Below are 144,179 nucleotides of genomic sequence, written 5' to 3'. Positions count from 1 at the left end.
CGGTGCGGGAGACCACCGAGGTGGGCACAACCCACCTGGGCGCGCCTGGGCCCCCAGACGTGCCCTGGTGGGTTGTGCTCCCCTCAGAGCTCCCCTCAGGTACTTTCTTGGCCCAACAGGTCTCTTCTGGTCCAGAAAAAATCCACAAAAAGTTTCGTTGCGTTTGGACTCCGTTTGGTATTGATTTCCTGCGATGTAAAAAACAAGCAAAAACAGCAACTGGCACTGGGCACTATGTCAATAGGTTAGTCCCAAAAAATGATATAAAATTGCTATAAAATGATTATAAAACATCCAAGAATGGTAATATAACAGCATGTAACAATAAAAAATTATAGATACGTTGGAGACGTATCAGCATCCCCAAGCTTAGTTCCTGCTCGTCCTCGAGTAGGTAAATGATTTTGGAATGCTGCCTAACATGTTTATCACATATTCTTTTCTTTATAGCATGGACATTTGGACTTTTATATGGTTCAAAGAAATAGTCTAGTTTTGACATGAGGACTTTAATACTCAAGCATATCAACAAGCAACCATGTCTTTCAAAATATCAACACTAAAGCAAGTTATCCCTATCCGATTATGCTCAATCATTGATCCATTCATGAAACACACTCGCATATTATCTACACCTAATGCTCAAGTACGATCATAGTGCACCTTAGTTGGTGCTTTATATGAGAAGATGGAGAATCAAGTAAAACTAAAGTAAATAGGAAGGCCCTTCGCGGAGGGAAGTAGGGATTTGTAGAGGTGCCAGAGCTCAAAGCGAAAAAGATAGAGATAAAACATTTTGGGTGGCATGCTTTTCCTGTCAATGAAAATGATCGAGTAGTTCCCAATACTTTCCATGCTAGATATATCTTAGGCGGTTTCCAAACATAAAATAAAGTTTATTCCTTTTTCCACCATACTTTCACATTCCACGGCTAACCGAATCCACGGGTGCCGTCCATACCAACACTTTCCAAGGAATTTATTATTTGACAACATAAAGTAAATTCAATTTTCATTTCGGGATTAGGCATCCCTAATACCTTTGCCGTACTCTCGTGCAATGACAAGTGAATAAACACTCATCTTGAAAATAACACATCTAGCATGGAAATATATCAGCCACCCCTACCATTTCGTGAGCGGTGCGAGCACACAAAAGAGAAATTTATTTTGAAAATTAGAGATGTCACATACAAATTTGCATAGAACGGCAAAAGAATACCGCATATAGGTAGGTATAGTGGACTCATGTGGCGAAAACTGGTTTAAAGGATTTTGGATGCACAAGTAGTGATCATACTTAGTGCAAATGAAGGCTAGCAAAAGATTGGGAAGCGTCCAACCAATAAACGAAAAATCTCATAAGCGAGCATTAAGCATAACTAACACCGAATTATGCACCACAAGTAGGACATAATTTCATTGCATAACTATTGACTTTCGTGCTTGCATAGGGAATCACAAACCTTAACACCAATATTCTTACTAAAGCATAATTACTCATCAACATGACTCGCATATCACTATCATCATATCCCAAAACTATTACAAAGAATCAAGTTTACTTTGTCCAATGATCTTCATGAAAGTTTTTATTATATCCTTCTTGGCTATCTATCACTTTGGGACTAATTTCATATATTGCAATTGCTTCTAACAAGCTCAAACAAATTTAAGTGAAGAACATGAGCATAAGTATTTCTTCGAAATTTTCAACTCTCAAAATAATCTAAGTGAAGCATGTGAGAATTTCTTCAAAATTTATGAAAGCACACCATGCTCAAAAAGATATAAGTGAAGCACTAGAGCAAACAACACACTACACCAAAAAGATATAAGTGAAGATCAAGTGAGTAGTTAAGTAAATAGGTAGCTATGTTAGGACTCTCTCTTATTTAAAAACTTCCATATCTAAGCATTTTATTAAAACAACAAGCAAAACAAAATAAAATGTCATTCCAAGAATAGCACACATCATGTGACGAAGCAAAAATTTAGGCTCAACCGATACTAACCGATAATTGTTGATGAAGAAAGGTGGGATGCCTACCGGGGCATCCCCAAGCTTAGATGCTTGAGACTTCTTGAAATATTATGTTGGGATGCCTTGGGCCTCCCCAAGCTTGAGCCTTTGTGTCTCCTTAATTCCTTTTATATCACGGTTTCCCTAAATCTTAAAAACTTCATCCACACAAAACTCAACAAGAACTCGTGAGATTAGTTAGTATAAATCAATGCAAAACCTTACCATTATCTACTGTAGCAAATCACTAAAATTATTATTTAACATTGCATACTAAATGCCTCTGCATATTTAATAGTCATATCCTCAAATAGAATCGTCAAACAAGCAAACATATGCAAACAATGCAAACATAACAACAATCTGTCTAAACAGAACAGTCTGTAAAGGATGCAATAGGATCCTTACTTATTTAACTTCAAAAATTATGAAAATTTAGCACATTGTAGAAAATTTATCAGATCTTATTGTGCAGAAAGTTTAAACATTTTATCACATTCTGACTTTTCTAGGGAATTTTTTCAAAAGCAAAAAGCTTTTTGTTTTGAAACAGCCACATGTAGACTTGCAAAATAAGCATGGCAAAGGCTACACTTGACATTTTCATTGAAATAAAAGATGCAAAACATTATTATAAATAATAGCAAGAAAATCCTAACACAATAAAATGACGCTCCAAGCAAAACTCATAGGACGAATGAAAATATAGCCTCAAGTAAGGTTACCGATATTGCTGGAGACGAAAGAGGGGATGCCTTCCGGGCATCCCCAAGCTTAGTTGCTTGGACCTTCCTTGAATATTACCTTGGAGTGCCTTGGGCATTCCCAAGGTTAGGGTCTTGTCACTCCTTATTCTCTCATATCGACATCTCACCCAAAACTTGAAAACTTCAATCACACAAAACTTAACGGAACTTTGTGAGATAGGTTAGTATGATGAAGAGCAAACCATTCCACTTTTGGTACTGCCAAAGACAAGATTCATAATTGTTCTCACACAATTCCTACTGTAGCATATCATTTCCACAATTTATATGGAGCAATATAAGCCATAGAAACTAGAAAACAAGTAAACTATGCATTGTAAACAGAATCTGTCAAAAACAGAACAGTCTGTAGTAATCTGTACTCTAACCATACTTCTGATACTCCAAAAATTATGAACAAATTATGACCACGTGAGAAATTTGTATATTAATCTTCTGCAAAAAGAATAAACTCAAAATCACTCTTCTGTTAAAATTGAGAATTCTTTTCGTGAGTGTAGAAGTTTCAGTTTTTCAGCAAGATCAAATCAACTATCACCCAACATGATCCCAAAGGCTTTACTTGGCACTTTATTGAAACAAAAGCAATAAAACATGATCAATACAGTAGCATAATCATGTGAACACACAAAAACAGTAGGTAAAAGTGTTGGGTTGTCTCCCAGCAAGCTATTTTCTTTAATGCCTTTTAACTAGGCATGATGAGTTCAATGATGCTCGCATAAAAGATAAGAATTGAGACACAAAGAGAGCATCACGAAGCATATGACTAGCACATTTAAGTCTAACCCACTTCCTATGCATAGGGATTTTGTGAGCAAACAATTTATGGGAGCAAGAATCAACTAGCATAGGAAGGCAAAACAAGCACAACTACCATACTTCTACTACTCCAAACATTCTGAAAAATTAGGACAACGTAGAAAATGTGTATATCAATCTTGTGTAAAAAATTCAGAATTTTTCGACGCCCCAGTGAATTTTAACAATTCTGTGACTGGGCACAAATTTTTCTGTTTTCTCACAGAATCAAGTCAACTATCATCCACACTATCCCAAAGGCTTTACTTGGCACTTTATTGAAACAAAAGGTGTAACACATGATTACTACAGTAGATTACTAATGCGAACACGTAAAAAGAGTAGGTAAAAGTGTTGGGTTGTCTCCCAACGAGCGCTTTTCTTTAATGCCTTTTAGCTAGGCATGATGATTTCAATGATGCTCGCATAAAATATAAGAATTGAAACATAACAAGAGCATCATGAAACACATGGCAAGCACATTTAAACCTAACCCACTTCCTATGCGTAGGGATTTTGTGAGAAAATAATTTATGGGAGTAAGAATTAACTAGCATAGGAAGGGAAAACAAGCATGACTTCAAAACTTTCAACACATAAAGACGAAACTTGGTATTATTGAGATATGTAAAAGCATATGTTCCTCTCTCATAGTAATTTTTAGTAGCATCATGAATGAATTCAACAATATAACTATCACATAAAGCATTCTTTTCATCATCCACAATCATAGAAATTTTATTAGTCTCCACATAATCAAATGTATTCTCATGCATAGTAGTGGGAACAAACTCGACAAAATAACTATCATGGGATTGAAAGTAAAAATCATGATGACAAGTTTCATGGTTATCATTATTCTTTATAGCATACATGTCATCACCACAATCATCATAGATAGCAAGTTTGTTATCATAGTCAATTGAAGCCTCATCCAAAATGGTGGATTCATCACTAAATAAAGTCTTGACCTCTCCAAATCCACTTTCATCATTATAATCATCATAAATAAGAGGCATGCAATCATTATAACAAATTTGCACATCAAATCTTTGGGGACTAAACATATCATCTTCATCAAATATAGCATCCCCAAGCTTATGGCTTTGCACATCGTTAGCATCATGGATATTCAAATAATTCATACTAATAACATTGTAATCATGCTCATCATTCAAATATTTATTGTCAAACATTTTATAGAATTCTTCTTCTATAAATTGAGCACAATTTTCCTTTCCATCATTTTCACGAAAGACATTATAAAGATGAATAATATGATGCAACCTCAATTCCATTTTTTTGTAGTTTTGTTTTACAAACCAAACTAGTGATAAAACAAGAAACTAAAAGATTCAATTGCAAGATCTAAATATATACCTTCAAGCACTCACCTCCCCGGCAACGGCGCCAGAAAAGAGCTTGATGTCTACTACGCAACTTTATTCTTCTAGACACGTGTTGGGCCTCCAAGCGCACAGTTTTGTAGGACACTAGCAATTTTCCCTCAAGTGGATGACCTAAGGTTTATCAATCCGTGGGAGGCGTAGGATGAAGATAGTCTCTCTCAAACAACCCTGCAACCAAATAACAAAGAGTCTTTTGTGTCCCCAACACACCAAATACAATGTTAATCTGTATAGGTGCACTAGTTCGGCGAAGAGATGGTAATAGAAGTGTAGTAATGGCAGAACTTTTAGAGGGGAGAGAGCTACTTTTGCTGCTTGGCGGTCTAACTTTGTACATGATCTTTCACTCCTAACTCATAGGCTCAAGGATGATACCAGCATAAAGCTTAAAGCTTGGATAAATGCTTTAGTCTAATTAGTCCAGGTAGGTAGTTCTAGTCTTGTACCTTAGCTTTGTAGGCTAATTTCTTAGCTCATGTATATACTCCTACTATTCTTTTTTGTACAGTTGTTCGATTTCAATAAAGGGCTATGGGGCTTTGCCTCACAGCAAATATTCAAAAAAATAAAATAAAAGTGTAGTAATGATAGTAGATATTGATTTTTGTAATAGGAACAATAAAACACAGCAAGGTAGCAATTGATAAAATGGAGCACAAACGGTATTGCAATGCTTGAAAATGAGGCCTAGGGTCCATACTTTCGCTAGTGCAATCTCTCAACAATGCTAATATAATTGGATCATATAACCATCCCTCAACATGCGACGAAGAATCACTCCGAAGTTCCTATCTAGCGGAGAACATTAGAAGAAATTATTTGTAACTATTTGTAGCGACCAGGCCTCAAACAGTCTAGTCTCCATGCATCAGTGTCATCCCTGGATCGGTAATGCTGACACGCACAGTACTTTGAAGGATTTATAATAGAGTAGCAATCACACACTTATTACATCGAATAGTTCAAGAGAACTCAATACAAATAAATCTGGCTTAAGGCCATCTAAAAACGATCACAACGGAAGGCTTGGAAGATAAAGTGAGTCTATCAACTCCAACGGCATCACTGAGTATAAGACCACGACCTAAGGCTCCTTACTCGTCGTCTAAAAAGTCTGCAACATGATACGTTGCAGCCCGAAAACGGGTCAGCACATGGAATATGCTGGCAATGTAACACATAGAGAGTAATGAACATAATAATGCTATCACTACATGCATATTTGGCTGGTGGAAAGCTCTATGGTTACAGTTTTGCGAAAAGCCAATTTTTCCCTACCACAAAGGAATAAATTTTATTTAACTATCATGGTGGTTGTTAAACATTGAGAAGGTACCTCCAACTCAATCCCAATTAAGAACGTGATTAACCCAATCATATTAAATTAAGTAACATGATGATGAGATTCACATGATAATCCAAGAACTAGATACTCAAGACGTCCATAACCGGGGACACGGCTAACCATGATTAGTTTGTACACTCTGCAGAGGTTTGTGCACTTTTCCCCACAAGACTCGATCGCCTCCGCTTGATTTCTCGCACTACATGGTGTTTGAGAAACGGATGACCGAGATACAATCTTTCAGAAACAATACTCTTTACTTCGGGTGGACAGTTACACCTACTTTCCCCTACATCTGCTAGCCCACCTCTTCAAGAGATCATGTAACCTACTCAACTACGCTAGAGCCCATAATAGCTTGTGGCTGCACACAAAAGTTTCTAGCATGAATAATCTCATGATCCCTTTGAGCCTGGGTGGCGGTCCATAGGATGATCACACGGGTACTCCGGGATATCCAAAAATACAGGCAACACTGGGTTCTCCAGGTGCCTCAATCCACCCAGATGTAAATTAAAGTAGCCACCTTAAGTTGATCCATTAATTAACAATCTCACATCTGTCATGAAAATAGACTCAAACCCAATCCACGTCTACGAGCATAGCATAGCAATATAAGCAAACGTAGAAGTAACTCCCAAAGGTTTGATAGTAAACAGGGCAATAGGTACTACCTCATCTACTTCCCAAAACCCACATATTAATCAGATCCTAATCATGCAATAGTTTCAGGATTGATCTAATGCAATAAAACTGGTTGGTAAAGAGGTATGATCAAAGTGTTACTTGCCTTGCTGATGATCCGTGAAACCTAAAGACTCGTAGTAGCACGCTTCGCACTCCGGGTACTCTATCGCAAACAAACAATACATACATAAGCAATGAAGCAAGGGTGCACGAATAAAACTCAAAATAAGAGATCTAACCGGAAAGTTCAACTTAAGAACTCCTGTTTGCAAAAAGAATCAAATCGAACGAAGCAACGAAACTCAAACGGCAAAAGAAACAAGCTTCCTTTACTAATCTGGAGCTAACTCAAATTTTACAGTAGCAAAAACTTGTTTGAGTTGGTTAAACAGAAAGAGGGTTTCGAGATGAAACTCTAGGCGCTTGAATCGCCTGATTCCGATAAACGAGCGAAAAGTTAAACTGAAACGAAAATCGGATCAGAAATCACGATCGAAAATAATCGCGGAAATCCGAGAAAAGAAAAACTGACGAACAGGCTAACGAACGAACGTTCGCTGTCTGTGGTTAAACGACTAAAACCGTTTGTTAAAACGATCGTACAGACGAACATCCGCAAAATAAATAAACCAAAAAAATATATAAACCGAACCGATCTAAACAAAACCGAAACTAGGGTTTACGAAATAAAACTGATCGGTTTTAAAAAAACCGGCGGCTACCTCTAACTCCGGCGAACGGCTCCGGCGGCGGTGGTTGGCGGCGACGGGCGGCGGGGCGGCGCGGGTGGCGGCGCGGGCAGCGGGGCGGCGCGGGCGGCGGGTCGGGCGGCGGCGACGCGGGTCCCGAGGCGGTGGCGGATTGGCTAGGGTTTCGGGTGGGCTGGCGGCGCTGGGGCTCGGGGTCTCGGGCTTTTAAAGGCCGGCCCGAAGAGTTTCGCTCGGGTACGGCCCGGAGTCGGTTGACTTTTTTTTAAATAATTCGGACGTGCAGAAAAAGTAAGAAAAGAAATACTAAACAGACTCCAAAAATCCCGAAATAAATTTTCCCCGTCCTCTAAAAATAAGCCAGACAAGATGAACATTTATTTGGGCCTAAAATGCAATTTTGAAAACGCGTATTTTTCCTAATTCAAATAAAATCAAACAAAATCCAAATAAAATCAAATATTTGTTTTTTTAATATTTTTCCTCCAATATTTCATTATTTGTGGAGAAGTCATATTATCTCCTCTCATATATTTTGATCTGAAATATTTTCGGAGAGAAAAATAATTAAAACAAATGATCCCATTTTCAAAATTTGAGAAAACCCAAACATGAAAATAATGAAATCCCCACTCTCTCCGTGGGTCCTTGAGTTGCGTAGAATTTCTAGGATCGCAAAACAAAATGCAATAAAATATGATATGCAAGAATGATCTATGTATAACATTCCAAATTGAAAATTTGGGATGTTACAAACCTACCCCCCTTAAGATGAATCTCGCCCTCGAGATTCAGGTTGGCTAGAAAATAGGTGAGAGTGGTCCTTCCGTAGATCTTCCTCTCGCTCCCAGGTGGCTTCCTCCTCGGTATGGTGACTCCACTGGACTTTGCAAAACTTGATAACCTTGCTGCGGGTGACTCGGCTGGCATATTCGAGAATCTTGACTGGTTTCTCCTCATAGGTCAAATCACTATCCAGCTGAATCGCTTCCAGTGGCACTGTATCTCTCAGTGGTATCTCAGCCATCTCTGCGTGGCACTTCTTCAGCTGAGAAACATGGAACACATCGTGAACTCCCGACAATCCTCCAGGCAATTCCAACTTGTAACCAACTTCACTGATACGCTCCAAAACTTTGTATGGTCCTACAAAACGTGGCGCTAACTTTCCCTTAACTCCAAAGCGCTTCACTCCTCGAAGTGGTGATACTCAAAGATAAACTCTGTCTCCGACTTCGTAAACTGTCTCCTTGTGTTTAGAATCCGCATAACTCTTCTGCCTGGACTGGGCTACCTTGAGCCTATCGCGAATCAACTTCACTTTCTGTTCAGACTCTTTAATCAAATCTGGTCCAAACAACTGGCGGTCTCCAACTTCGTCCCACAACAACGGTGTCCTGCACCTCCTTCCGTACAGAGCTTCGAAAGGGGCCATCTTCAAACTGGATTGATAATTGTTGTTATAAGAGAACTCTGCATATGGCAAATTGTCATCCCAACTAGATCCATAATCTAGCGCACAAGCTCTCAGCATGTCCTCCAAAATCCGATTGACTCTCTCGGTCTGTCCGTCTGTCTGTGGATGGAAGGTTGTACTGAACTCTAGCCTGGTACCCAAAGTCTCGTGCAACTGATTCCAAAACATTGAAGTAAACTGGGTTCCTCTATCTGATACAATGGTCCTCGGAACTCCATGCAGACATACGATCATGGTCATGTATATCTTTGCCAACTTAGCACTTGTATAAGTGGTCTTTACTGGGATGAAATGAGCTACCTTCGTCAAACGATCGACTACAACCCATATCGAGTCATAGCCTGAACGAGTCCTGGGCAATCCTGTGATAAAATGCATGCCTAGCTTATCCCACTTCCATTCAGGTATCGGCAATGGTTGTAACAATCCTGCTGGCTTCTGATGCTCTGCCTTTACTCTCTGACATACATCACAAACTGCTACATACTCCGCAATATCCTTCTTCATTCCGGTCCACCAGAAACTGTCCTTTAAATCCAGGTACATCTTGGTATTTCCTGGGTGAATCGAATATGGTGAATCATGGGCCTCTTGCAAGATCAACTTCCTGATCTCCGGATCATTGGGCACATAAACGCGGTCCTCAAACCATAAGGTATCGTGCTCATCCTCACGAAATCCCTTGGCTTTTCCTTTACTCATCCTTTCCTTTATCTCAGCAATTTCCTTGTCTGTCTTCTGGGCTTCTCTGATCTTATCCATCAAAGTAGACTGAATCTGCAATGCTGCTACATAGCCTCTCGGAACTATTTCCAAATATAGTTCACGAAGATCCTCTGCTAACTCCTTGGGTAACTCTCCGGTCATGAGTGTGTTGACATGGCTCTTGCGGCTCAACGCATCGGCTACTACGTTAGCCTTCCCCGGGTGATAATCCAATCTCATATCATAATCCTTAATGAGCTCCAACCATCTCCTTTGCCTGAGATTCAACTCCTTCTGCGTGAAAATGTACTTCAAACTCTTTTGATCCATGTACACCTCACAATGGTTTCCGATGAGAAAATGTCTCCACGTCTTCAACACATGCACTACGGCTGCTAACTCCAAATCATGTGTAGCATAATTCAACTCATGGGGTTTAAGTTGTCGTGAGGCATATGAAACAACTCTTCCCTCCTGCATTAGCATTGCTCCAAGTCCTCGACGAGAAGCGTCACAATATACTTCATAATCCTTGCGTTGATCTGGCAAAATCAACACTGGCGCTGTAACCAAACGTTTCTTCAACTCCTGGAAACTAGCCTCTCATTCCTCAGTCCATTTGAATTTGGTGTCCTTCTTCAACAACTCCGTCATAGGCTTTGCAGTCTTCGAGAAATTCTCGATGAATCTCCGGTAATATCCTGCGAGTCCCAGAAAACTCCGGATTTGTCCAACTGTCGTGGGTGACTCCCAATTTGTCACAGTGTTAACCTTGGTGGGATCTACTGCTATTCCTTCTCCGGATATAACATGTCCAAGGAATGCAACTTCCTTTGACCAAAACTCGCACTTGCTGAACTTGGCATATAACTGATGTTCTTTGAGCTTTCCAAGTACCAAACGCAAATGCTCCTTATGCTCTTCTTCATTCTTCGAATAGACCAGAATATCATCAATGAACACTACGACGAACTTATCCAAAAACTCCATAAACACTTTGTTCATCATGTTCATGAAATAGGCGGGTGCGTTAGTCAGGCCAAATGACATAACGGTGTACTCATATAGCCCATACCTTGTGGTAAAAGCTGTCTTGGGTATATCCTGCTCTCGAATCTTCAACTGGTGGTATCCTGATCGCAAATCAATCTTGGAAAATACTTTAGCTCCTTGTAGTCGGTCAAACAGATCATTGATCATCGGCAGTGGGTACTTGTTCTTGATTGTTACTTCATTCAATTCACGATAATCAACAACCATCCTCAACGATCCATCTTTCTTCTCCACTAGAAGTACTGGTGATCCCCAAGGTGACGAACTTGGGCGAATATATCCTTTATCTAGTAACTCCTTAATCTGCTTCTTAATTTCTTCCAAATCCTTAGTGGGCATCCTGTACGGTCTCTTAGATATTGGCCCAGTGCCTGGCAAAAGCTCAATAAAAAACTCAATGTCTCTGTCTGGTGGCATGCCTGGCAACTCCTCTGGAAATACGTCAGGGAAATCCTTCACCACTGGTACTTCCTCCTGTACAACTCCTGATAAGGAATTTACTTGAGTCCTCTTCGGCACATGCCGGGAGACATACTTAATCCTTCTTCCTTCTGGGATAGTAAGCAAAATCGTCTTACTGGCGCAATCGATGTTTCCTCCATACATCGATAGCCAATCCATTCCCAAAATCACATCCAAACCTTGCGACTCCAAAACTATTAGGTCTGAGGGGAAAACATGCCTACCTATGGGCAATGGCATCTGAAAACATCCTTGGCTTGCCATATACTCTGCTCCTGGCGAGGTTACTAACATAGGTGTTCTGAGAACTTTAGTGGGCAACTTAAACTTATCCACAAATCCCCTTGATATGTATGAATGCGATGCACCAGTATCAAAAAGAACGATTGCAGTAAATGACTTAACCAAAAACCTACCTATTACTGCATCAGGCTGTGCTTCGACCTCCTCCTCATTAACGTGGTTCACCTGTCCCCTGTTGAAAGGGTTCGGCTTCTTCCCCGAGCTTCCATTGCCATTTCCATTCTTAGCTTCCAGACATTCAGTTGCATAATGTCCAGTCTTCTGGCACTTGAAACAAGTAACATGGCTTAGATCCCTCTTGGCTGGGGTTGATGGGTTGGTACGGTTCTGTCCATTGCTTCCTCCATTTCCATTGCCATTCTTGGGGTCACTATGATTGTGCGAGCTCCCTCCATTGTGATTGTGACCTCCATGGTTATGCTGAAGGTGTCCTCCCGAGTTCGGGGTAAAACGAGGCTTCTGGTGAGCTCCTGTACTGTACTTTCCTTGTCCATACTTCCTCTTACGGCTCTCAATCTGCTGCTGCTTCCCTTCAATCATGAGAGCTCTATCTACCAACTCCTGGTAGTTGTTAAAAGTTGCCCCCATCAACTGCATGCTCAGCTCATCATTCAGTCCTTCCAGAAACTTCTCCTGCTTAGCTGCATCCGTAGCAACGTCATCTGGGGCATAACGTGCTAACTTACTAAAATCCTCCACGTACTGGCCAACGGTACGTCCTCCTTGGCGTAAGTTGCGAAACTCATGCTTCTTCATGGCCATAGCTCCGGCTGAAATATGGCAGTACGGAAAGCTTGCTGAAACTGGTCCCATGTGACAGTGTCAATGGGGTGAGTGGCTGTGTAATTCTCCCACCATGATGCTGCGGGTCCATCGAGCTGATGTGCGGCAAAACGCACTCTCTCCGCATCTGTGCATCCTGCAGTGGTCAGCTCCCTTCCACCCTTGCGGAGCCAATCATCTGCCACAATCGGCTCGGTGCTACTGGGGAACACCGGCGGATTCAGCCTAAGAAAACGGGCTAAGTGATCAACAGGTGGTGGTGGTGGTGGGTTGTTGTTGTTGTTGTTGCCTTGGTTCTGAACTAGCACTTGCATCAGGGCATTCTGCTGCTAAATCAACTGAGTGATCTCCGGTGGGAAAACAAATCCGGTGTCGCGTCTCGGAGGCATCTGATGGTTTAGAAAAGATGAGAAAATAGGATAGAATGAGGTCTAAAGGGAAAACACTACCCATATGCACATGAGACAAACACTACCATATCACTTCAATCAATTCAAACAAGGCATACAACCGATCTAACTATCGTTACAAAGTGCTTGAACTATACTATATTCATGGTGGAATACTACTACTAATTTGGTGGTCTACTAGAAAAATTGCTCAGTCGAAGACTCCATGATATCTGCTCCGGCTTCATCCTCCCAATCATCATCACTGGGGTCCGAGTCAGTGTTGTCGGTGATGATGTAGTTCTCCGGGCAAGTAGAATCGTCATCTCCTCCTGGTGCGGGGTCTCCCATGAAAACTCCTAGCTTCTGTGTCAGGTCGCCGTTCTTCTCCACTAGTGCGACGATTTCCTCCATATAATCCTCGCGTGTAGCCTTGAGTTCTTCCTCTAGTTCCATGATCCTAGTCTTTGCCTTCTTCAGTTCTATCATGTCTGCGCACATCTGGTTCTCCTGGTGACGAATGTGCTGGTTTAACTCCTGAATGAAAGCTGCAATAGATCTATCCTTCCTGGTGCTGATCATCTCCCATTGCTCGTCTCGGCGCCCACAAATCTGATAGATAGTATCCTTGAGATCATTGTGGTACACTTCTCCAATGCGTCCCATGGTGATGTGGGCTGCCATGCTCTTTCCTAGACTCCAGGTTGGTGCATCAAAGGAAAACTCTATGGGCTCAGTGACTGGCGTGAACGTCCTTCCTGGAACTTGAACTTGAATCATCCAGCGCTCCTCTTCTGGTAGTGTGGCGTTGTAGGTTCCGGTGAAGCTTGGTATTCCGATGTTCAGATACTTAGTAACTTCCTTCAAGTGTCGTCCAAAAGGTGTATCCTCATCTGGTTGCGCGAACTTGTTCCTTGCATCCGCCATCTTAAAAGAGTGGAAGAAAGGAGAGGAGTCAGAAATGAGAAGAGAGTAGTGATCTAGGGCTTTAGCTTAGTGGTCGTGTCCTACAGTCAGCGTGTGCTCTGATACCATCTTTGTAGCGACCAGACCTCAAACAGTCTAGTCTCCGTGCATCAGTGTCATCCCTGGATCGGTAATGCTGGCATGCACAGTACTTTGAAGGATTTATAACAGAGTAGCAATCACACACTTATTACATCGAATAGTTCAAGAGAACTCAATACAAATAAATATGGCTTAAGGCCATCTAAAAACGATAACAGCGGAAGGCTTGGAAGATAAAGTGAGTCCATCAACTCCAACGACATCACTGAGTATAAGACCACGACCTAAGGCTCCTTACTCGTCGTCTGAAAAGTCTGCAACATGATATGTTGCAGCCCGAAAACGGGTCAGCACATGGAATATGCTGGCAATGTAACACATAGAGAGTAATGAACAGAATAATGCTATCACTACATGCATATTTGGCAGGTGGAAAGCTCTATGGTTACAGTTTTGCGAAAAGCCAATTTTTCCCTACCACAAAGGAATAAATTTTATTTAACTATCATGGTGGTTGTTAAACATTGAGAAGGTACCTCCAACTCAATCCCAATTAAGAACATGATTAACCCAATCATATTAAATTAAGTAACATGATGATGAGATTCACATGATAATCCAAGAACTAGATACTCAAGACGTCCATAACCGGGGACACGGCTAACCATGATTAGTTTGTACACTCTGCAGAGGTTTGTGCACTTTTCCCCACAAGACTCGATCGCCTCCGATTGATTTCTCGCACTACATGGTGTTTAAGAAACGGATGACCGAGACACAGTCTTTCAGAAACAATACTCTTTACTCCGGTGGACAGTTACACCTACTTTCCCCTACATCTGCTAGCCCACCTCTTCAAGAGATCATGTAACCTATGTGGCTGCACACGAAAGTTTCTAGCATGAATAATCTCATGATCCCTTTGAGCCTGGGTGGCGGTCCATAGGATGATCACACGGGTACTCCGGGATATCCAAAAATACAGGCAACACTGGGTTCTCCAGGTGCCTCAATCCACCCAGATGTAAATTAAAGTAGCCACCTTAAGTTGATCCATTAATTAATAATCTCACATCAGTCATGAAAATAGACTCAAACCCAATCCATGTCTACGAGCATAGCATAGCAATATAAGCAAACGTAGAAGTAACTCCCAAAGGTTTGATAGTAAACAGGGCAATAGGTACTACCTCATCTACTTCCCAAAACCCACATATTAATCAGATCCTAATCATGCAATAGTTGTACGATTGATCTAATGCAATAAAACTGGGTGGTGAAGAGGTATGATCAAACTGTTACTTGCCTTGCTGATGATCCGTGAAACCTAGAGACTCGTAGTAGCACGCTTCGCACTCCGGGTACTCTATCGCAAATAAACAATACATACATAAGCAATGAAGCAAGGGTGCATGAATAAAACTCAAAATAAGAGATCTAACCGGAAAGTTCAACTTAAGAACTCCGGTTTGCAAAAAGAATCAAATCGAACGAAGCAACGAAACTCAAACGGCAAAAGAAACAAGCTTCGTTTACTAATCTGGACCTAAGTCAAATTTTACAGTAGCAAAAACTTGTTTGAGTTGGTTAAACAGAAAGAGGGTTTCGAGATGAAACTCTAGGCGCTTGAATCGCCTGATTCCGATAAACGAGCGAAAAGTTAAACTGAAACGAAAATCAGATCAGAAATCGCGATCGAAAATAATCGCGGAAATCCGAGAAAAAGAAAAACTGACGAACAGGCTAACGAACGAACGTTCGCTGTCTGCGGTTAAACAACGAAAACCGTTCGTTAAAATGAACGTACGGACGAACGTCCGCAAAATAAATAAACCAAAAAAACCGAACCGATCTAAACAAAACCGAAACTAGGGTTTACGAAATAAAACCAATCGGTTTTATAAAAAAAACCGGCGGCTACCTCTAACTCCGGCGAATGGCTCCGGCGGCGGGGCGGCGCGAGTGGCGGGGCGGTGCGGGTGGCGGCGCGGGCGGCGGGTCGGGCGGCGGCGGCGCTGGCGGCGGCGCGGGTCCCGAGGCGGCGGCGGATCGACTAGGGTTTCGGGTGGGCTGGCGGCGCTGGGGCTCGGGGTCTCGGGCTTTTAAAGGCTAGCCCGAAGAGTCCCGCTCGGGTACGGCCCGGAGTCGGTTGACTTTTTTTAAAATAATTCGGACGTGCAAAAAAAGTAAGAAAAGAAATACTAAACAGACTCCAAAAATCCCGAAATAATTTTTTCCCGTCCTTTAAAAATAAGCCGGACAAGATGAACATTTATTTGGGCCTAAAAGGCAATTTTGAAAAACGCGTATTTTTCCTAATTCAAATAAAATCAAATAAAATCCAAATAAAATCCAAATAAAATCAAATATTTATTTTTTTAATATTTTTCCTCCAATATTTCATTATTTGTGGAGAAGTCATATTATCTCCTCTCTTATATTTTGATATGAAATATTTTCGGAGAGAAAAATAATTAAAACAAATGATCCCATTTTCAAAATTTGAGAAAACCCAAATATGAAAATAATGAAATCCCCAACTCTCTCCGTGGGTCCTTGAGTTGCGTAGAATTTCTAGGATCGCAAAACAAAATGCAATAAAATATGATATGTAAGAATGATCTATGTATAACATTCCAAATTGAATATTTGGGATGTTACACTATTCTTTCCGATCGATCTATCCAAGAGTCCGTACTGAAATAACACCAAGTTATTCTTTCCGATTGATCTATCAAGAGTTCCTACTAAAATAACACTAAGTTATTCTTTCCGATTGATCTATCAAGAGTTCATACTAAAATAATACCAAAGCAAATTTAGATTCATAATACTCAATCCAACACAAAGAACCTCAAAGAGTGCCCCAAGATTTCTACGGGAGAAACAAAAGACGAGAACGTGCATCAACCCCTACGCATAGATCACCCTAATGTCAACTTGGGAATCCGTGAGTTGAGTGCCAAAACACATATCAAGTGAATCAATATGACACCCCATTGTCACCACGGGTATTCATAGCAAGACATACATCAAGTGCTCTCAAATCCATAAAAGTATTCAATCAGATAAAATGAAATCTCAAAGGGGAAACTCAATTCACAACAAGATAGAGAGGGGAAACACCATATGATCCAGCTATATTAACAAACCCCGCGATACATCAAGATCGTGCCATCTCAAGAACACGAGAGAGAGATATTAAACACATAGCTACTAGTACAAACCCTCAGCCCCGAGGGTGGACTACTCCCTGCTCATCATGGTGGCCGCCGGGATGATGACGATGGCCACTGGTGATGATTTCCCCCTTCGGCAGGGTGCCGGAACGGGGTCAAGATTGGTTTCTCGTGGCTACACGGGCTTTCGGCGACGGAACTTCTGATCTAGGGTTACCCCGAGGGTTTTTGGAATATTTGGGAACTTATAGGGCGAAGAGGCGGTGCGGGAGGCCACCGAGGTGGCACAACCCACCTGGGCGCGCCTGGGGGGCCAGGCGTGCCCTGGTGGGTTGTGCCCCCCTCAGGGCACCCCCCAGGTGCTTCTCTGGCCCATCTAGCGTCTTCTGGTCCAAAAAACATCCACAAAAAGTTTCACCGCATTTGGACTCCGTTTGATATTGATTTTGTGTGATGTAAAAAACAAGTAGAAAACAGCAACTGGCACTTGGCACTATATCAATAGTTTAGTCCCAAAAAATGATATAAAATGATTGTAAAACATCCAAGAATGATAATATAACAGCATGGAACAATAAAAAATTATAGATACGTTGGAGACGTATCAGAGTCCAACCTCTTTGGCAATGTATGCATCTGTTGTGGATGTAGAATAGAACCAACGGCGCCACCCGATCAATAAGGGGGGTGTCAAGGACCAAGCGGCCTTCAGCGCTGCCCTGGCCGGTATATAAAAGGGGGAGCCGACGGATTTCGCCAAGCAGAAGTTTATAGACGGCTTCTCTTACTACAGACCCACCAAAGTTGTAAGCCTCTCTAAACCTCCTCGTCCATCCGAGCAGTATATTTTATACTTTTAAGCAGTTGTTCAACATTTCTGAACAGAGGTGGAAACGTTGGGTCGAGACACTACGCTGCCCAGTGCCTGAGCCAGGGGTATATCTTCAAAACAACGACCCCTGCTTCCACGAAGATCAAGAATTATCCACCTTATATGGGGATGGGATTTTTTTATCAAGAGAGCCTTGATGGCTCAAAAGTAGCTATCACCCTGACCTATGGGATCCGGCCATCCTCATCAGTAAAGTCTCCTCCGGCCTCTACTCCAAAGAGAACTTCCACCCATGAGGCCCTGATCACCCTGACTCCTCTTCCTAAGGGCCGATGCTGGGAGCGCCCGCGCGCTGCTCTAACCCCTAAAGGCCCCCCAACAGCCGCACAGGGTGTCCCTCTGCAGACAGCCACCTGATGTCTACTACGCAGCTTTATTCTTGTAGACACGTGTTGGGCCTCCAAGCGCAGAGTTTTGTGGGACAGTAGCAATTTTCCCTCAAGTGCATGATCTAAGGCGTATCAATCCGTGAGAGGTGTAGGATGAAGGTGCTCTCTCTCAAACGATCCTGCCACCAAATACAAGAAATCACTTGTGTCCCCAACACACCAACTACAATGGCAAATTGTATAGGTGCACTAGTTCAGCAAAGAGATGGTGATAAAAGTGTAATATTGATGGTAGAAATATATTTTTATAATTTGAATAAATAAAACAGCAAGGTAGCAAATAGTAAATGGGCACAAAAACGGTATTGCAATGCTTGAAAATGAGGCCTAGGGTTCGTACTTTCACTAGTGCAACCTCTCAACAATGCTAATATAATTGGATCATATAACCACCCCTCAAAGTGCGATGAAGAATCACTCCAAAGTTCCTATCTAGCGGAGAACATAAGAATAAATTGTTTGTAGTGTACGAAACCACCTCAAAGCTATTCTTTCCGTTTGATCTATTCAAGAGTTCGTACTAAAATAATACAAAACTATTCTTTCCATTCGATCTATCCTAGAGTTTGTACTAAAATAACACCAAAGCAAATTCATATTCATAATACTCAATCCAACACAAAGAACTTCAAAGAGTGCCCCAAGATTTCTACCGGAGAAACAAAGACAAGAACGTGCATCAACCCCTATGCATAGATTACCCCAATGTCACCTCAGGGATCCGCGAGTTGAGTGCCAAAACATATATCAAGTGAATCAATACGATACCCCATTGTCACCACGAGTATTCAATTGCAAGACATATATCAAGTGTTCTCAAATCCATAAAAGTATTCAATCCGATAACAACAAAATCTCAAAGGGAAAAACTCAATTCATCACAACAAGATAGAGAGGGGAAAACACCATATGATCCGACTATATTAACAAAGCCTGCGATACATCAAGATTGTGACATCTCAAGAACACGAGAGAGAGAGAGAGATATTAAACACATAGCTACTGGTACAAACCCTCACCCCTAGGGTGGACTACTCCCTCCTCGTCGTGGTGGCCGCCGGGATGATGAAGATGGCCACCGGAGATGATTCCCCCCCTCCGGCAGAGTGCCAGAAAGGGTCTAGATTGGTTTTCGGTGGCTACAGAGCCTTGCAGCGGCGAAACTTCTGATCTAGGTTAACCCCGAGGGTTTTCGTAATATTTGTGAATTTATAGGGTAAAGAGGGGGTACGGGAGGCCACCGAGGTGGGCACAACCCACGCCTGGGCACCCAGGCGCGCCTTGGTGGGTTGTGCCCCCTCGGGGCACCCCCAGGTGCTTCTCTGACCCATCCTGGGTGTTCTGGTCCATAAAAAATCTCCAAAAAGTTTCGCGGTGTTTTGACTCCGTTTGATATTGATTTCTTGCGATGTAAAAAACAAGCAAAAAACAGGAACTGGCACTGGGTCAATAGGTTAGTCCCAAAAAATGATATAAAGTTGCTATAAAATGATTGTAAAACATCCAAGAATGATAATATATTGGCATGAATACTTCATAAATTATAGATGCGTTGGAGACGTATCAGCATCCCCAAGCTTAATTCCTACTCGTCCTCGAGTAGGTAAATGATAAATGAAATAATTTATGAAGTGTGGATGCTAGCAAAGTGCATAAGTTTGATCAATTTAATTTCAATCACTTTTCCTAGCATCATAACAACAGTTATTTCTTATAAAACTTCTCATGTTAAAGTAGCAACCCATTCACATGTTAAGGTTAAAACAATGAATTCTCTTGAAACTCAACAACCTATGTTCTTAGTCACCAAGCAATTGCAATTCAACTTATTCAACGGAGTTTAAGTAAGAGCTCCACATACTCAACCATCTTATAGTCTTCTATGATTGCTAACACTTACCGCATACACATGAGCAAAACGTTTCAACTGGACACATAGAAATATAGGGGCTTATAATTTCGCCTCCCAACGTATTCACCTATCAAGGGTGATGCCAACAATAATACTCATGCTACCCATATCCAACTGGATATTGTTGGGAATCGTAGCATAATTTTAAAATTTTCCTACGCTCACCAAGATGCATCTATGGAGTCTACTAGCAACGAGGGGAAAGGAGTGCATCTACATACCCTTGTAGATCGCGAGCGGAAGCGTTCCAATGAACGTGGATGACGGAGTCGTACTCGCCGTGATCCAAATCACCGATGACCGAGTGCCGAACGGACGGCACCTCCGCGTTTAACACACGTACGGTGCAGCGACGTCTCCTCCTTCTTGATCCAGCAAGGGGAAAGGAGAGGTTGATGGAGATCCAGCAGCACGACGGCGTGGTGGTGGATGTAGCGGGTCTCCGGCAGGGCTTCGCCGAGCTTCTGCGAGAGAGAGAGAGGTGTTGCAGGGGAGGAGGGAGGCGCCCAAGGCTATGTGTTGCTGCCCTCCCTCCCCCTTTATATAGGCCCCCTGGGGGGGCGCCGGCCCTAGAGATGAGATCTCATGGGGGGGCGGCGGCCAAAGGGGGGGAAGGGGTTGCCTTGCCCCCCAAGGCAAGGGGGAAGTCCCCCCTCCCTAGGGTTCCCAACCCTAGGCGCATGGGGGGAGGCCCATGGGGGGAGCCCAGACCACTAGGGGCTGGTTCCCTTCCACTTTCAGCCCATGGGGCCCTCCGGGATAGGTGGCCCCACCCGGTGGACCCCCGGGACCCTTCCGGTGGTCCCGGTACAATACCGGTAACCCCCGAAACTTTCCCGGTGGCCGAAACTGGACTTCCTATATATAATTCTTCACCTCCGGACCATTCCGGAACCTCTCGTGACGTCCGGGATCTCATCCGGGACTCCGAACAACTTTCGGGTTTCCGCATACATATATCTCTACAACCCTAGCGTCACCGAACCTTAAGTGTGTAGACCCTACGGGTTCGGGAGACATGCAGACATGACCGAGACGCCTCTCCGGTCAATAACCAACAGCGGGATCTGGATACCCATGTTGGCTCCCACATGTTCCACGATGATCTCATCGGATGAACCACGGTGTCGAGGATTCAATCAATCCCGTATACAATTCCCTTTGTCAATCGGTATGTTACTTGCCCGAGATTCGATCATCGGTATCCCAATACCTTGTTCAATCTCGTTACCGGCGAGTCTCTTTACTCGTAACACAATGCATGATCCCGTGACTAACGCCTTAGTCACATTGAGCTCATTATGATGATGCATTACCGAGTGGGCCCAGAGATACCTCTCCGTCACACGGAGTGACAAATCCCAGTCTCGATCCGTGCCAACCCAACAGACACTTTCGGAGATACCCGTAGTGCACCTTTATAGTCACCCAGTTACGTTGTGACGTTTGGCACACCCAAAGCACTCCTACGGTATCCGGGAGTTGCATGATCTCATGGTCTAAGGAAAAGATACTTGACATTGGAAAAGCTCTAGCAAACGAAACTACACGATCTTTTATGCTATGCTTAGGATTGGGTCTTGTCCATCACATCATTCTCCTAATGATGTGATCCCGTTATCAATGACATCCAATGTCCATAGTCAGGAAACCATGACTATCTGTTGATCAACGAGCTAGTCAACTAGAGGCTTACTAGGGACACGTTGTGGTCTATGCATTCACACATGTATTACGATTTCCGGACAATACAATTATAGCATGAATAATAGACGATTATCATGAACAAACAAATATAATAATAACCATTTATTATTGCCTCTAGGGCATATTTCCAACAGTCTCCCAGTTGCACTAGAGTCAATAATCTAGTTACATTGTGATGAATCGAACACCCATTGCGTCCTGGTGTTGATCATGTTTTGCCCTAGGGAGAGGTTTAGTCAACAGATCTGCTACATTCAGGTCTGTATGTACTTTACAAATATCTATGTCTCCATTTTGAACACTTTCACGAATGGAGTTGAAGCAACGCTTGATATGCCTGGTCTTCCTGTGAAACCTGGGCTCCTTCGCAAGGGCAATGGCTCCAGTGTTGTCACAGAAGAGAGTCATCGGGCCCAACACATTGGGAATCACCCCTAGGTCGGTAATGAACTCCTTCATCCAGACTGCTTCCTGTGCTGCCTCCGAGGCTGCCATGTACTCCGCTTCACATGTAGATCCCGCCACAACGCTTTGCTTGCAACTGCACCAGCTTACTGCTCCTCCATTCAAAATATACACGTATCCGGTTTGTGACTTCGAGTCATCCAGATCTGTGTCGAAGCTAGCGTCGACATAACCCTTTACGACGAGCTCTTCGTCACCTCCATAAACGAGAAACATATCCTTAGTCCTTTTCAGGTACTTCAGGATATTCTTGACCGCTGTCCAGTGTTCCATGCCGGGATTACTTTGGTATCTTCCTACCAAACTTACGGCAAGGTTTACATCAGGTCTGGTACACAGCATGTCATACATAATAGACCCTATGGCCGAGGCATAGGGGACGACACTCATCTTTTCTATATCTTCTGCCGTGGTCGGGCATTGAGCCGTGCTCAATTGCACACCTTGCAATACAGGCAAGAACCCCTTCTTGGACTGATCCATACTGAACTTCTTCAATATCTTGTCAAGGTATGTACTCTGTGAAAGACCAATGAGGCGTCTTGATCTATCTCTATAGATCTTGATGCCTAATATATAAGCAGCTTCTCCAAGGTCCTTCATTGAAAAACACTTATTCAAATAGGCCTTTATACTTTCCAAGAATTCTATATCATTTCCCATCAATAGTATGTCATCCACATATAATATGAGAAATGCTACAGAGCTCCCACTCACTTTCTTGTAAACACAGGCTTCTCCATAAGTCTGTGTAAACCCAAACGCTTTGATCATCTCATCAAAGCGAATGTTCCAACTCCGAGATGCTTGCACCAGCCCATAGATTGAGCGCTGGAGCTTGCATACTTTGTTAGCATTCTTAGGATCGACAAAACCTTCCGGCTGCATCATATACAACTCTTCCTTAAGGAAGCCATTAAGGAATGCCGTTTTGACGTCCATCTGCCATTAAGGAAGCCATTAAGATGCTTGAGACTTCTTGAAATATTATTTTGGGGTGCCTTGGGAATCCCCAATCTTGAGATTTTGTGTCTCCTTAATTCCTTTTATATCATAGTTTCCCTAAATCTCAAAAGCTTCATCCACACAAAACTCAACAAGAACTCGTGAGATAAGTTAGTATAAACCAATGCAAAAACCTTATCATTCTCTACTATAGCAAATCACTAAAATTATTATTCAACATTGCATACTAAATGCCTCTGCATATTTAATACTCCTATCCTCAAATAGAATCATTAAACAAGCAAACATATGCAAACATAACCGTAATCTGCCAAACCAGTATAGTCTGTAAAGAATGCAAGAGTATCAATACTTATTCAACTCCAAAAGTTATGAAAATTGGCCACACTATAGAAAATTTATTAGAGCTCATTTTGCAAAAAGATTCAACATTTTATCACATTCTGACTTTTCTAGGGAATTTTTGCAACAGCCATAAACTTTCTGTTTTCAAACAGCAACATTATACTTGCAAAATAAGCATGGCAAAGGCTATCATTGCCAATTTTATTGAGATAAAAGATGAAACACATTATTTTAAATAACAGCAAGAAAATCCGAAAAAATAAGTTGACGCTCCAAGCAAAACACATATCATGTGACGAATGAAAACATAGCTCCAAGTGAGGTTACCGATAGTGTTGGAGACGAAAGAGGGGAAGCCTTCCGTGGCATCCCCAAGCTTAGTTGCTTGGATCTTCCTTGAATATTTCCTTGGGGGTGCCTTGGTCATCCCCAAGCTTAGGTTCTTGTCACTCCTTATTCTCCTCATATCAATATCTCACCCAAAACTTGAAAACTTCAATCACACAAAACTTAACGGAACTTTGTGAGATAGGTTAGTATGATAAAGAGCAAACCATTCCACTTTTGGTACTGCCAAAGACAAGATTCATAATTGTTATCACACAATGCCTACTGTAGCATATCATTTCCACAATTTATATGGAGCAATATAAGCCATAGAAACTAGAAAACAAGTAAACTATGCATTGAAAACAGAATCTGTCAAAAGCAGAACAGTCTGTAGTAATCTGTACTCTAACCATACTTCTGATACTCCAAAAATTATGAATAAATTATGACCACGTGAGAAATTTGTATATTAATCTTCTGCAAAAATAATAAACTCAAAAGCACTCTTCTGTTAAAATTGAGAATTCTTTTCGTGAGTGCAGAAGTTTCTGTTTTTCAGCAAGATCAAACCAACTATCACCCAACATGATCCCAAAGGCTTTACTTGGCACTTTATTGAAACAAAAGCAATAAAACGTGTTGGGCCTCCAAGTGCAGAGTTTTGTAGGACAGTAGCAATTTTCAATCAAGTGGATGACCTAAGGTTTATCAATCCGTGAGAGGTGTAGGATGAAGATGGTCTCTCTCAAACGTCCCTGCAACCAAATACAAGAAATATCTTGTGTCCCCAACACACACAATACAATGGAAATTATATAGGTGCACTAGTTCGGCAAAGATATGGTGATAAAAGTGTAATATTGATGGTAGAAATATATTTTTATAATCTGAATAAATAAAATAGCAAGGTAGCAAATAGTAAACGAGCACAAAAACGGTATTGCAATGCTTGAAAATGAGGCCTAGGGTCCGTACTTTCACTAGTGCAACCTCTCAACAATGCTAAAATAGTTGGATCATATAACCACCCCTCAAAGTGCGATGAAGAATCACTCCAAAGTTCTTATCTAGCGGAGAACATAAGAATAAATTGTTTGTAGGGTACGAAACCACCTCAAAGCTATTCTTTCCGTTCGATCTATTCAAGAGTTTGTACTAAAATAACACAAAGCTATTCTTTCCTTTCGATCTATCCTAGAGTTCGCACTAAAATAACACCAAAGCAAATTCATATTCATAATACTCAATCCAACACAAAGAACTTCAAAGAGTGCCCCAAGATTTCTACCGGAGAAACAAAGACAAGAACGTGCATCAACCCCTGTGCATAGATTACCCCAATGTCACCTCGGGAATCCGCGAGTTGAGTGCCAAAACATATATCAAGTGAATGAATACGATACCCCATTGTCACCACGAGTATTCAATTGCAAGACATATAACAAGTGTTCAAAAATCCATAAAAGTATTCAATCCCATAACAACGAAATCTCAAAGGGAAAAACTCAATTCATCACAACAAGATAGAGAGGGGAAAACACCATATGAGCCGACTATATTAACAAATCCCGCGATACATCAAGATCGTGACATCTGAAGAACATGAGAGAGAGAGAGGGATTAAACACATAGCTATTGGTACAAACCCTCAGCCCCGAGCGTGGACTACTCCCTCCTCATTGTGGTGGCCGCCGGGATGATGAAGATGGCTACCGGAGATGATTCCCCCCCTCCGGCAGAGTGCCGGAAAGGGTCTAGATTGGTTTTCGGTGGCTACGGAGCTTTGCGGCGGTGGAACTTCTGATCTAGGTTAACCCCGAGGGGGTTTTCAGAATATTTGTGAATTTATAGGGTAAAGAGGGGGTGCGGGAGGCCACCGAGGTGGGCACAACCCACCTGGGCGCGCCTGGGCCCCCAGGTGCGCCCTGGTGGGTTGTGCCCCCCTCGGGCACCCCCCAGGTGCTTCTCTGGCCCATCCTGGGTGTTCTGGTCCATAAAAAATCTCCAAAAAGTTTCGCGGTGTTTGGACTCCATTTGATATTGATTTCATGCAATGTAAAAAACAAGCAAAAACAGCAACTCGCACTTGGCACTAGGTCAATAGGTTAGTCCCAAAAAATGATATAAAGTTGCTATAAAATGATTGGAAAACATCCAAGAATGATAATATATTTGCATGAATACTTCATAAATTATAGATACGTTGGAGACGTATCACCACCACGGAGGTGGAGCACGATGCCCCTCCCCCGGACAGGTGACCTTATACACAGTGATCTTTTGAAGATTACCTCGGCATTGAGTGCTTAACTATCTGATCTTCCGTGCAGGTAGCCTACTCATGCATCATCAACCGAGGAGGCAAATGCCATGGGAACCTCGGCCCCAAAGACCAGTGCCAGGCCAATACCCGCTTCAGGGAACGTTCCCGATGTACCTTAATCGGAGACTTCGGGGACCTGTTCGGCCACCACCTCAGAGGTCAAAAGCGGTATGAACCATCGGCGGAGAAGGGCTTCTTTAAGGAACCCCGCCTTCTCCAGCTAAGAGTTCAACGCACTCAGTTTGGTGGATGCCTATCTTGGTGTGACCCGTTCCGTCTTTGAGAAGGCGGTGGATGTTTTGTCCAAGGATTGCACGTAAGATGCCTCCAAGCTCAATAGCCTTAGTCATCCTTTCGTACCAGTTGATACCAGACCCTCTGGATGTCCGTACTCCCGTTCGAGCTTTATTAATACTTGGTTACATCTGACGACTCTCAAGGATAGACTGAGCTGCCGCATATGGTAGTAGCACCTAAGGCACTTGTCGGATGACACGTTCGATGAGTGGATTCAGAGTGACTGAAAAGTCTTTTAAATGAGCACGAATCCTAGTAGCCCCAAGCCTTGATTTGGACACGGGTGGCCATATTAAGGGTTGATTTGATGGAAACATGCTTTTAATTTGTAGACCTCTCGGAGAAAAATGGAAGTCTCTCCGAGGTACTGATCCAGACCAAGACGAAGCTTGATGTCGCGTAGTCTGAGGTGGAGTACATTAAAAAATTCACTAGAGAAGCTCATAGTACTTGCATCCAATTTATAGTTTTTTGTTTATAAAGAACGTGAGGGCTCTATTAATGGGGCTTTTATTCATAGCAGTGGAAGCCATTGATCAAATGGAGAAGAACCTGAAGTAGGCCCGAGAGGAACTCCTATATGTCGAGTCACAATGATTGGCCGGGCACCATTTGTTGACCCGAATTAGAGAGGACACTAATGTGCTCAAGGCAAAAAATGATCCGCAAGCGCAGAAGATTGAGAGGCTAAAGGCTCAACTGGATACTGCTGACGCAAAGAACCATAAAATGAGCAAGGTTGTGTCCGGTAAGTGCACCTATCCCTTTAAATGGCTCTTGACACATGATATGTTACCAATGGGAGCTAACCCTTGGAGCGCATAGTTTTGTTGACAGGTCAGCCACAAGAAACCAGTGATCCTTTGTCTGAAGACGCCCTGTTGGAGCTGACCGAGGTATACGAGAGGTCTTGGAAATCTATGAAGATCGTTTTTAAATCTCTATGGCCTGATGAAGAGAATGTGCCCGAAGGCATGTTCGAGCTCGCCGAGCACCTCAAGGTGGATCGACACCGAATACAGGCTTGGAATATATTGACCTATCGGGAGGGAGCACGAGAGGCGTGGCAATGGTTAAGACCCGCTTCACCGGCATAGAGACGGGACACCTTGCCGAAGTAGGACCTGTAGGGGCTGGCGGGAAGGAGGTGCCGACTTGCCTGGTGTATGAAAATGTGATGCCTGTCGCTCGTCTTTCTCAGTGGGACTGGGCCCTTAATTCTTTAATATACGGTCTTGATAAGGTGTAACGAATAACGTATAATGACTCTATGTATCAAAGTACTTTACATCATTTTGTGCCAATCTATGCACTTAGACTTTTTAACCGGACATCGGCTTCCACCTCCTTGTCTAGTTGCCAAGGAGTGTCTCCTACTCCTAGTGTGAATGCCCAGGCTAGATACTTCAGAAGACAAGGCAATCCGGCCATGTGGTGCGAAAAATAAAAGTGAGGCAGAGAGTTGTGTTATGTTACTATTTAACGTAAGAAACATCTTCCAAGAAAAATAGTTCTTCCAACAGTTCCTCTTATCCCGGTGTCATGTTGACCATGCGTGTCAGAGGACATGTGATCTCGGTGGCGAAGCCCATGGCCATGGTTTAAAAGAACCCTACTATGTTTCACTTCCATCGTTGCCGACCGATTATGTTCGTTAAGAATGCTAGCTTTCGGCTTTACCCGTCTGAGGTACTAGCCCGAATGACTCGAAAGTAACAATCATAGCGGTGCTCCCTTTGCCCCTTAGCCGAAGAGTCGGGAACATAAGGGGCAAGCACAGTGTCGGTGGGAACGACACCTATGGGATCACTGGAATCCCTTCTATGGTCGGCGGGCGCGGGGTTGTGAGAAGAGCAGGTCCAGGAGCCAGCACAAGGATCGTTTACCCAGGTTCAGGCTGCGTGGATGCGTAAAACCCTAGTCCTGCTTTGGTGGATGTATTGAGTGTTCTTGAGCTTTTGAACTAGCTACGGTGGCTGTGTAGTTCCAAAGAGCCGAATCCCTCTCCAGTATGCCTTGGGCCTCCTTTTATAGTCGAAAAAGGGGTTGCCACAGTGGCACACAGGAGGTGGAAAGGCGTACAGTTCGCGAGCTTATCGCTCGACATTACGGGACAAAGCGCATTAAATGCGCTACTTAGGTGTCCATTAGCTTTATCGGGGACGGAAACGAGGCCCGTCCCGTCCGTCGCCGCTCCGTCTCGCTTCAACACATGCCTAGGCCAGCGATGCGTGCGGTGCCATGTAGGCAGGCAGGCTGCTGAGGTGGCGCGGTGGCAGGGTCTTCATGAAGATCTGCATGCCACCACGCAAGTGCTTGCTGAGCTGGTTTGGAAGCCGCGTGTTGCCACGCAGGTGCCTGCCCAACTGGTTGGGCTGGCAGCTGCATGCGAATGGCGGCGGAGTCTTGGCTGGTGCGGGCCCAGCAGTGGCCCTGCTGGCGCCCATGGCAAGGGCCTTGCCGGGGGCCTGGCAAGGGCCTTGCCGAGGGCCTGGCAAGGGTCTTGCCGTGGCTTCGCAGTCGTCCCCGGCAAGGCGCTTGCCGGGGGTTTTGCGGATCTCCTCGGCTAGGATCCCGCCAAGGGTCGCCGTCTTCTGGTCCTCATCTGATCTTGTGTGTTTATGATCTTGACAAAGATCTGCATGCCACCATGGAGGTGCCTCCCGAGCCTTCGTTCCAAAGTAGTTGTTGACGGTGTTAGGAACCCTTGGGCTCAAGGGTGGCTTGCTCTGCTGGTGTTGGGCAAGTTGCCCCGGCAAGGCCCTTGCCAGGGCTGCGGAGGCTGCCTCGGCAAGAACCTTGCCGAGGGAGTCCACCTCGCCTCCTTGCCCTCTTGTGTTCCTAGTCTTGGCGTTGCCTTGGCCGTCTTGTGCTTTGGCTTCTTCCCAGTTTCCCACCTCTGCCCTGCTTAGCGTGGCCGTGGGCACGGCTCTGACTGTCCGTGTACAAGTAAAGGGGTATAAAGGAGTGCCCCTACTTTAGTACACCGACCGGAGCCCCCGGGCCTGGGCCACACATAGGCGCGACACGTTGTTGGGCCAGGCCCAGAACGGTGCGTGGGCAGTCGGGGCGGGATTTTACTGCAGTAATTTTTCGCCCGCTGCGCTTCCCCATGACCTGTGCGCGATGTGGACGGTCGTGCGTGACGTGGGGGTCATGCGTGGGGCGGTTCCCGCACGCATGCGTCATGTCGCAGTTAATGGGAAAAGAGGCGGCCCGCGCCTTCCCCGTAAAAAGGAATAACCGCGGGCGCGCTGCTCATTTACCCTTCGTGCCTTCCCCAATCTCGGAATCGCCGTCCCCTTCTCCTTCCTTCGCAAGCCTTCGCCTTCACTCATTGCCGCCACATCTCCGCCGTCTTCTGTCCCTTGCTCTCTGCAGCCGCCATGGCACCCAAGACCAGCAGAGGCAAGGGAGTGGCCAAGGACGCCGGGACGAGTGAGCCGCCGAAGAGCGAGTTGGCGGCGCAGCGGACGCAGCTCGCCATTTCCCCTCGACGGTCGACGTGTTCGAGCTTCGGGACTGCTTCAAGCCCCGATGGGGATGCAAGACGGGGGGGGGGGGGGGGGGGAGACGACGGGGCATCCAGCCACGCGTGTTATCCCTGCCAATTGCGCCGAGGCCGCCCCGAATCCGTACCCGTTCTTCGTAGATTACTTTTCTTGCGGCCTTTGCCCCCTTTCTCCGATTTCTTCAACGATATCATGCACACATTTGGCTTCCACCTTTTGGATTTTACTCCAAACGCTGTGGCGTGCATGGCTCTGTTCGCCCACCTCTGTGAGGACGTCGCCGGAGTTCTTCCCAACACGGCGCTCTTCCACCATTATTTTTACCCCCGCATCCAGAAGGGAGGCGCCATTTCTGGCTGCATCACCTGGATCCCAAGGTCCAAAGGGACGTACCCGGAGGGTGCCCAGAAGGAGAGGTGGGAAGAATGGCGGGGCCGGTGGTGCTGGATTGAGGAGGACGATCCACATGAGTTTTGCCGGGTCCGCCAGGCGCCGGCGGTCCGCAGGAACGACTGGGGCGACGTCGACGCCCAAGACGACAAGCTCGAGATCACCACCTCCAGGATCCACCGCCTCACCGTTGCCGGGCTTACCCTGGAGATGATTGGGGCGGATTTCCTCCGTCACCGAATCGCTCCTCTGCACAACAAGGGGAGGCCGGCCTGGCTTTTCCAGAACGCAGCTGACATCATGAGGCTTCACCCCGGCCTCAATCACAACTTCACGGTGATGGGGCACGCTCACTTCTGCCAGCGGATCTTTCAGCTTGACGTGAACCATGAAGGCTGGGCCGAGAGGTCCGGCAAGGCTGCGAAGGCCGGCAAGGTCGTCAAGGGGCCCTTGTTTGGCTTGCCGGTGGGGGTGATCCCGCTGAGCAACAACTCGCGCCAGACCAACATCATCGCCATGATGCCGGACTGCAACGCTCACGGTCCCATCCAAAATTGGGCCCCGCCGCTGGAGGAGCAGGTGCAGGAGTTCTTTGATGGCCTGGCGGAGGTGTACGTCCGCAACGAGCCGCTGCTCATTCAGGACACCACCCAGGCTGAGTTGGATTACATCGCCGCCAGGGCGGCGGAGGCGGAGCTCGTCGGGTAGGCCGGCAGCACCGGCGGCGTGGAGGACGAGGTCGCGGCAGCCGTGGAGGAGAAAGAGCTCGCCCAGTGGGCGGAGTTTGCTGGGGAGGCCAGCAGCGCCGGCGCCAGGGCCCCTCTTGTCGAAGATGTGGTCGACAAGTCGTCATCGGAGGAGGCCGAGGCTGTCGACCCTCCGGCCACGGGGAGAGGGCGAGTCCTGCGGTGGGCCACCTATAGCGAGCCAGTTCGGCCCGACAGGGTCGTGTTGCCCCGGCAAGCTCAGGAGGCGTCCGCGCGCCAAATGAGGGCCGCGGCTGTGAAGAAATCGGCAAAGGCCGCGGTGGCGAAGGAGAAAGCATCTGCCTCCTCCTCATCCAAGCGCATCCAGACTCCGCCCTCCTCCCCTCCTCTGGCAGACGTAGACGCGGAGGTCACCTTTGACTTCGGGTCCCTCAGCCCAAGGAGGAAGAGGAAAGCAGCAGAGGAGGAGGTGGAGAACGAGTAAGTATCTTGTCCCTTTCTGTCATCTCCGTCTCTCGGATCGTGCCACTTATCTTGATTCGTCTTCATCTTTGCAGGGATGCGGAGACACTGGCCCAAAGGGTGAAGAGGGCCAGGGCTTCGGCGAGCATACAGCCCCCGGCAGGGATTTCCGGTACTCCGCTGGTGGTGTTGAGAAGCCCGGATAGCATCTCCCGGCACAGCCCCCAGCGTAAGTTCACCACTCACCCCTCATCGACGTGTGTCGGGGGCACGATCTCTTGGTGCTAACCTTGCTGTGGTTGCAGGAGGAGGATAGCAGCAGGAGGAGCCATAGAGGGCTACCTCCAACACACCACCCCCATCAACCACGCCGCCCCGAGGGGCGTCCCTAGCAAGGGCGCTAAGCACCGAGCCCATGCACACGGAGGAGGAGGAGGAGGAGAACCCCGGTGCTGGTGGCTTCGCCTCGGCGCCAAATGTTGGCGGGGAGGGGACCTCTGCCTCCCAGCCCAGCATGGGTAAGTCACTCGTCTTCCGTCCCTGTCTTTTCTTTTTTTTTGTTCTTGGCTTCGCCTTATCCCCTTTTCGGTATCGAGGCCCTTCTTTGGTGGACCCGGAGGACATAGACACCGTCATTGATGACGTTACCAAGGACGCCGCGATGGAGGCCGACAATATCGCCGCCAAGGAGGCCGCCAGGGGCACTGCCGAAGACGCCACCAAGGGGCCTGCCAGGGAGCCCGGCGAGGCTACTGCCGAGGAGGCCGGCAAGGGGCCCGCCGGGGAGGCCGGCAAGGCTGCTGCCGAGGAGGAGGTGGTTGACGACCAGCCTTCCTCCTCCGCTGCCTCTGGCTCCGGCAAGTACCTGAGGGTGAGCGACGACCTTTTCGTCCACCTTCCAGGAGCGTCGAGCTCCAGGGCGCCCGTCGAGGGAGAGGTGTTCGACGAGGAGGTGCTTGCCGCCGCCGGGCTCGAGGTTGTTGACGAGCCGAGCACTGGCGGCGACGGTTCTTAGGAGGAGCGGCTTCTCCAGGCCATGGGCGCCAATTTTCGGAAGCTCCAGGCGCTCCACCGCGGCCCGTCTGGACAAGGCCAAGTCCAGGATGGCAATGGTGGACAAGGTGGAGGTGGACCTCAAGGTGCGCGTCGCCGCGACGCAGACTTGGTTCCGCCAGGCTTGCGAGGAGCTGAAGGTCGCCCAGGGTGAGCTGGCCATGCGTGACGTGGAGCTCACCATGAAGCGGGCCGACATCGAGAAGGCCCAGGAGACAGCGGAGAGCTTGGCCACCGCAGCCGAGGCCACTCGGGCCCAGCACCAGGCCACGCTGAACTCCCAGGAGGAGGACCTTGCCACGCGTGAGGAGAAGCTTGCCGCAATGCTCCGCGGCAAGGATGAAGAGGTGGAAAAGCTCGTCGTGCAGCGGACCCGGGAGCTGGGGCAGAGGCACAAAGAGGTGCTTGATGCCCAGGATCTGGTTCATGCCTGCAGGGTGAAGGAGCTGGAGGTGGAGCGGGACGAGCTGAAGGACCAGGCCCTGAAGCTGTCCAAGGAGAAGGACACGCTCAACGGTGCCCTGACAGAGGCGCAGGGCGCGGCCGTCAGCAGGGCCGGGGAGCTCTCTGAGGCCAACAACTCCATTAAAGACCTCAAGCTGAAGCTGGAGGGTCTCGAGGGGATGTTGTCGGAGAGCAAGGCCCGGGAGGAGACCCTGACCAAAGATCTGGAGAACGAGAAGTAGCTGCGGAAGGACGAGACCGCCAACCACAAAGACTTTGTGGAGGGTGAGAATCGCTGGATCGGCCGCCTTGAAGACGTCACTGGCAGGATCACCATGCAGCTGGCCACCATGGGGATGCCAACTATGAGGTACGCTCCTGATCGCAGCACGACTCCCAACGCCAGGCTGACCCTGTTCTTTGAGGGTGTTCTTGGAGCCCTGGAGCATTTCCGCTCTACCAGGGCAACTTTCCTGGCCAATGAGGTCCGGAGGCTTTGCCGGGGTGCCATGACCAAGGTTCTCACCAAGGTGGCATACTGGAATCCCAACCTCGACTTCGATGCTGCGCTGGAGAGCTTGCTGGAGGGTGTGGACCTCGCGGCGCTCAGGGAGCGGATCGAGCCCATCATCAGCGGCATCGAAAAAATCCAGAGGGTAGAGGGCCAACGCCGGGACTAGGAACCCCGCTTCTTATCCTCGCTGCAGGTTCATGGCCAAGACAATTTCTATCTTTAGTTAGAACCGCAGCAATAACTGATGTAATATAACTCTGCAGTACTTCTGAATCATCGCATGTTATTTTCCTGTTCAATCTCTCTCTCTGTATGTCCACCCTACGTTAATCGGGTAGGCTTGCCGGCGCGTAACCCAGGGCGCGGTGCCTCGAGGACGGATCCTTGATAGTGTCGGGTGGTAGGTGCGACATATGCCAACGGGTGGCTTATCATGGTGGGTGCCAGTAAGACGTCGCCGGTGCCTGGAAAAGGGATGAGGCGAAGACATGCACGCCGGCGAATCTTACCCAGGTTCGGGGCTCTCCGTGGAGATAACACCCCTAGTCCTGCTCTACGGGATCTCCGCATGATCACTAGATCAGAAAGAGTAGCTACAAACGCTCCTAGAGCTGTTGGGTTCAAGGGAGAAGAAGAGCAAGGCTAGCTCTCACTTCCCTCTCTATATGGTGTGTGTGTAACTCTAAGAAGCCAACCCTTTGCATGGGTGCCCCGGGGGGTTTATATAGGCCTACCCCCCGGGGGTACAATTGTAATCCGGCTGGGCGCGCGTCCTAGTCGTCAGTGTCTGCGCTCGCCGGCTTCTCCGCCGGCCGTTGGGGCCCGCCGACTGGTCGGTCCCGCCGGCTGCCGGCCTCTTGGTCGACAGGCCGGCCCCACTACCTAGGGTCTTGTCGGCGGCTGCTTACTGTAGCCTCGTCCCTGATGACGAGGGCTTCGTCGAGGTAAGCGTGGCTACAGTGTGCCGCCTCGAGGGCTCTCACTGTAGCCTTACCTCGTCTTGTCTCCTTAATGTGGCACATGCTTCGAGGGAGGGGGTAGCCGGCTTCTGGGGGCCGGCTACGCCCTTGGCCGACTGGGGGAGGCCGGGCCGCCTTCGCGCCTCTCTCTGGCTAAAGGGGCCCGCCGCCCGTGGGCCGTACTGGCGTTGGTCGTGGATGACGTTGAGGCCAGCATGGCTACAGTGCCGAGCCGGACGGGGGATGGCTGACCCGTACGGCGTCCTGTGGCCATGCCTGCCTCGGGCTTCGGGGGTAGTGGGCCGCACTGTGGCCACACCCCGTCTTGTTACCGTTATGTGGGTGTAGCTTTGGTGGGTGCGGTCTTCGCCGGCTTTGTGGAGTCGGCGCGCTTCATGGCTGGCTCTTGGGAGTCGGTCCTCTTGGCGCCGGCTTCCTGGAGTCGGCCATCTCGCAGCCATCTTGGGGGAGGTTACCGGGGCCGGGTCGCCTTTGGAGAGCCGGCCCCTGCGGTAGTTGGCTAGGGGAAGTCGGCCCAATGCTTCGAACGCTTGAAGGCTCAATCGGCCTAATAATTTTTGAAGAACCAGGGGTAGTCGGTTAGGCTACCCGTGGCCATTTACTCCGACAGTAGTCCCCGAAGCTGATTGGGCTTCGAGGTTGGGTGGGAGTCGACAAGCTTGATCAGCTTCCTATCTTGACGAGCCGGCAGCTAGGAGCTGACTTTGGTTGGGGGCGTCGTCTCGGCGAAAATTTCTTGGGAGTCGGAGGGCGGGAGCGGGCCAGCGCGCGCACCGGGTCGCGGGCCGGCCAGTTGTCGGCTGCGAACCACGTGGCAAAAAAGCCTGCCAGCCCACGCGCGCGACGGGACGTCGCCACAGGTCGGGGGCCCGCCACGCCCACGCCCGGGCCCAGGCGTGGATTCTCTTCGGCCCGAAGCCACCCGCACGTCTCCCTGCGGCGGTTTCGGCATGCTTTTAGGGCGTAATAATCGCGAGGCGTGGGGGGAGTGGGTGCAGTTAATCCCACGTCTCACCCCACGCCCTGCCTCCCCGGCTTCACCTTGCGAAGCTATAAGTAGGGGGAGGGGGAGAGCGGCAGGCTCTCGCACGCTCCTCCTCTTTCCACCATCTTCTTCGTCCTGCCCTTTCTTGCAACAGCGCCTCGCCGCCGCGCAGTTCCACCACTCGCTCCTCCGCCGCCGCGCTCGTTCTCGCCAGCCCCACGCCACGATGCAGTACGGCGGGGATTGGGATGGCTCCAACGTCCACGAGGATCACGTCGAGTTCCTCCGCAAGACGCGGCAGCTGCCCGGCGCGGACAAGGTGGAGGTCCGTCTCGCGCCGGCGAAGGAGATTACGCCGGAGCCGCAGGAAGGCGAGCGGATAGTCTTCCGCTCGCACTTCTTGCGCGGCATCGGCCTGCCCGTGAGCGCCTTCTTCCGCTCTTGGCTCGAGTTCTACCAACTCCAGCCGCACCACCTCCCCCCGAACACGGTGGTGCTGCTGTCCGCCTTCGTCACCTTGTGCGAAGGCTACCTCGGCGTCCTCCCGACCCTCGAGCTCTGGGGGGAGTTCTTCCAGTCCAAGCTGGGCACATGCATGCAAGGCATGCCGCCTCAGAGTGGCGCCTTCATCGCGATGCGGAGGGTGGCTGCCGACAACCCCTTCCCCGTCATCACGCTGGTCCAGTCGGTGAAGCTATGGCAAAAGTCATACTTCTATGTGAGGAACGTCGCCCCACAGGGCGACTACGTCAATCTGTCGGCTTACGTAGCCGGCCCACCGGCGGGCAGGCGGCCCCAGTGGTCCTACCGGGCCGTGACACTGACGACGGCTGGAACCGCAGCCGTCGCCCGAGTGCGAGCGATGATCCAGTCGGAGGGCTTGTCGGGGCCCGACCTGCTGGCCGCCTTCGTCACGCGCCGGGTACTCCCGCTCCAGAGCCGCCCTCATCTGATCTGTCAGATGAGCGGCCAGCTCGATCTGAGCCGGATGTGTACCAAAGACATGCCGCACGACGAGGTGGCCTATATGGTGAACTACCTTGCGAACTGCAAACTCTCCGCAGAGTGGCAGTTCGGCAAGGAGCCATATTGCCGAGCCAATCCGCCGCCCACGGTATGTTCTCCTTGTCTCTTCTTCTTCTCTCAGTTTTGTCGCCGAGTTCCTTTTGGCCGACTCTGACTAGTCGGCTTGCCTCGACAGAGCCCTCTTCTTCGTCCTGCAGGCGGGTCGGACGCGGAGCACCGATTCGTCCCCAACCGGACAGAGCACGATCTGGAGGACCCCGACTTGGGGGCGGCTGCTATGGACGACAACACCGAGGCGGGTGGTGGCCAAGCCGTGTCACGACCAGTTTTTCAATAAAATATTTATTGAGAGACCAATCCCTTTTACGGACCAGCGAGGAAGAATTCCTTCTCACTGGTAGACAATATCTTGGTCACAGAAGAAAAATACCAGGAGTTCTAAATATAATACAAGGTTGAGCAGAGACTGCCCAACAATTTATGACATGCACGCCGCTAAAACAAGACGGCGGATAGGGTGGCAAACTACTAACTTACGATAATAACGGTGGTGGAAAATATCACCGCGAAGCGAGTGATATGATTCCAGAAGACTACAGCTCTTCGAGCGTCGGAGTGAGGCTCGAGGAGACTTATTGCGGGTGGCGGAAGCGTATACAATACAAGTGACCAATGTCCGGGATCGCGCAGGACTGACTGGGACTCCTCTAGGCATCGGACGCGCTATCAAACTCTTCATCCAAGAGATCGCCTTCCTCAACATCTGGCCAAATCAACAAGCCAGGTGAGTACTATGAAAGTACTCGCAAGACAGTTCGGACACAAGATATAACAAATGTAAACATGAAGCATATGAACAAGTTAACCGGTGCGATTAGACATAGCGGTAATAAATACTGGGTGCCAAGCGAGGGTCTGAATGACGCCTCGAGCGGAAACTGCAGAATAGTAATACTGGTGCCAAACGAGTGTCTGAAAGACTCCTCGAGCGGAAAATGCGGAATATTAATGCGGGTGCCAAACGAGTGTCTGAAAGACTCCTCGAGCGGAAAATGCGGAATATTAATACGGGTGCCAAACGAGTGTCTGAAAGACTCCTCGAGCGGAAAATGCGGAATAATAATGCCACAGTCGGGCGTCGGGGCGACACCACATAAAGGGCTTATAACAGAAAATAATAGACAGTGCATGCCGCAGTCGGACGTCTGAGCGACATCACATAAAGGGCTTATATTTAAAGTGAAAAACGAGTACACGCCACAGTCGGACGTCTGCGCGACGTCTCATAAAGGGCTTATATCACAACTCATTAATACAATAGTTCGGGAACATAAATTATCACAAGCATGAGGCAAATATAAAGTTAGTCCATCCACAGGAATAACAATAAATCTGAATTTACCACTTGAGCTTGTTCACCGCGGACAAGTTTTTCACACAGATAGATATGGATATAATACTTACACTGCTTGATCATGGATACGATGATTTGGAAAGAATTGACTCTGCAGAGTTTGTACTTAACCACAGCCAACGGATTTCAGTAGTCACGGGGACTAGTTCCGTCTACGGTGTTTTGGAAGAAACACGTCTAACCAGTACACACCCAATTCAACCATCCGAAGCCAGGGATCACCCTCGGCAACATTCAAGAAAAACCTTGAGACGGGGAGGCTACAACCTCGCGTAGCATGGGATTAAATTTTTATACACGCGCTTTAAGGGGGTGCCCCCCCTCTCGGTCCCAACCGGAAACACCCATGCCCCCTGACCGGATGACTGGCTTTAATCCTGGGCCAAGGTACCATCATCCCGGCCTCTCTGTTTGGTGTGTACACGGAAAGAGGTTACCAACTTACTAAACCGCATCCTGGCAATGAGACATGTGGTAGCACGGAAAGGGGAAAGAACGGTAACGCGGCTCCAACCACGTTAACGTCGGAGAAAGTCGGATGACGCAAGGCTGGCATGCTACAACAGTACCACCTTGCTGCCCTTCATGTCACCACATGATTAGGCCATCTCTCATCAGAGATCATCGCAACTTTGGAACATGCGGGAAAAATGATAACGTGGCTCCAACCACGTCAACGTCAAAGAAAGTCGGATGACGCAAGGCTGGCATGCTACAATAGTACCACCTTGCTGCCCTTCATGTCACCACATGATTAGGCCATCTCTCATCAGAGATTATCGCAACTTTGGAACAACCGGGTCGTTGCCTTACAAGCAACGAGGTATTTACCGACACTCATTTGCCACGCACAAACTCTCACGTGAACATGTAAAACACCTATCATATCAAATGTTCAAAACATGCTTGCCTAGTTCGGAGAAGTCGGAGTCTAGCTCGGCGAAGTTCGTGGCTCCGTCACCTCTCCCGGAACCTACGGCAATCACGAAACGGGTACTAACGTGAAAACCAACACATGGACAGAAACTTTTCCAAATATTTTTCAAATAAATCCCATAAAAAACTAGACAAAATTTGAAGATTGTCAGAAAAAGAATCACTCAAAAATACCTTTTTATTAAAAAGTTATAAAGGTTTCTGTCCAGGGACTTATCTGTAATGAAACAGAAAAGTTCCAGGGTTTTAACTGAGAAAACAGAAAACGCTTCGGTTGGGAATGCGCAAGCGCAAAGGAGAAAACGTATTCTGCCCGAAGGCGCCAACAGAAAACGGTTCGCGAATAAAAGAACAGAGGCTGACACGCGGGGTCCACATGTCAGGTTTGAAAAGCTCGCCGGCGCCCGAAGACTGCGGTGGGCGCCGGGGCGAACCACGGCGAGTTAGGAGGAACGGAGGGTACCAAGAGCTTCAGCGTCCTCTTCAGCGTCGGTGGGTGGTGGACTCGTCCAACGGGGAGCACCACGTCGACGGCGACAGTTTCTCCGGCGGACGGCGGCTCGGGTGAGGATGGGGAACTCCGGTGGAGGGCTGCAAGCTTCAAATTGAAGTGCGGGTCAGAAAGGGGGATGCATGGTGAAGCTACTGGCAAGAGAATGGAGGCGGAGGAGCACACACGGGGGCGAATCGGGCTGGATCCCGTGGCGGGTCGCGGCGGCCGGAGTCGAGGAAGGAGACCTCCTCGGGGCTCTTCCAGTGGCTAGGCGTGCTCTAGGGGGAGTGCAGGGCTGGTGGGTGCTCGGGTTGAAGCTCGGGGCCTCTATTTATAGGCAGATCGACGGGGTGGCCGTGAACGGAGAATCTTCGGCGAGCGATTACGGTGGAGCAGTGGATTGGCAGGGGGTTTGAGCGGCCGGGCAGCATCAGTGGAGGTTACTGGATTCGTTTTGCAGCTAAACGGGGTCGGTCTTGGCGTAATGGCGTCGGTCCACGGTGAGGTGACCGCACGGGCTCAACGACGGCATAGAGCGTGCTCCGCGCCCTGCGGTTCACGACGAGAGCAGCAGCGCGTTCGGGGGAGTGGAAGGCCACGCGGCGAGCTCCGGTGGTTTGGGCGGCGCTGGGTGGCGTCGTCGGCGCCGTGTCTCCCGCTGGCGTCCGCAAATCCGCCGCCGGCGTCGGTCACGGGGCGGCGCACCTTCTGCTGCTCGTCGCCGACGCCCGCAAGGCGCCAGGCGTTCGTGCGGTGCAGGAACAAGGGGGCGGGGACGAGGAGCAAGGCGACGCGGTGGCACTGGCGAGATCGACGTCCTCCTCTGAAGAAAACGACAGCAGCCACTGACTGAATCTCTGAACTTTCTGAACTTTGAGAAAGACAGTGCACTGCAGGTGTTCGACAGGAGGTTTTGGCTATGAGATAAATTTTTCTGGAGCTGTAACTTGGTGAGATGACCACTCAATGCACCCAGAGGCTGCCTGATTTTACTTGGAATTTTTGGAGAAGGTTTGGAATGAATTTCACCAAATTTGACAAATCTGGTCCAAACTTGCAGCAAGTGTAGTTTGAAAATTTTGAACTGAAGACCAGTGGATCTTCATGGTTCTAGGTTGAGGGTACAAAGGACCAGGGAGGAGAGTTGGTTTGGGGGCAAAAATAAAAACAGAAAATGGAGTTCCTTTGTAAATCTCCAAGTGGTAGAATAGAAGACAGAAATTTGTTTGAATATAATTTGAATGGAAATAATCACATGGGGAGGTTCAACTTGCTGGATTTGATGCAAATCATGATCCAGAGGTGAGGGAGTGGTTAGGAGAGAGGATTTGCACTAATGCCATGGCAAGAAGGAATTGTTGAAAGTGGCAAAGGATTTTCCAAAAGCCATAGTGCAAATTCAAAAAGGTTTTCAAAAGTTATTTTCCCCAAAAGAAAAACATTTTGTCTTGAGTCCAAATGAAAGGCAAGAACTTCCAAGACCAAAGGTAGATCTTGGGTGAATCCAAATAAAACTTTTGCCATAAGGAAAAATATTTGAGAGTGAGAGTTCTCTTAAAGGAAATTTTTTAAATCACTCCCCTCAAGTCAAATAGAAATCTTTTGAAAAATCCAAATAAAAACTTGGGTGTCACAAGCCGGCGGCGAAGCAGGCGGCTCCGGGCTTGGAGTCAGCTTCGACGACTGGCCAGACGACGACGAGGCTGAAGTCGTCCCACGCTGTCAGCCGGCGTCTGGGCACGGCGCGGGTTCCTCTGCTGCGCCGCCTGCTCGGGGCGGCGGGCAAAAGCGTCGTGCCACGCAGGGTTTGTTCGGCAGTCGGCCGAAGAAGCCCCGTGGCGGGGCAACAGCGACTAGGCAGGCGGAGGCGGCCGCGAAGGCGGCCCGCTTCCGCAAGGCGGTGAAGCAACCGTAGACGGTGTCGGCGTAAGTACATACTCCTTCGTGTACTCTTTTTTCTTTTCTCTGGTAACTCCTGAATCCTTGTCTTTTTCTCCGAATAACCAGAGCTCCATTATTGCTCGAGCGGGCTGCTGCCGCCTCCGTTGTTGGGTCGCCGGGAGGATCTGGGAGCACCACTCGCCGCGTGGACCCCCGTGCCGATCTTCTGGCGGCGACGGAGCGGAACGCGCGGGAGGAGCGGGAGGCGCGGGAGGCGGAGGCGTTGAAGGCGGCTGCCGCCAAGGCGGCGCAGGAGGAGGAGGCGGCGAAGGCGCGTGCTGACGCTGCAGCCAAGGCCCAAGCAGAGGCTGCAGCTGCGGAGATGGCGGAGGGGGCCTTGTTGGTCACCCCACTACGCGTCGCGGTGCCTGGGGCCCCGGAGCCCCCGCCAGAAGAAGCCGGCGGTGACCAGCCGGGGCTGGAGAGGGATGACGACATCGTCATCCTGGAGAGGGCGGCGGTACCGACCCCGCCGACTGGGGCGGCTCAAGGCGGCCGTCTTGATCTGCCGCCTGCGCAGTCGGCGGGGGGCGAGCCGGCCGCGAGGACTGAGCTGGCGGTCCGGATGCCGCCGAGCCGGCGCGCGGGGAAGGCTGCGTCAGAGCCACAGAAAGTTGGGTCGGAGCCGCAGCCGGCCGCGGGCTCTAGCTCGTCGGCCAAGGATGTGGAGGTGGCCAGCGTCACCTCGGGGTGGACGCCGGGCGGAGGGACGGCCGTGATGAACGTGGCCGCGCAGGACGTCCGGACCCGGCTCCAGGCCCAGGCTACGGCGCTGAGGCGATATACCGATGAATTCCTTGCAACGCGGGCGGCCATCCGGGTTAGTCTTCTTATCTTGCTTCTTCTTGATCTTGGTTTCTTCCATGGGGGCGCGTCAGCGCACCCACTGGGTGTAGTCCCCGAGTTCCGAGTCGGCTGCTGAGCAGGCGGCTTGGAACTTCTTAGTGGATTTGGCTTTGCTATTTTTGTTCTTACTTCGATCTTCTGCCTGTCTTGCAGGACTACCACAATCTTCGCGCGGCTGCCTTCAACTCCCAGGCTCGGGAGCTGACCTAGAAGACCGCCGACCTAACTGAGAGCCGGGGTAAGTGCTTTGTTCTTTATCTCACGTGGGGGCGCGTCAGCGCACCCACTGGGTGTAGTCCCCGAGATTCAGGCCGACTGCTGAGCAGTCGGATCGGATCTTCCTTGACAACTTCCTCTTATTGTTTCTTCTTTTTCTGCCATCCCTGCAGCGGCCAACGCCAGTCTGAGGGCACAGCTGGGAGGGTCTCAGACTGCCCTTCGTGCCAAGGAGGCCGAGTTTGCCGCCTTGGTGCAGGAACGTGACTGCCTGGCCAAGAGGTGGGCCGACCAGGAGGAGGGCCACAAGGCGGCTCTGAAGGCGGTGCAGGACCGTGAAGCCGCCCTCCAGGCCGAGTACGAGACAGAAGCGGCTGGCTGGGCTGAAGCAAAGCAGACTCTGATCAATGGCTATGGCCAGATCGAAGATCTGGTTGACGGTAAGCCGCCTACTTCTTCGTCCTTTCTTGCCGTCTGCCGCTTTTTGGCTCGTTTTCTGACTTGGTGTTTTCTCTTCTTTCTCTTTCTTTCTTGCGCAGAGTACTTGCCTGGCTACTCTACCACCGCCAACCAGATCATCGAGGCCCGCCGCGAGGCACGGAGGCAGGCTGGCACTGAGATTGCGCCAAACGCTGGTCGGTCGCTGGAGGAGCAGCTCTTGGCGATCCAGGCCCGCCTCCAGCCGGCTCACCGACTGCTCCGTCGGCTTCAACGTGCCGGGGTGCAGGTGTTGGCCGCCCTCTGGCCCGCCGAAGTGGTTCCCCGCACCCCTAGTCGGACTGCCGACTGGCTGGAGGTGGCGGTCGGTCGCTTCGAAGCCTGGAAGGCCTCGGCGGCTCGGTCCGGCGCCAAGCGGGCGCTGGAGTTCGTTAAGGCCTGGTACCCCAGCCTGAGTCTGGACCAGCTGGCTACCTGGCGGCAGCAGGCCGACACGGAGCTGGAGTCGGCGCGGCCGGCTATCATCCGGCGGGCTTCGGCGATCGCCGACTACACCGACACCAGCGCCTTCGCCCCTGAGGTAGATGACAACGGTGTTGCCCAGCCGGAGGAATGGTTCAGGCTGAACCCGGCAGACGGCGAAGACTCGGCGGAGGAGATCGACTCCAGCGATGAGGGCGAGGAGGAGGAGGAGGGTGAAGACGCCAGGCCGGATGGTGGAGCGGCCGACCAGCCTCAGCCTGACCGCGCCTCCAGCACTACGTCACGCGCGGGCGCGTCGCCTGCCACCGGTGGTGACCAGGCCGAGACCCGCCAGCCGGCCACTCCTTCAGCCGGCGACGCCGTCTCCACCGACCAACCCGGCTCCCGCACCGCGCCTTTAGTCTAGTCTGCTATCTTTTGTTTTCCTGTCTTGTCACTTTTGGAACAATATTCTGTTAAGTTTACACAATTCCACCCACTGGGGGTGTATTCGAACTATGTCAATTGCCGGCCTGTTGGGGGCTTTATATGTATATATGACTATGCATGCGTTTGGCTTTTCCTCGTTCTTTTCTTTTCATCCTTCTGCTGTTTCCTTTGCCGCCCTCCCTTGGTTGCCGCCTCCCCAGTCAGACAGTTGCTCTGCAATCTGTGGCTGGAGAAGTGCTTGGCCAATTGGGAGGGCAAGTACTCTAGCTTTGTTGGATTATAGCGAAGTGTTTGGGAAGCCGGCCAGCCGGCTGTTCTGACAGCCGGCAAGCGCGGTTGGAGGCCGTCTTTTTGCTATATAAGTTCGTTAGTCCTTAGCCGTTTTTCGTGTGGGCATCCTTTCTGCCTTGGCTCTTGCTAGTCGGACAGTCGGTTCTTCGGGCTGCGACTTTCAACAAGAGAGGACTCGGGAGCCGGCACACTACTTGTCTGACTTCAGGTAGAACTTTTAATGTAGCTCAAGGCGGCCAGTCCCCGGGCCGACTAGTCGAACCCGGTGCCAGACAAGAAATCAAATGTAATAATACATTCATGGATATGACACTCGTCACTCATAGATAAATAAAGGCAGTCCCCGAGTGCTCCTTGGGGAGCCTGTTCTTTCATACTTAATACAAAAGGGTAGCATGATACATACTGCTTTCAACTGTAAAATCTTCTCAGGAGGTTCGCGTTCCATGGTCGCTCCGACTCCTTGCCGGAGTCATCCCTCTTGCGTGCTCTTGGTTTTTGCGCGTCGATCAAGTAGTAGGAGTCGTTGCCTAGTGCCTTGCTGATGACGAAGGGGCCTTCCCAAGGGGCCGAGAGCTTGTGCTGGCCGGCTGTTCGCTGGATCAGCCGAAGCACAAGGTCGCCCTCTTGGAAGGATCTTGGCTTGACCTTGCGGTTGTGGTAGCGGCGCAACCCTTGCTGGTAGATGGCGGACCGGCTGAGTGCTAACAGCCATCCTTCTTCTAGTAGGTCGACGCCGTCTTCTCTTGCTTCCTTGGCCTCCGCCTCCGTGTACATAGTGACCCGAGGCGAGTCGAACTCGATGTCGGTTGGGATGACAGCCTCGGCACCATATACAAGGAAGAATGGAGTGAAGCCGGTTGACTTGTTGGGGGTAGTGCGCAGACTCCAGAGGACAGCCGGCAGCTCATCGAGCCAGCAGCCGACCGATCGCTCCAGTGGTACAACCAGTCGGGGCTTGATGCCGGAGAGGATGAGTCCATTTGCTCGCTCGACCTGGCCGTTTGACTGCGGGTGGGCAACGGACGCTAAGTCCAGTCGGATACCCTGCGTCGCGCAGAAACGTGCCAGTGCTCCTTTGGCAAAGTTCGTGTCGTTGTCGGTGATGATGCTGTGCGGCACGCCGTACCGAGTAGTGATGTCAGTGATGAATGTCACGGCAGTTGGCCCGTTCAGCTTCTTGATCGGCTTCGCTTCGATCCACTTGGTGAACTTGTCCACGGCGACAAGCAGATGTGTCAAGCCGCCGCGGGCTGTCTTGAAAGGGCCCACCGTATCCAGTCCCTAGACGGCAAAGGGCCAGGTGAGGGGAATGGTCTTGAGTGCAGAAGCCGGCAGGTGTTGCTTGGAACTGAAAACTTGGCATCCTCTGCAGCTCTTGACTATCTCTTTGGCGTCTTCCAAAGCAGTCGGCCAAAAGAAGCCGTGGCGGAAAGCTTTGGCCACAAGTGATCTTGAGGCTGCGTGGTGGCCGCATTCGCCTTGATGGATATCCTTGAGGATTGCCACTCCTTTTTCTGGCTCGACACAGCGCTGGAAGACTCCAGTGACGCTGCGCTTAACAAGCTCTCTGTTGATTATTGCATATGCTCTGGCTCGTCGTTGCACTAGTCTTGCTGAGATCTCATCAGCCGGCATCTCTCTGCTAACTAGGAACTTGAGGATGGGCTGGGCCCATGATGGAGCTGTGACTTCTTCTTCTGTTAGGACGGCCACCATGACTCGGGTGGGTGGGTCGGGTGGCGTGGAATCGGAGTCGGCCACCGCTTCTTGTGTTGCTGCAGTCCCCGGGCCGACTGCTGCAGTCCTCGGGCCGGGTTCTGAAGTCCCCGGGCCGGGTGCGACTACGGCAGTCGGCGGGCCAGTTGTCAAAGTCCCCGTGCCGCCTGCGGGGTTCCTCTAGATGGATCCGGCTGCATCTGGCACATGCGGTACGAAGATAGAGTCCGACTCTGGAGACGGCTTGATGGACGGCTTGAGGAGGCGCTGGAGGGAGACGCCGGTCGGTATGGCCTGTCGGGTGGAGCCGATCCGTGCTAGGGCATCTGCTTGGTCGTTGTCGGCCCTTGGCACGTGAAGGAACTTGCACCCTTCGAAGTACCCACTGATCTGCTGGACGAGGAATCGATAGCTCGCCATGTTCGCGTCCTTGGCGTCCCAGTCGCCAGACGACTGCTGGACCACCAAGTCTGAGTCGCCATAACACAGGATCCGGCGTATGCCGAGTTCTTTGGCTAGCCGGAGCCCATGTATGAGCGCCTCGTACTCGGCCACGTTGTTGGAGGCGGCGAAGTGGATCTGCAGCGTGTATCTGAGTTTGTCGCCTTTGGGAGAGGTGAGGACGATGCCGGCTCCCAAGCCGGTGCGCATCTTGGACCCATCGAAGTGCATCCGCCAATGGGTAGAGTCGGGAGCCGGCGGTAGGTACTGGGTCTCGGCCCAGTCGACGAGGAAGTCGGCCAATGCTTGGGACTTGATGGCGGTGCGGGGTTGGTAGAAGATCGTGTACGGTGTCAATGCAATAGCCCATTTAGCCACCCGGCCGGATGCATCCGGTTGCCTATGATCTCGGCGAGCGGGGCGGTGCACACGACCGTGATGGGATGCTCTTGGAAGTAGGGCTTCAGCTTCTTGGCGGCGAAGTACACCCCATAGCACATCTTCTGGTAGTGCGGGTAGTTTTGCTTTGAGCTGGATAGTACTTCGCTTAGGTAATACACCGGCCTTCGAACTAGCTGGGCTCGGCCTTCTTCCGGGCGCTGGACCACGACAACTGTACTGACCACTCGGCTAGTCGCGGCAATGTAGAGGAGCATGGGCTCCTTCTCAGTCGGCGCTGCCAAGACAGGTGGGGTGGTCAGCATCTTCTTCAGCTCATGGAATGCTTGGTCGGCTTGGTCATTCCGCTCGAAGTGAGTGGACTTCTTCATGAGTCGGTACAGGGGGAGAGCCTTCTCTCCTAGTCGGCCGATAAAGCGATTTAGGGAGGCCAGGCACCCGGTGAACTTCTGCACATCTCGCAATTTGGTGGGAATCTCCATCCTCTCGATGGCCTTAATCTTCATAGGATTGCACTCGATGCCGCGTTCGGAGACCAGAAAGCCTAATAGCTGGCCGGCTGGCACTCCGAACACGCATTTCTCAGGGTTGAGCTTGATTTGGAATCGGCGCAAGTTGGCGAATGTTTCTTTGAGGTCTTCCAGTAGGGTGCCGCGCTTCTCTGTCTTCACCACAATGTCGTCTACGTTGACGTGGGCATTTTCGGCCGAGTTGCTTGAGGAGGCATTTCTGCATGCAACGCTGAAAAGTGGCACCGGCATTCCTTAAGCCGAATGTCATAGTCAGGTAACAGAAAGCTCCGAATGGTGTGATGAAGGCAGTCTTCAGGCGGTCTGCTGGGTCCAACTTGATTTGATGGTACCCTGAGTAGGCATCCAAAAAACTCAACAGCTCGCATCCGGCTGTGGAGTCTATCACTTGGTCAATCCGTGGCAACGCAAACGGATCCTTGGGGCAGGCCTTGTTCAGGCTGGTGTAGTCTATACACATACGCCACTTGTTATTCTTTTTCAAAACCAAGACTGGGTTGGCCAGCCACTCTGGAAAAAACACTACCATAATAAAGCCGGCGGCAAGGAGCCGGGCTATCTCTTCTCCTACGATTCTTTGCTTCTCTTCTGACAGTCGGCGGAGGGGCTGCTTGACCGGCTTCGCGTCGGCTTGGACGTGCAATTTGTGCTCGGCGAAATCGTTCGGGACGCCTGGCATGTCCTTTGGGGACCATGCGAAGACATCTCGATTCTCACGGAGGAAGTCGACGAGCTCGCCTTCCTATTTACTGTCCAGGTTTGTCCCAATGACAGCAAACCTTTCCGGGTTCTCCGGGTCCAGGGGTATCTTCTTCGTCTCTTTGGCCGGCTGGAAGGAGCCTTGTGCATCACAATCTTTGGGGTTGGGGGACAGGGCCGGCTGCTTGTCGGCCATGGCCACAACCCACTCCAGCATCTTCTTCTCTTCTGCTACTACGAGGGACTCGGCCAGCCGGCTACTGGCCATGGCGCACTCGATGGACTTCCTGTAGTCGCCGGCTACGGTGATGATCCCCTTCGAGCTCGGCATCTTCATCTTCAGGTAGGCGTAGTGGGGCACAGCCATGAACTTGGCCAGAGCAGGTCGGCCAAGCAAAGCATGATAGGGGCTCTCCAGATCCACTACTTCAAACCAGATCGCTTCTCGGCGAAAATGATCTTTGTCTCCGAAGAGAACATCCATCTTAATCTTGCCGATTGGGGAGCAAGACAAGCCGGGGACGATACCATGGAACACGGTTCGGCTTGGCATAAGCTGCTTCGCCTTGATGTTCAGCTTCTCCATGGTATCGCGGTACAGTATATTGATACTGCTTCCGCCATCTATCAGGACACGGGAGAATCGGGCGGCTCGCCTCTCCGTCGCGAGGGTGACATCCAAGACTAGTGCATAGGAGCCAGGGGATGGCATCACCTCTGGGTGGTCAGCCTGGCTCCAGTTGATTGGCTTCTCTGACCAGTGCATGAACTCGGTGGCGCTTGAGGCGACTGCGTTGACCTCTTGATGCTGACGGCGCCGACTGCGCTTGTCTTCGGCTTGGCTGGTGAAGACGACGTAGGCGGCGTGCTCTTCAGGGAACTAATCTAGAATGGCTCCGACTGTCGGCCGAGCCGCCGGCTGCTGAGGGGCTGGAGGCGGCGGGCCGGGAGGCAGAGGCGGCACCAGCCCTTCGCCCTTGGAGATTCGCGTGAGCCAGTGGCATTTTCGGGTCGTGTGGTTGGACGGCTTTGCGCCACTGTGGAACTTGCAGGGGGCGTCGAGAGTTTGCTCGTAAGAGAAAGCCGGCTGCCAAGCCGGCCTGCCACCCTTCTTCTTGGGAGCGGGCCGCTCTTCGGGCTGCTCATCTTCAACTGTGGCCACCTGCCGACTGGTGGAAGTCGGCATGGGGGCCTTGCGCTTGTGATCATTCTGGTAGGGGCGCCGATTGGAGTCGCCAGCCGGCGTCTTTGGAGCCGGAGCGAGCACCTTCCCAGAGGCATCCACTCGGAGCTCGGTCTTCACCGAGGAGTCGGCCGTGGCGTACTTGTCTGCGATGATCAGCAGTTCGTTGAGGGTAGCCGGCTCGTCGCAGAGGAGTCGGTGCTTCAGGAGGGTGCCCTCTCGGCACCCGGCGGTGAAGTACTCGATGACCTGAACCTCGTGCACCCCCTCGCAGGAGTTGCGGAGCTCGGCCCACCGCGTGAGGTAGTCGCGGGTCGACTCGTTGGGCCCTTGGACGCATAGGGAGAGCTGGCGAGGCTTGGGAGGCCGCTTGTACGTGCTGGTGAAGTTGCGGACGAAGACTTCCGTGAAGTCCAGCCAGTTGTTGATGCTGTAGGGCTTGAGGCTGTTGAGCCAGGTGCGCGCCGTGCCTTGCAGCATGAGGGGGACGTACTTCACGGCTACGCGTCGGTTGCCGTTGGCTATGCTGACAGCAGTGGAGTAGTCGATGAGCCAATCTTCCGGCTTCACAGAGCCGTTGTACTTGGGCGTGTCTCTGGGGAGCGAGAACCCTTTGGGGAAGGGCTCGTCGCGGATGCGGGGGCCAAAGCATGGCGAGCCGACATCGTCTTCTTCTTCTAGCGCCAGGGATGGAGCAAGGCGGTCGATCCGGTGGCGGGCGTCGTTCTCGCCGATTCCTTCTCGGCGGCCTAGTCGGTCACCAAGAGTCGGGTGCGTGACGGGCGGCGGGGTGAGACGTCTCTTCCTTCGAGGCGGGGGAGGAGGCGGATTTCCTTGGCGCTCCACCGCTCGAGGGCGGCCTTCCGCGTCGCGCTCGATGGTGATACGAGTCTGGCCGCGGCTGGCAGCTGGCTCCTTGTCTTTCCTCTGGCAGGCGCCGCTCGCAGTCGGCGAGCGGGACGTCGCGGCGTGCTCTCGGCGCGGGGGATGACTATCAGCGCGGGCGTCGGCTTCATGCCGTTCTGCGGCCGCGTCGATCAGTTGCTGGATCCGCCTTCTCATGTAGGGGAGCTCGTCGGCTCCCAGCCCATTTAGCTCCTCAGCGGCCGCCTGGGCGGCTCGCAGATTCTCGAGCGGGGTGGCGTAGACGGGGCGATCTGCCCCCAGCATGCTGGCGATAGCCGCGCCGCGCTTCTGGACGAAGCCGGCTCGGCTTGGCCCGCTAGGCGGCGGCGTACCGAAGGCGGCGCGGTCGACTTCGCGTTGGTGAGCCTCGGTGAGGCGTGGAGGCTATCTTCTGGCCTACCCCGACGAGGGCGAGGCGGCGTGCCTCCAGGGTCTCGGCGTCGGCGTCGGCCGGGATGGGGACGGATAGGTCGCGCATCGCCGCTTGCAGGGCGTCGTGGGCGTTCTCGCCCGAGTTGGCGACGTGGCTGATGACCAACACTTCGGTGACAGCGCTGCTGCCACTGTCAGCTCGAGGGAGAGGATCGTCAAAGACCACCACGTCGGAGGGGTAGGCGTCGAGCGATGTTGTGTCGGAGTCGACGAGCATCGGGTCGGTGGAGCCGACCGACTCCACATCTGCAGCAGGCTCGCTAGAGACGTGAAGCTGGTCGAGGAGGCTGACGAGGCGGCTCTCGGGGTAGTCCGTGCCCGCGTCGGACGCGGGCTCGTCGGAGATGCGAGTCTCGCCGAGCAGATCGGCGAGGCAACTCGCCGCGCAGGCGACGTCGACGCCTTGCAGCGCGTCGAGGCGAACGCCATCGGGCGCAGCAGGCTGGCTGCGCTCGCGGGGGAGGAAGAGGGTTCCCGTCCAGAACAGGTCTCCGGACGACAGTGCACCTGGCCCCACGGTGGGCGCCAAATGTCGGGTGGTAGGTGCGACATATGCCAACGGGTGGCTTATCATGGTGGGTGCCAGTAAGACGTCGCCGGTGCCTGGAAACGGGATGAGGCGAAGACATGCACGCCGGCGAATCTTACCCAGGTTCGGGGCTCTCCGTGGAGATAACACCCCTAGTCCTGCTCTGCGGGGTCTCCGCATGATCACTAGATCAGAAAGAGTAGCTACAAACGCTCCTAGAGCTGTTGGGTTCAAGGGAGAAGAAGAGCAAGGCTAGCTCTCACTTCCCTCTTTATATGGTGTGTGTGTAACTCTAAGAAGCCAACCCTTTGCATGGGTGCCCCGGGGGGTTTATATAGGCCTACCCCCCGGGGGTACAATTGTAATCCGGCTGGGCGCGGGTACCAGTCGTCAGTGTCTGCGCTCGCCGGCTTCTCCGCCGGCCGTTGGGGCCCGCCGACTGGTGGGTCCCGCCGGCTGCCGGCCTCTTGGTCGACAGGCCGGCCCCACTGCCTAGGGTCTTGTCGGCGGCTGCTTACTGTAGCCTCGTCCCTGATGACGAGGGCTTCGTCGAGGTAAGCGTGGCTACAGTGTGCCGCCTCGAGGGCTCTCACTGTAGCCTTACCTCGTCTTGTCTCCTTAATGTGGCACATGCTTCGAGGGAGGGGGTAGCCGGCTTCTGGGGGCCGGCTACGCCCTTGGCCGACTGGGGGAGGCCGGGCCGCCTTCGCGCCTCTCTCTGGCTAAAGGGGCCCGCCGCCCGTGGGCCGTACTGGCGTTGGTCGTGGATGACGTTGAGGCCAGCATGGCTACAGTGCCGAGCCGGACGGGGGATGGCTGACCCGTACGGCGTCCTGTGGCCATGCCTGCCTCGGGCTTCGGGGGTAGTGGGCCGCACTGTGGCCACACCCCGTCTTGTCACCGTTATGTGGGTGTAGCTTTGGTGGGTGCGGTCTTGGTCGGCTTTGTGGAGTCGGCGCGCTTCATGGCTGGCTCTTGGGAGTCGGTCCTCTTGGCACCGGCTTCCTGGAGTCGGCCATCTCGCAACCATCTTGGGGGAGGTTACCGGGGCCGGGTCGCCTTTGGAGAGCCGGCCCCTGCGGTAGTCGGCCAGGGGAAGTCGTCCCAATGCTTCGAACGCTTGAAGGCTCAATCGGCCTGATAATTTTTGAAGAACCAGGGGTAGTCGGTTAGGCTACCCGTGGCCATTTACTCCGACAGATAGCCCGCCGGGTGTGCTTGCTGCCAGGCAAACCACCTTACCACTCTCGACGCGGCCGCTCGAATTGTCGAGCTTGACTCGAGTCAGAATCGAGAGCGTTGCCAATCGTGGAAGGCTACCATGCCGCTCTCGACGCGGCCGCTTAAGCTGTTGAGCGGACTCAAAACAGGGTAAGGGCATTGCCAATAGACGAAGGGCCCCTTTGCGTGCAGGTTTTCCATACAAAGAACGAGATCTCCGAGGGGAATAACCTTATATAAAAAGGAAATATTTAAAGTTTGGTATGACTTAGCTTTCCTGTCGCCGCACTGGCGTCCTTCGCGCTTGCAGGCGGCGTCGTCCTCTTGGCCATCTTCTTCTTTGAAAGCCGTGGCCACGAAGAACTGATAGGCTAACTGCTAGACCAGATTCTCACAACCGCGCCCCCTACCTGGCGCGACAAAGATGTCGGTGGGAACGACACCTATGGGATCACTGGAATCCCTTCTACGTTCGGCGGGCGCGGGATTGTGAGAAGAGCAGGTCCAGGAGCCAGCACAAGGATCGTTTACCCAGGTTCGGGCCGCGAGGATGTGTAAAACCCTAGTCCTGCTTTGGTGGATGTATTGAGTGTTCTTGAGCTTTCGAACTAGCTACGGTGGCCCCGTAGTTCCAAAGAGCCGAATCCCTCTCCAGTATGCCTCGGGCCTCCTTTTATAGTCGGAAAAGGGGTTGCCACAGTGGCACACAGGAGGTGGAAAGGCATATAGTGCGCGAGCTTATCGCTCGACATTATGGGACAAAGTGCATTAAATGTGCTACTTAGGTGTCCATTAGCTTTATCGGGGACAGGAGCGAGGCCCGTCCCGTCCGTCGCCGCTCCGTCTCGCTTCGACACACGCCCAGGCCAGCGATGCGTGCGGTGCCAAGTAGGAAGGCAGGCTGCTGAGGTGGCACGGTGGCGAGGTCTTCACGAAGATCTGCATGCCACCACGCAAGTGCTTGCTAAGTTGGTCTGGAACCCGCGTGTTGCCATGCAAGTGCCTGCCCAATTGGTTGGGCTGGCAGCTGCATGCGAATGGCGGCGGAGTCTTGGCTGGTGCGGGCCCGGCAGTGGCCCTGCTGGCGCCCTTGGCAAGGGCCTTGCCGGGGGCCCGACAAGGGTCTTGCCGTGGCGTCGTAGTCGTCCCCGGCAAGGCGCTTGTCGGGGGTCTTGTGGATCTCCTCGGCTAGGATCCCGCCGAGGGTCGCCGTCTTCTGGTCCTCATCTGATCTTGTGTGTTTAAGATCTTGACAAAGATCTGCATGCCACCACGGAGGTGCCTCCCGAGCCTTGGTTCCAAAGTAGTTGTTGACGGCGTTTGGAACCCTTGGGCTCAAGGGTGGCTCGCTCTGCTGGCGTTGGGCATGTTGCCCGGGCAAGGCCCTTGCCGGGGTTGCGGAGGCTGCCTCGGCAAGAACCATGCCGAGGGAGTCTACCTCTGTCAGGACCCCGATTCTAAGTCACACCGATCTAGCCTGTAACACCTCATATCACTTTGCGGCCTCACGCACGGTATTCCCACGGGTGTCGCCTTACCATGGCCCGGGACCGTTTGCGCCTTTTGGCTCGCATATATGATAGTGTCGTTAGCATCCATATGACAGAGAACCCGGGCCGACATGCCTAGTCATGAACCCAAAGTGGCACTAACTTACGGTGACAGGCATACATGAATCAACATTGAGCATGTCGGTCAGCAGCGTGTGAATCCGGGCTGTAGCACTGGGCTAACAGGACTCCGGGAACCCGAGCTGTAGCAGGCTAGGCAGGACTCTGAATGTCACCGCGTGACATTTCCCCGAAGGGACAGACACAGGAGCGAAGTGAAACACATGCCGGCCAGTCAAGTGTTCCGGAGCAGTAGTGCTGGGCTAGCAGGACTCCGGTGAACCAGGCTGTAGCGGACTACTATGGCTCATGGAAGCACAAGACTACATTTCCCCATAAGAGAGGCTACCAAGGATAAACAACTAGGTTGTCGGATCCCACACATACCAAGCATTTCAATCATACACACAATATGCTCGATATGTGTAAATACAACATGGCATCACAACATAACTCTACGACTCAAGTACTTATTCATTAGGCTCCGAGGAGCGAGATATTACAAACATAGGTCTCATGACCCAACATTCAGAGCATACAAGTCAAACACATGCGGAAGCTTAACATGTCTGAGTACAGACATCTACAAATGAAAAAGGCTGAGAAGCCTGACTATTTAGTAGATCCTGCCGAGGGCACAAGATCGTAGCTGAGGTATCAAGCTAAACGTCAAAGTCCACACGGAACTACTAGCGAGACTGACGTCTCTCTGCAAAACATAGAATAAGCAAACGTGAGTACAAATGTACCCAGCAAGACTTACATCAGAACTATCTACATATGCATCGGTATCAACAAAGGGGGTGGTGGAGTTTAACTGCAGCAAGCCAGCTTTGACTCGGTGGCTATCCTAACTACGACTGCAAGTAACTCTTTTGAGGTGGCGCACACGAGTCCACATATTCACCATATCAATACTCCACTATGGATCCGCTCCCGTCTCCCTACGAGAACGCCATCCATAGCACTCACGCTTATCTTGCGCATTTTAGAGTATCCACTTTCACTTGTCTATGAACTGTTATAGGCAACCCAGAAGTCCTTTACCGCGGACACGGCTATTCGAATAGATCATATTAACCCTGCAGGGGTGTACTTCGTCACACACGCTCTCACCACTTACCGCCGTTTACACAGCATGTACTCGGCAACCTTCAAGCGGAAGCCCAGCGAGGGTGTCGGCCACAGCCTACCTAAACGCTCAAGTCTCTAGTCCAGGTTTATCGCCTATTCAGGTTCCATCCGCAGGGAGTCCGGCCGAGGTTTCCACATACGGCCCCGAACGATGTGTGCAGGGTTCCCGAGACACCAAACGGGCACCCAGTACACCGTGCCACGTGCCTACCGCATCACAGCCCACCCCTCGGGTCAGCGCTGTCCATGGCCTCCAGCATACTACAAACACCAGAAACTACTTGCAACTCCTGGACAGAGGACAAGGGTGATTAAGAAGCCGAGAGGGTCCATTGGTTTCGGGCCCAATGCGTGGTAGTAACTGTTTCATGGATCACAAACACAGAACTCAGTTCCTGAGGACGGCTGCAATGAGACAACCCACCATGTACTCCTACATGGCCTCTCACCGCTACCTTTACCAAATCGTGTTCACACACTTAGCTCACACACAATAGGACATGTTCATCACCATTCCAACTCATCCCCGATGAATCAGACCCGACTCAACTCTAAGCAGTAGCAGGCATGACAAACAACCATGAATGAGTAGGCACATCAGGGCTCAAACAACTCCTACTCAGGCTAGTGGGTTTCATGTATTTACTGTGGCAATGACAGGTCATGCAGAGGATAAGGGGTTCAACTACCGCAACATGTAACAGTTGAATCGTTGTTGTCCTAATGCAGTAACAGAGAGTAGGAGCGAGAGAGTGGGATTGTATCGGAATGAACAAGGGGGTTATGCTTGCCTGGCACTTCCGAAGATAGCATTGGGTCTTCATCAGTGTCAACGATCACAGCGTCGGAACGACGTCTACCGAGGGGGAACAACACCGGCAAACAGAGAATAAACACAATCAATGCAATGCACAATATGATGCATGGACATGGCATGTATATGTGATGTTGTTTGTGCTAATGCAAACAGCAACAAGTTCAATGGAGCTCATTTGAATCAAGGATTCAAATGCAACTCCAAACTTAAGCATTTTAAATGCCCTTTATGTGTTTTCATCTATACAGCAGGTTTAGGTTGGTTTGTCATGCATGAAAGTGATACAGATGGATAGATTGCATTTTTCTGATAATTTTTCATATATAATTTGTTTCATTTGGAGTTACGGATTAATTTCTATGAATTTTAGAAGTTTTGGGCATTTTCTGGAATTTCCTGTATAAAAATAATTCCAGTAATTAAGTTAATGCATCAGCATTGCGTCAGGGTGACATCAGCTGGTCAGCGGGGTCGTGCAGGTCAAACCTGACGTGTGGGTCCCCTGTGTCAGTGTCACTGTTAGTTAATTAAACTAATTAGAATTAATTTAAATCTAACCCGGGTTAATTAGCAGGCGGGCCCCACTTGTCATTGACCCAGGGGAGGTCAAACCCCTGGTCAACTGGGCTGACGCGCCGGCGTTTAGCCGCCGGCGAGGCCAGACGCGGCGGTGGGGTGCGGGATCCGTGCTCCGGCGACCAAATGGGCGGCGGAGAGCATCTACACGCAGCTGGGAACGAGCCGCATTGATTGGTGGTGGTGGTGGAGCTCGGGGTCGCCGGAATCGACGCCGGCGACGAGCTGTGCGGCTACCGGGGTACGGGTGTAGTCGAACCCGTCGCTAGAGAGCACGGCGAGGGGCGTGCGATGGTGCTACGGGCTCCTGGCGATGCTCTGAGCATGACGAAGCGCTCAGACGCAAGCTCTGGTGGCTAGGATGACGGCGGCGACATCGCCGGCGATGTGAAGCTCACGGGCACGGTGGCGGTGGGGCTAGAGCTTGCGCGGGAGTTAGGGGAGAGGGGAGAAGCAAGGGGATCTCACGGTGGACTCGCAGAGCAGGTCAGTGGGCTCGGGGGCGGCCTGGAGACGGTGAATCGGAGCCGGCGATCTTCGGTGCCCGTCGGTGAAGACGACGACGGTGGCGACGAAGGAAGGCCTCCGGCGTCGCGTAGCTCGGTGGAGAGGGCAAGGCAGACGCGGCGGAGCTTCTAGGCTCAGAGGCAGGGCGAGGGGTGGCCGGTGGCCTGGGGTATGGTGAACGGCGGCGACGGCTCTCTGTTCGGGCGAAGAACGAGGAGGGAGAGGGGAAAATGGCCAGGGGAGAAGGGGGGGTCAGCACGGCCTCGTCCACGTCTCCTGGCGCGGGGTTGGGAGGAAGGAGGCGTCGACACGGCGAAGCAGGAGGTGGCCGGGGCGCGCCTGCGTGCGTCGGCCACGCGCCCATCCTCCTGGCCAAGGAGGAAGACGACAGGGGAGGGGGCCAGGTGGGCTGGGCCGGCCACTTGGGCCAACAGGTGGCTCCCTCTCCTTTCTAATGTTTCTGTTTTCTACTTTCTGCAATTGTTTCTGCTTTATTAAAAATGCCAGAGCATTTTCAAAAATCCTGAAAATATTTGTGGGCACTATTGAAATTATTCCCAACAGCCCTCAACTAGTTTCAGAATTATTAGAGCATTTAAATTATTTATAGGATTTAAATGCCCCAATTCAAATACAACATGAGTTAATTCAAAAATCCATAAATGACCTAGAAATATGTTCATCACTTTTGGCAGAGGTTTTTACCTTTATCAGAAATGATGAACATTTCCAAAGGGCATTTTGGGTTCATTTAAAATATTTCTTTGTGATCCTAGTTGGATTTCATTTGGTGCTAGGGTTTGAACATCCCCATTTCAAGTTTAGGCAAATTTAAACATGATGCACACATGAAGCAAGCCTAGTGCAATGCCAGGAGCTAGGGATGTGACAACTCACCCCCACTAAACAAGAATCTCGTCCCGAGATTCAAGACGTGAGGTAAGAAGACAGAGGGGACACAAACTAACACGATCTTCATGATCCAATTGCTCTTCTCGAAGATGTTGATTCATTGCATCACCTTGACCTCGACGTCTTGCTTTGAGAACTACATCCAACATGACAACAAATAGAAAGAGAGAATTTTAGAAGAATCGATCTTTCTGAGATTCGAGCAACTTAGGATCATCTTAATGATCACAAGATCAATTCACGGAATGAGATATAGAAACATCTCTGGAGCTGAGAGGCAAAACATGCATCAGGAGGGGTGGAAGAAACAATTTGACGAGGGTTTCAAAGCAGCGAGGAAAATTGCCATGATTCCATAACGGGGCACCTTGGGAAAGGTGACTCATAGAATTATTACCTTAAGTGGCAAAAAGAATTACCTATGATATAGAGATCATTGAGACTCTTATATCAGCCTAAGGCAAATCGCAGCAATCGTTTGGCGGAGTTCGAAGTAATGGCATACTCGGACTAGGATGGATGATGTGGACTACCTTGTTGAAGACAACGCAAGGGATGACTTTGCTTGCGCGTGCTCTCGAGAACTTGAGCATTTCTATATTCATCAAGGTTTTACCAACATTCGCGGCAAGGATCCCGGCAACACGACATACTACCATGATGACTAGTGATGGATGATGCGGATACAAAGGAAGATAACACCTTTCTCGGACTTCCCCTTAGCGAGGCTAAGGGAACCGAATCTGAATGATCGACCGAGAGACATTTAGCACTCCGCTTTCTAATGTTCTCCTTGATGTGCTAGCGTAATCCATTCATAGATATGGTTTGATATCTAGAACATCAAGTAAAAGGTCGGACTTCGGGAACACAAAAATCCATAAGGAACATCTATTGGAATAAATTCTACGAGATCCTTATGGGGGGGGTGGCCAACTTCGTCAATCAAGATACTACAATAATAGGCCTTCCGGCTGGATGTGTTGGCCACGACATCCACTTTACCGGTTATCGAGAGGGCAATATTATAATTCTTGGGAAATGTTCCAACCATCATATCTGCCTGAGATTCAGATCTAGTTGGTGTCAGAATATTCCAGACTCATCAAGTCTAGAAAGAAAATTAAAGTTTGCAACACAAATCGACGAGAAGACGTTGCAAGATTCTCGGGAGATGGACTACGGTAGTAAGCTCCAAAACATGAGCTGGTTCTGCTACAAACATGTGAACACGTTGTCCCAGACAAGCATGCCCAAATGGTAGTCTTACAATGAAACACTACCGAGTTCTGGTTGGGAACCATCAACGAGGATGTCGAAGTTCTTTCATGAGTCCGGATTAGCTCTTATGAAGGAACTCCTTCTCCTTGAACAAATCAGTCAGTGGCTTAGTGTGCTAGAGAATTCATATGGAATGAAGATGATCAGTCTACCAGACCACGGAATACTTCGCACATGCATAACTGACTTGGGATGATTCCAGAGGAAGCGAAACAAACTTTCTCAAGTTCACGGCGGCAACTTGCATCATATGCACGTGAACTAGAGGAAGTCACTTCTTCCATCAAAACATAAACTTCATGAGCTAACACGAGGAAGATGCTTTCAAAAGTTTTCAACACTAACTTAGATGTTCAACCAAATCATGGAGGAGATAAGGATGTTGTCGATGGGCTCAACAACAAACCATCTAGGCTTCCATATAGATGGAATTCCACAATTAAGTGAACACGGTGATAGCATTGGTCAGACCAAAAGATGTAATGGTGTATGCTCGAGGGATCAACCACGAGTAAGACAACATTATGCATATCGTTGGTTCTGACTTGATTTGATGATAGCCCATACGGAAATCAAAGATTTGGGTAAGACAATAGATCCAACAATTGATCACGAGGATCAATCAATGAAGATATCATCTTTCTTCAACACACACACAGACACAAGATATCCCTTTGGAAATGAACTAAGTTAGACAAGCTTTTATCTTCCAACTCTCCAAGTTGTTGTTTAGCTTGACCAACTAGCTCAGGGGTATCCAACACAGATTCTTGGAGAAGGGGTGGTTTATTAGAAAACCAACTTGTTCACGAACTCAACATATCGGTCAGGGACAACCTGGTGGTACTTCCAAGAAGATATTTGGAAAATCACGATCCACCGACATGTTATTAAGATCGAGAACAATCTTGCTTTTCAGGGCAAGACGATATGACCGAATAAGCAAGGACTGACACTATCCTAACTCATTGATCGAAAAGGGCACCGGGAATAAGGACTAGGTAGCACGATCAACCTTAGAATGATGATTCAATAGCCAACATGCTAAGAATGAGAATATTGTCCATTTACTACCAAGCAACGGAGTTGCTAGGAGTATAAATTTCACACATCATAGTTCACTTGTCGGTTCCGATTGCAACAACATGGGACCAAGAAATGAATGATGATGGCGAGGAGTATCACTGCGTCAAGAATGCATAAGAGTTGGTGCAATTTTCATGACATTCCTGACATCAAGAGGGCAATACTTCGGGGTAGAACAGAATCAAAAGCTGGATTGGCATTTTGATCCGCGAGATACAACTACTTTGACCAGTCCAAGAAATGGATGAGGTACTGGAGTTTGTTTCTCCTAGTCATTCCGGATTAGAATGGCTTGACGGACCACAAGAATAATAAGCATCGATAACACGAATGCACAATTACTCCTGACTATCAATTGATAGACGAAGGTTAGAAGACAACTAAAGATGGACAACTCAAAGGAACATATGATTTTCTGAGTTATGGATGCATGGTTTAGCATGTCGAACAAGTTCAACATATTTCTTCCGGATAACCCATGCAGAAGAAGAAGGACTGGCAGAATCACAATATGGATGGAGAACTCGTCAAGAGCACTCTGGTTGTGATCTTTTGGTTCAAGAGAACTTCTGCCATAAGTGGTTCATAGTATTTGGAAGAAGGAAATACCACGGACCTCGAGGACTAATGCAAAGGTTACTAATAACCTAAAGGAACGAGCAAACACTATCAACATGAGGTAAGTAGGATGAATCTCGGGTCCAAGAACCCAGGAATAGAATGCCTACTAACTAATAGGCATCACGGGATGCTTTCGAGAATAATGGCCAGAATCATCACACTGGGGATAGAAAGCATTGCTAGATTACTGAGTGGTTCTCTAAAACACCTAGGGTCATAATAATAACTCCAACATATATGTCAAGGCAACAGAGTACCTCAACTCAACGATTAGTGTGGTTAATCTGGCCCAAAGGAACATCGATAACGGAAAGAAGGGATTTGCAAATGCATCAGATTATTTAGAAGCCTGGGATGACTCGGACAGCATAACGGCTGTAAATGCTCAAAGGATTTGAGACATCCTACAAAATGGTGGCATAACCACTCAACATCACAATATAAACTTCCGGGATCAATGGTCAACATACGGAAGTATGAGGAACTGAACTGAGGCTTAAATCCATCAATCCTATGAGTCTACGGATTAGTAACACGTGATCCTGATAGAAAGATGAGAAGCCTAGTTCTTAATCCCCGTAGGAAAGAAAATGTTGACTCAGATCAGAAGGGCATAAGGTATAAGGAGTAAAGAAGAGACTTACGTTCCCTTCAACAATCAATTCCCTTATATAACTAAAGCATTTCTAGACTCAACTTCGACCAGTTTGGCTTGGTAATCCTACAGGCAGTCAGACTCTGATACCAACGCTGTCAGGACCCCGATTCTAAGTCACACCGATCTAGCCTGTAACACCTCCTATCACTTTGCGGCCTCACGCACGGTATTCCCACGGGTGTCGCCTTACCATGGCCCGGGACCGTTTGCGCCTTTTGGCTCGCGTATATGATAGTGTCGCTAGCATCCATATGACAGAGAACCCGGGCCGACATGGCTAGTCGTGAACCCAAAGTGGCACTAACTTACGGGGACAGGCATACATGAATCAACATTGAGCATGTCGGTCAGCAGCGTGTGAATCCGGGCTGTAGCACTGGGCTAACAGGACTCCGGGAACCCGGGATTTAGCAGGCTAGGCAGGACTCCGGATGTCGCCGCGTGACATTTCCCCAAAGGGACAGACACAGGAGCGAAGTGAAACACCAGCCGGCCAGTAGAGTGTTCCGGAGCAGTAGTGCTGGGCTAGCAGGACTCCGGTGAACCGGGCTGTAGCAGACTACTATGGCTCATGGAAGCACAAGACTACATTTCCCCATAAGAGAGGCTACCAAGGATAAACAACTAGGTTGTCGGATCCCACACATACCAAGCATTTCAATCATACACAGAATATGCTCGATATGTGTAAATACAACATGGCATCACAACATAACTCTACGACTCAAGTACTTATTCATTAGGCTCCGAGGAGCGAGATATTACAAACATAGGTCTCATGACCCAACATTCAGAGCATACAAGTCAAACACATGCGGAAGCTTAACATGTCTGAGTACACACATCTACAAATGAAAAAGGCTGAGAAGCCTGACTATTTACTAGATCTTGTCGAGGGCACAAGATCGTAGCTGAGGTATCAAGCTAAACGTCGAAGTCCACACGGAACTACTAGCGAGACTGACGTCTCTCTGCAAAACATAGAATAAGCAAACGTGAGTACAAATGTACCCAGCAAGACTTACATCAGAACTATCTACATATGCATCGGTATCAACAAAGGGGGTGGTGGAGTTTAACTGCAGCAAGCCAGCTTTGACTCGGTGGCTATCCTAACTACGACTGCAAGTAACTCTTTTGAGGTGGCGCACACGAGTTCACATATTCACCATATCAATACTCCACTATGGATCCGTTCCTGTCTCCCTACGAGAACGCCATCCATAGCACTCACGCTTATCTTGCGCATTTTAGAGTATCCACTTTCACTTGTCTATGAACTGTTATAGGCAACCCAGAAGTCCTTTACCGCGGACACGGCTATTCGAATAGATCATATTAACCCTGCAGGGGTGTACTTCGTCACACACGCTCTCACCACTTACCGCCGTTTACACAGCATGTACTCGGCAACCTTCAAGCGGAAGCCCAGCGAGGGTGTCGGCCACAGCCTACCTAAACGCTCAAGTCTCTAGTCCAAGTTTATCGCCTATTCAGGTTCCATCCGCAGGGAGTCCGGCCGAGGTTTCCACATACGGCCCCGAACGATGTGTGCAGGGTTCCCGAGACACCAAACGGGCACCCAGTACACCATGCCACGTGCCTACCGCATCACAGCCCACCCCTCGGGTCAGCACTGCCCATGGCCTCCAGCATACTACAAACACCAGAAACTACTTGCAACTCCTGGACAGAGGACAAGGGTGATTAAGAAGCCGAGAGGGTCCATTGGTTTTGGGCCCAATGCGTGGTAGTAACTGTTTCATGGATCACAAACACAGAACTCAGTTCCTGAGGACGGCTGCAATGAGACAACCCACCATGTACTCCTACATGGCCTCTCACCGCTACCTTTACCAAATCGTGTTCACACACTTAGCTCACACACAATAGGACATGTTCATCACCATTCCAACTCATCCCCGATGAATCAGACCCGACTCAACTCTAAGCAGTAGCAGGCATGACAAACAACCATGAATGAGTAGGCACATCAGGGCTCAAACAACTCCTACTCAGGCTAGTGGGTTTCATGTATTTACTGTGGCAATGACAGGTCATGCAGAGGATAAGGGGTTCAACTACCGCAACATGTAACAGTTGAATCGTTGTTGTCCTAATGCAGTAACAGAGAGTAGGAGCGAGAGAGTGGGATTGTATCGGAATGAACAAGGGGGTTATGCTTGCCTGGCACTTCCGAAGATAGCATTGGGTCTTCATCAGTGTCAACGATCACAGCGTCGGAACGACGTCTACCGAGGGGGAACAACACCGGCAAACAGAGAATAAACACAATCAATGCAATGCACAATATGATGCATGGACATGGCATGTATATGTGATGTTGTTTGTGCTAATGCAAACAGCAACAAGTTCAATGGAGCTCATTTGAATCAAGGATTCAAATGCAACTCCAAACTTAAGCATTTTAAATGCCCTTTATGTGTTTTCATCTATACAGCAGGTTTAGGTTGGTTTCTCATGCATGAAAGTGATACAGATGGATAGATTGCATTTTTCTGATAATTTTTCATATATAATTTGTTTCATTTGGAGTTACGGATTAATTTCTATGAATTTTAGAAGTTTTGGGCATTTTCTGGAATTTCCTGTATAAAAATAATTCCAGTAATTAAGTTAATGCGTCAGCATTGCGTCAGGGTGACGTCAGCTGGTCAGCGGGGTCGTGCAGGTCAAACCTGACGTGTGGGTCCCCTGTGTCAGTGTCACTGTTAGTTAATTAAACTAATTAGAATTAATTTAAATCTAACCCGGGTTAATTAGCAGGCGGGCCCCACTTGTCATTGACCCAGGGGAGGTCAAACCCCTGGTCAACTGGGCTGACGCGCCGGCGTTTAGCCGCCGGCGAGGCCAGACGCGGCGGTGGGGTGCGGGATCCGTGCTCCGGTGACCAAATGGGCGGCGGAGAGCATCTACACGCAGCTGGGAACGAGCCGCATCGATTGGTGGTGGTGGTGGAGCTCGGGGTCGCCGGAATCGACGCCGGCGACGAGCTGTGCGGCTACCGGGGTACGGGTGTAGTCGAACCCGTCGCTAGAGAGCACGGTGAGGGGCATGCGATGGTGCTACGGGCTCCTGGCGATGCTCTGAGCACGACGAAGCGCTCAGACGCAAGCTCTGGTGGCTAGGATGACGGCGGCGACATCGCCGGCGATGTGAAGCTCACGGGCACGGTGGCGGTGGGGCTAGAGCTTGCGCGGGAGTTAGGGAGAGGGGAGAAGCAAGGGGATCTCACGGTGGACTCGCAGAGCAGGTCAGTGGGCTCGGGGGCGGCCTGGAGACGGTGAATCGGACCCGGCGATCTTCGGTGCCCGTCGGTGAAGACGACGACGGTGGCGACGAAGGAAGGCCTCCGGCGTCGCGTAGCTCGGTGGAGAGGGCAAGGCAGACGCGGCGGAGCTTCTAGGCTCAGAGGCAGGGCGAGGGGTGGCCGGTGGCCTGGGGTACGGTGAACGGCGGCGACGGCTCTCTGTTCGGGCGAAGAACGAGGAGGGAGAGGGGAAAATGGCCAGGGGAGAAGGGGGGTCAGCACGGCCTCGTCCACGTCTCCTGGCGCGGGGTTGGGAGGAAGGAGGCGTCGACACGGCGAAGCAGGAGGTGGCCGGGGCGCGCCTGCGTGCGTCGGCCACGCGCCCATCCTCCTGGCAAAGGAGGAAGACGACAGGGGAGGGGGCCAGGTGGGCTGGGCCGGCCACTTGGGCCAACAGGTGGCTCCCTCTCCTTTCTAATGTTTCTGTTTTCTACTTTTGCAATTGTTTCTGCTTTATTAAAAATGCCAGAGCATTTTCAAAAATCCTGAAAATATTTATGGGCACTATTGAAATTATTCCCAACAGCCCTCAACTAGTTTCAGAATTATTAGAGCATTTAAATTATTTATAGGATTTAAATGCCCCAATTAGAATACAACATGAGTTAATTCAAAAATCCATAGATGACCTAGAAATATGTTCATCACTTTTGGCAGAGGTTTTTACCTTTATCAGAAATGATGAACATTTCCAAAGGGCATTTTGGGTTCATTTAAAATATTTCTTTGTGATCCTAGTTGGATTTCATTTGGTGCTAGGGTTTGAACATCCCCATTTCAAGTTAGGCAAATTTAAACATGATGCACACATGAAGCTAGCCTAGTGCAATGCCAGGAGCTAGGGATGTGACAACTCACCCCCACTAAACAAGAATCTCGTCCCGAGATTCAAGACGTGAGGTAAGAAGACAGAGGGGACACAAACTAACACGATCTTCATGATCCAATTGCTCTTCTCGAAGATGTTGATTCATTGCATCACCTTGACCTCGACGTCTTGCTTTGAGAACTACATCCAACATGACAACGAATAGAAAGAGAGAATTTTAGAAGAATAGATCTTTCTGAGATTCGAGCAACTTAGGATCATCTTAATGATCACAAGATCAATTCACGGAATGAGATATAGAAACATCTCTAGAGCTGAGAGGCAAAACATGCATCAGGAGGGGCGGAAGAAACAATTTGACGAGGGTTTCAAAGCAGCGAGGAAAATTTCCATGATTCCATAACGGGGCACCTTGGGAAAGGTGACTCATAGAATTATTACCTTAAGTGGCAAAAAGAATTACCTTTGATATAGAGATCATTGAGACTCTTATATCAGCCTAAGGCAAATCGCAGCAATCGTTTGGCGGAGTTCGAAGTAATGGCATACTCGGACTAGGATGGATGATGTGGACTACCTTGTTGAAGACAACGCAAGGGATGACTTTGCTTGCGCGTGCTCTCAAGAACTTGAGCATTTCTATATTCATCAAGGTTTTACCAACATTCGCGGCAAGGATCCCGGCAACACGACATACTACCATGATGACTAGTGATGGATGATGCGGATACAAAGGAAGATAACACCTTTCTCGGACTTCCCCTTAGCGAGGCTAAGGGAACCGAATCTGAATGATCGACCGAGAGACATTTAGCACTCCGCTTTCTAATGTTCTCCTTGATGTGCTAGCGTAATCCATTCATAGATATGGTTTGATATCTAGAACATCAAGTAAAAGGTCGGACTTCGGGAACACAAAAATCCATAAGGAACATCTATTGGAATAAATTCTACGAGATCCTTATGGGGGGGGGGGGGTGGCCAACTTCCTCAATCAAGATACTACAATAATAGGCCTTCCGGCTGGATGTGTTGGCCACGACATCCACTTTACCGGTTATCGAGAGGGCAATATTATAATTCTTGGGAAATGTTCCAACCATCATATCTGCCTGAGATTCAGATCTAGTTGGTGTCAGAATATTCCAGACTCATCAAGTCTAGAAAGAAAATTAAAGTTTGCAACACAAATCGACGAGAAGACGTTGCAAGATTCTCGGGAGATGGACTACGGTAGTAAGCTCCAAAACATGAGCTGGTTCTGCTACAAACATGTGAACACGTTGTCCCAGACAAGCATGCCCAAATGGTAGTCTTACAATGAAACACTACCGAGTTCTGGTTGGGAACCATCAACGAGGATGTCGAAGTTCTTTCATGAGTCCGGATTAGCTCTTATGAAGGAACTCCTTCTCCTTGAACAAATCAGTCAGTGGCTTAGTGTGCTAGAGAATTCATATGGAATGAAGATGATCAGTCTACCAGACCACGGAATACTTCGCACATGCATAACTGACTTGGGATGATTCCAGAGGAAGCGAAACAAACTTTCTCAAGTTCACGGCGGCAACTTGCATCATATGCACGTGAACTAGAGGAAGTCACTTCTTCCATCAAAACATAAACTTCATGAGCTAACACGAGGAAGATGCTTTCAAAAGTTTTCAACACTAACTTAGATGTTCAACCAAATCATGGAGGAGATAAGGATGTTGTCGATGGGCTCAACAACAAACCATCTAGGCTTCCATATAGATGGAATTCCACAATTAAGTGAACACGGTGATAGCATTGGTCAGACCAAAAGATGTAATGGTGTATGCTCGAGGGATCAACCACGAGTAAGACAACATTATGCATATCGTTGGTTCTGACTTGATTTGATGATAGCCCATACGGAAATCAAAGATTTGGGTAAGACAATAGATCCAACAATTGATCACGAGGATCAATCAATGAAGATATCATCTTTCTTCAACACACACACAGACACAAGATATCCCTTTGGAAATGAACTAAGTTAGACAAGCTTTTATCTTCCAACTCTCCAAGTTGTTGTTTAGCTTGACCAACTAGCTCAGGGGTATCCAACACAGATTCTTGGAGAAGGGGTGGTTTATTAGAAAACCAACTTGTTCACGAACTCAACATATCGGTCAGGGACAACCTGGTGGTACTTCCAAGAAGATATTTGGAAAATCACGATCCACCGACATGTTATTAAGATCGAGAACAATCTTGCTTTTCAGGGCAAGACGATATGACCGAATAAGCAAGGACTGACACTATCCTAACTCATTGATCGAAAAGGGCACCGGGAATAAGGACTAGGTAGCACGATCAACCTTAGAATGATGATTCAATAGCCAACATGCTAAGAATGAGAATATTGTCCATTTACTACCAAGCAACGGAGTTGCTAGGAGTATAAATTTCACACATCATAGTTCACTTGTCGGTTCCGATTGCAACAACACGGGACCAAGAAATGAATGATGATGGCGAGGAGTATCACTGCGTCAAGAATGCATAAGAGTTGGTGCAATTTTCATGACATTCCTGACATCAAGAGGGCAATACTTCGGGGTAGAACAGAATCAAAAGCTGGATTGGCATTTTGATCTGCGAGATACAACTACTTTGACCAGTCCAAGAAATGGATGAGGTACTGGAGTTTGTTTCTCCTAGTCATTCCGGATTAGAATGGCTTGACGGACCACAAGAATAATAAGCATCGATAACACGAATGCACAATTACTCCTGACTATCAATTGATAGACGAAGGTTAGAAGACAACTAAAGATGGACAACTCAAAGGAACATATGATTTTCTGAGTTATGGATGCATGGTTTAGCATGTCGAACAAGTTCAACATATTTCTTCCGGATAACCCATGCAGAAGAAGAAGGACTGGCAGAATCACAATATGGATGGAGAACTCGTCAAGAGCACTCTAGTCGTGATCTTTTGGTTCAAGAGAACTTCTGCCATAAGTGGTTCATAGTATTTGGAAGAAGGAAATACCACGGACCTCGAGGACTAATGCAAAGGTTACTAATAACCTAAAGGAACGAGCAAACACTATCAACATGAGGTAAGTAGGATGAATCTCGGGTCCAAGAACCCAGGAATAGAATGCCTACTAACTAAATGGCATCACAGGATGCTTTCGAGAATAATGGCCAGAATCATCACACTGGGGATAGAAAGCATTGCTAGATTACTGAGTGGTTCTCTAAAACACCTAGGGTCATAATAATAACTCCAACATATATGTCAAGGCAACAGAGTACCTCAACTCAACGATTAGTGTGGTTAATCTGGCCCAAAGGAACATCGATAACGGAAAGAAGGGATTTGCAAATGCATCAGATTATTTAGAAGCCTGGGATGACTCGGACAGCATAACGGCTGTAAATGCTCAAAGGATTTGAGACATCCTACAAAATGGTGGCATAACCACTCAACATCACAATATAAACTTCCGGGATCAATGGTCAACATACGGAAGTATGAGGAACTGAACTGAGGCATAAATCCATCAATCCTATGAGTCTACGGATTAGTAACACGTGATCCTGATAGAAAGATGAGAAGCCTAGTTCTTAATCCCCGTAGGAAAGAAAATGTTGACTCAGATCAGAAGGGCATAAGGTATAAGGAGTAAAGAAGAGACTTACGTTCCCTTCAACAATCAATTCCCTTATATAACTAAAGCATTTCTAGACTCAACTTCGACCAGTTTGGCTTGGTAATCCTACAGGCAGTCAGGCTCTGATACCAACGCTGTCAGGACCCCGATTCTAAGTCACACCGATCTAGCCTGTAACACCTCCTATCACTTTGCGGCCTCACGCACGGTATTCCCACGGGTGTCGCCTTACCATGGCCCGGGACCGTTTGCGCCTTTTGGCTCGCGTATATGATAGTGTCGCTAGCATCCATATGACAGAGAACCCGGGCCGACATGGCTAGTCGTGAACCCAAAGTGGCACTAACTTACGGGGACAGGCATACATGAATCAACATTGAGCATGTCGGTCAGCAGCGTGTGAATCCGGGTTGTAGCACTGGGCTAACAGGACTCCGGGAACCCGGGATGTAGCAGGCTAGGCAGGACTCCGGATGTCGCCGCGTGACATTTCCCCAAAGGGACAGACACAGGAGCGAAGTGAAACACCAACCGGCCAGTAGAGTGTTCCGGAGCAGTAGTGCTGGGCTAGCAGGACTCCGGTGAACCGGGCTGTAGCAGACTACTATGGCTCATGGAAGCACAAGACTACATTTCCCCATAAGAGAGGCTACCAAGGATAAACAACTAGGTTGTCGGATCCCACACATACCAAGCATTTCAATCATACACAGAATATGCTCGATATGTGTAAATACAACATGGCATCACAACATAACTCTACGACTCAAGTACTTATTCATTAGGCTCCGAGGAGCGAGATATTACAAACATACGTCTCATGACCCAACATTCAGAGCATACAAGTCAAACACATGCGGAAGCTTAACATGTCTGAGTACAGACATCTACAAATGAAAAAGGCTGAGAAGCCTGACTATTTACTAGATCTTGCCGAGGGCACAAGATCGTAGCTGAGGTATCAAGCTAAACGTCGAAGTCCACACGGAACTACTAGCGAGACTGACGTCTCTCTGCAAAACATAGAATAAGCAAACGTGAGTACAAATGTACCCAGCAAGACTTACATCAGAACTATCTACATATGCATCGGTATCAACAAAGGGGGTGGTGGAGTTTAACTGCAGCAAGCCAGCTTTGACTCGGTGGCTATCCTAACTACGACTGCAAGTAACTCTTTTGAGGTGGCGCACACGAGTCCACATATTCACCATATCAATACTCCACTATGGATCCGCTCCCGTCTCCCTTCGAGAACGCCATCCATAGCACTCACGCTTATCTTGCGCATTTTAGAGTATCCACTTTCACTTGTCTATGAACTGTTATAGGCAACCCAGAAGTCCTTTACTGCGGACACGGCTATTCGAATAGATCATATTAACCCTGCAGGGGTGTACTTCGTCACACACGCTCTCACCACTTACCGCCGTTTACACAGCATGTACTCGACAACCTTCAAGTGGAAGCCCAGCGTGGGTGTCGGCCACAGCCTACCTAAACGCTCAAGTCTCTAGTCCAGGTTTATCACCTATTCAGGTTCCATCCGCAGGGAGTCCGGCCAAGGTTTCCACATACGGCCCCGAACGATGTGTGCAGGGTTCCCGAGACACCAAACGGGCGCCCGGTACACCGTGCCACGTGCCTACCGCATCACAGCCCACCCCTCGGGTCAGCGCTGTCCATGGCCTCCAGCATACTACAAACACCAGAAACTACTTGCATCTCCTGGACAGAGGACAAGGGTGATTAAGAAGCCGAGAGGGTCCATTGGTTTCGGGCCCAATGCGTGGTAGTAACTGTTTCATGGATCACAAACACAGAACTCAGTTCCTGAGGACGGCTGCAATGAGACAACCCACCATGTACTCCTACATGGCCTCTCACCGCTACCTTTACCAAATCGTGTTCACACACTTAGCTCACACACAGTAGGACATGTTCATCACCATTCCAACTCATCCCCGATGAATCAGACCCGACTCAACTCTAAGCAGTAGCAGGCATGACAAACAACCATGAATGAGTAGGCACATCAGGGCTCAAACAACTCCTACTCAGGCTAGTGGGTTTCATGTATTTACTGTGGCAATGACAGGTCATGCAGAGGACAAGGGGTTCAACTACCGCAACATGTAACAGTTGAATCGTTGTTGTCCTAATGCAGTAACAGAGAGTAGGAGCGAGAGAGTGGGATTGTATCGGAATGAACAAGGGGGTTATGCTTGCTTGGCACTTCCGAAGATAGCATTGGGTCTTCATCAGTGTCAACGATCACAGCGTCGGAACGACGTCTACCGAGGGGGAACAACACCGGCAAATAGAGAATAAACACAATCAATGCAATGCACAATATGATGCATGGACATGGCATGTATATGTGATGTTGTTTGTGCTAATGCAAACAGCAACAAGTTCAATGGAGCTCATTTGAATCAAGGATTCAAATGCAACTCCAAACTTAAGCATTTTAAATGCCCTTTATGTGTTTTCATCTATACAGCAGGTTTAGGTTGGTTTGTCATGCATGAAAGTGATACAGATGGATAGATTGCATTTTTCTGATAATTTTTCATATATACGTATTAATTTCTATGAATTTTAGAAGTTTTGGGCATTTTCTGGAATTTCCTGTATAAAAATAATTCCAGTAATTAAATTAATGCGTCAGCATTGCGTCAGGGTGACGTCAGCTAGTCAGCGGGGTCGTGCAGGTCAAACCTGACGTGTGGGTCCCCTGTGTCAGTGTCACTGTTAGTTAATTAAACTAATTAGAATTAATTTAAATCTAACCCGGGTTAATTAGCAGGCGGGCCCCACTTGTCATTGACCCAGGGGAGGTCAAACCCCTGGTCAACTGGGCTGACGCGCCGGCGTTTAGCCGCCGGCGAGGCCAGACGCGGCGGTGGGGTGCGGGATCCGTGCTCCGGTGACCAAATGGGCGGCGGAGAGCATCTACACGCAGCTGGGAACGAGCCGCATCGATTGGTGGTGGTGGTGGAGCTCGGGGTCGCCGGAATCGACGCCGGCGACGAGCTGTGCGGCTGCCGGGGTACGGGTGTAGTCGAACCCGTCGCTAGAGAGCACGGCGAGGGGCGTGTGATGGTGCTACGAGCTCCTGGCGATACTCTGAGCATGACGAAGCGCTCAAACGCAAGCTCTGGTGGCTAGGATGACGGCGGCGACATCGCCGGCGATGTGAAGCTCACGACCACGGTGGCAGTGGGGCTAGAGCTTGCGCGGGAGTTAGGGGAGAGGGGAGAAGCAAGGGGATCTCACGGTGGACTCGCAGAGCAGGTCAGTGGTTTCGGGGGCGGCCTGGAGATGGTGAATCGGAGCCGGCGATCTTCGGTGCCCGTCGGTGAAGACGACGATGGTGGCGACGAAGCAAGGCCTCCGGCGTCGCGTAGCTCGGTGGAGAGGGCAAGGCAGACGCGGCGGAGCTTCTAGGCTCAGAGGCAGGGCGAGGGGTGGCCGGTGGCCTTGGGTACGGTGAACGGCGGTGACGGCTCTCTGTTCGGGCGAAGAACGAGGAGGGAGAGGGGAAATGGCCAGGGGAGAAGGGGGGTCAGCACGGCCTCATCCACGTCTCCTGGCGCGGGGTTGGGAGGAAGGAGGCGTCGACACGGCGAAGCAGGAGGTGGCCGGGGCGCGCCTGCGTGCGTCGGCCACACGCCCATCCACCTGGCAAAGGAGGAAGACGACAGGGGAGGGGGCCAGGTGGGCTGGGCCGGCCACTTGGGCCGCCAGCTGGCTCCCTCTCCTTTCTAATGTTTCTGTTTTCTACTTTCTGCAATTGTTTCTGCTTTATTAAAAATGCCAGAGCATTTTCAAAAATCCTGAAAATATTTGTGGGCACTATTGAAATTATTCCCAACAGCCCTCAACTAGTTTCAGAATTATTAGAGCATTTAAATTATTTATAGGATTTAAATGCCCCAATTCAAATACAACATGAGTTAATTCAAAAATCCATAAATGACCTAGAAATATGTTCATCACTTTCGGCGGAGGTTTTTACCTTTATCAGAAATGATGAACATTTCCAAAGGGCATTTTGGGTTCATTTAAAATATTTCTTTGTGATCCTAGTTGGATTTCATTTGGTGCTAGGGTTTGAACATCCCCATTTCAAGTTTAGGCAAATTTAAACATGATGCACACATGAAGCTAGCCTAGTGCAATGCCAGGAGCTAGGGATGTGACAACCTCGCCTCCTTGCCCTCTTGTGTTCCTGGTCTTGGCGTTGCCTTGGCCGTCTTGTGCTTTGGCTTCTTCCCGGTTTCCCTCCTCTGCCCTGCTTAGCGTGGCCGTGGGTGCGGCTCTGACTGTCCGTGCAGAAGTAAAGGGGTACAAAGGAGTGCCCCTACTTTAGTACACCGACACACAAGAGCCAGGCAAAATTGATGCATATAGTGACTTGAAGACAATATAATCGGAAGGGAGCACATACAGAATGGGTAGATGCTCAAAAAAGTAGGCTTTAATAAGCCAAGCCCCCAGGGCGGTGTAAGTCATACATTCAAAGATGCAACCAAAGTGTCTAAGAATGCCCCGGATTGACTTGACAACATCCCCAAGGATTAAGGCTTTAATAATCTTAAGGGAAAAAGATATATTGCTACTTGTGAGTTGCTTTGGGATTTCCTCGCAGAGGAGAGGATGATGTAGTACAATAGAGATAAGTATTTCCCCCAGTTAAGAACCAATGTTATCAATCCAGTAGGAGAACCACACAAGACCTTGTGAACAACACCTACACACAAAATAAAAAAATACTTGCACCCAACACACAAGGGGTTGTCAATCCCTTGGCGGTTAATTGCAAGGATCAAATCTTGTAGTGATATATATATATATAAACAAAAAGATAAAATAAAATAACGGTAAATAAATTGCAGCAAGGTATTTTTGGATTTTAATATATGATAAAGATAGACCCGGGGGACATAGTTTTTATTAGAGTTTTCTCTCTTGAACATATCATACGATGGGTAAACAAATTACTGTTGGGAAATTGGTATAAAAGCACATATTTATGATGATATTCAAGGCAATGATCGTGTATATAGGTATCACGTCCGAGACAAGTAGTCCGACTCTTTCCTGCATCTACTACTATTACTCCACACATCGACCGCTATCCAGCATGCCTCTAGATTATTAAGTTCATAAAGAACGGAGTAACGCCTTAAGCAAGATGACATGATGTAGACAATGTAAACCCAATCAATATGAACAAACCCCATCCTTTTATCTTTAATGGAAACGATACAAATACGTGTCATGTCCCTTTCTATCAATTTGATTGAGCAACGCAAGATCGAACCCATCACAAAGCACCTCTCCATTGCAAGATAAATCAATCTAGTTGGCCAAACCAAATGGATAGATCAGAGAGAGATGGAAAGCTATAACAATCATGCATTAAAGAGTTTAGAGAAGACTCAAATAATATTCATGAATAATCTGATCATAAACCCACAATTCATCGGATCCCAACAAACACATCGTAAAAAAGGATTACATCGAATAGATCTCCAAGAACATCGAGGAGAACATTGTATTGAAGATCAAAGAGAGAGAAGAAGCCATCTAGATACTAGCTATGGACCCATAGGCCTATGGTAAACTACTCACACATCATCGAAAGGGCAACAAGGTTGATGTAGAGGTTGATAACCCACAAGTATAGGGGATCGCAACAGTTTTCGAGGGTAGAGTATTCAACCCAAATTTATAGATTCGACACAAGGGGAGCCAAAGAATATTTGAAGGTATTAGCAACTGAGTAGTCAATTCAACCGCACATGGGGATTAATTATCTGCGGCAAGGTGATCAGTAGCAAAGTAGTATGATAGTTTTGATAATAGTAGCATCAACAACGGTAACGGTAACAGTGATAGCAATAATTTTGTAGCAAGTGCAACAGTAACGATAGCAGTATTAACTTAGCAAGAACAATATAAGATGTAGCGACCAGACCTCAAACAGTCTAGTCTCTGTGCATCAGTGTCATCCCTGGATCGGTAATGCTGACACGCACAGTACTTGAAGGATTTATAACAGAGTTGCAATCACACACTTATTACATCGAATGTCTCAAAAGAGAACTTAATACAATAAATATGGCTTAAGGCCATCTAAAACGATAGCAGCAGAAGGCTTGGAAGATAAAGTGAGTCCATCAACTCCAACGGCATCACTGAGTATAAGACCACGACCTATGGCACCTTACTCGTCATCTGAAAAGTCGGCAACATGATACGTTGCAGCCCGAAAACGGGTCAGCACATGGAATATGCTGGCAATGTAACACATAGAGAGTAATGAACAGAATAATGCTATCACTACATGCATGTTTGGCTGGTGGAAAGCTCTATGGTTACAGTTTTGCGAAAAGCCAATTTTTCCCTACCACAAAGGAATAAATTTTATTTAACTATCATGGTGGTTGTTAAACATTGAGAAGGTACCTCCAACTCAATCCTAATTAAGAACGTGATTAATCCAATCAAATTAAATTAAGTAACATGATGATGAGATTCACATGATAATCCAAAAACTAGATACTCAAGATGTCCATAACCGGGGACACGGCTAACCATGATTAGATTGTACACTCTGCAGAGGTTTGCGCACTTTTCCCCACAAGACTCGATTGCCTCCGCTTGATTTCTCACACTACATGGTGTTTGAGAAACGGATGACCGAGACACAGTCTTTCAGAAACAATACTGTTTACTCCGAGTGGACAGTTACACCTACTTTCCCCTACATCTGCTAGCCCACCTCTTCAAGATGTCATGTAACCTACTCAACTATGCAAGAGCCCATAATAGTTTGTGGCTGCACACGGAAGTTTCTAGCATGAATAATCTCATGATCCCATTGAGTCTGGGTGGCGGTCCATAGGATGATCACACGGGTACTCCGGGATATCCAAAAAATACAGCCAACACTGGGTTCTCTAGGTGCCTCAATCTCACATCTGTCATGGAAAAAATTCACTCAAACCCAATCCACGTCTACGAGCATAGCATAGCAATATAAGCAAACGTAGAAGTAACTCCCAATGGTTTGATATAAATAGGGCAATAGGTACTACCTCAACTACTTCCCAAAACCCACATTTTAATCAGATCCTAATCATGCAATAGTTTGAGGATTGATCTAATGCAATAAAACTGGGTGGTAAAGAGGTATGATCAAAGTGTTACTTGCCTTGCCGATGATCCGTGAAACCTAGAGACTCGTAGTAGCACGCTTCGCACTCCGGGAACTCTATCGCAAACAAACAATACATACATAAGCAATCAAGCAAGGGTGCATGGGTAAAACTCATAATAAAAGATCTAACCAGAAATTTCAACTTAAGAACTACGGTTTGCAAAAAGAATCAAATCGAACGAAGCAACGAAACTCAAACGGCGAAAGAAACAAGCTTCATTTACTAATCTGGACCTAAGTCAAATTTTACCATAGCAAAAACTTGTTTGAGTTGGTTAAACAGAAAGAGGGTTTCGAGACGAAACTCTAGGCGCTTGAATCGCCTGATTCCGATAAACGAGCGAAAAGTTATACTAAAACGAAAAACAGATCTGAAATCGCGATCGAAAATAATCGCGGAAAATCCGAGAAAAAGAAAAACCGACGAACAGGCTAATGAACGAACGTTCGCTGTCTGCGGTTAAACGACGAAAACCATTCGTTAAAACGAACGTACGAACGAACGTCTGCGAAATAGGCTAAACCGAAAAAAATAAAACCGATCTAATAACAAAAAATAATAATAAACCGAGGTTTTCAAAAAAACACGCACGGTTTTCCGGAGAAAACCGGCGGCGGCGGCTGTCAACCTCGGGTGGCGGGACGGCGCTGGCGGGTGCGGCTCCGGCGTCGGGCGGGGGTGCGGCAGCGGGGCGGCGGATCGGGGCGGCGACGGCTCCGGGGCGGCGGGGCGGCGACGGCGGCGGCTCCGGGCGGCGACGCGGCGGCGGCCGGGCGGTTCGGCGGCGCTAGGGTTTCACGGGGGCGGCATGGGCTGGCGGGGCGGCCTCGCGGCTTATAAAGGCTGGCCGGGCCAGAGTCCTAGCCGGACACGGCCCGCTAGGTCGGTTCGTTTTTTTTAAATCGGACGTGCAGAAAAAGAAAGAAAAGAAATACTAAACGGACTCCAAAAATCCCAAAATAAATTTTCCCCGTCCTCTAAAAATAAGCCGGACAAGATGAACATTTATTTGGGCCGAAAATGCAATTTTGAAAAATGCGTATTTTTCCTAATTCAATAAAATAAAAATTCCAAATAAAATCAAATATTTGTTTTTAATATTTTCCTCCAATATTTCATTATTTTTGGAGAAGTCATATTATCCCCTCTCATATATTTGATATGAAATATTTTCGGAGAGAAAATAATTAAAACAAATGATCCTATTTTTAAAATTTGAGAAAACCCAAATATGAAAATAACGAAATCCCCAACTCTCTCTGTGGGTCCTTGAGTTGCGTAGAATTTCTAGGATCGCAAAACAAAATGCAATAAAATATGTTATGCATGATGATCTAATGTATAACATTCCAAATTGAAATTTTGGGATGTTACATAAGATAAATTCGTAGGCATTGGATCGGTGACTTGTTGGATGATATTCATCATGAGACAATTATAACCTAGGGCGATACGGCACTAGCTCCAGTTCATCAATATAATGTAGGCATGTATTCCGTAAATAGTCATACGTGCTTATGGAGAGAACTTGTATGACATCTTTTGTCCTACCCTCCCGTGGCAGCGGGGTCCTATTGGAAACTAAGGGATATTAAGGCCTCCTTTTAATAGAGAACCGGAACAAAGCATTAACACATAGTGAATACATGAACTCCTCAAACTACGGTCATCACCGGGAGTGGTCCCGGCTATTGTCACTCCGGGGTTGCCGGATCATAACACATAGTAGGTGACTATAACTTGCAAGATCGGATCTAGAACATGGATATAATCATGATAACATAAACGGTTCAGATCTGAGTTCATGGCACCCGGGCCCAAAGTGACAAGCATTAAGCATGACAAAGTCATAGCAACATCAATCTTAGAACATAGTGGATACTAGGGATCCGGCCCTAACAAAACTAACTCGATTACATGATGAATCTCATCCAACTCCTCACCGACCAGCGAGCCTACAAAGGAATTACTCACTCGAGAAGGGTTGGTGATGACGAAGAACGAAGATACCCCTCTCCGGAGCCCCAAACGGACTCTAGATCTGGCATCCCAATGAAGAACAGGAGGTGACGGCGGCTCCGTCTCGTGGATCATGATAATTCTTTCTCCCTGATTTTTTTATGGGCGCGCCAGGAGGGGGGCGCCCTGGTGGGTTGTGCCCACCCAGGTGCCCCCTCCGGTGGATCTTGGCTCCAGAAATTCTTGTTTATTGTATAAAAATCCTCGCAAAGTTTCATTCCATTCCGAGAACTTTTATTTCTGCACAGAAACAGCACCATGGTAGTTCTGCTGAAAACAGTGTCAGTCCGGAGTTAGTTTCATTCAAATCATGCAAATTAGGGTCCAAAACAAGTGGAGAAGTGTTAGGAAAAGTAGATACGTTGGAGACGTATCTACTCCCCCAATATTAAACCTTTGCTTGTCCTCAAGCAATTCAGTTGATAAACTAAAAGTGAAAAAGAAAAACTTTTACGAACTCTTTTGCTCTTGTTTGCATAAATAAGCTTAAACAGCACCCAGATTTTCAGCCAACATTATAACTTACCATGCCGACAATAACTCCTAAAGATTATATTAACTCATATCAATGACATAATTAGCTAGCGAGCAATAATAAGATATCTCAAATGGCAACATGTTGTCAAAACAACCATGATATAATATGACAACAGTGGTATCTCGCTAGCCCTTTCTGAGACCGCAAAACATAAATGCAGAGCACCTCCAAAGTTGAAGCAGCGACTAAACATTGTAATTCATGGTAGAAAAGATACAGTCATGATGCACCCAACATTAGCTACACACAATGCATAAGTCATGATAGGAGTGCACTCAGGTTCTAGCGCTTGTTTTAGAAGGTGATGACACAACATAAAAGTAAATAGATAGTCCCCTCGCAGAGGGAAGCAGTGATTTGCAGAGCTGCCAGAGCTCAAGTTTTTAAACAGAGGTAAATGGTATTTTGAGACATGCACCCTTCTCATTTCCTTCACGACCATCAGTTATCAATATCTTCCATGATAAGCACGCTAGTGGCAGTTCCCAAGCGATAAAAGTAAAGGTTTACTCCCCTCCACCAACAATCACACTCCACGGCTTGTCCGAAACAACGGGTGTCATCCAAACCAACAACAGTCCCGGGGGGTTTTGTTTAATTATTTGCATTTTTAGTTCGGGACTGGGAATCCCTATTACCGCCCTTTTCTCATGCGATGGTGTGACACCCAAAATTTCATTTGGATTTTTCAAAAAAAATTATTTGACTTAAGGGAGGTGATTTAAGTTTTTCCTTCAAAAGAACCCTCCCTTTCAAAATATTTTTATGGCAAGAGTTTTATTTGGTTTCACCCAAGACTTGATTTTTGGTCTTGGAGATTCTTTCTTTTTATTTGGACTCAAACCAAAATACTTCTTTCTTGGAAAAATGTCTTTTGACAATTTCTTGAAAAGCCCTATAGCTTTTGGAATGATCTTTTCCCACTTTCAACAAATCTCCCTTGCCATGACCTATGTACAAATCCTCTTCCATAAACCTTTCCCCACCTTTGGATCATGATGTACTTCAAATCCAGCAAGTTGAACCTCTCCATATATTTATTTTTCATTTATTTCTTATCAAAAACAATTTCTGCCTTATATCTTGATCCTTGGAGATTTACAAAGGAGCTACCATTTCTGTTTTGATTTTTGCCCTCAAACCAATTTCCCTTCCTAGTCCTTTGAACCCTCAACCAAGATCCATGAAGATCCACTGGTCTTCAGTTCAAATTTTTCAAACTAGACTTGCTGCAAGTTTGGACCAGATTTGCCAAATTTGATGAAATTCATTCAAACCCTTCTCCAAAAATTCTGAGAAAAATCAGGCAGCCTCTGGGTGCATTGAGAGGTCAGCTCACCAAGTCCCAGCTCCAGGAAAAATTTTCTGCTTGCCAAATCATTTCATCGAACACCTGCTGGGCACTGTTGCTATCAAGTTCAGTTAACAGTGGCTGAAACCACTGTCGTTTTCTTCAGTGTTCGATCTCAATCTCGCCAGTGCCCCGGTGTCGCCTTGCTCCCCGTCCCCCCCCTTGTTCCTGCGCCGCACGATCCCCTAGAACCTTGCGGACGTCGGCGACGAGCAGGAGGAGGTGCGCTGCCCCGTGACCGATGCCAGCGGCGGCTTTGCGGCCGCCAGAGAGAGGCGCAGCGCAGACGGCGCCACCCAGCGCCGCCCAAGCCACCGGAGATCGCCGCGTGGTCTTCCACTCCCCAGTGCGCGCTGCCACCCTCGTCGTGAACCGCTGGGCGCGGAGCGCGCTCTCTACCACCGTCGTGCCCGTGCGGCCACCCCACCGTGGACCGGCGCCATTACGCCATGCCCGACCGAGTTTAGCAGTGGAACGGGACCAGTAACTCCCACTGATGCTGCCTGGCCACCTAAAACCCCTGCCAATCCACTGCCTCGCCGTAATTGCTCGCCGGAGATTCTCCGTTCACGGCCACCCCCTCGAGCTGCCTATAATTACAGGCCCCGAGCTCCAGCTAGTACCCACACCACCTCTGCACTCCACCAAGACCCTGCCTAGCCACTGGAAGAGCCCCGAGGAAGTCCCCTTCCTCAACTCCGGCCGCCGTGACCCGCCACGGCATCCAGCTCGATTCGCTCCCGTGCGTGCACCTCTGCCTCCCATCTATTGCCAGTAGCTCTCTAGTGCATCCCTCCTTCTGACCCGCGCTTCAATTCGAAGTTTGCAGCACACCACCGGAGTTCCCCACCATCGCCCGAGCCGCCGTCCGCTGGAGAAAGTGTCGCCGACGACGTGGTGCTTCCCGACGCCCAAGTCCACCACCCACCGACGCGGAAGGACACGCTGAAGCTCTTGGTACACTCCGATCTCCCTGTCTCGCCGTGGTTCGACGCCGGCGACCACCGCAGTCTTCGGGCGCCGGCGAACTTTTTAAACCTGACATGTGGACCCCCCCTGTCAGCCTCTATTCTCTTCTCCCTCGAAATGTTTTCTGTTGGCGCCTTCGGGCAAATACGTTTTCTCTTTGGGCTTGCGCGTTTCTATTCGAACCGTTTTCTGTTTTCTCAGTTAAACCCCTGGAACTTTTCTGTTTCATTACAGATGAGTCCCTAGACAGAAACCCTTATAACTTTTTAATAAAAAGTGATTTTTTAGTGATTCTTTTTTTGACAGTCTTATAATTTTGTCTAGTTTTTTATGGGATTTATTTGTAAAAAATTTGGGACAACTTTTATGCACGCGTTGGTTTTCACATTAGTATGCATTTTTCGCTATACCGTAGGTTCCGGGAGAGGTGACGGAGCCGTGAACTTCGCCGAGCTAGACTCCGACTTCTCCGAACCAGGCAAGCATGTTTGAACCTTTGATATGATGGGTGTTTTGCATGTTTGCTTGAATGGTTTGTGCGTGGCATATGAGCATTGGTGAGCATCTCGTTGCATGTAAGGCAACTATCCGTGTGCTCCAAAGTTACTGTGATCTCTGATGAGAGATGGCCTAGTCATGTGGTGACATGAAAGGCAGTAAGGTGGTATTGTTGTAGCATGCCAGCCTTACGATATCCGATAAATTCCGACGTTAACGTGAGCTGAGTCACGTTATCGTTCTTCCCTTTTCCGTGCCGCCACATGTTTTCTGCCAAGAATGCGGTGTAGTAAGTTGGTAACCTCTTTCCGTGTACACACCAAATAGAGGGGCCGGGATGAGGGTTCCATGGCCCTGGATTAAAGCCAGTCATCCGGTCAGGGGCATGGGTGTTTCCGGTTGGGACCGAGAGGGGGGCACCCCTTAGAGCGCGCGTATATAAATTTGATCCCATGCTACGCGAGGTTGTAGCCTCCCCGTCTCAAGGTTTTTCTTGAACGTTGCCGAGGGTGATTCCTGGCTTCGGAATGTTGAATGGGTGTGTACTGGTTAGACGTGTTTCTTCCAAAACACCGTAGACGGAACTAGTCCCCGTGACTACTGAAATCCGTTGGCTGTGGTTAAAGTACAAACTCTACAGAGTCAAATCCTTCCGAGTCATCGTATCCATGGTCCAGTAACGTGATAAGCGTATCCATGTCTATGTCATAGCCTCGTGGTATATTCTTCTTTCCGGTAAGCGAGCATGAGTAGTAAACTTAGCTGAACGTTATTCCTGTGGATGGACTAACCCTGTTGTTTATCACATGTCTGATTATTCTCTTGATATGATTTAAGATTCATGAGTTACTAAGTTATGAATATAAGCCCTTTATGTGATGTCGCTCAGACGTCCGACTGTGGCATGTTTGTCTCTTACTTTCAATATAAGCCCTTTATGTGATGTCGCTCAGACGTCGGACTGTGGCATGTTTGTCTCTTATTTTCAATATAAGCCCTTTATGTGATGTCGCTCAGACGTCCGACTGTGGCACGCACTGTATTTTATTTTCTGTTATAAGCCCTTTATGTGGTGCCACCCCGACGCCCGACTGCGGCATTATTATTCTTGCAGTTTCCTCTCGAGGAGTCATTCAGACCCTCGTTTGGCACCCAGTATTTATTTTGGGATTTCGGGAGGACTACCGCCCGACTTCTCTGATATTTCCCCATGCATTATTGCCTCTATGTCTGAACGCACTTGTTATTCTGTTCATATGCTTCATGTTTACATTTGTTATATCTTATGTCCGAACTGTCTTGCGAGTACTTTCATAGTACTCACCTGGCTTGTTGATTTGGCCAGATGTTGACGAAGGCGATCTCATGGATGAAGAGTTTGATAGTGAGTCCGACGCCTAGAGGAATCCCAGTCAGTCCCGTGCGATCCTGGACATTGGTCACTTGTATCATATACGCTTCCGCCACCCGCAATAAGTCTCCTCGAGCCTCACTCCGACGCTCGAAGAGCTGTAGTTTTCAGGAGTCATATCACCCACTCCGCTGTGATATTTCCACCACCGTTGTCATCGGGAGTTAGTAGTTATGCCACCCTATCCGCCGTTATGTTTTATCGGCGTGCATGTAATAAAATTGTTGAGCAGTCTCCGCTCAACCTTGTATTATATTCAGTACTCCTGGTATTTTTCTTCTGTGACCAAGGTATTGTCTATCAGTGAGAAGGAATTCTTCTCTACTGGTCCGTAAAAGGGATTGGTCTCTCAATAAATATTTTATTAAAAACCGGTCGTGACAAGCTTGGTATCAGAGCCAGGCTGACTGTAGGAAGCCACTAGGTGCGATCGCTAATCGGTTATTAGCGTCTTTTGTGCTTTTTCAGCATTTTGCAAATTGTAGCTATTTTCTGTTGGTCATCATAAATTTATGACATGACTACTCAGAATTTTTGCCTACTTTTGTAGATGGCTGGCAGCAACTGTGAGACTCGAGTGTTCACGAAAGTGCCCGAGGGGTTTGTCAAACTCCTCGTCTCCATCACCAAGCTCGCGATCGGGCCAGCGACTCGTCCGGAGTTCACGCTCTATCAGCACAAGCTCAGCGACGACGTGTCTATGCACCAGGCCGTGGTGCAATTCAAGGGAGGACGTTCTGCGTCTCGCCACTTTCGTTTTGTGGGAAGGGCCATGCCTACGGAGAGGCATGCCATGCAGATGGCCGCCCGTGAGGCGATAGCTCGCCTTCGGGACATTCTTCCTATGATGAAGACTCGTCGCTACCGCTATCTCCCATGCCATGTGCCATATACTTGTCACTATGCATTCGCCTGCCATAGGGGAGAACGAGATGAAGCCATCGAGATGCTTGTGGAGTACCTCAAGGCTCTGGAAGAATCTTTCGACAACCTCGTGGATGATCTTGTGGCTGCCCGCATGGACTTAGTCCGGGGCGGTCCTGCCAGCAGGAAGGAGCTTCTCCACACGGCACCGCCTCTGACATTCGTCTCATCCTCAGCATCTTATGCACCGGCCATTTTGGCCACTGCTCGCCGTCTGCCTACCACTGAGGAGTTCAACCGAGTCATCGCTCCTACTCCAGTCAGAGCTGCACCACCTGCCACCCCCGCTCTGCCGCCTGTCGCCCCGTACCATCACCGCAGCGCAGTGCTACGCGCCAGAAGCCTGCTAGAGAGGAGGTGGAGGTTGATTCTCCTGCACCGCTGAGTCTTGCCCTCGGCAAGGGAAAGGACATCGTCACCATCTCCGACTGAGAGCGCCGAGTAGCCGCGCGTTATGTCTACTTGTATGATGTGTTTTTATCTGTGCGCTAGTTTGTATTAGTGTGTTCGCTGCTTTCCGGAGGAGTATGCTAGTCTAAATAACATGTCAGGATTGTGTACGCACATCCTGAGTGCTGTATCGTGTGTTTGCTTTTCGCGTGTAAGATTTGGGTTAAACAGATCGCCTCCACGCAATATCGTTTATGCTTTCTTGAAAAATCTTGAGGTCTTTTAAGTTTTTGCCTTTGCAAGATTTTCCTTGTGCCACACAGTTCTTCTCATGAGTTTTGCAAAATAATACCCCAGACTGGAAAAATGTCTCGTCCGTGGACTCGTTCCATGCCCAATCAGCCAGAAGAAGCTTATGGGACACAGACTAGCAACAACTTCACTCAGGGTCAGTCCAGTCAACAGGACAGTGAAGCTGCCCTGTCTCAAGTATGCCGTCTCTTCGAACAAAGCCAGCAACAGCACCAAGAGATGATGAATCACGTCATCAATATAGGAAACCACCGTGAACCCTATCAACCACATTCCAAGTTATCTGAGTTACAGAAGACTCGCCCTTCAACGTTTGCTCACGCCGATAGGCCGCTAGAAGCCGATGATTGGCTTCGTGACATCGAAAGGAAGCTGATTATTGCTCAGTGTTCAGATCATGAGAAGGTGCTTTATGCACCCCACTACCTTACTGGAGCAGCTGCAGCATGGTGGGAAAACTTCCTACACATGCATCCCAGTGAACACAACATCACCTGGGAAGAGTTCAAGGAAGGCTTTCGTGGGGCACACATCCCCAGGAGCATCATAAAAATCAAGAAGAGAGAGTTTGATGACCTCAAGCAGAGAGGCATGTCAGTGACAGAATACAACGGCCAGTTTACCCAGCTATCTCGTTATGCCTACGACGAGCATATGACTGAGAACAAGAGGATGGAGAAATTCTTGGACGGCCTGGCACCAGCTCTAAGATGCCAACTGGTGGTACACACTTTCCCGGATTTTAAAACTCTGGTTGACAAGGCTATTACCTTGGAGAATGAGCGCCTTAGTCTGGAAGATCTCCGTAAGCGAAAGAGGGACAAGACGACTCTTGCTCGCAACAACCGAAGCAAGACTGAGGTTCCAAGGACAGAAGCAAGGAAATCCGCGACTACTGATCTAAGGCCCGTCAGACAGTTCCATTCAAGGGACAAGGACTTCACGTACCGTCCAGGGGTCACTTGCTACGCTTGTGGTGAAGAGGGGCACTATGCCAAACAGTGCCCAAAGCCGAGGAACGCGGCCCCCAAGCCAAACAATGGTGGGAACAATCCAGCCCCCAAGCGCAACAATTTCAACCCCAACAACAACCACAGGAAGGGTCACCTGAACCATGTGACCAGGGAAGAAGCGCAGAATGCCCCAGACATCGTGCTCGGTACATTCCCTGTCAACACAGTACCTGCCACGGTTTTGTTTGATTCTGGAGCTTCCCATTCGTTCGTTTCAAAGAGTTTTGTTTTGCAACATGGTTTTCCAACACTTCCCTTGGAAAAATCTATGGTCATCAAGTCCCCCGGAAATAAGCAGATCGCTCAGAGTTACTGCCAAGGGGTGATCATTGAGTTCGAAGGACTAAAGTTCCAAGCTAATCTCATCGTGTTGGAAAATAAAGGACTGGATGTCATTTTAGGGATGGACTGGTTGACCACCAACAAAGGATTTATTGACTGTTTCAATCGGACTGTGATCCTCACTCATCATCACGGCAAGACAATAAAGGTCACAGCTCAAGAAAGACCACGGTCACAGCACCCAAAGCTGAACAAAGTGGACATGTCAGAACTGAGAAAAGTTCCAGTGGTATGCGAGTTTCCTGACGTGTTTCCTGAAGAACTACCAGGCATGCCACCAGACCGAGAAATAGAATTCAGCATCGAACTAGCACCTGGCACCGCTCCCATCTATAAGAAACCTTATAGAATGGCACCTTCAGAATTGGTAGAGTTGAAGAAGCAGATAAAGGAATTATTGGACAAAGGCTTTATTCGAGCCAGCTCCTCACCATGGGGTTCGCCAGTTTTATTCGCCAAGAAAAAGGATGGGACACTGAGACTGTGTATAGACTATCGAGCTCTCAATATGGTCACCATCAAAAACAAATATCTGATGCCACGGATAAATGATTTATTTGACCAGCTCGCACAAGCCAAGGTGTTCTCAAAAATTGATTTGAGATCGGGATATCATCAATTGAAAGTACGGACAGAAGATATCCCTAAAACAGCATTCACCTCCAGATACGGATTATATGAGTTCACAGTGATGCCTTTTGGACTAACGAACGCCCCCGCATACTTCGTCCACCTCTGAACAAAGTGTTCATGAAATTCATGGACAAATTTGTTGTGGTGTTCATTGACGATATTCTGGTATATTCAAGGACACCAGAAGAGCATGCTGAGCATCTCAGAATTGTTTTGGGAGAATTAAGGAAACATCAATTGTATGCCAAGTTTAGCAAGTGTGAGTTTTGGCTAAGGCAAGTTGGTTTCCTAGGCCATATATTGAACCAAGAAGGCGTGGCCGTAGACCCAGAAAAAGTCAAAGCCATACTTGACTGGAAGCCACCTGCCAATGTTACAGATGTGCGGAGTTTCCTGGGAATGGCCGGATATTACAGAAGATTTATTGAAGGATTCTCCACTGTGGCAAAACCAATAACACAGTTGCTCAAGAAAGACAAGAAATTTGTATGGACGGAAGCATGCGAGAGAAGCTTCCAAGAACTTAAGAAGAAGCTAACAACCGCACCGGTATTAACCGTGCCAGACATACACAAGAGTTTTGAAGTATATTGTGAAGCGTCCCGAAAAGGCCTCGGATGTGTACTAATGCAGGATGGCAAAGTTGTCGCGTATGCCTCCAGGCAGCTGCGAAAACATGAGGAAAATTACCCAACACATGACTTGGAGCTAGCAGCAGTCATACATGCACTCAAGGAGTGGAGGCACTTTCTGTTGGGAAATCATTGTGAAATATATACGAACCATAAGAGCCTCAAATATATTTTCACACAGCCAGAGCTAAATTTACGCCAACGACGCTGGTTGGAATTGGTCAGGGACTATGATGTCGGCATTCACTACCATCCATGGAAAGCAAATGTAGTGGCTGATGCCCTTAGTCGAAACCCCAGCCCGGACAACGACGGTCCGCAAAACTTGAGGCCTGAGTTTCAGCAAGAGTTCGCTAGGCTCAACATGGTGTTAGTCTCGGAGGGCACTGTATCAAATCTGGAGATACAATCCACCCTAATGGAGCAAATTAAGAAGGCACAGCAAGGACATCCCAGCATCGAAGGAATAAAGAAGAAAATGAACTTTGGTAAGGCCTCAGAGTTCGTCACAGACAGTGAAGGAATATTATGGTACGGAGACAGACTTTGCGTACCTAACATTGAGGAACTCAAGCAACAAATCCTAACCGAAAGCCACACCGCTCCATACTCGATCCACCCTGGAGGAACCAAAATGTACAAGGACATTCAGGAAAGACTTTGGTGGCACGGTATGAAAAGGGATATAGCCACATTTATTGCTTGTTGCGATTCATGTCAGCGCATCAAGGCCGAGCATCAAAAGCCAGCAGGGCTACTCCAGCCAAACAGGATACCTGAGTGGAAATGGGATGAGATTGGGATGGACTTCATCGTCGGACTACCTCGATCGCAACGCGGAAATGATGCCATATGGGTCATCACAGATAGGCTAACCAAGGTAGCCCATTTCATTCCAGTAAAGACGACCTACTCCACACAAAGACTAGCCAAGCTTTATCTCTCTCGTATAGTCTGTCTACATGGAGTCCCAAAAACTATAATATCCGACCGAGGCACTCAATTTGTCTCAAAATTTTGGGATCACTTGCAACAAGCTCTGGGCACGCAACTAGCATTCAGTACAGCGTACCACCCTCAGACTGATGGACAAACGGAACGTGTGAACCAAATCCTAGAGGATATGCTGAGAGCCTGTGTGCTCACCTATGGGTCCAGTTGGGAAGAGATTTTGCCATATGCCGAGTTTGCTTACAACAACAGTTACCAAGCCAGCTTGCAAATGGCACCCTTTGAAGCATTGTACGGACGGAGGTGTCGTACCCCACTGAATTGGTCAGAGACAGGAGACAGTCGTATCTTTGGCCCACACATGCTCAAGGAGGCCGAGGAGAAAGTTAAGCAGATCAGGGACAGACTCAAGACAGCGCAGAGCCGACAAAAGAGCTATTACGATCAAAAGCATCGTGAGGTCAGCTTTGAACCCGGTGACTCTGTATACCTACGAGTGTCACCTATGAGGGGCCTGCAACGGTTCAAAATTAAGGGGAAGCTAGCCCCGAGATTTATTGGACCATTCTGTATAGTTGCACGAAGAGGCACGGTAGCCTACCAACTAGACCTACCCAAGGAGCTGTCAGACGTCCACGATGTGTTCCACGTCTCACAATTAAGGAAATGTATGAGTAACCCGGAAAAGCATGTGTCACATGAAAGCATTGATGTGCAACCAGATCTCACCTACAGAGAGCAGCCAGTAAAGATTTTGGAAGAGTCTGAACGGAGGACCCGACAGAAAACAACTAAATTTTTCAAAGTTCAGTGGAGCAACCACACTGAGGATGAAGCGACATGGGAAAGGGAATATTTTCTTCAGACAGAGTATCCATATCTATTTGAGGATCAGCAGTAATCTCGAGGACGAGATTTTTCCTAAGGGGGTAGGTGTTGTGACACCCAAAATTTCATTTGGATTTTTCAAAAAAAATTATCTGACTTAAGGGAGGTGATTTAAGTTTTTCCTTCAAAAGAACCCTCCCTTTCAAAATATTTTTATGGCAAGAGTTTTATTTGGTTTCACCCAAGACTTGATTTTTGGTCTTGGAGATTCTTTCTTTTTATTTGGACTCAAACCAAAATACTTCTTTCTTGGAAAAATGTCTTTTGACAATTTCTTGAAAAGCCCTATAGCTTTTGGAATGATCTTTTCCCACTTTCAACAAATCTCCCTTGCCATGACCTATGTACAAATCCTCTTCCATAAACCTTTCCCCACCTTTGGATCATGATGTACTTCAAATCCAGCAAGTTGAACCTCTCCATATATTTATTTTTCATTTATTTCGTATCAAAAACAATTTCTGCCTTATATCTTGATCCTTGGAGATTTACAAAGGAGCTACCATTTCTGTTTTGATTTTTGCCCTCAAACCAATTTCCCTTCCTAGTCCTTTGAACCCTCAACCAAGATCCATGAAGATCCACTGGTCTTCAGTTCAAAATTTTCAAACTAGACTTGCTGCAAGTTTGGACCAGATTTGCCAAATTTGATGAAATTCATTCAAATCCTTCTCCAAAAATTCTGAGAAAAATCAGGCAGCCTCTGGGTGCATTGAGAGGTCACCTCACCAAGTCCCAGCTCCAGGAAAATTTTTCTGCTTGCCAAATCATTTCATCGAACACCTGCTGGGCACTGTTGCTATCAAGTTCAGTTAACAGTGGCTGAAACCACTGTCGTTTTCTTCAGTGTTCGATCTCAATCTCGCCAGTGCCCCGGTGTCGCCTTGCTCCCCGTCCCCTCCCCCTTGTTCCTGCGCCGCACGGTCCCCTGGAACCTTGCGGACGTCGGCGACGAGCAGGAGGAGGTGCGCCGCCCCGTGACCGACGCCAGCGGCGGCTTTGCGGCCGCCAGAGAGAGGCGCAGCGCAGACGGCGCCACCCAGCGCCGCCCAAGCCACCGGATATCGCCGCGTGGTCTTCCACTCCCCAGTGCGCGCTGCCACCCTCGTTGTGAACCGCTGGGCGCGGAGCGCACTCTCTGCCACCGTCGTGCCCGTGCGGCCACCCCACCGTGGACCGGCGCCATTACGCCATGCCCGACCGAGTTTAGCAGTGGAACGGGACCAGTAACTCCCACTGATGCTGCCTGGCCACCTAAACCCCCTGCCAATCCACTGCCTCGCCGTAATTGCTTGCCGGAGATTCTCCGTTCATGGCCACCCCCTCGAGCCACCTATAAATAGAGGCCCCAAGCTCCAGCTAGTACCCACACCACCTCTGCACTCCACCAAGACCCTGCCTAGCCACTGGAAGAGCCCCGAGGAAGTCCCCTTCCTCAACTCCGGCCGCCGCGACCCGCCACGGGATCCAGCTCAATTCGCTCCCGTGCGTGCACCTCTGCCTCCCATCTCTTGCCAGTAGCTCTCTAGTGCATCCCTCCTTCTGACCCGCGCTTCAATTCGAAGTTTGCAGCACACCACCGGAGTTCCCCACCATCGCCCGAGCCGCCGTCCGCCGGAGAAAGTGTTGCCGACGACGTGGTGCTCCCCGACGCCCAAGTCCACCACCCACTGACGCGGAAGGACACGCTGAAGCTCTTGGTACACTCCGATCTCCCTGTCTCGCCGTGGTTCGACGCCGGCGACCACCGCAGTCTTCGGGCGTCGGCGAACTTTTTAAACCTGACATGTGGACCCCCCCTGTCAGCCTCTATTCTCTTCTCCCTCGAAACATTTTCTGTTGGCGCCTTCGGGCAAATACGTTTTCTCTTTGGGCTTGCGCGTTTCTATTCGAACCGTTTTCTGTTTTCTCAGTTAAACCCCTGGAACTTTTCTGTTTCATTACAGATGAGTCCCTAGACAGAAACCCTTATAACTTTTTAATAAAAAGTGATTTTTGAGTGATTCTTTTTCTGACAGTCTTATAATTTTGTCTAGTTTTTTATGGGATTTATTTGGAAAAAATTTGGGACAACTTTTATGCACGCGTTGGTTTTCACGTTAGTATGCATTTTTCGCTATACCGTAGGTTCCGGGAGAGGTGACGGAGCCGCGAACTTCGCAGAGCTAGACTCCGACTTCTCTGAACCAGGCAAGCATGTTTGAACCTTTGATATGATGGGTGTTTTGCATGTTTGCTTGAATGGTTTGTGCGTGGCATATGAGCATCGGTGAGCATCTCGTTGCATGTAAGGCAACTATCCGTGTGCTCCAAAGTTACTGTGATCTCTGATGAGAGATGGCCTAGTCATGTGGTGACATGAAAGGAAGTAAGGTGGTATTGTTGTAGCATGCCAGCCTTACGATATCCGATAAATTCCGACGTTAACGTGAGCTGAGTCACGTTATCGTTCTTCCCCTTTCCGTGCTGCCACATGTTTTTTGCCAAGAATGCGGTGTAGTAAGTTGGTAACCTCTTTCCGTGTACACACCAAATAGAGGGGCCGGGATGAGGGTTCCATGGCCCTGGATTAAAGCCAGTCATCCGGTCAGGGGGCATGGGTGTTTCCGGTTGGGACCGAGAGGGGGGTACCCCTTAGAGCGCGCGTATATAAATTTGATCCCATGCTACGCGAGGTTGTAGCCTCCCCGTCTCAAGGTTTTTCTTGAACGTTGCCGAGGGTGATTCCTGGCTTCGGAATGTTGAATGGGTGTGTACTGGTTAGACGTGTTTCTTCCAAAACACCATAGACGGAACTAGTCCCCGTGACTACTGAAATCCGTTGGATCTGGTTAAAGTACAAACTCTGCAGAGTCAAATCCTTCCGAGTCATCGTATCCATGGTCCAGTAACGTGATAAGCGTATCCATGTCTATGTCATAGCCTCGTGGTATATTCTTCTTTCCGGTAAGCGAGCATGAGTAGTAAACTTAGCTGAACGTTATTCCTGTGGATGGACTAACCCTGTTGTTTATCACATGTCTGATTATTCTCTTGATATGATTTAAGATTCATGAGTTACTAAGTTATGAATATAAGCCCTTTATGTGATGTCGCTCAGACGTCCGACTGTGGCATGTTTGTCTCTTACTTTCAATATAAGCCCTTTATGTGATGTCGCTCAGACGTCGGACTGTGGCATGTTTGTCTCTTATTTTCAATATAAGCCCTTTATGTGATGTCGCTCAGACGTCCGACTGTGGCACGCACTGTATTTTATTTTCTGTTATAAGCCCTTTATGTGGTGCCGCCCCGACGCCCGACTGCGGCATTATTATTCTTGCAGTTTCCTCTCGAGGAGTCATTCAGACCCTCGTTTGGCACCCAGTATTTATTTTGGGATTTCGGGAGGACTACCGCCCGACTTCTCTGATATTTCCCCATGCATTATTGCCTCTATGTCTGAACGCACTTGTTATTCTGTTCATATGCTTCATGTTTACATTTGTTATATCTTATGTTCGAACTGTCTTGCGAGTACTTTCATAGTACTCACCTGGCTTGTTGATTTGGCCAGATGTTGACGAAGGCGATCTCATGGATGAAGAGTTTGATAGTGAGTCCGACGCCTAGAGGAATCCCAGTCAGTCCCGTGCGATCCTGGACATTGGTCACTTGTATCATATACGCTTCCGCCACCCGCAATAAGTCTCCTCGAGCCTCACTCCGACGCTCGAAGAGCTGTAGTTTTCAGGAGTCATATCACCCACTCCGCTGTGATATTTCCACCACCGTTGTCATCGGGAGTTAGTAGTTATGCCACCCTATCCGCCGTTATGTTTTATCGGCGTGCATGTAATAAAATTGTTGAGCAGTCTCCGCTCAACCTTGTATTATATTCAGTACTCCTGGTATTTTTCTTCTGTGACCAAGGTATTGTCTATCAGTGAGAAGGAATTCTTCTCTACTGGTCCGTAAAAGGGATTGGTCTCTCAATAAATATTTTATTGAAAAACCGGTCGTGACAGATGGCGAGTGAATAAACACTCGACCTGAGAATAACCCGCTTAGCATGGAAGATACCGACCACCTCCTGTCGTTCCATGAACGATCCAGGCACACAAAAAGGATATTTATTAGAAGTTTTTAGAGGTGGCACATGCAAATTTACTTAGGACGACAGGGTAATACCACATATAGGTAGATATGGTGGACTCATCTGGAATAACTTTGGGTTCAAGGTTTTTGATGTACAAGCAGAATTCCCACTTAGTACAAGGCGAAGGCTAGCAATTAGATTGAGAAGCAGCCAGCTAGAGAGCAACAACGGTCATAAAAATGCATTATGCATAAGTAACATTGGACACTAGCATGAGTAGGATATGAACACCATGAACAGAAATATCATAGAGGCTATGTTGGTTTTGATTCAAATACATGCATGAACATGTGCCAAGTCGAGCCACTCGAACATTCAGAGGAGGATACCATATCATCATACTACATCAAAATCATTTTAACACAATGTTGATATCCAAGATAAATCATTATCCACTCCTAGCTACTTATGCATGGCATGAGAAACTATAATCTCTAATTGTCATTGCAAACATGTTTAATCATAACGGGCTGAATCATGGATAGTAGGTTAAACATATTTACACAAACAGAACAAGTCGAGTTAATACTCGTTTCTCTCTGCCACGACCAGTTCATCGAATATCGTCATTATTGCCTTTCACTTGCACGACCGAATGATATGAAAATAATAACAGTGCAAGAGTGCCGTGGACTATGCTAGAATCTGCAAAGCATTTTATTCAACAGGAGAAGACAAGGTAAAATGGGCTCTTTATTAGATCAACAATTATTCATATGAGAGCCACTCAACGTTTTCATTGTGGTCTTCTCCTCGGTATGACTCGAATAAAAAGAAAAGAAATTCAGAGAAACACACGGAAATATTTTTGGATTTTTTGGTTTTCTTGAACAAACAAATAAAAGAGGAAAGCAAAAACGAGAAAAACTCTTTACACGGGAAAGCTCCCAACAAGCAAAAAGAAGAACAAGGAAATCTTTTTGGGTTTTCTTTTTAGTGCTACAGCTAAATGCATAGAAAGTAAACTAACTACAACTATTTTTTTTGGTTTTTCTAAAGTTTTTCAAACACACAAGAAGAAAGCAAGAAAATCAATCTAAGCATGGATGATACAATGAAAAAGTGTGAACACCGACAAATGGAATAAGTGAACATGAATGTAGTGTCGGTGAGAAACACGTACTCCCCCAAGCTTAGGCTTTTGGCCTAGCTTGGTAATCAATCAGTAGCCTGGATAGTAGTTGGGGTACTGAGGGGCGGGCATCCACTCATCCCACTGCTAAGGCTCCTCCTCTGCCTGTGCAGCAGCCTGATTGTTCCGGTAGGCGATGATGTCTGTAGGCATAATCCTATATCCGCCCCTGGCAACAGAATCAAACAAAGCAGGAGCAGGCAATGGAATAATATCACAAGTTTCAATGCTAAAAACTAGGTTATAAGGAATAGGAATGTTAGGAGATTCGATATCAGTAAAATGGTAGTGATCCATGGTTGTGCGGTCTAGGTAAACCTTGGTTAGAGGGTGATCATGAAGGCGTATCTCAACCTCAATGTGAGCCGCCAAACGAGTAGCAAAAATCCCACCATGTATTTTACCCTTGGACTTATTAATATGAAGGCGACGTGCCACAATAGCTCCCAAGCTATAAGTGTTATCGCCCTCTAGGCACGGCAGGAAAGTATATGCTAGTGGCAGTGACGGCCGACACCCCTCTCTCATCTCCCACCGTCAAGGTATGATAAAAGGCCTCAAACTCCGCCGGCCTAGGCTCGCCTAAGATCCCATCAGAAGGGATCATGCATATATTACAAAACTCAGTAAGTGGTATCTGATGGGTTTCAGCATATAAATCAAACCGCACTTCAGGAGGATTATTCCTAGGAAGGAAAGTAAAACTTTGAACAAAGATGTTTGTGAGGAGATGATACTGTTCACATTCAGCTGTGATGAAGTCGGTGAGGCTGGCATTAGCAGCATATTGTGTGAACTCCTGAAGGATTCCAACCTCTTCCATGAACTGGGTGTGCGGCCATTCGCACGGTCGTACTTCCGCCAACCTCCGAGGATGGATATCACTGTCAGACGACTCCCCAGTAACACCCTTGGAGTTCTTCTTAGTGGCAAACTTCCTAAAGATATTCATCCTTTTCCTATGAACAAAATTCTGAAATTTTTAGTCCACATTTTTTTCTCGACAGAACTTCACAAAATTGATAGCAACTACTCATAGGGATACATAGAAGCCATAGCAAGCATTAAAACTACTTCGAACTCTAGGAATTCAACATGCAAGCTCATCTACAGCAGCACCAAGAGTAGCTAATTATTCAAAATATAAACCACTAAAACAAAAACTAATTGGACAAACGGTGCCCACCTGGTGCACCTCCCTCTGATGTTATTTGCGCCAGAAATTCTTAAATATTCAGAAAAAATCATATTAAATTTTCAGAGCATTCTGAGAACTTTTATTTTGGGTCATTTTTTTATTGCACGGGAAATTCAGAAAACAGACAAAGCATGGCATTTTATTTTATTTAACTAATAAAAACAGGAAACAAAAAGTAGGGACAGAAGGTAGTGCTTACTAAATTCATCAACTTCATACCGCTCAAAAACGATCCATTAATAAGGTTGATCAAGTCTTATTAACAACCACCTTAGATTAGCATGAAACTGAAGAACTTTCGTAAATCACTAAGTTACCTCAACGGGGATATGAATGTCCCCAACAATAAGCATTTCATATTTCTTTTTGACAGTAGGTAGAGGTATTTTAAAACTTCCAATAGTGATTGTTGGAGATTTTTCAATAACATTAATACCATTCACTTGGAATTGTTTCTTCGGAAAGTGCACTGTATGCTCATTACCATTGATATGAAAAGTGACCTTGCTTTTATTGCAATCTATAACAGCCCCTACAGTATTCAAGAAGGGTCTACCAAGGATAATCGACATGTTGTCGTCCTCAGGCATCTCAAGTATAACAAAGTCAGTCAAAATAGTAACATTAGCAACAACAACGGGCACATCCTCACAGATACCGATGGGTATGGCAGTTGATTTGTAAGCCATTTGCAAAGATATTTCAGTGGGTGTGAGTTTATTCAAATCAAGTCTTTTATATAAAGAGAAAGTCATAACACTAGCACCAGCTCCTAAATCACACAAAGCAGTTTTCACATAATTCTTTTTGATGGAGCAAGGTATAGTTGGTATTCGTGGATCTCCAAGTTTTTTAGATACTCCATATTTAAAATTATAATTAGCAAGCATAGTGGAGATTTCAGCTTCCAGTATTTTTCTCTTATTGGTGATGATGTCTTTCATATACTTTGCATAAGGAGGCATTTTTTAAGATATCAGTCAAGCGAGTACGCAAAAAGACTGGCCTCAGCATTTTAGCAAAGCGTTCAAATTCTTCATCATCTTTCTTTTTAGTTGACTTAGGTGGAAAGGGCATAGGTTTTTTAACCCACGGTTCTCTTTCTTTACCGTGTTTTCTAGCAATGAAGTCTCTTTTATCATACCTTTTATTCTTAGGTTGTGGGTTATCAAGATCAACAGGTGGTTCTATCTCAACATCATTGTTTGGTTCTTTATTATTTGGTTGAGCATTTTCATGAACCTCATCATTATATTTTTTTCATTATCAGAAGGTGAGTGTTCATTACCAGGCTGAGTTTCAGCATCAGAGATAGAAGTTTCATTATCATTATCAGGAGGTTTTTCTATTTCAGGTTCACTAGAAGCATGCAAAGTCCTATCATTTTCTTCTTCTTTTTCTTTCTAGGAGGACTAGGTGCATCAGTGTTAACTCTTTGTGAATCTTGTTCAATTCTTTTTGGGTGCCCCTCAGGATAAAGTGGTTCCTGGGTCATTTTACCTCCTCTAGTTGCAACTCTAACAGCAAATTCATGTATATTATTATTCATTTCATCAAGCAATTCTCTTTATGATTTAGCAACTTGTTCTAACTGAGTTTGAACCATAGAAGCATGTTTTCCAACACCTCTAACATCGTTTGAGATTCTAAATAACAAGTGAAAGGATCGATATAGTTGACTAGAGGGGGGTGAATAGGCAACTAACAATTTTTAGCTTTTCTTTACCAATTTAAACTTTGCATCAAAGTAGGTTGTCTAGATATGCAACTAGGTGAGCAACCTATATGATGCAACAACAACAACAAGCGCACAAGCAAGCGAAGGATACAACACAAAATAAGCTTGCACAAGTAAAGGTACGAGATAACCAAGAGTGGAGCTGGTGAAGACGAGGATGTGTTACCGAAGTTCCTTCCTTTTGAGGGGAAGTACGTCTCCATTGGAGCGGTGTGGAGGCACAATGCTCCCCAAGAAGCCACTAGGGCCACCGTATTCTCCTCGCGCCCTCACACAATGCGAGATGCTGTGATTCCACTACTGGTGCCCTTGGAGGCGGCGACCGGACCTTTACAAACAAGGTTGGGGCAATCTCCACAACTTAATTGGAGGCTCCCAACGACACCACGAAGCTTCACCACAATGGAATATGGCTCCACGGTGACCTCAACCATCTAGGGTGCTCAAACACCCAACTGTAACAAGATCTGCAAGGGATTAGTGGGCGGAATCAAATTTCTCTTTTGGAAGTGTAGATCATGGCCTTCTCAACCAATCCCTAGAAAATCGACAAGTTTGATTGGCTAGGGAGAGAGATCAGGCGAAAATGGAGCTTAGAGCAACAATGGAGCTTGGGGGTGGAAGAGGTGGTCAACTCGGAGAAGAAGAATCCCCTTATATAGTGATAGAACAAATCCAACCGTTATCCACTAACTCAGGACGCGACGAGCGGTACTACCACACCCGGCAAGCGGTACTACCGCTGGCGCGGCAGGAGCTAAACCAGCCTGTGGCAACGAAGCCGAGGGCGGTAGAACCGCTGGCGCGGTACTACCGCTCCCCCTTGCGGTACTACCGCAAGGCAGGATTGGTCTGGACTGGGAAGGCACGGGCATATAAAAATACATCGTGGCTACTTTCGCTGAGTTTTGATCTATGCAAAAGTCCGACACGGTACTACCGCAAGACTGGAGCGGTACTACCGCGTAGGGCGTGGATGTAAAAAATTACATTCGCCCCTACTTCCGTTCATGCTGCTGTGCCTGGCCAGAGCTCACGGTACTACCGTGCCCGTGGCACGGTACTACCGTGTAGGGCACGGATGTAAAAAATTACATCCACCCCTACAGCCACTCGAGACGCTGAGCCTGGCCTGAGGCCACGGTACTACCGCTGCCAAGGAGCGGTACTACCGTGAGCACCTGCAGTACTACCGCGCCTGAGCCTGGTACTACCGCATGCCCCAGTTCAGCAACACTAGGAGTCCTTCATTTTGCAGAGACACGGAGAAACGGAGGATGCCCCAAAGTGCCAAAGGAAAGGTGGTGCAAAAAGGAACAGACATGTACGTGATGATTCCACCCAAACCTTTCCAACGCGGACCCCCTCTTAATAGTACGGCTTTCCTACGACTCAAATCCACCGAAAAGAAACATAGAGAAACACCGTCTTCAGTAGTGTTCGAGGGGCACCAAATCGTCTTATTCCTAGTCATGATATGTCTGAAATGGTCAGTGCACACGATTAGTCCGCAAATGCATTGTCATCAATCACCAAAACAACTAAGGGATAAATATGCGCTTACAATCTCCCCCTTTTTGGTGGATTGATGACAATATAGGATTTGCACATAGGGATATAAAATAAAACATAGGCAAACCCCACATCTATAAAATATAGACGGGCTCCCCCTAGATGTGTGCTTCCTAGAGAAATGCTTTGGACTGCATGGCACACATACTAGGATCAACACTCCCCCTATATTTTATAGACAAGGCATATCTTGCAACAATAAAGCTAACACTAAGCAAGGAGGCAAGATAATAACTATGAGCATAATGTAAAGGGCACAAGATAGCATAGGCTCATGGGTTACTAAGTATGAAAGACAATAAGGTACGCTAGAGTGCATATGTCTTACACCATATGAAACAGAACCTGGTCTCACAAGCACAAAACAAACCAAAGCAAACGAGGTAAAACTGAACGAAAGCAAAGTGACAAAACAAAACAACACGACACACGACTTGCAAATCCTACACTCTCTCCACCTTTGGCATCGAGACACCAAAAAGGCAGACAGGACACCTACGACACAAGTGGTGGCTCAAGCTGAAGCGATCACTCGTCATGCTCCTCGTCGGTCTCGGCAGTGGGGATGGTCTCCTCCTCAGATTCAGTCCACTGGTAACCCTGCTTCACCATCCATTCAGCCTCTGGGGTGTTGTGCTTCTCGGATCCGCTGGTTACCTCCTCGCCAAATGTCCTCAAGATCCTCTTGTCACGGCGGCAACTCTCCTTTGAAGCAACATGGGTCTTGTACTCCCCCTTGGCTTGCATGCAGAACAAGGCCTTCATCTTGGCCTTCAGCTTATTAGCCCATGAGGGCTCAGTGGAGGGAGGGGCATACCCAGCAGAGCTCTCCTCATCCGCTTCCTCCTCCTCAATCTCATCCTCATCAACATCCATTCGAGCAGCCTCTGCCTCAGCACGGGTAGTGGTGTTAGCCCACTGAGGCTTGATGCGGAGCTTGACGGGGTCATGACGGATCCAGTCAGGGGCAACAAACTCATCATCGGGATAGAGCTTCTCCCAAGTCCTCATGATCAAGAGAAACAGGTAAGGTCCATAGATGGGTACCTTACGGTTGAACACCGCAAACCGTAGCTCACACCACATGATGTGTGAGACGTCAAGTGGTTGTGTCTGAGCGTGACGCGCCTCCTCACAAATGAGCATCATATCCACAAGATAGGCATGCATCTTGTCCTTGTCACCAATGCGTGGAAAGAGGGAGTTGCGGAAGATCCGGTGCATGATGTCAAGGAATGGGTTCAGCACCCATGTCTTCTTGTCATTGGGAAGCTTCTTCTCAACAAGGTACTGTTGGAGCTTGTTCTTGCTAGCGGACTCGGGGTTGGCATGAGGGAGAACACTAACGGGCGTGTTGAGCCCCTCATCAGGCACGTGTAGCAAAGCCATGAAGTCCTTCCACTTAGCAGTCATCTGTTGTCCATTGGTCATCCAGGTCATGGTCCGTTCCTCGTCAGTATGGAAGTGGACCAAAGCAAAGAACTGGGCCACAATCTCAGGGTCAAAGTCTAGGTGGAAAGAGATCACGTCCTCAATGCCAAACTGCTCCACCAGGTCCAAAGCCTCAGCAAAATAGGCACGGTACTTATCATGCCTCATGTGATTCATGTCAATCCAGTGCACGTCCACGTAGATGTTCTGCTTGGCCTTGATCACATCTAGATAGATAAGATTCTACTGCTTGGTCTAGAACAAATCATTCCCTCTGAAGTTGGCATGGGGATTCACATAGGGGTTGATCTTCCTTCGAGCGACAAACTCAGCAAGTGGTATCTCATCCATGCCCATTGAGGGCTCCTTGTGCTTGGTGGCGGTGCTCTTGGTTCTGCGTTGGGGGGCATTGGAGCCCTCTGGAGCTTCATCTTGGTTGCGCAGGCGCTTGGAGCCCGTGTCACGGCTTGGATTCGAACGGCGGACATTGGAACCGGAGCCACCACCTATGTCACACAACACAAGAACACGCAAGAGAAGCAAGAAGGATCAATGCAAAGACCACAGCAAAACAAGTGAAACAAGTAGAAATAGCATTGGGTAATTGCCACATGGAAGATTTGACATCAACGGTAGTACCGCATGTATGCGCGGAACTAAAATTTTACAACTGCTCCAACCACGGTAGTACCGCGCCGTGATGGCACGGTAGTACCGTGCCTGGAGCGGAAGTAAAATTTTACTTCCGCGCCTCGCGCGGTAGTACCGCTCCTGAGGAGCGGTAGTATCGCGTGAGTGCGTTAGTACCGCACGGGGTCAGATCCGAGACAACAGCGGATCTGAGCATGGCCGTGACGATGGAGCGGTACTATGGTTGATCAAATCTACCAAGGAGCAACATACCAAATACCATCTCTACGCATTACTACTCTCCTACATCCTACTCTTGCAAAGATTTGGCCTAAAATCTCAAGAACAACATGTATCTCCCCAAAGACATAGGAAAGAAAAACAAGCCAAAGAGAGAGGGATTTGGGGAGAAACCTTGTTCCAGGGCAAGAGGGCATGGTGGGGAACGATCCCACCGGTCAGAATGCGAGGAGAGCGGCCGGAGACGGAGATCCAGCGAGGTCCTCCGGCGCCGTTCTTGGGCAGGAGAGAGAGAGAGACGGCGTGGGGAAAAGGAGTTGAATGGGTATGGAGGAGTTAGAACTCCCCCTGCCCGCTCTTAACCCCCACGCGCTCACGAGTGCGCGGTAGTACCATGGATCATCGCGGTAGTACCGCCCGGGCGGAAGTACCGCATCGTGGGTGGTAGTACCGCTCTTCCAGCGGCAGTAAAAAATTACTGCCGTTCTTGATGCGGTAGTACCGTGCGCAACTCCTGCGATAGTACCGTGGTAAGCCACGGTAGTACCGTAGACCCAAGAAAATGCATGTTTCACAAAAACGAGAGGAAAACAGTCTTTGCAATGCAGCCTTCAAGCGAACGGACACACCAAAGAGCTAAAACAAGAGACAACACAAGCACAAGCTCGACACTAAGAAGGAAAGGCAAGAGACAACAAGGACCAAACACGTGACACAACCTCTCCAAAGAGAGGGAAGTGACCGGAGCCACCTATGTTTGAGTCAATTGGTATGGCACTGCGAAGAATTATCCTTGGGCCCATGACCAAAACTCATCTTTGAAGCACAAGTACCATAAAAAATGGCTAATGTGAAAGGGTTGATCAATTTATGCATAATAGGGGGAGGGAGAGTTCATTGAGAGAACAACACTCCCCCTATGTCCATGCCTACACCTAAACAAGATAACAAGTTGAGTATGGTGGGGTGTGCAAGGGTTCAAGCAACATTGCTTGAATCAATGATATTTAACTCATGCCTTAACTCGCGAAATCTTTCTCCATCCAAGGGCTTCGTGAAGATATCTGCAAGGTTATCATGAGTGTTGACATAGTTGAGCTTGATCTCCCCTCGCCGAATGTGATCTCGGATGAAATGATACTGAATCTCAATGTGCTTCATCTTGAAGTGTTGCACCGGGTTGAGAGAAATCTTGATGGCACTTTCATTGCCACACCAAAGAGGCACTTTGTCACAAATGACACCGTAATCCTTTAAAGTTTGCCTCATCCATAGAAGTTGTGCATGAAAGTGCGTTATATCGACTAGAGGGAGGATGAATAGGCGATTTTTATGAATTCTTCACTGAGGAATTTCAGGGTGAGGAAATCCCTAAGCGAAGAACTACTTGCAGCGGAATAAGTACTCAAATGCAAACATAGCAGAACATAAGCATGGTCATCATGATGAAATGAAAACAAGCACAGAGTACAGAAAGCGTAAACACAGGATAAGCAGGAAGAAGACAAACAGACTGAAGAAATTGAACTGAGGAAATAGAGAAAGTCTTCACTCAAAGTCTTCAAACAGATATGAACAAGTGATCAACACAGTAATGAGGAAATGAAAGAGTTGAGGAAATAGAACCAGTTGGCTTGGTGAAGACAATGATTTGGTAGACCAGTTCCAACTACCGTGACAGTTGTACGTCTAGTTGGAGCGGCTAGGTATTTAAACCTGAGGACACACAGTCCTCACCATATTCTCCTTGAGCTAAGGTCACACAGACCTCGCCCAATCACTCGTGGTAAGTATTCAGGTGACTTCCAAACCTTCACAAACTCGGTCACTCGGTGATCCACAATTTCCTCTTGGATGCTCAGACCATGATGCCTAACCGTATGGAAGATGCACAGTCTTCAAAGGTAACAAGCGTCGCATCCACGCAGGATCAATCTCTTTAGTGATGCTCAATCACTTTGGGTTTGTAGGTGTATGGGTTTGGGTTTTGGGTTTTCCTCACTTGATGATTTTCGCTCAAAGTCATCGGAGGATGGGATGCTCTCAAATGACAAGTGTCAGTTTCTCTCGGAGCAGCCAACCAGCTAGTGGTTGTAGGGGGCAGCTATTTATAGCCTAGGGAGCAGCCCGACATGATAAGACATAAATGCCCTTCAATGATATGACCATTAGGTGGGTAGATATTTTGGAACAGCTGGCGCATAGCACAGCAACGGTCGGAAATTTGACTATCAAATTCCTCAGGGCTATCATGTTCCTCACTTGTAGGCAATCCGCACTGGAGAATTCCTAAGTCCTCAGTCAGAACAAATTCCTCAAGGACCAGAAGAACTTCGTCTCTGTCACTGAAGAAATTGACTGAGCTGCATGAGATTTCCAATGGCTTCACTCGAAGGGATCAATAGGTGTAGGATTTTGAGATGAGCATCACTTGGAAATTTTTCCTTAGTATTTCCTCGACCCCCTTTAATAGTACGGTGTTTCCTATGACTCAAGAAAGAGAAAATGAAACTACGAAAACAAAGGTCTTCACGCTTCATGTTCCTCACATGAATACCAAGTCTTCATGATCACACCAATTTCTTCACTTTCAAAGTCTTCAGAAAATCTTCAGAAATCCAAAGTCTTCAGTCGAAGACATTCATTTTTAGGGGTCGACTTTCTCTATAAATATCAAACTCCTCATAGACTTATAGACCTGTGTACACTCACAAACACATTAGTCCCTTAACCTATAAGTCTTCAATACACCAAAATCACTAAGGGGCACTAGATGCACTTACAGTGCACAACAACTACCGGCGGCCACATACTCCGCTTCGGTGGACGAGAGAGACACACAACTTTGCTTCTTGGAAGACCAACTCACCAAAGAGCAACCAAGGAATTGGCATCCTCCAGAAGTTGACTTCCTATCCACCTTGTCTCCTGCCCAATCGGAGTCCGAATAGCCTACAAGGTTGAAGCTTGCTCCTCTTGGGTACCATAAGCCAAAGTTTGGGGTATGAGTCAAATATCGAAAGATCCGCTTGACCGCCACAAAGTGGTTTTCCTTAGGTGCGGCTTGAAACCGTGCACAAATTCCCACACTCAACATGATATCCGGTCTAGATGCACAAAGGTAAAGCAAGGAGTCAATCATGGAGCGATATACCTTTTGATCCACCGCTTTACCATTGGGATCTATGTCAAAGTTGGCATTTGACGGGCATTGGGGTGGAAGCCGGCTTGACATCACTTAGCTTGAATCTCTTGAGCATGTCTTGAGTGTATTTGGCTTGGTTGATGAAGGTCCCTTCTCTTCTTTGCTTGACTTCGAACCCGAGAAAGAACTTCAACTCTCCCATCATGGACATCTTGAACTTTGAGGTCATGAGAGCGGCAAATTCCTCATTGAAGCTTTGTTAGGGAAGCAAAAGATAATATCATCAACATATAGTTGGCACACAAACAACTCCCCTTTAACCTTCTTAGTAAAAAGACTGGGGTCGATTTTCCCAATTTCAAACCCATGATCTTGCAACAACTCGGTAAGGTGGTCATACCACACACGTGGGGCTTGTTTAAGGCCATAGAGTGCCTTATCGAGTTGGTACACATGATCGGGGAAATAGGGATCCTCGAACCCGGGGGGTTGTTTGACATACACCAACTCATTAATGGGACCATTAAGAAAAGCACTCTTCACATCAATTTGTTGCAACTTGAAATTATGATGAGAAGCATAAGCAATCAACAAACGAATAGATTCAAGGCGAGCAACGGGAGCAAAGGTTTCACCATAGTCGATACCCTCGACTTGGGAGTAGCCTTGTGCTACCAAACGAGCCTTGTTGCGGACTATAATTCCATGAGCATCCTGCTTGTTCTTGAATATCCACTTGGTTCCAATGACATTGTGGTTCCCCGTTGGCCTTGGCACCAATCTCCACACCTTTTTGTGCTCGAAGTTGTTGAGTTATTCATGCAGGGCATTAAGCCAATCCGGATCTTCGAGCGCCTCATAGACCTTTTGGGGTTCAACAAAAGAGACAAACGCGTGATGTTCACAATAGTTTGCCAATTGTCTACGAGTGCTTACCCCCTTTCGAATGCTTCCGAGCACATTTGTCATGAGATGACCCTTGGTAGAGAGCTTGGAAGCAATCTTGGCGGCACGACGCTCCAATTCCTCCTCAAGGGTGAGTTGAGGAGCGGTTACTTGATCATCTTGAGCGTCGTCTTGAGCTAGTTCTTGATCTTGAGCTTGCTCTTAATTTTGAACTTGCTCGGAGGAGAGAACTTGAACTTGGGCATCACTTGGCATCACTTGGTGATTTCCTCACCGTCTTGAGGTTGATCTTGCCCTTGGTCTTGTTCATGAGGTTGAGGGCCTTCACTTTGTTCTTCGGAAGCGTGTGGGCCTTGGGTTGGTGATGGTTCCACTTGGGTGGAACATTGTCCTTCTCCTTCGGCCACAAGGGGTTCCTCAATGGGTAGGATAAAAGCAACTCCCATTCTTCTTATTGCTTGGGGAGGAATTTCATCACGTACATCACGAGTGCCACTTTGCTCCACTTGGGAGCCATTATTCTCATCAAACTCACGTTACACATCTCCTCAATAAGTCCCGTGGACTTATTGAGGACACGGTAAGCATGAGAGTTTGTAGCATAACCAACAAATATGCCCTCTTGATCTCTAGCCTCAAATTTAGACAAGCGAACACCTTTCTTGAGAATGAAACACTTACACCCGAACACCCGAAAGTACTTGAGGTTGGGCTTGTTATCGGTGAGTATCTCATATGGAGTCTTGTTCAAGCCTTTGCGAAGATAGAGCTGATTGGATGCATGACACACGGTGTTGATGGCTTCGGCCCAAAAGTTGTATGGAGACTTGAACTCCGCCATCATGGTCCGTGCCGCATCCATCAACGTCCGGTTCTTCCTCTCCGCTACACCATTTTGTTGAGGGGTGTAAGGTGCAAAATATTGATGCTCGATCCCCTGATCACTAAGAAATCCAAGGTGTAGTTCTTGAACTCGGTGCCGTTGTCACTTCTTATTGTCAAGATCTTTGCATTGTGTTGGCGTTGGGCTTCATTTGCAAAGTCAATGACGGTTTGTTGAGTCTCACTCTTCCTCTTGAAGAAGTATACCCAAGTGTATCTTGAATAGTCATCCACAATCACCAAGCAATACTTCCTACCCCCAAGACTATCAAAGGATGGAGGCCCAAAGAGATCCAAGTGAAGGAGCTCCAAAGGCCTCTTTGAGTAGATGATAGTCGTGGGAGGGTGAGCCTTCTCATGTAGCTTTCCTTCGATGCAAGCACTGCAAGGATCTTTGGCAAAACTAACATTTGTTAGTCCACGAACATGGTCCCCTTTGAGAAGACTTTGCAAAGATCTCATATTAACATGGGCTAAACAGCGATGCCAAAGCCACCCCACGTCAACTTTAGCCATTAGGCATGTCGCGGTCTTAGTGGGTCGCTCCGAAAAGTTAATCACATAGAGACCATTCTCGACATGCCCAACAAAGGCTACTTTAAGAGTCTTGCTCCACAAGAGGGCCACGGTATCAATATCAAAGAAAGTGGCAAAGCCCATGATTGCAAGTTGACAAACGGAAAGTAAATTGTATGCAAGGGACTCAACAAGCATGACCTTCTCGATTGTGAGATCATGAGAAATGACAACCGTGCCAAGTCCCAATACCTTAAAGAACGAGGCATCACCCCACTCGACATTGGTGGGCATAGATGGAATCTTGTGCACGTCCACCACCAAGTCCTTGCTTCCGGTCATATGATTTGTGGCTCCACTATCGAGCAACCATGATCCTCCACCGAAAGCAAACACCTACAAGAGATCAATGCTTGGTTTTAGGTACCCATTTTGTAATGGGTCCTTTGATGTTAGTGACAAGGGTCTTAGGAACCCAAATAGACCATTCAATGTACTCATAAGGAGAACCAACAAATTTAGCATAAACATGCCCATCACTAGCACGACATAACACATAGGAAGGGTTAAAGTCATCGGCTTTGTTGGAAGGGGTGGCATTGCCCTTCTTGACACCACCACCCTTCACATTGTTCTTCTTCTCCTTAGGAGTGCCCTCTCCCTCTTTCACAAAGGTTTGCTTGAGAGGAGGAGGTCGTTTGGCCTTGTCATTCTTCTTGTTGTTCTTGGGTTTGGGGGTGAACCCAATCCCTTCCTTGGCCACAACTTCCTTTTGATTGCTCAAAAGGTCGTTGAGGTTCTTCTCACCTTGTATGCACGACACAAGGCCTTTCTCAAGTTGCTTCTTCAACTTAGCGTTCTCCTCAACAAGATGCACATGCTCACAACACGGGTTAGTAGCATTTGCATTATCAATTAAGACCATATGAGGAAAAGTGTCTTTCTCCTTAGTTAGCTTTACTTGGAGTTGATCATGAGACTCTTTTAGGCTAGCATGAGCACCCTTCAAGACCTTGTGAGCCTTGTCTAGTACATCAAACTCCTCTTTGAGTCTAGCAAGATCAACCCCAAGCTTGGCTTTCTTGGAATTTAGCACACGAGATACAACAAGAGCATGATCAAGATCTTTCTTCAATTTAGCATGGTCCTCGTTGTATGACTCCTCAAGAGCCAAATGATGACCGCGCTCTTCCTCAAGAGCATTGGAGAGATCCGAAATCTCATCGGCATAGTCATGACTATGCCCTCCATCTTAGAGATGGTATCTTCGTGAGCCTCGATCATGTCACTGGCTTCACCAAGTTGTTCCAAGAGAGCAACGAAGTGCTTCTTAGATTTACCCTTGAGCTTACTCATAAAAGACTCAAATTCATTTTCCTCCACATTGGACCCCCTCACTTTCATCAATGCAATCCGTCAAGGAAGGATTAGTAATGACGGTAGTTTTGATGTTGGGGGTTACCTTGTTGGTGGCTTTATCCATGAGGCACTTGGCGGTGATGTTCTCATTGGGTGAGTCGAAGAGAGACACTCGTGGAGTTGTCGCAATGGCAATGGAGGCCATGGCAACCGACTCACTGTCTTCATCGTCATCATCATCGTCCTCATTGTACTCTTCTTGTGCCACCAACCCCTTGGGAGGAGTCTTCTTGGTGAAGTTGCTCTTGTTGGGGAAGGACTCGGCCTTGTCCTTTCGGATGAGCTTGCCACCATTGTCTTCCCTCTTCTCATAGGGACACTCCGCAACAAAGTGACTCACATTGCCACAATTGTAGCAAGTCCTCACTCATTGCTTGCTCTTCGTGCCACTTGAGTTGTTCTTGTTGAAGTTGGGCCTTGAGTTCTTCTTGCTCCAAAATTGCCTTGAAGCGAGAGCCATGTGCTCATGGTAAGCATATTTTGTATCCTCGGGGTTGCTCTCGTCTTCTTCCTCTTCATCCTATTCTTCCACACTAACCTTGGCCTTCAAAGCAAGGTTGGGCTTCTTAGCTCTTTGAGAGTGCAATAGCGCATTGTCGGCGGTCTTGTCCAAGATCCTCATTGCCACAAACTCATCCAAGACTTCACTTGATGACAAGGTGTGGAAGTCCGGTCTTTGATGGATGACGGAGGACATGGCCTTGTGATAAGGCATCATGGCCTTGAGGAACTTGCGCTTGATCCAATTGTCATCTGTATCCTTGCTCCCATGATCTCGGAGTGAGACCGCGAGAGTGGTTAACCTCCGGTAAAGCTCACGAGGTTCTTCATCTTCATTCATTGCAAACTCATCGGCCTCATCTTGTGCCACTTCATAGTTGGAGCGTTGAATGCTTGCGCTTCCCTTGTAAAGGGAAACAAGATGGTGCCATGCTTCCTTGGCCATGGTGAAAGGTCAGAAATGTGCAAGATCTTCAGATGGAATTGCATCTTGGATGATGAAGAGAGCATTCTCGTTGAATTGATGATCCGCGGCTTCTCTAGGGGTGAAGTTGCTTGGGTCATGCGGATAAAAACCTTGCTCAATGATTCTCCAAAGGTTAGTATTAACATGGTTTAAATGACGTTTAAAGCGATATACCCAGGCATCAAAATCCTCATTTTTCACAATCTTAGGAGGAGGGCCGGCATGATTTAAATGAGTGGAGGGAATAGGTCCTCCATAAGTAGGAGGTGGTTGTCGGTGGAAACGACACCTATGGGATCACTGGGATCCCTTCTACGGTTAGCGGGCGTGGGGTTGTGCAAAGAGCAGGTCTAGGAGCCAGCACAAAGATCGTTTACCCAGGTTCGGGCCGCGAGGATGCGTAAAACCCTAGTCCTGCTTTTGTGTATGTATTCGAGTGTTCTTGAGTTCTTGAACTAGCTACGGTGCATGTCTAGTCCAAAAGATCCGAATCCCTCTCCTGGACGCCTCGGGCCTCCTTTTATAGACAAAAGGGGTTGCCACAGTGGCACACAGGAGGTGGAAAGGTGTACAGTACACAAGCTTATTGCTTGTCATTACGGGACAAGACGCATTAAATGTGCCCCCTTAGGTGTCCCGTTGCTTTATTGGGGATGGCAACGAGGCTCGTCCCGTCCGTCGCCGCTCCGCCTCGCTCCAACGTGCGTCCAGGCAAACGATGCATGCAGCGCCATGTAGGCTAGCAGGCTACTGAGATGGCGTGGTGGTAGGGTCTTCACGAAGATCCGCATGCCACCATGCAGGTGCTTGCTAAGCTGGCCTGGAAGCCACACGTTGCCACGCAGGTGCCTGCCCAGCTGGTCGGGCTGGCAGCTGTATGGTAACGGCGGGGGAGTCTTGGCAGACGCGGGCCTGGTTGTGGCCTCGCAGGCGACTTCGGCAAGGGCCTTGCCGGGGTCCCGGCAAGGGTCTTGCCGCGGCATCGTGGTCGTCCCCGGCAAGGATCTTGCCGAGGGTCTCGTGGATTTGCTCGGCTAGGATCCCGCCGAGGATCGTCGTCTTCTGGTCCTCATCTGATCTTGTATGCTTCTGATCTTCACAAAGATCTGCATGCCACCACGGAGGTGCCTCCCGAGCCTTGGTCCCAATGTGGTTGATGGCGTTGGAACCCTTGGCTCAAGGGCGGCGCGCTCTGCTGGCATCGGGCAAGCCGCCCCGGCAAGGCTCTTGTTGGGGCTGCGGAGGCCGCCCAAGCAAGGGCCTTGCCTGGGGAGCCCACCTCGCCCTTCTGCTCTTTGTGTCTCTGTCTTGGCGTTGCCTTGGCCGTCTTGTGCCTTCGTTTCCATCCTCTGCCCTGCTTAGTGTGGCCGTGGGCGCGGCTCTGACTGCCCGTGCACAAGTAAAGGGGTAAAAAAGGACAGCCCCTACTTTTGTACACCGACAGGAGCCCCCGGGCCTGGGCCACACATGAGCGCAACGCGTTGTTGGGCCGGCCCCAGAACGGTGCGCGGGCAGCTGGGGCGGATTTTACCGTAGTAACTCCTTCGCTCGCTCACGCTTCCCCACGACCCGCGTTGAATGCGCGTCGTGGAGGGTCGTGCGTGACATGGGGGGAATGCGTGGGGCTGCCGCTGCCCTCATGCGTCACATCGTGCTAAATGGTAACGGGGCAGCCCGCGCCTTCCCCATAAAAAGGAGAAACCGCAGGCGCGACGCCCATTTACCCTCCGTGTCTTCCCCAATCTCGGAACCGCCGTCCCTTTCGTCTGCCTCCTCAAGCTCTCGCTTTCGCTCGCCGCTGCCGCCGCGCCCTTGCTGTCCCCATTGACCTTGATTCTTCGTCCCCCCTCCAGCCGCCATGGCGCCAAAAACCAGCAGGGGCAAGGGAGTGGCCAAGGATGCTGGGGGAAAAGAGACGCCGGAGAGTGAGGCGGCGGCGCGGCGGACGCAGCTCGCCTACTTTCCGTCGACGGTCGACGCGATCCACCTCCGTGACTACTTCAGGCCCCTGTGGGGTGCAAGAGGAAGGGGCACCTGCCACGCACATCATCCCCGCTGGCTGCACCGAGGCCGGCCCGAATCGGTACCCATTCTTTGTCGACTACTTTTCCTGCGGGCTTTGCCCCCCTTTCTCCGATTTCTTCAATGATGTCATGCACACCTACACCTCCTGGATTTTACTCCAAATGCCGTGGCGTGCATGGCTCTTTTTGCCCATCTCTGCGAGGGCTTCGCCGGGGTGCATCCCAACACGGCGCTCTTCCGCCACTACTTCTTTCCTCAGATCCAAAAGGGGGCGCCATTTCTGGTTGTGTCGCCTGGATCCCAAGGAGCCAGGAGAAGGGGACATATCCGGAGGGCGCCCAGAAGGAGAGGTGGGAGGAGTGGCGGGGCCGGTGGTGCTGGATTGAAGAGGAGGACCCGCAGGAATTTTGCCAGGTTCGCCAGGCGCCGCCGGTTCGCAGAGACGATTGGAGCAATGTCGACGCCGATGATGAGAAGCTCACGGTCGACACCACCAGGATTCATCGCCTCACCGAGGCCGGGCTCACCCTTGAGATGATCGGGGCGGATTTCATCCGCCGCCGAATCGCTCCACTGCACAACAAGGGGAGGCCGGACTGGCTCTTCACGAACGCGGCTGACATCATGAGGCTTCGCCCTGGCTTGGACCACAACCTCACGGTGATCAGGCATGCCCACTTGTGCCAGAGGCTTTTCCAGCTCGACGTGCGCTGCGACGGCAAGGCCGAGAGGTCCGGCAAGGCCGCGAAGGCCGGCAAGGTCGTCAAGGGCCCCTGTTTGGGCTGCCAGCAGGAGTGGTCCCGCTAAGCAACAACTCTCGCGTAACGACATCATCGCCATGATGCCGGACTTCAACGCGCACGGGCTTGACCCAAACTGGGCCGAGCCGGGGGCGGACCAGGTGCAGGAGTTCTTCGACAAGCTGTCGGAGAGGTACGTCCATGCCGAGCCGTTGCTCATCCAGGCCACCAGCCAGGTGGAGCTGGACTACATCGCCGCCAGGGCGGCGGAGGCGGAGCTCGCCGAGGAGGCTGGCAGCGCCGGCCACGTGGAGGACGAGACCGAGGTCGCCGCGGAGGAGAAGGAGCTTGCCGGGTGGGCGGAGTCCGCTGGGGAGGGCTAGCAGCACCGACACCGGGGCTCCTCTCATTGAAGACGTGGTCGACGAGTCGACCGAGGAGGAGGCCGAGGCCGACGACCCTCCGGCCCTGGAGAGAAGGCGCGTTCTGCGACGGCCCGCCTCTGGCGAGCCGGTCCAGCGCGGAAAGACCGGGCAGTGGCAAGAGCCCCAGGTGGAGTCCGTGCGCCTGACGAAGGCCGCGGCAGCAAAGAAGGTGGTGAAGGCCGTGGTGGCAAAGAGGAAGGCTTCCGCATCTTCTTCGTCCAAGCGCCCTCGGACTCTACCCGCTTCCCCTCCTCCAGCGGACGTCGACACGGGGGTCGTCTTCGACCTTGGGTCTCTGAGCCCGAGGAGGAAGAGGAAGGCAGCGGAAGAGGAGGTGGAGGATGAGTAAGCATTCTGTCTTCTGTCATCCTCGTCTCCTCAAATCGCGCCGCCTTTCTTGACTTGTTTTTATTTTTGCAGGGATGTCGAGACGCTGGCCCAGAGGGTGGCGAAGAGGGACAGGGCCTCGACAGGCGGCCAGCCCCCGGCGGGTACCTCGAGCACGCCGCTGGTGGTGGAGAGCATCCCAGATAGCAGCCCCCGGCGTAGCCCCCAGCGTGCGTTCATCACTCGCCCCTTATCGACATGCGTTGGGGTATGATTTCTTGGCGCTGACCTTGCCGTGGTTGCAGGAGGAGGACGGCAGCAGGAGGAGCCACTGAGGGCCACCCCCAACACGCCGCCCCCATCAGCTACGCCGCCCCGAGGGGCGTCCCCGGCAAATGTGCCAAGCACCGAGCCCATGCACATGAAGGAGGAGGAGAACCCGGGCGCCGGCGGCTCCGTCCCGGCACCGAATGTTGGTGGGGAGGGGCCACTTCTTCCTAGCCTGGCACGGGTGAATTATTTGTCTTCTGTCCTTGCTCGTTCTTTTTTGAACCTTGGTCCTGGCCTTTCCTCATCGTCCTTCTTGGGATCTAGGCGCTCCCTCGGCGGACCAGGAGGACATCGATACTGTCATCAGGGAGGTCGCCAGGGACGCTGAGGCCGAGGCCAACAAGATCGCTGCCGAAGAGGACGCCAAGGGTGCTGCTGAGGACGCCGCCAAGGAGCCCGTCGGGGAGACCGGCAAGGCCGCTGCAGAGGAGGCCGGCAAGGCTGCTGCTGAGGAGGGGGCGGTCGATGACCAACCTTCCTCCTCCGCTGCCTCTGGCTCAGGCAGGTACCTGAGGGTGAGTGATGACCTGTTCGTCCACCTCCCTGGGACGGCGAGCACCGGGGCACCCACTGAGGGGGAGGTGTTCGATGAAAAGGTGCTCGCCGCCGCCGGGCTCGAGGTTTTCGATGAACCGAGCGCCGGTGGCGGCGGTTCCTAGGAAGAGCAGCTCCTCCAGGCCATGAACGCCAACTTCCATAAGCTCCAGGCGCTTCACCGTGCCGCCTGGACAAGGCCAAGTCCAGGATGGCGATGGTGGACAAGGCGGAGGCGGACCTCGAGGAGCACATCGCCGAGGCGCAGGCTTGGTTCCGCCAGGCCCACAAGGACTTGAAGGCCGCCCAGGACATGCTAGCTGAGCGCAAGCTGGAGCTTGTCATGAAGCAGGCTGACATCAAGAAGGCCCAGGAGCTGGCGAAGCAGTAGGCCGCCCAGGACGAGGCTGCTCGGCACCAACACCAGGCCGTGCTGAACTCCCAGGAGGAGGACCTTGCCGCTCGTGAGGAGAAGCTCGCCGCAACACTCCGCGGCAAGGACGAGGATGTGGAGAAGCTTGTCGTGCAGCGGACCCATGAGCTGGAGCAGAGGCACAAGGAGGCGCTCAATGCCCAAGCCTTGGTCCATGCCGGCAAGGTGAAGGAGCTGGAGGTGGAGCGGGACGGGCTGAAGGACCAAGCCCTGAAGCTGGCGAAGGAGAAGGACACGCTCAACGGTGCTCTAGTGGAGGCGCAGGGCACAGTCCTCGGCAAGGCTGAGCAGCTCTCAAAGGCCAACGACTCCATCAAAGACCTAAAGCTGAAGCTGGAGGGTCTTGAGGAGACGCTTTTGGGGGCCAGGGGCCAGGAGGAGACCCTGACCAAGAATCTGGAGAAGGAGAGGCAGCTGCTGAAGAAAGAGGCCGCCAACCATGCGGATTACGTGAAGGGCGAGAATCTCTGGGTCTGCCGCCTCGAGGACATTGCCGGCAGGATCACCACGCAGCTGGCTACCATGGGGATGCCAAACATGAGGTACGTCCCGGAGCCAAACGTGAGTCCCAACGCCAAGCTGACCCTGTTCTTCGAGGGTGTTCTCGGGGCCCTGGAGCAGTTCCGCTCCAACAGGGTGGCTTCTCTAGCCGATGAGGCTCGGAGGCTTTGCCGGGGTGCCATGACCAAGGTTCTCACCAAGGTGGCGCACTGGAACCCCAACCTCGACTTCAACGCCGCGCTGGAGAGCTTGCCGGAGGATGCGGACCTCGCGACGCTCGAGGAGCGTATCAAGCCCATCACCAGCCGTATCGACAGAATCCAGAGGGTAGAGGGCCAGCGCCGGGACTAGGCACCCCGTTTTTCATCGCCGCTCCAGGCTCATGACCAAGACAATTTCTATATTTAGTTAGAATCGCAGGAACAATTGATGTAATATAACTCTGCAGCACTTTTAATATTATGCATGCTATCTTCCCGTTAGATCTCCCCTTGTATGTTCGCACCCTACGTTTGTTGAGATAAGGCTGCCGGCGCGTAAACCCATGCCATGGTGCTTTAAGGACGGGTCCTTAGCACCTTGCCGGAAGGGCGCTTGCTGTCGGGCAAGCCACCTTGCCGCTGCCAGAGCGGTCGCTTGAACTGTCGAGCGGACTCGAAGCAGGACAAGAGCGCTACTGGCAACGGGTAGGCCACCTTGCCGCCACTAGCGCGGCCACATGAACTGTCGAGCGGGCTCGAGACAGAAACAAGGGTGTTGCCCATAATGGAAGGGTCCCATTGCGTGCAGGTTCCCCATACAAAGAACGAGATCTCTCGGGGAGGACAGCCTTATATAAGTGAAAATAATCGAGATTTTGCGACTTAGCTTTTCTGTCGTTGCGCGGGCGTTCATCGCATCCGCAGGCGACGCCACCCGTTCGGTCGTCTTCTTCCTTGGAGTGACGACCATGATGAAGTCGTTGCTCCAACCAGACCAGATTTCCACAACCGCGCCCCCTACCTGGCGCGCCAAAGATGTCGGTGGAAACGACACCTATGGGATCACTGGGATCCCTTCTACGGTTGGCGGGCGCGGGGTTGTGCAAAGAGCAGGTCTAGGAGCCAACACAAAGATCGTTTACCTAGGTTCGGGCCGCGAGGATGCGTAAAACCCTAGTCCTGCTTTTGTGTATGTATTCGAGTGTTCTTGAGTTCTTGAACTAGCTACGGTGCGTGTCCAGTCCAAAAGATCTGAATCCCTCTCCTGGACACCTCGGGCCTCCTTTTATAGACAAAAGGGGTTGCCACAGTGGCACACAGGAGGTGGAAAGGTGTACAGTACACAAGCTTATCGCTTGTCATTACGGGACAAGACGCATTAAATGCGCCCCCTTAGGTGTCTCATTGCTTTATTGGGGACGGCAACAAGGCCCGTACCGTCCGTCGCCGCTTCGCCTTGCTCCGACGCGCGTCCAGGCCAACGATGCATGCAGCACCATGTAGGCCGACAGGCTGCTGAGATGGCGTGGTGATAGGGTCTTCACGAAGATCCGCATGCACCATGCAGGTGCTTGCTAAGCTGGCCTGGAAGCCGCACATTGCCACGCAAGTGCCTGCCCAGCTGGTCGGGCTGGCAGTTGTATGGGAACGGTAGTGGAGTCTTGGCAGACGCGGGCCTGGTTGTGGCCTCGCAGGCGACTTCGGCAAGGGCCTTGCCGGGGTCCCGGCAAGGGTCTTGCCGCGGCATCGTGGTCGTCCCCGGCAAGGATCTTGCCAGGGGTCTCGTGGATTTCCTCGGCTAGGATCCCACCGAGGAGCGTCGTCTTCTGGTCCTCATCTGATCTTGTATGCTTCCGATCTTCACAAAAATCTGCATGCCACCACGGAGGTGCCTCCCGAGCCTTGGTTCCAATGTAGTTGATGGCGTTGGAACCCTTGGCTCAAGGGTGGCGCGCTCTGCTGGCATCAGGCAAGCTGCCCCGGCAAGGCTCTTGTCGGGGCTGCAGAGGCCGCCCCGGCAAGGCCTTGCCGGGGGAGCCCACCTCGCCCTTCTGCTCTTTGTGTCTCTGTCTTGGCGTTGCCTTGGCCGTCTTGTGCCTTCGTTTCCATCCTCTGCCCTACTTAGTGTGGCCGTGGGCGCGGCTCTGACTGCCCGTGCACAAGTAAAGGGGTAAAAAAGGAGAGCCCCTACTTTTGTACACCGACAGTGGTTCCACATGGGCAAAGATGCCACTACCATTTTTACCACTAGACAAAGGAACTTTCTCACTAGTAGCTTCCCCCTTGTCGGAGTTAGCATCCGACACCTTGTTAGTGGGATCGACCACTTCCAACGGTGCGGTGGATAATTTGAGACCATCAAGAAAGTTCTTAAACATGCCTTTGACCTCGGCCGTCATGGAGTTTTCAATGTGTCTAAAGCCACATTGAACTCCTCACAAGAGACCGCGGTTGCCCCATCGGCCGTAGACGAGAATGGATTCACACCGGAGTGCTCCTCCCCACCGTCTACGGTGTCAACCATACTCTTCGGATGGCAAAGTCCTTAATAAAGAGACGAGGCTCTCATACCAATTGAAAGGATCGATATAGTTGACTAGAGGGGGGTGAATAGGAACTAACAATTTTTAGCTTTTCTTTACCAATTTAAACTTTGCATCGAAGTAGGTTGTCTAGATATGCAACTAGGTGAGCAACCTATATGATGCAACAACAACAAGCACACAAGCAAGCAAAGGATACAACACAAAATAAGCTTGCACAAGTAAAGGTACGAGTTAACCAAGAGTGGAGCCAGTTAAGACGAGGATGTGTTACCAAAGTTCCTTCCTTTTGAGGGGAAGTACGTCTCCGTTGGAGCAGTGTGGAGGCACAATGCTCCCCAAGAAGCCACTAGGGCCACCGTATTCTCCTCACGCCCTCACACAATGCGAGATGCCGTGATTCCACTATTGGTGCCCTTGGAGGCGGCGACCGGACCTTTACAAACAAGGTTGGGGCAATCTCCACAACTTAATTGGAGGCTCCTAACTGAGGGAGTCCTGGATTAGGGGGTCCTCGGGCGTCCGGACTATGGTACATAGGCCGGACTGATGGGCTGTGAAGATACAAGACCGAAGACTATCTCCCGTGTCCGGATGGGACTCTCCTTGGCGTGGAAGGCAAGCTTGGCGTCCTAATATGAAGATTCCTTTCTCTGTAACCGAGTTTGTACAACCCTAGTCCCCCTCTGGTGTCTATATAAACTGGAGGACTTAGTCCATAGGGACAAGAATCATAATCATAGTCCTACAGGCTAGACTTCTAGGGTTTTAGCCATTACGATCTCGAGGTAGATCAACTCTTGTAATACTCATATTCATCAAGATCAATCAAGCAGGAAGTAGGGTATTACCTCCATAGAGAGGGCCCGAACCTGGGTAAACATCGTGTCCCCTGTCTCCTGTTACCATCGACCTTAGACGCACAGTTCAGGACCCCCTACCCGAGATCCACCGGTTTTGACACCGACATTGGTGCTTTCATTGAGAGTTCCGTTGTGTCGTCGTCAAGAGGTTGGATGGCCCCGTCGATCATCTACAACAATGTTGTCCAGGGAGAAACCTTCCTCCCCGGACAGATCTTCATATTCGGCGGCTTCGCACTGCGGGCCAACTCGCTTGGCCATCTAGAGCAGATCAATAGCTACGCCCCTGGCCGTCAGGTCAGATTTCGAAGCTTGAACTACGTCGCGGATATCCGCGGAGACTTGATCTTCGATGGATTCGAGACCACGGCAGCCACTCCCTGTTGCCACGATGAACATGACTTAAATCTGTCATCGGACCATGCCCAGGGGATAGCGCCTGTAGCTGCTCTGGCCCTAGATCTAGAGCAGATTGCGCCATCCGAGGACAGGAGGCTCAACCTTGCCACGGAAGCCGCAGACTCAGCAGCGTCGGAGCCGCACACCGACCCAACCTCGAGTGGGATCTGTGTCACCGGAACCTCGGACCCGTTTCCGGCTACAAGTTCCGAACCATGTGCGTCAGCGCACAACGAGCTTGATCAGGCATCGATCGTCGAATTCAGCTCCGCGGACATCTTCCGGCACTCGCCTTTAGGCGACGCCCTAAACTCACTAAAAACATTCTCCTTAGCAGGGGGACTCACAGCCGAATTATATCCGCTTCGAACTGGAGGCTGATGACGGAGAATTTCGCTTCCCACCCACCGCCCACATCATAGCCACTGTCGAGGACCTAACCGACATGCTAGATTACGGCTCCGAAGACATTGACGGTATGGACGACGATGCCGGAGAAGAGGAGGCCCAAAACCCACCATTTACCGGACATTGGACGGCCACTTCCTCGTATGACGTGTACATGGTGGACACACCCAAAGAGAATAACGGCGACGACATGGAAGACCCGGTCGAGGATAAACCTCCTGAGATACAACCAAAGCGCTGATGTCGGCGGCGCCGCTCCAAGTCACGCCGTGGAAAAGACAGCAATACCGACACAGGAGAAAACAATACTCCGGACGGTGCCGAAGACAATGAAGACCGCGTTGAGGCAACTTCCGAACAAGATGAACGGGAAGACGGGCAAGTTAGCCCTAATGAACAGGCCACACACGAAGACTCGGAGGACAGTAATTATCTTCCGCTCTCCAAGGATGAGGTGAGCCTTGGCACCGAGGATTTTATTGTGCCGGAGGAACCTCTCGAGCAGGAGCGCTTTAAGCGCCGGCTAATAGCCAATGCAAGAAGCCTGAAAAAGAAGCAGCAGCAGCTTCAAGCTGATCAAGATCTACTCAACGATAGATGCACTGATGTCCTGGCAGTCGAGGAATACGACCTTAAATGCCCAGCCAGAAGTTACCCGAAGCGCAAATTGCTACCTCAGTTCGATGATGAGGCGCTGGAGCCCATACCATCATGGCGCAATGCGGCTGACCGACCACCACGTGGTCGAGACAAAGCGGCAACTCAAGCCGAACACCAGCCCGCCCCACCTCACCGTAAAGGTAGAGACAATACAGCTCGGGGACATACATATGACCTGCGGCAGGACTTGGACAGTATAGCAGGTCGGAACAAATCGATCTATGGATCACGGGGACACGCCCCCACACGCAACAACGGCTACCTAGCCGGACGCAACAATCATAATCACGCCTGGGCTGAGAAACACAGACGGACTCCATCCGAGCTACATCGCGACGCCCCCCGATATAGAGGCGCTGTACACCCACTTTGCTTCACCGATGAAGTAATGGAGCAAGAATTCCCAGAAGGGTTTAAACCCGTGAATATCGAATCATACGATGGAACAACAGATCCCGCGGTATGGATTGAGGACTTTCTTCTCCATATCCACATGGCCCGCGGTGATGATCTCCACGCCATTAAATACCTCCCACTAAAACTAAAGGGACCAGCGCGGCACTGGCTAAACAGCCTTCTAGAGAACTTAGTTGGCAGCTGGGAAAACCTGGAAGACGCCTTTCGCGATAACTTTCAAGGTACATATCTCCGGCCACCAGATGCCGATGACTTAAGTCACATCATCCAGCAGCCCGGAGAGTCAGCGAGAAAGCTCTGGACTAGGATCTTAATTAAAAAGAACCAAATTGTTGATTGTCCGGACGCCGAAGCCCTCGTGGCCTTCAAACACAGCGTCCGGGATGAATGGCTCACCCGCCACCTCGGTCAAGAAAAACCAAAATCCATGGCAGCCCTTACCGCTCTAATGACCCGCTTTCGCGTGGGAGAAGACAGCTGGCTCGCTCGTAGGAGCAACAGCGCCAGCGAGCCGGGCACTTCCAAAGTCCGAGACGGTAACGGTAAGCCACGACGCAATAAACACAAGCATCGTAATAATAATGAAATAACACAAGACACAACGGTCAACACTGGATTCAGCGGCTCCAAACCCAGTCAACGGAAAAAGCCATCCAAGGCAAATAGAGACGGACCATCCAATCTTGACAAGATATTGGATCGGCCCTGCCAGATTCATGGCACCCCTGACAAACCAACTACTCACACTAACAGAAGATGCTGGGTCTTCAAACAAGCCGGCAAGCTTAATGCCGAACACAAGGGGAAGGGGCCGCCCAGTGACAGCGATGACGAAGAGACTCGCCAGCCGAATACCGGGGTTCAGAAGCAATTTCCCCCCGAAGTGAAAACCGTAAACATGGTATATGTGATGCACACCCCTACAGGGGAGCACACGCGCGCACTACGGGACGCATACGCCATAGAGCGGGTTCCCCCAAAATTTAGTCATATCCGTCCCGAAGGTTCGACAGCTCTGATCATCGATCCAATTATGATGGGTTCCATCTCACGAAAGTCCTTATGGACGGCGGCAGTAGCCTTAATCTACTCTACCAAGACACTGTCCACAAAATGGGCATTGATCCTTCTAGAATCAAACCCACCACAACCATCCTCAAGGGAGCAGTACCCGGCGTAGAAGCTCACTGCACGGGCTCCATCACACTGAAAGTCGTTTTCGCTTCGCCAAACAACTTCCGAAGCGAGGGCTTGACCTTAGATATTGCCCGGTTCCATAGTGGCTACCATGCACTTCTGGGGCATACCGCTTTTGCTCGTTTTAATGCGATCCCACTCTACGCCTTCGCAAAACTTAAAATGCCCGGTCCACGCGATGTCATAACAATAAATGGAAATACGGAACACTCCCTCCGTACAGAGGATCGTACTACGGCTATTACAACCGAAGTACAAAGCGGCCTTGTTAAGCCGCACAACTCATCGGCCATTAAGCCGCCGGTCTCTATTAAATGGAACCGATCTATCTCAGAGCTGGATTAGCAGTTCGGCCTCCGTCGTTCGCCTCACAATCACGCGAAGTTTATACCGCGCATGCATAATTATGTACTTAACATACCCTGGTCATCGGCGGAGGCGCAATACGGGCAAGCCTACAAGCACTCCCATTTCCTCCTTTTCCTTTCTAACTATTTCTTTCTACTTTATCACAGGTGACTCAAATATTGGTCATCTCACGGACTCTTTCAGAGTTCGGCTTCATACACTTACCCAAAGGTTATTCCTATTAAAGGAGTCCTTTCACCGAGGCAAGGCGGCGCGGACGTGCGACAGGAGGTCCAAATAATTTTCTAGACCGCACTCTCTATTTCGAGCCTGTAAAGTGCCTTCTCCCTCAGCCTTCGACCACCGGCATGTCAAATAGCCTGGGACGTGGCGTTGTTATTTGTAAAATGGAAATTGACATATCGATCAGGTCCCAGTGAACATAATCCGTATCCAGTATTCGCTTTTTCTAAAGAGCTGAATTTTTCCGGTTGTTTCACACTCGCACCTCGGCACAGGTTGCCAGGGGCTCGATATGGGAACAAATGAGTTGCCGACAAGTCCGAACAGCTTTATAGCACACTCAGCATCGCGAGTTTGGCCTTATATGCATCAGCTCTGAATCATGTCTTTGGTCAATAGTTGGGTTGCCCGGCTCCTGTGCTTACTAACTTACGTTCCACTATATCGGCTAGGGTAGTAAAGGGAGAACTACTGTGATTGTGTACCGGTTTATCTGGATGAGCACCTCAGTAGAGAAAGCCGAAACTGACTGTCATGATGCGGCGAGGGCTGATCAACCACTCGATGACTTATTAGAATCTTTCGTGATTCCTTCCGTATTACACGAAGGACCATTCTTCTGGTCACCCATGTAACGCACCGTATTCGGATAAGTGCGTACATACCAGGGGCTATATCGTAGACCCACCGTCAAACTCCTATGGCTAAGTGAAAGTGATAAAACCCTATAGTCCGATTGCCTAGTTCGCCGCATTGACACCTCCTTCACGGACCAAGACGTTGGGTCAAGAGTGATCAAGTGTGTTTCCGAACACCCCCGTATTTTATGCGAGGGGGCTGAAGCTAACGATGCTCTGGCGTGTGACGCTCCTTGCCCTTGGGCGGACTATTCGCTGCAATATCGGTGGCCTTCTATCGGATCACGGGTTCCGGCAAAACCCTCAAGGTTCGAACACTGGGGTGCACACGAAGATCTCCCCCTACCGATCCACGTCCTAGCTTTGCTAAGATCTCACGGACTAACTCTACGAACTCGCAACACAAAGAACATAAGATTTATACTGGTTCGGGCCACCGTTATTTATCACGGACTACTCCAGTGTGCTGGTGGTGGATTGCCTCTCGGGCTGAGGATGAACAGTACAAGGGGAAGAACAGCCTCCTGAGGTTGAGGTGCTCTTGTGTTCGGTGAACTTGTGCGGGTGAGGATTCGATGCCTCCTACTGTGGTGGCTAGCCCTATTTATAGAGGCACTGGTCCTCTTCCCAAATATTGAGCGGGAAGGGAGCCAACAACGGCCAATTTGAAAGGGGACAACTAGTACAGCTTATCCTGACAAAAGCAGTCTTCGCCTGCAAAAGGCTCTGGTGGTGACACCGCCTTGGGCTCCATGGTGACCTCCGTCTTGCCGTCCTGCTGGTCTTGGTCTCGTTGCACTGATATGGAAACCTTTGCTTGACGCCTCGGTACTCCGCGCCTGTGCTTGCTCCCTTAGCACCAAAGAGGAAACAAGGACACTGTGCACGCTAGTGCCCGCCTGGCGCCCGCCTGGTCTCGATCGTCATGGCTCACGTCATGAGAACCTCGCGAGGTTTGCCTTGCCTTGAGTTCTCCGCCCCTCGCGAGCCGACCTGGGGAGGCCGCTTCCGAGGAGACCTTGTGTCGTCTGCCTCGCGAGGCTTGGCCCCTCGTGAGGGCCTTGAGTGCCTTGTTGGTGAAGATGGGCCGTACGGGCCCGCTTGCAGAGCCACGCCGTGGGCCGCAGGCAGGCAAGTCTGGGGACCCCGTTCCCAGAACGCCGACAGTAGCCCCCGGGCCCAAGGCGCGCTCGGGCTTGGCTTCGAGGTGAAGCCAAAGGTCAAGTGCGGAGCGCCGCGGGCCCCAATAGCCTGCAGCCTTGGTCGACGCGTGGCGGTTGATTGGACGTGGGCGTCTCCGCTTCCCCATGCTGCCTTGATACCCGCCTGGCTAGGCGGCCACCGCAACCTACATAGTTATTCTTCCATCGCCTGCGTCGTACTCCTCTGATTCCTCTGCTCCCCCGGGACTCCGCCCTACTTTCCGATCTGACCTGAGCTCTGCCCACTCCATCGCCATGGCGCCGAAACAAGCGGATAAGGGGAAGAAGCATCTGCCTTCGACAAGTGCGCCTTTGGCCGTTGAGCCCGCAGTTGGCCGATTGCTGGTGCTCAACAATGAGGCCATGGGCAAGGTGCGTCCCATGCTCGCCACCAGCTTCAATGAGTGGGGGAAGACGGTGGCTTGGCCTGCGTCTTGTGCTCGCATTGACCGGGCAGCCACCGAGGTCCCATTCTTCATCGACGCCCTTTGGGCCGGTCTGGTCCCTCCTTTCTCTGCCTTCTTCAACGCAGTGCTCGAACACTATCAGGTCCACATGCTGCACCTTGACCCCCAATCCGTGACCCTTCTTGCCGTCTTTGCCTTTGTGTGTGAGGCCATGGTGGGCATTGCCCCTTCCGTGGCCCTTCTTCGCCACTTCTTCTCGCTGCATCTGATTGACCCCCGACAAAGCTCGGGATGCCTGAGCTTCCATGCCGTGGCTGCGACGACAGGCGCGGGGATCGACTTTGAGCTTCCTCCATCCACGAGCGGGTTTCGGACACGGTAGGTGTTTGTTGATGTCGGAGTGCTCAGCCCTCTGCTCCACCCTTCGCTGGCGCCTGCCGTCCCCAACTCCGGTTGGAGCCACGAGAAGCTCGCGAGCCCCTGCCTTGTCCCTGTCTGGCTCAGGCTGAAGAGGCTGAAAGACCGCGGCGTGACTGCGCCTATGGTGGTGAAGGAGTTTGTCCGCACCGAATTGCCCCGCTTCAGTGCCATTCCCGGCCGATGTGGGCCTTGCTCAACAGCAAGGACCATATGAGGCTTCAGGAGTCCGGGCTCCCTCTTGAGACGCGGCAGACGGTGTTTGGGGTCTTGGCGGGCGTCCCGTTGCCGGACGACATGCCTGGGAAGAGTTGTCTGTTGTACCACTGCTCGAACAAGGAGGAGTTTGTGGAGCACATGCCTTCCTTCGACGAGTGGGGGCTGCGCCCAGACGGCCTAGTGTGGCCCCGCGAGAACCCCGTCAACGTGGTTCCCCTCTTCGCTGCTGGCGCCGAGCTCGCCCCGAGTGTGGAAGCAGGGGGGCGAGCACCGTCCGAGGCCGGTGGCCCTAGCACCACGGTGCTGATGCCACCCGGGGCTCCCGAGGCGTCGCCCTCGGGAGTCCGCGATTCTTGTCCTGGGGCGGCAGCCACGGGGGTGACGCAGCGTGCGACTCCTGAGGCCGAAGCTCCCGAGACCTCGGCAGGTCGCTGCGAAATGGCGCCTGACGGCTCTCCTCAGCTTGGCGCCCCTGAAGCTGTCCCTTCAAGTGCTTCTCCTGCCGCACCTCGTACTGGCCGCCATGTCCAACGCTTTGGTTGGCTCTGCATGGACTTCGAGGAGCTCCGGAAGAGGGAGAGGTCCCCGAGTGGCAGCGGTGGCATCTTCGGGCCATTGACGCGGAGGAAGTACATCGCCATTGACGAGTAAGTACTGCATCTTTGTGGTTTCCTGAGTGTCGCTTTCCTTCCTGACGGTGGTCCTTCAGGGTCCCTTCTTCCAAGGCCACTGCATCTCCTAAGGAGCAGCCTCCTCTTTCCTTGACTCTCCCGCTGGCCTTGAGCGCCCCGAGCCCGCACGCCGCTCCTGGCGCGGGGTCGGTTGGGGAGGCGCGCTCACCTCCATGGCGCCTTGAGCCCGCGGCCTCGTCGCCCCTCCTTTGCAGCCTTGCTTGGAGCTTGGCGGGTGTGCCCAAAACCCCTCCTCTGGTCATGGACGGTGGCTGGTTGGCTTCGGTCTTTGGCTCCTCTTCAAGCAGCGAGCCCCGACTCGCCCGGGCCCCTTGTGAGGCCTGGCTAGCCTCTGGGTACATGCCAGCCCCCTGTTGGGAGGGGGCGTGCCGCTTCGGGCCCCTCCTGCAGCCCCCGCGGTGGAGGACGAGATGGTCCGTGTGCTCGAGTTCGAGCATGGACGGAGCGTTGTTCGTCATGAGCTCTTCCAGTAGGCGATGGGCGCGATGAACCGGCTTGGTGAAGAACTCGCGGGTGTCGACGCGCGCCTCGTGGCCGAGGGTCTTCGGCTGGCGGAGGAGCGGCACAAGTTGAAGGTGGCCATCAACCTCGGGCGTCACCAGCGCGAGCTTGATAACGCGAAGGCTGAAGCTTCTTTCAAGGTCTCTCGTGAGGCTTGCTCCCGAGCTTTGGAGGAAGCTCGCGAGGCTGACCGCCGTTGCGAGGCTGCGGAGAAGTGCGCGTGGGAGCTCCAGGCCTGGAGTGCGTCCCGAGAGCAGCAGGTGGAGGCGCGCAAAGCCACCCTTGCGTCGCTGAGGGGGACGCCCGCCGAAGAAGAAGAGATCCGGAGGCGCGAGGAGGCGTTGGCACTGGAAGCCATGGAGCACAGCCTCGAGCTTGAGCGGTTGGAGACGAGGGAGCGTCAAGTTGCCCAAGTGGAAGATGTCATTGGTGCACGTGAGGCCAAGGCTCAGGAGGAGGTCGATCGCCGAGTGGCCGAGGTTTGCGCGGGTCTTGAGGGTAGGCATGACCTGAAGCTGCAGCTTGCGGAGACGGAGACTACCGGTAGGGCCGCTGCCCTTAGGCCAAGCCTAGATGAGGTAGAGAGGCGCGAGGAGGCCACGGCGGCCGCCTTGGTCATGGCGCAGGCGGAGTTGGCCTCCGCCCGCGCCGAGCTGCTCTCTCTTCAGAAACGGGTTGATGACGCCGAGGCCGTTGTGCGGCAGAACAGGGAGGAAGTGCTTCAGCGGTAGACATTGGAGCGCGAGCACGCCCCCATGCTCCAGGTTCTCAGGAACAGGGCCAACACCGCGCTGGGCCATATCTGCGACGAGAATGCCCCTCATCCCCATATGGACGACTACGCCAGCCACCTTCGCTTCTTCTCCGACGTGGTGACGCTTCTGGAAGCTCGATCCGATAGAGCTCGCCAGCTCGTGGAAGAGAGGAGTCGTGGCCTGCTCAGGCGCGCGTTCTCCCGCGTCTTCAGCCATCTTCAGAACACCTTCCCGACTTCGACTTCGATGCCGCCATTACCCCCGTACCTGGGGCCATCCGGGGCGACTTGGCGCGATGGGTGGAGGATAACATGGACGCGCTGGTCAGGGCCTTCGCTTCTGAGGACGACGCGGTGGTAGTCGCGGCAGACAAAGGAGACGTGGTTGACGACGGTGATGTCGGGGCCGGCGAAGGTGGAGGCGACGCCAGCGACGGCGACACCAGCGGTGCGTCTGAAGACGAACTGGGGGATGCGGTGAGCGACATATCCGGCTGATCCCATGTTCCCCTGCTGTTCTACCCTGTATGCAAAAACTCGGGCGTGGCCCCTAAGGATTGTAAAAGCATTTTGAGAGGGGGAGCCCGTCGTGTAAACAAACCGCTACCTTTATTCCTTTATGTCAAGCTGAGTGTGTGTCTTTGTGAGTCCATGAGTCTGGTAGCAAGTTTGTTGTTGCGGCTTACCTTAGCCGAGGCAAGCCCCGAACTGGATCGTGAGCTCTCGAAGAACTCCTAAAGGGTCTGCTGATTCGCCCGAGAGGGCCTACGAGAATTAAGTGCTTGATCGTGGTATCGATGCACGCGGTGCGTACGCTGCGCCCAGCCCCGCTCGCGAGGGGCCCGCGAGGGGGAGGCAGCGAGCGTGAGCTTCAGAATAAGGCAAGAACCAGGCAGCAAGAAATCGCTCGAACAAGAAAAGGCACCCCCCACGCACATCAATGAAAATTCAACTTCGACTTAAATCCAAATCCAGAAGGCAAGGCTGCAGAAAAGAGGTCCAAGGCAAATGGCCGCATCCGGCACCTAGTCTAGTCTTCTTGTCTTCGAGTCTTCTCACCAGCGCGGAGCTAAGTGCTGCCACTTGGATGTGGGAGGGAGCCCCCGAGGCCCGAGGGCGGCACTCCTGAGACTCCGGGGCGTGTACAGCCCCACTCGTTATTACGTGAGAGTGTCACGGGCAGCGATCTTCACAGGCGTGAGCCTTACTTCGTATCGCCAGACGAGGGCTCCGCCTTGCGCCACCCTCTACCACCGTTGGGATGAACGAAGACCAGGACGGCACCAAAGGGGCAGAGGGGACGCCAGCGGCGCCCTCGGCGACCACGGGTCCTCTGCCGGGGTAGGGTTCGCCGGCGCCTCCCTGGCAGAGGGCCTACCTCCGGGTGACGCCTTGCTCCGTGCGACGCGGGGAGGGGCCTTGCTCCTAGCTCCTCCCGCGCAGCCCCCAGTGGGTCTCTCCTGATGGGGCGGACATCGCCGTGCCGGACCCACCTGGTGCTGTCACCTGGTTCACCTGTGACTCATGGTTAGCGTAAGCTTGCCCCTGAAGGATTAGTGGTACCCTGTATCTGTTGTCGACGGCGCAGTTGGAGGGGCTCTCTGGTGGCTCCTGGAAGGCTTCAACTTCTAACGCCTCCTCCTCCCATCCTGGTCTGAGGAACGAGCCGGGGTCGTCCTCCGGCGTGTACTCCTGGTCCATCATGCAGGGCACGTAGGCCTCCAAGGCCGCTGCCCCGAAGACCTCGCCGAAGTGCCCCACGCTCCACGTCGCCTGGCCTGTCACGCCGTCCTGAGGACGGCAGGGTAGTGCTCCGATAGGGCCGTATGCAGCAACGCTCGTGCCCACACCCATCTGGGGTGGTGCGGGCACAACAGGGCACCCTCCACCGTGGGTCGTGTTGATGTCGACGAGGCCCCCGGGCGCACCCGGGGGCACGCGGGTGCGGTGAGGCCTGCCGTGGGATCCAGCCGCCGCCTGAGGCGTGAGCTGATAGCAGAAGGGCGGCGCTGCCATGGCCGCCGCGTCCAGTAGCTCGGCGACGCATTCCAGCAGCGCATCCCGGCCGCTCTCCATCAGTCGGCACCGCAGAAGCTCCCGCGCCACTGTGAGTGCAGCCCGCATGTTCGCCTGCCCCCGCCGGGTGTGTGGCGCCGTTGCCGCGGCGTGGCTTGCGGCCTTTGCAGCGGCTCACGCTTGTCGTGGAGTAAGGGTGGACGGCGCCTGGCCGTGCCGCCCGCGCCCAGCAGCGTTAGGTGGCGCCCGTGCCGCCTGGAGCGCGGGGTTGAGGTCTTCTGGGTAGGCGGCGCCGCCGGGCGAGCCAGATTGCCCAGCGGTCGGCGTCAGCCCTCGGGTCACCGGACATTAGAACCGCGGAGCGTCGGTGGATTAACTGATGGGGAAGAGGCTCCAGCGCACCCCTACCTGGCGCGCCAAATGTCGGATCACGGGTTCCGGCAAAACCCTCAAGGTTCAAACACTGGGGTGCGCATGAAGATCTCCCCCTACCGATCCACGTCCTAGCTTTGCTAAGATCTCACGGACTAACTCTACGAACTCGCAACACAAAGAACACAAGATTTATACTGGTTCGGGCCACCATTGTGGTGTAATACCCTACTCCGGTGTGGTGGTGGTGGATTGCCTCTCGGGCTGAGGATGAATAGTACAAGGGGAAGAACAGCCTCCTGAGGTTGAGGTGCTCTTGTGTTCGGCGAACTTGTGCGGGTGAGGATTCGATGCCTCCTACTGTGGTGGCTAGCCCTATTTATAGAGGCCCTAGTCCTCTTCCCAAATATTGAGCGGGAAGGGAGCCAACAACGGCCAATTTGAAAGGGGACAACTAGTACAGCTTATCCTGATAAAAGCAGTCTTCGCCTGCAAAGGCTCTGGTGGTGACGCCGCCTTGGGCTCCATGGTGACCTCCGTCTTGCCGTCCTGCTGGTCTTGGTCTCGTTGCACTGATATGGAAACCTTTGCTTGACGCCTCGGTACTCCGCGCCTGCGCTTGCTCCCTTAGCACCAAAGAGGAAACAAGGACACTGCACGCGCTGGCGCCCGCCTGGCGCCCGCCTGGTCTCGATCGTCATGGCTCACATCATGAGAACCTCGCGAGGTTTGCCTTGCCTTGAACTCTCCGCCCCTCGCGAGCTGACCTGGGGAGGCCGCTCCCGAGGAGACCTTGTGTCGTCCGCCTCGCGAGGCTTGGCCCCTCGCGAGGGTCTTGAGTGCCTTGTTGGTGAAGATGGGCCGTACGGGCCCGCTTGCAGAGCCACGCCGTGGGCCGCAGGCAGGCAAGTCTGGGGACCCCCCTTCCCAGAACGCTGACACCTTCATCTTCGCCCAGTACGTCTTGACACGGGCAAAGGCCATCCATGCACCTTCAATGCATGTTGACCGCTTAACGGCGTCGATACGCGGCACCTCATCAACTAGTCGCTACACCAAACCGAAATAACTCTTTGGAACTGGCTCAGTCGGCCACAGCCGGACTACGACGTCCTTCATGGCAGAACCGGATATCTTGTGGAGCTCGGCCCACTGGGCCATCTGTTCGTTCAGCAACAGCGGGCGCTTCGGCGTGCCGAATTGTGACCAGAAAATCTTCTCCGTTGCATACCCTTCTTGCGCTTCGTAAAACTGCGCCGCATCAGAGGCGCTCTTCGGCAAGTCCAAAAAGGCGTCTAGAGAGCTCCACATTTGATTAAGCAGTGAATACTTCGGATCGCCGAATTTAGTCTGTAATAAGAAAGGCTTACCGGATGCTATGTCCCCAGCTTGCCGGATCTCTTCTCGAGCCGCTCTAGACTCAGATCGTGCTTCTCTCGCCTCTTGTAAGGCCTTGTCGAGATCGGCTGCTTTGGCTTTGTTATCCCTCTCGAGGAATTCACACCGTACAGTGGCTTCCTTCAGCTCGCGCGCCATAGTGGACATTCTCTCCTCACACTGGCGCTGAGCAGCCTGTCCGGCTTCTAACTCATTAGCTGCCTTCTTGGCAACCACATTACTCATCCGGGCTTGCTCCTTGGCTCGGGCAAGTTCAGCCCGAAGGGTCTCAACCGCGATAGCACCATCTGCAGATACGCATGTCTCATAATATAATTCCAGCTTCGGGCTCATGTTATTATATATACATACACTGACCGCCCCAACACATACCTTGCACCTCGTCGAGTCGCCTGTTAATAAGCACGATGTCGTTATCTGCCACATCAAGTTTGTGCTCCAGACATGCAACCTCTGTAGCGTGGGCAGTCGTCATGGAGGTAACAGCTTGTGTTTCAATTAATTAGATTATTTCCTGGGGACATCTTTTTCAATCCTCTGATTACCTCCCTTTGGACGTCAACCAGAGTCTCAGGGGCTACTATCTATACACAGGTGCATTTTGCGTATAGAGCACAATCGAAAATATAACATTACATACCTCAAAGCCTCTTAGCAGGCCCATGAAGGCTTCATTCAATCCGCTTTTCGCGGACAGAATCCTCTCAACCACTGTACCCATCAAGGTACGATGCTCCTCTGAGATGGATGAATACCGCAACATGTCCATCAGTCTATCCGGCACCTCCGGATTCCTGGAAGCAGCTGTGGGAGTACGGACTCCCTTTCAAAGGATATGTTTGCTAAACCCTAGAGTCGTCTCCGGCTGTAAACCGGGTAGTCCGGAGCCTTTAATGTTAGCCCCCGTAGGGACCACATACTTCGGACCCTAGGGGCCAAAGTTTCACCTTGGGGCGTTGTCTCCATTATCCTCTGTTGATCGGGAGAGATCCTCCGGGATGACACCTCGACATCATCCGCCCTGTTGGGCGAGGAAGCTTGTGGAGGCGTCTCGCTTTCCATCATCTCTGGAAGAAGGTCCCCCGAGGAGGAGGATTGTTGAGGAAGACCATGTGCCAGACTACAAAACACATATTCTAGATGTTACCTTTGTAACGAGAAAAGGAACGGGATATGTTTAAAACACCTTTGTTCACTTACGATTCGGCTGGAGGCTTGTCCTTACGAAGGAACTGTGCGACAACGTCACCTTCCGAGCCTGAACCGCCCGACAGGGGCGTCCTGCCTTGCTTAGGAGCCCTTACCTCCCGACTTTCGGAGGCGGCCCTTTTCTAACCATAGGAAGAAAGAATGTCAGCTTCTCCTTCTCTTTTGTCTTCGGAAGAGGGAGCCTTAATCTCCCCGGACACTGTGTGTGGTTTACCTCCGGGATGGAAGCCACCTTTGGCTCCCCCGCTCTCCTCATTGTCCTCTTCCATCGGCACTTGGTATGGTGCCGGGACCAGCATCCTTGTTAGCACGGGACTAGTTGAGTCTTCGGGAAGAGGAGCCGAACACCTGGTTCTCTCCGCCTTCTTTATCCAGCCCTGGAAGAAGTTGGTTTTCTCAGTATCTTATTATGAGATGCTTATCTAAGCTGTATTCGAGAGTCAAGTGCTTACCGAGGTATCCGGATGGTTGCAGTCAAGGCCGACGTCCTCTGTAGTATCCGGCCACTGTTTTCGTGCCCCGAAGAATAATTTCCACATTCCTTTGTGCGTTGTGCTGAAGAAGTGCTGAAGGATTCGTGGTCCTTCCAGATTGAACTCCCACAGGTGAAGAGGCCGCCGCTGGCATGGTAGGACCCGGCAGACTAACATTACTTGGATTACGTTGATAAGTCTGACGTCCTTCTCAATAAGGCTCCGGATGCGGCTCTGTAGAGTCTGCACTTCGTCGATTGATCCCCAGTCCAACCCCTTATTGATCCATGATGCGAGCTGAATTGGAGGGCCAGATCGGAACGTGGGTGTAGCCGCCCACTTGGTGTCGCGGGGTTCAGTGATGTAAAACCACTCCCGCTGCCATAAGTCGGAAGATTCTGTGAAGGATCCTTTTAGCCAAAAAGCGTTGATAAGTTTGCTCACCGTAGCACCACCGCACTCCGCTTGTTTCCCATTGCTACCTTCGGCTTCACCCTAAAGGTATTGAGCCACAAGCTGAAGTGTGGGGGAATACGGAGGAAGGCTTCACATACGATAATGAACGCTGAGACGTGAAGAAGGGAGTCCGGAGCTAGATCGTGAAAATCTAGCCCGTAATAAAACATGAGCCCTCGACCGAAGGGGTGGAGAGCAAACCCTAGCCCTCGGAGGAAGTGGGAGACGAATACGACCCTCTCACTGGATCTGGGAGTAGGGATAACCTGCCCTCGAGCAGGAAGCCTGTGGGGGATTTCCGCGGTCAGGTATCTTGCCGCCCGGAGCTTCGTAATATCCTCCTCTATGACAGAAGAAGCCATCCACCGACCTTGAGAGCCGGTTCCGGACATGACTGGGAAGCTCGAAAAAATTAGATTGAACCTTGGGTGCTGGAGCTCGAGGCTGGAGAAGGGTTGGCGTGAAGAAGCAAGATGAGTCTTAGTCCCTTTATAAAGGCAATGAATACCGAACGCCTCCTCCTAAGCCTTAGAACCTGCCTATTCTTAAGGAATCATGCCAATAGGACGATTGGGATACCCACACCCGTATTGATGAGGATCCCGCAATAAGGGGACACGATCTCTGCTTCGACAAGCCGTGCCAATGAAACCGCATCTCGGAACGTGGAGCGACGGACGAAAAAATGGTTCGATATAATAACCGGGTGGTAACGTGATATCACGTTGCAGAAAAGTTGTCAGCAGATTGGACTGGCAAAATATTACTTCCTCTGCGGTGTTGTGTGGTATTTGTTTTGCAGAGCCGGACACGTTCGTTGCATCTGAAGACTGTGTTGGAGTATTCGAAGAAGTAACCCGCCTTGCAATGCCGAAGACAGTTTGCGCGCCGGACACCTCGTCATCGAAGCCTGGTTCAGGGGCTACTGAGGGAGTCCTGGATTAGGGGGTCCTCAGGCGTCCGGACTATGGTACGTAGGCCGGACTGATGGGCTATAAAGATACAAGACCGAAGACTATCTCCCGTGTCCGGATCTTGGCGTGGAAGGCAAGCTTGGCATCCTGATATGAAGATTCCTTTCTCTGTAACCGACATTGTACAACCCTAGTCCCCTCCAGTGTCTATATAAACTGGAGGGCTTAGTCCATAGGGACAAGAATCATAATCATAGTCCTACAGGCTAGACTTCTAGGGTTATAGCCATTACCATCTCGAGGTAGATCAACTCTTGTAATACTCATATTCATCAAGATCAATCAAGCAGGAAGTAGGGTATTACCTCCATAGAGAGGGCCTGAACCTGGGTAAACATCGTGTCCCCTGTCTCCTGTTACCATCGACCCTAGACGCATAGTTCGGGACCCCCTACCCGAGATCCGCCGGTTTTGACACCAACACCAACGACACCACGAAGCTTCACCACAATGGAATATGGCTCCGCGGTGACCTCAACCATCTAGGGTGCTCAAACACCCAAGAGTAACAAGATTCACAAGGGATTAGTGCGTGGAATCAAATTTCTCTTGGTGGAAGTGTAGATCGTGGCCTTCTCAACCAATCCCTAGAAAATCAACAAGTTTGATTGGCTAGGGAGAGAGATCGGGCGAACCTGGAGCTTATAGCAACAATGGAGCTTGGGGTGGAAGAGGTGGTCAACTCGGAGAAGAAGACTCCCCTTATATAGTGATAGAACAAATCCAACCATTATCCACTAACTCAGCACGCGACGAGCGATACTACCGCACCCGGCAAGCGGTACTACCGCACGGGACCGTGGTACTACACAGGGCACCGCGGTACTACCGCTGGCGCGGCAGGAGCTAGACCAGCCTGTGGCAACGAAGCCGAGGGCGATAGAACCGCTGGCGCGGTACTACCGCTCCCCCTTGCGGTACTACCGCAAGGCAGGGTTGGTCTAGACTGGGAAGGCACTGGCATATAAAAATACATCCGTGGCTACTTCCGCTGAGTTTCGATCTATGCAAAAGTCCGACACGGTACTACTGCAAGCCTGGAGCGGTACTACCGCGTAGGGCGCGGATGTAAAAAATTACATCCGCCCCTACTTCCGTTCATGTTGTTGTGCCTGGCCAGAGCTCATGGTACTACCGCGCCCGTGGCGCGGTACTACAGTGTAGGGCGCGGATGTAAAAAATTACATCCGCCCCTACAGCCGCTGAGCCTGGCCTGAGGCCACGGTACTACCACTGCCAAGGAGCGGTACTACCGTGAGCACCTACGGTACTACCGTGCCTGAGCCCAATACTACCGCAAGGGCCTGCGGTACTACCGCTCCGAAGAGCAGTACTACCGCATGCCCCAGTTCAGCAACACTAGGAGTCCTTCATTTTGCAGAGACACGGAGAAATGGAGGATGCCCCAAAGTGCCAAAGGAAAGGTGGTGCAAAAAGGAATAGACGTGTACGTGTTGATTCCACCCAAACCTTTCCAACACGGACCCCCTCTTAATAGTATGGCTTTCCTACGACTCAAATCCACTAAAAAGAAACATAGAGAAACACCGTCTTCAGTAGTCTTCGAGTGCCACCAAATCGTCTTGTGCCTAGTCATGATATGTCTGAAATGCTCAGTGCACACGATTAGTCCGCAAATGCATTGTCATCAATCACCAAAACAACTAAGGGATAAATATGCCCTTACAACAAGTCACTCAGGCGAACAATCATATCAGAATTATATTTCAATTGTTTCATAACATCTGCATTGAAGTGATCTTGTTTTCCAATATAGTTTTCAAACTCATAAAGGCATTGGCTAGGATGCATATTGTGAGGATTGTCATTATCATTGAACTTCATTAAATAGTTTACCTCTACCACTTAGGCAGTGGTGGTGTATTAAGCCCATGGATTTCTTCAATAGGAGGTAAATTTTAGACATCCTCCACTTTAATACCTTTTTCCTTCATAGATTTCTTTGCCTCTTGCATATCTTCAGGACTGAGATATAATATACCCATCTTCTTCGGAGTAGGTTTAGTCGATGGTTCAGGAAGAGTCCAATCATCATAATTTTTCAATATGTTATTCAATAATTCTTCAGCTTGCCCAACAGTTCGTTCCCTGAAAACACAACCAGCACAACTATCTAGGAAATCCCTAGAAGCATCGGTTTGTCCATTATAGAAGATACCAAGTATTTCATTTTTCTTAAGAGGATGATCAGGCAAAGCATTAAGTAACTGGCAAAGCCTCCCCCAAGCTTGTGGGAGACTCTCTTCTTTAATTTTCACAAAGTTAAATATTTCCTGTAAGGCAGCTTGTTTCTTATGAGCGGGGAAATATTTTTCAGAGAAGTAATAAATCATATCTTGGGGACTACGCACACAACCAGGAGCAAGAGTATTGTACCAAGCATTAGCATCATCCTTTAATGAGAAGGGAAATAATCAGAGAATATAGTAATAGAGAGTCTTCTCATCATGAGTGAAAAGGGTGGCTATATCATTCAACTTAGTAAGATGTGCCACAACAGTTTCAGTTTCATAACCATGGAAAGGATCAGATTCAACCAAAGTAATTAACTCTGGGTCGACAGAGAATTCATAATCCTTATCATCAATAAAGATTGGTGAAGTAGCAAACTTAGGATCATATTGCATTCTAGCATTCAGAGATTTTTCTTTATACTTGCATAATAATTTCTCTAGATCATCTCTATCCCTACAAGCAAGAATATCTCTAGTTGTCTCCTCATTCATAACATAACCTTCCGGTACCTTAGGAAATTCATATCTAGGAGGGCTAGTTCTAGCAGGTGTTTCAGGAGTTTCAGTTTCAAGCTCATCATCAGATTCAACAACATCATGTTGTATTACTTTAGCAATTGGTTCATCGAGTAAGTCACCAAGTGGCACATCATTATCATCAAGCAAGGTACTAGCATCATCATAAGCATTATCCATAGCAGAAGTAGCATGATCAATAACTTGCAACATATCAGAATTGATAGCATGTGGTGGTGTTGCAAGTTTACTTATAACAGAAGGTGAATCTAAAGCAGAATTGGATGGCAGTTCCTTACCTCCCCTCGTCTTTGAGGGAAAAATCTTAGTCTTAGCATCCTTCAGATTCTTCATAATGATAAATTGATAATAATCCCAAGTGACTCGACAAATATAGCTATGCTCCCCAGCAACGGCGCCAGAAAAAGGTCTTGATAACCCACAAGTATAGGGGATCGCAACCGTTTTCGAGGGTAGAGTACTCAACCCAAATTTATAGATTCAACCACACCTCGAGATTAACTATCTGTAGCAAGGTGATCAGTAGCAAAGTAGTATGATAGTTTTAATAATAGTAGCAGCAGCAACGGTAACGGTAATAGTGATAGCGGTAATTTTGTAGCTAGTGCAACCGTAACGATAGCAGTAGTAACTTAGCAAGAACAATATAAGATAAATTCGTAGGCATTGGATCGGTGACTTGTTGGATGATATTCATCATGAGACAGTTATAACCTAGGGCGATATGGCACTAGCTCCAGTTCATCAATATAATGTAGGCGTCTATTCCGTAAATAGTCATACATGCTTATGGAAAGAACTTGCATGACATCTTTTGTCCTACCCTCCCATGGCAGCGGGGTCCTATTGGAAACTAAGGGATATTAAGGCCTCCTTTTAATAGAGAATTGGAACAAAGCATTAACACATAGTGAATACATGAACACCTCAAACTACAGTCATCACCGGGAGTGGTCCCGGCTATTGTCACTCTGGGGTTGCCGGATCATAACACGTTGTAGGTGACTATAACTTGCAAGATCGGGTCTAGAACATGGATATAATGATGATAACATAAACGGTTCAGATCTGAGTTCATGGCACCCGGGCCCAAAGTGACAAGCATTAAGCATGGCAAAGTCATAGCAACATCAATCTTAGAACATAGTGGATACTAGGGATCAGGCCCTAACAAAACTAACTCGATTACATGATGAATCTCATCCAACTCCTCACCGACCAGCGAGCCTACGAAGGAATTACTCAGTCCCGGTGGGGAGCATCATGGAATTGGCGATGGAGGAGGGTTGGTGATGACGAAGAACGAGGATCCCCCTCTCCGGAGCCCCAAACGGACTCCAGATCTGGCCTCCCGATGAAGAACAGGAGGTGACGGCGGCTCCGTCTCGTGGATCGCAATAATTCTTTCTCCCTGATTTTTTTCTGGGCGCGCCCTGGTGGGTTGTGCCCACCCAGGTGCCCCCCTCCAGTGGATCTTGGCTCCAGAAATTCTTGTTTATTGTATAAAAAATCCTCGGAAAGTTTTGTTACATTTCGAGAACTTTTATTTCTGCACAAAAACAACACCATGGTAGTTATGCTGAAAACAGCGTCAGTCCGGGGTTAGTTTCATTCAAATCATGCAAATTAGAGTCCAAAACAAGAGGAAAGCGTTAGGAAAAGTAGATACGTTGGAGACGTATTATAGGCCCTCCGTGATCGATTCCCCCTCCGGCAGAGTACCGGAAAAGTTCTCCAGATGGGATCTCCGAAGAATAGAAACTTGCAACAGCGGAAAAAGTATTTTGGGTGGCTCCTTGATGTATTGGGAATATTTGGGAATTTATAGAGCTAGGATTAGGTCAATAAGTGCCACGAGGGGCCCACAAGCCTGGGGGTGATACGTCCCAAACGTATCTACTTTTCCAAACACTTTTGCTCTTGTTTTGGACTCTAATTTGCATTATTTGAATGGAACTAACCCGGACTAACGCTGTTTTCAGCAGAATTTCCATGGTGTTGTTTTTGTGTAGAAATGAAAGTTCTCGGATTGAGCTAAAAATTTACGGAGAATTATTTTAGAATATATAAAAAATACTGGCGGAAGACACTACCAGAGGAGGGCCACGAGGGCACCACAAGCCCAAGGGGCGTGCCCCCTTGGGCGCGCCCTGCAGGCTTGTGGGCCCTTGGTATCCCCCACAACCCTAACTCCAACTCCATATGCACCTATTTGCCAAGAAAAAAATCAGAGAGAAGGAATCATCGCGTTTTACGATATGGAGCCGCCGCCACCTCCTATTCTTCATCGGGAGGGCTGATCTAGAGTCTGTTCTGGGCTCCATAGAGGGGGTTCGACAATGTCATCATCATCAACCTTCCTCCATGAGCAATTTCATGATGCTCACCGACGGGAGTGAGTAATTCCTTTGTAGGGTTGTTGGACGGTGATGGGTTGGATGGGATTTATCATGTAATCGAGTTAGTTTTGTTAGGGCCTGATCCCTAGTATCCACTATGTTCCGAGATTGATGTTGTTGTGACTTTGCTATGCTTAATGCCTGTCACTAGGGCCCGAGTGCCATGATTTCAGATCCGAACCCTTTATATTTTCATGAATATATTTGTGTTCTTGATCCAATCTTGTAAGTTATACGCACCTGCTACGTGTTATGATCCGCATACCCCAACGTGACAATAATTTGGATTCTTTCCGGTGATTACCATAGTTTGAGGAGTTCATGTATTCACTATGTGTTAGTGCTTTGTTCCGATTCTCTATTAAAAGGAGGCCTTAATATCCCTTAGTTTCCTTATGGACCCTGCTGCCATGGGAGGGTGGGACAAAAGATGTCATGCAAGTTCTGATCGCAAGCACGTTTTTATGTCGCCCTAGGTTACATTACATTGATGAATTAGAGCTAGTTTTGTGTCGCCCTAGTTATGACTGTTACATGATGAGTGTTATCCAACATAATTACTGATCCAATGCCTATGAGCTTTTCACATATTGTTCTTTGCTAAGTTACTAATGTTGCTACTACTGTCACAATTGCTACAAAACTATTGCTCCTGCCGTTATTGTTAATATTACTATTATTTCTACTGCTACTCCCTCCGGTCCTTTTTAGTTCGCATATAATATTTGTTTGAAGTCAAGCCTCGTGAAGTTTGACCAACTTTATAGAAAAAAATACAAACATTCACAATGTGAAATCGATATCAGTAGATGCGCAATGACTTGCTTTTTCATATTCTATAACTTTAGCATCGTAGATGTTGATATATTTTCATATAAATATGGTCAAACTTTATGAAGTTTGACTTCAAACAATTCTTATATCCAGAGTAAAAAGGACCATATGGAGTATCAAATTACCATACTACTATGCTACTAATCACTCTGGTGCAAATATTTACTCTCCAGGTGTGGTTGAATTGACAACTCAACTGCTAATACTTGCAAATATTCTTTGGCCCCCCTTGTGTTGAATCAATAAATTTGGGTTGAATACTCTACCCTCAAAAACCGTTATGACCCCCTATACTTGTGGGTTATCAAGACCTTTTTTGGCGTTGTTGACGGGGAGCATAGCTATATTTGTTGAGTCACTTGGGATTTATATCTATTGATCACTATGAAGGATCTTAAGGATGATAGAATCAAGATCGTTCCCTCTAGAACGAGGGGAGGTAAGGAATTTTTATCTAGCTCTGCACTTGATTCGCCTTCTGTTTTGAGTAAGCTTGCAACACCACCACCTGCTATTAATTCTGATATGTCGCAAGTAATTGATGATGCAACTTCTGCTATGAATGATGCTATTGATGATGCTAGTACTTTGCTTGATGATAATATGCCACTAGGTGAATTTCTTCATGAACAACTTGCTAGAGCTAAAGAAACTGAGAATGATGAAACTGATGAAATTATTGAAACTGAAAATGATGAAACACCTATTAGACCTAGCTCGCCTAGATATGAATTGCCTAAGGTACCTGAGGGTTATGTTACGGATGGAGAGATAGCTAGGGAATTTCTTGCTTGTGATGATAGAGATGATCTTAAGAAATTATTATGTAAGTTGAAAGAAAAATCTCTGAATGCTAGAATGAGATATGATCCTAAATTTGCTACTTCACCTATCTTTGTGACTGATAAGGATTATGAATTCTCTGTCGATCCTGAGTTAATCACTTTGGTTGAATCTGATCCTTTCCATGGTTATGACACTGAAATCGTTGTGGCACATCTTACTAAGCTGAATGATATAGCCACATTATTTGCCCATGAGGAAAAAATCGTTATTACTATATTCTTAAGTTGTTTGCTTTTTGTTAAAGGGTGATGTTAAGATATGGTTTAATACTCTTACTCCTGGTTGTGTGCATAGTCCCCAGGATATGATATATTACTTCTGTGAAAAATATTTTTCTGCTCATAAGAAACAAGCTGCCTTACAGGAAATATTAACTTTGTGCAAATTCAAGAAGAGAGTCTCCTTCAAGCTTGGGGGAGGCTTCTCCAATTACTTAATGCTTTGCCTGATCATCCTCTCAAGAAAAATGAAATACTTGATATCTTTTATAATAGACTAACCGATGCTTCTAGGGATTACCTAGATAGTTGTGTTGTTTGTGTTTTCAGGGAACGAACTGTTGAACAAGCTGAAGATCTATTGAATAATATATTGAGGAATGATAATGATTGGACACTTTCTGAACCACCACCTAAACCTACTCCGAAGAAGAGAGGTATTCTATTTCTAAGTCCTGAAGATATGCAAGAGGCAAAGAAATGTATGAAGGAAAAAGGTATTAAAGCTGAAGATATTAAGAATCTACCACCTATTGAAGAAATACATGGACTTGACACTCCGACACAGGTAGTAGAGGTAAATTCTTTTATAAAATTTGATGAAGGTGATATTCCTTATAATAAGTCTCCTAGTCAATGCTTGTAGGAATTTGACAACTGCATTATCAAGCAAGCTCACTTCAATGCTTATGTTATGAAACAACTGAGACATAATGCCTATATGATTGACCGCTTGAGTGACTTGTTGTTTAGAATTACAAATGATTTTAAAGGTGTAGGAAAACATGCTTCTATGGTTCAAACCCATTTAGAACAAGTTGCTAAGTCCCAACGTGATTTTCTTAATGAAATGAATAGTGGTATGAATGATCATGTTGTTAGAGTAATGACTAGAGGAGGTAGAATGACTCGGGGGCCACTATATCCTAAAGGTCACCCTAAAAGAATTGAACAACACTCTCAAAGAATTAATATTGATGCACCTAGTCCATCTAAAAAGAAAAAGAAAAAGAAAAATGACAGGATTTTCCATGCTTCTAGTGAACCTGAGGTAGAAAAACCTTCTGACAATAGTAATGATGTTTCTATTTCTAATGCTGAAACACAATCTCGTAACGAACATTCACCTAGGGATAATGATAATGATGATGTTCATGTGGATGCTCAACCAGACAATGATAAAGAACTCGATATTGATGTTGCAACAGAACCTGTTGCTGATCTTGATAACCCATCTCCTAAAAATAAACTTATGATAAAGGGGATTTCATTGCTAGAAAACATGGTAAGGAAAGAGAACCATGGGTTGAAACCCATGCCTTTCCCAACTAAAGCATCTAAGAATAAGGATGAAGAAGAATTTGAATGCTTTGCAGAAATGCTTAGGCCAGTCTTTTTGCGTACTCGTTTGACTGATATTTTAAAGATGGCCCCTTATGCAAAGTATATGAAAGATATTGTCACTAATAAAACAAAGATACCTAAAGCTTAAATTTCAACCATGTTTGCAAACTATTCTTTTAAGAACGGTGTACCTAAGTGTAACATCCCAAATTTTTAATTTGGAATGTTATACATAGATCATTCTTGCATATCCTATTTTATTGCATTTTGTTTTGCGATCCTAGAAATTCTACGCAACTCAAGGACCCACGGAGAGAGTTGGGGATTTCATTATTTTCATATTTGGGTTTTCTCAAATTTTGAAAATGGGATCATTTGTTTTGATTATTTTTCTCTCCGAAAAAATTTCATATCAAAATATATGAGAGGAGATAATATGACTTCTCCACAAATAATGAAATATTGGAGGAAAATATAAAAAACAAATATTTGATTTTCTTTGGATTTTATTTGAATTAGGAAAATACACGTTTTTCAAAATTGCATTTTAGGCCCAAATAAATGTTCATCTTGTCCGGCTTATTTTTAGAGGACAGGGAAAATTTATTTCGGGATTTTTGGACTCCGTTTAGTATTTCTTTTCTTACTTTTTCTGCACGTCCGAATTATTTAAAAAAAAGTCAACCGACTCCGGGCCGTATCCGAGCAGGACTCTTCGGGCCGGCCTTTAAAAGCCCGAGACCCCAAGCCCCAGCGCCGCCAGCCCACCCGAAACCCTAGCCGATCTGCCGCCGCCTCGGGACCCGCGCCGCCGCCGCTGCCTATGCCGCCGCCGCCCGACCGTCGCCGCCGCCGTCGCCGGAGCCGTTCGCCGGAGTTAGAGGTAGCCGCCGGTTTTTTTATAAAACCGATCAGTTTTATTTCGTAAACCCTAGTTTCGGTTTTGTTTAGATCGGTTCGGTTTTTTTGGTTTATTTATTTTGCGGACGTTCGCCCGTACGTTCGTTTTAACGAACGGTTTTCGTCGTTTAACCGCAGACAGCGAACGTTCGTTCGTTAGCCTGTTCGGCAGTTTTTCTTTTTCTCGGATTTTCCGCGATTAATTTCGATCGCGATTTCTGATCCGATTTTCGTTTCAGTTTAACTTTTCGCTCGTTTATCGGAATCAGGAGATTCAAGCGCCTAGAGTTTCATCTCGAAACCCTCTTTCTGTTTAACCAACTCAAACAAGTTTTTGCTACTGTAAAATTTAACTTAGGTCTAGATTAGTAAACGAAGCTTGTTTCTTTCGCAGTTTGAGTTTCGTTGCTTCGTTCGATTTGATTCTTTTTGCAAACCGGAGTTCTTAAGTTGAACTTTCTGGTTAGATCTCTTATTTTGAGTTTTATTCGTGCACCCTTGCTTGATTGCTTATGTATGTATTGTTTGTTTGCGATAGAGTACCCGGAGTGCGAAGCGTGCTACTACGAGTCTCTAGGTTTCACGGAACATCAGCAAGGCAAGTAACACTTTGATCATACCTCTTTACCACCCAGTTTTATTGCATTAGATCAATCCTCAAACTATTGCATGATTAGGATCTGATTAATATGTGGGTTTTGGGAAGTAGATGAGGTAGTACCTATTGCCATGTTTACTATCAAACCTTTGGGAGTTACTTCTACGTTTGCTTATATTGCTATGCTATGCTCGTAGACGTGGATTGGGTTTGAGTGTATTTCATGCCAGATGTGAGATTGTTAATTAATGGATCAACTTAAGGTGGCTACTTTAATTTACATCTGGGTGGATTGAGGCACCTGGAGAACCCAGTGTTGCCTGTATTTTTGGATATCCTGGAGTACCCGTGTGATCATCCTATGGACCGCCACCCAGGCTCAAAGGGATCATGAGATTATTCATGCTAGAAACTTCCGTGTGCAGCCACAAGCTATTATGGGCTCTAGCATAGTTGAGTAGGTTACATGATCTCTTGAAGAGGTGGGCTAGCAGTGTAGGGGAAAGTAGGTGTAACTGTCCACCCGGAGTAAAGAGTATTGTTTCTGAAAGACTGTGTCTCGGTCATCCGTTTCTCAAACACCATGTAGTGCGAGAAATCAAGTGGAGGCGATCGAGTCTTGTGGGGAAAAGTGCGCAAACCCCTGCAGAGTGTACAAACTAATCATGGTTAGCCGTGTCCCCGGTTATGGACATCTTGAGTATCTTGTTCCTGGATTATCATGTGTATCTCATCATGTTACTTAATTTAATTTGATTGGGTTAATCACGT

This window comes from Aegilops tauschii, chromosome 5 (assembly GCF_002575655.3).
Source record: "Aegilops tauschii subsp. strangulata cultivar AL8/78 chromosome 5, Aet v6.0, whole genome shotgun sequence".
Classification (NCBI taxonomy): Eukaryota; Viridiplantae; Streptophyta; class Magnoliopsida; order Poales; family Poaceae; genus Aegilops; species Aegilops tauschii.
Note: the sequence above shows the minus strand (reverse complement) of the source record.